At 50.2% G+C, this 140609-nt stretch overlaps 5 protein-coding genes across 22 annotated transcripts in view; 2 read left to right on the top strand and 3 right to left on the bottom strand.

Annotated features, from left to right (window-relative positions):
• LOC112967126 (ankyrin repeat and KH domain-containing protein 1) overlaps window positions 1-430 on the bottom strand; it is a 128406-nt gene extending 127976 nt beyond the window's left edge. For 6 of the 18 annotated variants that reach the window (XR_003253858.1, XM_026067913.1, XM_026067911.1 and 3 more), the window contains exon 1: window positions 1-258. This exon is cut by the window's left edge and continues 21 nt beyond it. Coding sequence is in view for 17 of the 18 variants with exons in the window: in XM_026067913.1 (XP_025923698.1) it covers window positions 1-258 (258 nt within the window). In the remaining variant the exon portion in view is untranslated. The other 12 variants (XM_026067914.1, XM_026067918.1, XM_026067912.1 and 9 more) reach the window with 7 other exon arrangements.
• A 4670-nt stretch (window positions 431-5100) lies between these two features.
• On the bottom strand, window positions 5101-26029 carry SLC4A9 (solute carrier family 4 member 9). The gene is made up of 21 exons (XM_026067905.1): window positions 25716-26029; window positions 23516-23676; window positions 23098-23247; window positions 22788-22849; window positions 22139-22296; window positions 20437-20524; window positions 19967-20121; window positions 19233-19349; window positions 18748-18922; window positions 17343-17476; window positions 16846-17117; window positions 14620-14675; window positions 14194-14382; window positions 13763-13876; window positions 12069-12230; window positions 9573-9751; window positions 8927-8999; window positions 7609-7677; window positions 6344-6517; window positions 5591-5746; window positions 5101-5151 (listed from the first exon to the last, which is right to left on the bottom strand). Exons 1-21 carry the CDS (start codon window positions 26027-26029, stop codon window positions 5101-5103), a joined length of 3009 nt encoding a protein of 1002 aa, XP_025923690.1.
• Window positions 26030-33979: 7950 nt separating this feature from the next.
• HBEGF (heparin binding EGF like growth factor) lies at window positions 33980-42746 on the top strand. Its single transcript, XM_026067903.1, has 6 exons — window positions 33980-34106; window positions 34237-34410; window positions 37630-37807; window positions 40745-40900; window positions 41015-41107; window positions 42169-42746. Exons 1-5 carry the CDS (start codon window positions 34061-34063, stop codon window positions 41085-41087), a joined length of 627 nt encoding a protein of 208 aa, XP_025923688.1. The 5' UTR covers window positions 33980-34060; the 3' UTR covers window positions 41088-41107; window positions 42169-42746.
• An 8338-nt stretch (window positions 42747-51084) lies between these two features.
• On the top strand, window positions 51085-86100 carry PFDN1 (prefoldin subunit 1). The gene is made up of 4 exons (XM_026067880.1): window positions 51085-51183; window positions 51492-51658; window positions 66760-66844; window positions 85864-86100. The coding sequence occupies exons 1-4, from the start codon at window positions 51091-51093 to the stop codon at window positions 85945-85947; spliced, it is 429 nt and encodes a 142-aa protein (XP_025923665.1). The 5' UTR covers window positions 51085-51090; the 3' UTR covers window positions 85948-86100.
• A 3482-nt stretch (window positions 86101-89582) lies between these two features.
• CYSTM1 (cysteine rich transmembrane module containing 1) lies at window positions 89583-120742 on the bottom strand. The gene is made up of 3 exons (XM_026067871.1): window positions 120645-120742; window positions 108321-108568; window positions 89583-90088 (listed from the first exon to the last, which is right to left on the bottom strand). Exons 2-3 carry the CDS (start codon window positions 108547-108549, stop codon window positions 89982-89984), a joined length of 336 nt encoding a protein of 111 aa, XP_025923656.1. The 5' UTR covers window positions 108550-108568; window positions 120645-120742; the 3' UTR covers window positions 89583-89981.
• Window positions 120743-140609: the final 19867 nt, after the last annotated feature.

Below are 140609 nucleotides of genomic sequence, written 5' to 3' on the forward strand. Positions count from 1 at the left end.
GCTGCCGGAGCCACCGCCGCCGCCCCCGCTCCTCAGCACGGCGGCCGCCAGCTTGAAGTCGAGGGCGGCCTCGCCGGCACCAGGCGCGCCGGGCCCTCCCGGCCCGCCGGGCCCGGCCTCCCCGAAGAGGCGCACGGCCCGCAGCCCCAGCGGGGAGGGCCCGGCCGCGGCGGGCGGCTCCGCGGCGGGCGGCGCGCGGGGAGCGACCGAGTCTATCTCCTCATCGCCGACAGGGGCGGCGGTGCCGTCCGTGAGCATCGCGCTGATCCGGGGCCGCCGCCGCTCGCAGAGCCCAGCCGTCTCCGTCCCCTCACAGCACCCGCAGCAGCGCCACTAACTTCTCACACCCTACCCGGGCCGCGGGCGTCGCACCGCCCACCCCGCATGCTTCGCCAGCTCCCATTGGGCGAGCTCGCCCGACGGCGAAACATTATTGGACTTAATACCCGCCACTCAATTGCTCGTCACTCGCTCCCAGCATGCTGCCTTGAGAGCACACGCCGAGGCGGTTTGTGCCCCTCGCCCCGCCCGGTTCTCGCTGCCTCGCTTCCTGAACTTTTCGGGAGCTGATTGGCCATTCGGAACATCAGTCTTGTGCCTTGCCGGAGTTGTGAATGACTATTGGGCAAACGGGCCGCCGATCAAGGCTTATATGAGAGTATCGGACTCTGATTGCTCAGAAGGGACATCGCTCACAACGCACGGCGTCTGGCGCCGCCTGATTGGTCCCCCCTCCCCTTCGAATCCTTCTGAAGGTCTCCGTCAGCGCGAGAGGATGTCACACGCCCGTCCGTCCCGAGCCGCGATTGGAGAAGCTTGCTGTCTATTAAGGCGTCAGCCCGCCCCCTCACTTTCCACCCTCCCACCCCGGGCCCAGGCCGCGATTGGCTGAGCGGGCCGTCACTCCGGCCACCTGCCTCTCCGGCCGCCTCCCCGCGCGCAGTGACGCCAGCAGCGCGCCCACGTGGCCGCTGTCACCGCCGCGCACGTGCCTGGCGGGGCGGGGCCTCGGCGGGGGCCTGCGCGTGGCCGGAGGAGCAGGGTCGCGCGCCCTTGGCCCGTGCCCCCCGCCCGCCCCGGGCCCGTCGGGACGCGCGCGCTCTGTCTCGCGGCGGGCTGCGGGCGCCGAGCTCGTTGGGGCCCGCTCCGGGGGAGGCGGGTGGAGCCCTCGGCGGGGACCCCCGCGTCCCAGCGCCGCGGTCCGGAGCGGAGGGAGGAGCTGGGTCGGGCCGGGCCTCGCGGCCCTAGCCTGGGCAGCGAGGAGCCCGCCGAGGTGCGGGGGCGGGCCGGGTGCCAGCAGGCCGCGCAGGCAAGGCACGCGCCGCCATTTTGCAGGGCTGCCCGGGGCCTTTGCGGAGAGGGGGCTGGCGTCGGAGGACGTTGTGCTGGAGGGAGGCTCACTGCAGAGACGCCAGCAGGGAGGGGGCCGGAGCCAAGGGCTGTCGGGCTAGTGGAGGGGAGAGCTACGTCCCACGGCATGGGGATCCCAGCGTTGGTGGTGGCAGCTGGTTGTGGCACCGTGGTGCTCAGGGGAGAGCAGCTCTTCCCTGGCTGGGCTGCATGGCATAACCAGATCATTTATCCAGCAAAAACAAGAGTCAAGCTTGTTTGTGATGTGCAGCATGTTTTGGGGTACCGTTACTTGCTGTCCCCAGCATACCCTGCTGTGGGCACAGGGCCTGCAGAGAAATCAGGGAGGCACTAGATCCCATGCAACCCTCTGGCAGTCGCTGGTCAGGGCAGTGCCTGCTTCTGCTGGGACCTTCTTCAGCAGGTTTAAGGCCTGGCTCTGGCTCTAGCTGTTGCGTAGCCTGGACCGAGGCCTTCCTCCCTTGCCAGGGCAAACCGGAGTGGTGAGTGTCTGCATGTGATGGCTGTGTGGGCTTGGCCCCAGCACCTGCTCACCTTGCACAGACCTGTGAGTCTCTGTATCGCCCCATTGCAATGACAGGCAAATCCCAGAGGGTATTTAGTCTTCCAAGTAATGCCGCCCACTCCCTGGAGAGGCAGATCGGCAGCCGCATCATGCTCTAGCGTCTGCTGTTTCTCTGCTCTGTGCCTTCTGGAGGCTCCCAAACCTTTTGCAACCTGGATTCAGGCTGCCCTGGCTGCAGGAGTCAGCCCTGAGCCACTCTGCCCTCCTGCTGGTGTTAACCTGCCAGCACAGCGCTCCACGAAGTCATCCCCAACCTGTTCTCTCCAAGCAATGTGGTTCAGCTGAGGCACGTTTAATAGTGGGGTTTGGAAACCCGTCTGGCCTGACAGAACAGGGCTAGGGAGGGGCTGGCCTGCAGCCGTGCCAGTAGGCCTGAGGGCACAGTGACAGGCAGCTGGGAGTGGTGGAAGGCAGTAACTTTGCCCTGTTTGGCTGCGGCAGGCGCAGTGCATCTCACTACAGTGCTAAAGTCCAGCTCTGTGGCTTCCCCTCACACATGGGGCCCCAGCTACCTCAAAGGCTGCACACGTGAGGAGGGTTAGCACAGGCTGCGACGCCACAGTCTTGTGCGCTGCGGATGGTACAGGTGATAGGAGGCATGGCGTGGGACTTGCCACTGATGGGTAGGATGGGGCACGAGCAGAGCACGGCCTCCCAGAGATGGCTGCTTGCCCCGTGCCTCTTGTCATCCCTGCAGAAGTCGTCATGGAAATTTCTGTGCCACAAGGGCCAGGTGGGAATTTTACAACAAAATCAGTTTGGATGGAAAATGTCAGTTCACTGATTCAAGTACTTCTGCAGAGATGTACTGGCAGAGGGATGCACCTGTCTACCTGCAGCAAGGACCAGCCCCTGTATCTGTCCCTGTCTCCTGCCAGCCTCTCAGATGTCATACCTGCCCTCTCCATGACAGTGGCCCTGGGAGCAGATGCAGAGATGCCTCTGGCATCCAGTCAGGGATACAGACAGGAGCCAGTTTCATGTTGTCCCTCTCCTGGCAGACCCTTGGCCTCGCTCTGGTCCTATGTGTGCTATCACTGTAGCACAGAGGACATCTGCAGAGGGGCAGCCATGGATGGGGTATGTACATGGGGAGCAAGAACATGCTGGGCTAAGGGAAGGGAGTCCCAGCAGAGAGGATAGGCCAACAGCAGAGCACACATCTTTGCATGCCCATGCCCTGCATGGGCAGGATAGGTGCAGCCTTCCCAGCCAGGATCTGGCCCCAAGATGAACCTCGGGTCCAACAGGAGTCTGCTGGGCTAGAAAGATGGCTCAGCTCATGGGGAATGGGCAGCTTATGCAGGCTAGTGTGCAGCACTGACTGTGCGGTCCAAACCAGATCCAGGAGCTGCATCTTGCTGCAAGAGAGGTTCCTCATCTGGCCATGCCTGGGTTTTGCCATGCCAGTGTTTAGGGGCAAGATTTCGGCTGACCTGAGATGAAAACATTGTTTTCCCACCTGAAGGAAGAGCCAAGCAAATGGCACAAGGACAAAGCACTCTTTATTAAAACAAACACAAATTATCTTTAATTATCAGAGTGAGTTTTGCAATGCAATGTCACCAGGGTGCCATAGGGCTCTCGCCAGCCCTGCCCTGACTGAGGGATGCAGTGGCTCTTCCACAAGAGGCGGGTGACCCACTTCAGTGCCAGAAGGGCCAGGCACTGCCCTTCTCTGGTTGCTTCTTCCTGGGTGAGTCCCTGAGCTGTGCCAGCAGTGGGCAGCTGGCCTGGGCTGCAGCTCCCAGCGCATGGAGGGGCCTGAGGCACAGGCCCACCTCAGGCACCAGCYGGTATGTGAGCATGGCCTGGGTGTGCCTGTCTCACCACCAGCCCTGGGTTATCACCCTGGCTCCAAGCAGGAGCTGATTTGGAAGCAGGAGATGGAGTGACACCGCAGCACGCTGTGGCTCGAACTGACAGGCACTGTGGGCCAGCCCTGTCAGTCCTTTGCCCCTGTCCATCAGCCCCTCACTCCAGCATGCCGTCCTCTGGCAGACTTTGGCCACCTCACTGGAAGATGCAGTGGCTGTGCTGAGCTGTCAGACGCCTCAACCTGCGAAGGGCTGTACTTACCCAGGGGAAATTCTCCTGAGTGTCTGTCCCAGCTCCTCCCTTCATCCCAAATAACCCCCTTTGGGCAGCCCAAGCCACTGCGGTGCTGGAGACTGCCAGGCTGTAGGGACACCAGCAATTGAGATCACAGGCAAGTGATGCTTCCTGAGTACTCCTTTAGCTCTCAGGGCAGGGGCAGTCAGGCAGGAGCAGAGAGGAGGCACCGTAGGCTGGGGCAGGATGCGAGGTCCTTACATCTGCACAGGTCTGGAAGGGGACAGTGTATCTTGCATCAGATGCACCGGGGACCCAAAGGGCTGTTTGTGACAGTTATGTCGATGCTGATCCCAGCGAGCTCCCAGGTGGTGATCAAACCAAGAGGAGCCTGTGGGCTGTCTAATGAACAGAGCCACTTTCAGGGGTTCAGCTGCTCCAGGTGCCTGGCAGCACACAGGAGTTAACTGCCTGGCATCGTTAAGGAGGACACAGCATGGTAATGTCATCACCCTCTCCTGCACAGCCTAGCTCCACCAAGCTGACGGATAGAGGCAAGTGCCTGCAGGAAGGAGGGAAGCTCTTTGGCCCCTAGGCCACCCTTGCATTGCCTTCTTCTCTCACACCGGACAGTGCAGTGAAGCTAGGCTGGCCATCTGAGCACCGTTCCCTGGGTTTGGGAAGGCAGGAGCAGCCGTGCTGCAGGCCAGGGTCTCCCTTCCTCAACCTCCCTGTGTCAGGGGCTGCAAGGAGCACACTGCTGTGAGGCAGCTCCTGGTCCTGGGGGCACCTGCTGGCTATGCCAGACAGGGCTAGGAAGTGCTGAACCCCTAAACCCAGCCTGTGCACTGCCAAAGCCCAGGCTGAGGCTGGCACAATGGACCCATGGGGGGCTGACTCCCCTCGGGCAAATACTGGCATGGATGGGCAGGGGTGTGAGGCCAGGGGAGAGGCTTCCCTGACAGGTTTGGGTCCATGCAATGCTAGTAGAGCAGCGGTAACTGCCTGCCATTGGGCCTCACATCTCTGCTGAGCTGAACAGGACTGGTAGGGCTGGCACCCGTGCCCATTCTCCCATGCCCCTCACCTTGCCCTGCATCCCAGCTGCAATCCTAATTCACAGAGATGTTGATTTCTGGTCCTTGGCGATGCATCAGATCAGACTGGAGGGAGAAGTGAGGCCAGGAAGGAATGAGTTCAACAGCACTCCCAGTCCTTGGTCCGGCAAGCCACGTCCTCACAGAGCTGGCCTGTGTTGCCAGCTGTGGCTGGACCAAGCAGCTCAGTCCCAGCCAGCTGCTCAGGCCTGGCTAAGCTCTGGGCATCACCATGGCACAGGACATGCTCCAGCCGTGGCCCAGGTGTGCCAGCTTTGCTGCCGGCCCTGCTCCCTCAGCTGTTTCCCAGGCACGAGCACCCCTCACCTCAGGGCCAATCCATTTCAGCCAGGCTCAGTGCCTTGTGCTGAGGCCATTTGCTCCTCCTGTGTCTCTGGGCTGGAGTACCTGCTGCTCTGGGCTGCAAGCCCAGGCCAGGCTCAGCACCCCACACTGATGGGAGGGGACAGCTATGAAGAAGTGGAGCCCCCAGGATGCCACCTACCTCCTCACAGTCGCTTCCCTCCTTCTCCTGCTTCCTGGGCAGTTTCCCCTTGGTCTCCCTCTCAGCTGTTTTGGGCATGATGCTGTCCAGCCAACTCAGGTCATTCAGGGAGAAGATGCACTCCAGCCCCTTACGGATCCCCACCAGGGCCAGCAGCTGAGGCCAGGGCAAAGTCAGCATATCAGCATCATGGAGTGCTTGGGGCCAGAGCAGAGGCAGCGTGGCGCTGCCTGCATGGGCGCAGGGCTCTGCTGTGCCACCCCACCATTCCCCAGCCACATGCCAGGGAACAGCCAGAGGTGACGTTTCATCTGTCCGTGCCTGGCCCGAGGGGACTGCACTCACACAGTGTCTCCAAAGTGGTGATGGTCCAGACAGTGCCGACCTGGGAAAGCCAGGCTGGTGGCAATGCCGTGCCACGGCCCACCGTCCTGCAGGGAGCCCAAGTGCCCTTGGGATGTCTCAACACTCCCATACACAGCCCACCAGGACATGCACCCTGGGGTGCAGGGTGACATCCCACGACCCTGGCTGGGAGGCCTTCTTCCCTGCGCCCAGGGAGCCTTGTGCAATGCGAACACAAGAGCACAGGAGATGTGCAGGGGAGGGATCAGCGGTGTCCCGGGTGCATTTGAGCACTATGTCTGACCCAGCACAGGGCTGGGAAGGGCTCTTGATCGCAGGCAGCCTGTGGCTTAGTCTCCAGCTGGTGACAGGATAGACAGCACTAACCGATTAAAAGGGACCTCTTACCATCACTGGGAAAATAATAGCAGCTACGGTGGACTTGAGGACCCAGAGCACAGCCAGGCACAGCACCTGGATGAAGGTGAAGAGATGCACTCGACGCAGAGGCACATGGCGGAGGTAGGTGAGGTCTGGCTGGTGCTTGGCCGGCATCAGGAGCAACCGCACTCGTTCTGTGAACTGGCACGAAAGGACAGCAAACTTGTCACATGTAGTCTGGGGAAGGGATGCTGGGGAATTTTACATGCTCCCAGCTTTAAGGCAGCTGCCACCTGCCTCGCTGTTGCAGCCACCCATCGCTTGGGCCCCAGATGGGTGATTGCTTGTATGGTGCTGGGGGAGCCATGTGGGCCCCATGCCACCAAGGGAGGCCGAGCTGGTGGCTCCTTGTGGGGCCAGCTTTGCGCACTGCTATTTTTGAGATCTGTCGTGGATGAGTTTATCTGATCAGTGCTGTAAAACCAGGGTCCTCTTACACAGATACATGATGGAGCAGCCACTGCCCCAAGCCAGGGAAACTCTCTCTGGGCAGATGTTTGAAAGATCTCAAGCTAGATCCAAACTGTAATCAAGAGATGATAACCACTTGATTTCCCAGTCTGAGCTCACAGCACCTCTCTGCAAGCATGTCCTCATTGAGAGCGGGGTAATACCCTCTCTGCATGCAGGAAACACTGCTTCTGCCCTCAAATAGTACAAAACCCCCGAATTCCCCAAGGAGAGGGAGGAAGGGAGGTTTCCCAGCCTATGATCCAGAGTAGGGTAATTGCAAGGAAAATTCATTGTTTAGAGAAAAAAGAGGTATATATTTCTGGAGCAGGGTTTTTTTTCCCCCATGGGTTTCTCAGGAGGGGGACAGAGTTGGCACATCATTAACAATGCCAGGATCAAGGACCAGCAAGATCCCCAGCTCTGCCTGCAGCTCCCAGACACAGCACAGGACACCCCCATGGTTGCAGGGACCAGGTCTGGGTAATCCCTGAGTCCCTTCACATTTCCCAATACATCTGATCAGTTTAGGACTCACTCATACTCCCCAGCAAGCTGAACACTTCCATTTCCCTTCCCCTGCCCCAGAAATGTCCCTCTGCCCTTTGCTGTCCTGGACCTGTGGGCGGACATAGCAGTGGCACACTGCACATCCCGCAGATCTAAAGTCCAAGCTTTGTGCCATGCTATGTGGCTAGAGCTTGTATTGAGCAAAACCCCTTCATCCCCCAAATGTCGCCCTGCCACAGTCCAGCAGCATGTTCCACACAGCCCTTGCTCACCTGGATGCTGTTCAGAGCCACCACCCCCATGTGCAGAAAGACCCCGTACAGCACCGGCATCGGGATATACTGCAAAACATTGAGGTGATGTGTCAGCAGGGTGCAGTTTCCCGCTGGGATTGTGCTCACTGAGCTTCATCTCCTGTAAGAACAGTCTGCAGATGTAGCTGCATCATTTGCTTACTTCATTTCTAATGGTGCTGTTTCATTTCACAGCTTTTGCACTGTTACTCACCCAGCTTTCTAGCATGTGGTGGGAGCAAGCCAGAGATGGAGGACAAGGCACCAGCCCATATGGAGATGTGTCTTATGGCTTAGGATTTATAAATACCAGGGTCCCCAGCAGAGCAAAGACAGGCTTTCCCCTGGCACGAGTGACATGAGGGCCATCACTGAGCCATAGGTAGCAGGCAGCTCTGCGAAGCGGCACCAGGGCACAGCACACTGTGAATCATCCCTTGGCACTGGCAGCCAGCAGTGGTGTCCTGGGCCGGCCTGGAGCAGAGCAGCACCCTGCTATACCTGCTCACAGCTTTTATTTTTATCTCCTGTATTGCAACCTCATTTCCTAATGTGTGATCAGGTTCCCACCATCTGTGTTGCTCAGCACAATATATTTTTCTACCAAGCCTGGTCAGGTGAGGATGGATCTCGGGGGTCACTGTGCTGCTCCCCATGGACTTGCCATGCCTGCAACCTACCGGGGATTCAGGGAGGGCCAGGGTTTGGGGTCAGCTTCTCTGGCATGATGAAGGCATCAGTTTGAGAGGAAGCATTAACCAGCATCCCTGGCTGGGGAGATGATTGCGTGGTAGTCCCCAATGACCACAGGGGAGACAGACCAGCTCACATGGGGGAGCAGGAGGTGGGAAACAGGGTAATGATGCAGAGAGTGACCCCAGCTGTGCCCAGGGACACAGGGCTTTCACAGAGATGCTCCTGCTGGCTGTGGTCCTGGGGCTGGAGAGGCCAGAGGGGCCAGCAGGCCTGGTGGAGAGAGGTAGCACAGCCCCGACACGCCAGCAGTGCGTCAGGCGCACAGGCCATCCCCACTGCATTCAGGCTGTACCCTTTGGCCTTTGCTGAGCCACCTTCCCACACAGCGGGAGGCTCCCTATTTGCCAGTCGATGTTTTCTGATGACAGATCAATTGAACGGGTGAAGGTTGCAGCTGGAGGGATGTCCAAGTTACGAAATGTCGGCCCCGTGGGCCCCAGTCTTGCAGGGTAAGGCCTCTCCCTTCCCCTACCCTCCCTGCCTTTTTTTGGAAAAGGTGCAAAAACATTTTAAGGCCAAAAACACAAAAAAGTTTCTGTACCTTGAGAATGGGCGCCATAAACACAGACACTCCTGTCAGGATGAAGACCACCAAGCCGGTCAGCCTCTGCTCCCTGTGGGCAACAGCATATGGGTCACAGGTGTCTGAGGAGTGCAGGATGCTCCAGCCCCCCCGGCAGCCTTGCAGAGAGCACCTTGGGTCTCTGGTGTGCCTGCCAGCCCCTGCTTGCCCTTGTGGTAGCCAAGCCACAGCAGTGCCTGAGCTTCCTCTCCAAGGCCCTGCTGGTGCCTCTTTTCTGCTTTGGGGGTGACGGTGTGTGGGAACCACAGGCAACATCATCCCAGGCCTTTGCAAGGCCTTTATCCTGCGGCTGAGCCTCTCCAGGCTGGCTGAAGGTGGCCAGGAGCTGCCGCAGCTCCAGGACACCATGCCGAGTGGTGGAAGGGAATGTTTTCCTATGGGAATTGTGCAGCTTCCCCAAAGGAGAAAATGAGCAGCCCCAAACCCAAGGCTAAGGACCTGCCGTATGCTGGACCAGGTCTGCTCATGAGGGTGAGCGTGTGCCCATCCTCCAGCTCCTCACAGAGCCCCTGGCAAGAGAGGTCTCAGGCAACAGCCTGAAGTGGGTAGGCTCCCACCCAGACCAAGGAGGAGCTCACTGCAGGGCCAAAGCTCTGGGTAATACCTGATACCCATGAATTTGGGCTGCTCGCCCGGAGCTGACGTTGTACTCTCCTTCTTGAGACTCTCCATATGTGCCAGTGAGATGACCGTGGCAGACACATACCAAGGAAGGCCCATCATGGAGGTGACAATCATGAGGAGGGAGACACAGAAGAGGTCCAGGTGAAAGCCTGCCCCTTTCTGCAACAAGAGAGACATCAGGACTTGGGGGGCGAGCCATGGACCAGGGCATTGGCTTGCCACTGAAGGGGCCTTCACAGGGTGCTGGGAGCAGGATGCCATCCTGGAGGATGTCACATGCAAGCCAGTCCCTGCTAGCCAGCAGTCCTGGCTCTCATGTCATGGTGAGGAAGCCGGGATGAGCTGCTGTCAAGGCCAGTGAGGGGATAGCTATCAGGGAAAGCCCCTCAATTCTAACATGAGCATCATCCATTGGCTCAGTGGAGCTGCGTCTTTGCCCCAGGAGCTCATGCTGCCACGACAAACCATATATCCTGGGACAGACACAGCTGGGGAAGCCCTGCCAGGCACCCGCATAACTCTGAAAGCATTTATAAATCTCATAAATCTTCAGAAGGAGCTTTGAATGCCCAAAGCTCAGCCTATGGTCCAATATCTGCACTCCTGTGGTGACCAGCCATGAAGCTGTCTGCTGCACCCTGGCCCCAGGAGCCATCCTCATCCCATAACCCGTGGGTCTGTGCAACATGCTGGCTGTGGTGACAGGCAGTCCCCCATCAGTCTCTTCAGCCTTTGCTTGTAAGGCAGCTGCTCCATACCCCTGATGATTTCAATTGCTCTTCCCTAACTGCACAACATCCCTCCAGAGCTACAGCGAGTAGGGCTGCACTCAGAGGTCAAGAGGTGGGCACCCCAATGGTTCCCCTGGTGGGCTCCACACTGCCTTCCTGACACTATCCAGCACCAGGGCCCTGTGTTCAGAGTTGGTGCTTTCCCAGCTCCCTCGACTCCTCCCAAATTTGGAGCTTGCCTGTCCCAGGCCAGCACCCCCCACTGCCCGCTCTGAGGCCTGTCTGGCCCTCTTGGTTAGCTTGCTAGGTTTCACGGGGTCCTTCTGCCTTTCCTCCCTACCAGCACAGCATCACGGTGGGTGCCTGGGAGAGCTCAGGCTCCCCTGCCGCCCCAGAGGTCCCATTGCTCATCCCCTTCTTGGGGCCAGCAGTGGAGATGCTGGAGATGCTGGTGAATATGGCGAGTTTTCCTGGGGGTAGCCTGGCAGATCTGTCCAAAGGATTGCATCCCACTTGGATGACAAAGTAAGGCCCATGACACCTCCAAGACAAGACGGCACCTCCTCCCTGGCAACAACTGAGGCTCTGGGAGGGATGGCCTGTCTGGTGCAGGGCAGAGGCGGGCAGCTCTTCTCAGGCTCCTCAGCTTTCTCCTCCCCAGGGAAGGCCACTCTGGAGAGCAGAAAGGCCCTGATTGGCCCAGGCCTACCAGGCCTTCTGCAGGATGTGGGGCTCATGGCCAAGCTCCCTGGCATTGGCCTGGGTCTCAAGCAGAAAGGATTCCCTCCCAGGACATCAGCCCTGAGTGATGGTGATGCTGAGGGGGAAGGAGGAAGGTCATCCCATAGCTGCAGCACCCTTTGGCAGTTGTTGGAGAAGAGCTGCACCTCTCTGACACTCCAGCCTGCAAGGAGGAGGCCCTGGGCATGTGTTTGGGGAAGCACAAGAGGTTCCTTCACCCCCCCCCCCCCCCAAGCCCTGTGGATGGGAATTGCTCTGGCTCCCAGCCTGGGGCCACATCATGGTCCCTTGCTCATGCTCCCAGAACCTCAGTTGTGCATACCCAGCCGCACGAGAGGGTAGGCAGGCCACCCAACAGGCTGCAGCCATCAGAGAAGAGGAAGATGAGTATGTCTAGTCCATCCACTGGGTGAGAGAGGGGTTTGGAAGCAAAGGGAATCAGCAAAGCAAGATCCTGGCCCTGTCAGCCTGGGTGCAATGTGTTCCCAGCTCAGCGCTCTTGTCTCCAGGAGCACTGGGCCCCATGGCTGGAAAAGCCTCAGTCCTTAGCCCTGAGTATAAGGAAGGTCTCTGTCAACTCCCTGAAGGATGCACATCCACACTGTGCTGGCTCCAGGCTGGCTGCCTCAGGGAGCTGTCCTCCAGGTGGCTGATGCTGAGCAGCCAGGCCAGCTGGGCAGAGGTGCTGCCCTGGCCTTGGGCACAGGAAGCGTGTGACAAACCAGCTGGATGCAGCACCCAAAGGAAATATCTCCCCTGGCAGCTTTTGGATGGGCAGCATTGCCCAGGGGTTGGATCTGGCTGACTCGATGGCTGGTTTGGGGTGTACCTCTTCCCTTGGCACCCAGTCTAGCCCAGTACACACAGCGTGCAGCCTCTGGGGGGGGGGGGGCTGTCCCCCTGTTTGGAGCTGGCAGGAGCTGCACTCTGGAATTGGGGAGTGTGAACCTGAGGAAACACGGCCACCCTGGCCTGCCCCTGGCCTGCCTCTGACCCCCACTCACCTGCAGCTTGTACTCCCTGCGGTTGAGGATGACAGCTGTGATCTGCTGGTCCATGAAGATGAGGATGGTGACAAGGACAGCAGGCACTACAGACAGCAGGCAAACCCACCAGGGGTTGGCTCCAAAGGGGGAGATGATCCAGCCCCGTGCAGGGTTTGTGGGCTGCAGCAGGGAGAAAAGGGTCACACTGGCCACCAGGCTTCTACAGGGCCTCCGCCACAGAAGGGCAAAGGGACCAGACCCAGCTGGGTATTCGGGCTGGAGCAATGTGGGTGCCCATAGGTGCTCCTTCCCAGGAAGCATGACATGCCCAGCCACCCTGCATGGATGTCCCAGTTCCTGCCAGAGAAGGGGGCTATTCCTTGGCACTGCCTGGGCTCCTGGCTGACAGCCAGGCACATCTAGAGCAGCATGTGCCCTCCTGGGGCTCTTGCATGGCTGGATGAGCTGCAGGGGCAGCAGCTGCACCAAAGCTGGAGGAGGAGGCTATGCATGTGGATGATGGTGAGCTGTGGGTGCCCAGAGCCTGGAGGCGGTGACAGCACATGCAGACAATGGCCCAGCTTGTGGGAAGGAGCTTGAGCTGCCAAACCCTCTCCCCACCCAGGCCCAGGGTGGGGAGCCCAAGCCCAGACTTGAGCTTGTGCCTCCAGCTCCAGTGTGAGCTGTGGCATTACCCTAGCAATAATGCAGGTGGCTAGTTCAGGACTAGGCCGGGCTATTTATAGACCACAGGACTGGCTGGGGCTTGAACCCTTCTCATTTGCAATGGTGCAGCTTGAATTGGTAGTGGGTTGAGGGGCTACAAGCCTGCCCTGCACTTCCACCTGGGACTGTGCTGATGGAGGAAGGATGCCAGGAGCAATGTGGAGCAGCCTCCTCTGAGGACACAGACCTATTCACAGGCAAAGCCTGTGATGCTCTGCTGGGGCACCTTGGCCTGACAGTGCAGAGAGGTTCAGGGGTGATGGACTGAGTGTGCTGCACCCAGTCAGGATGTTCGAGGGGGAGAGACAAGGAGATGAACTCTTGGAGACACCAGCACAGGAAGTTCTCATCGGTCCTGTGCATTACCAGGCTGCCCAGCTGGGCAGAGCAGGGTTGGCACATTACAGTGCTTGTGATGCTGGCCAGTTCTCACTGCATTGCACCCAGAGCCAGCTGGGCCAGGAGCACTCACTTCCCACTGAGGGAAGACACCAACTTTCCAGGACAGCCTGCCATCTCCTCTCTCCTCTAAGGTCTCCATGATGGGTTAGATGATGCCAGAGCCAGTTTGCAAGGTGAGGTGGTGGCCTCCCGCCAGCATGGGTGAGCCCTTGCCACTCCGCTCCCACAGCTTGCATGGGACCCGTCTGGGCTGGCCCAGCGGCAGGCGAGTTGGAGCAAAGGCCTCTCTTCTCCTGCATCTCCTCCTTCCTCTGGGCGGCACTCAGAGGCCTTACCCCTGCGTCTGGAGTGGCCTCCAGCCCTGCAGGCTTCAAGCTCCAGTTGCCTGAGCCACTGCCACATTGGGGCTCATCTGCCAGGAGGGCAGCTCCGCTCGAGACTGCTCAGACAAGAGTGTGCCCACAGGAGCACACCCAAGACCAGGCTTTCCCCATCCTGGGTACATGTTTCTGAAAGTGCTTTCCATGCACTTCCCCCTTCCCCAGACCCACTGGGAGTCTGCAGCTCCCCACCCAGCCCGTCACCTTCAGCTCACTGGGGACAAGGAGCTTGGGGGTCTCCAGGCCAAGGACCACATCAATGGTGCAGAAGATGAGGATGGCCAGGATGATGGAGAAGTCGCTCACCAGCTTCCTAAGCTGAAGGAAAGCAGATGAGTTTAGCCTGTGGTTGGCTGGGAAGCTTCTCCCAGGAAGCCTGACGCTGGGAGAGGGGTTGTTCATGCACCCCAGAAACACTCCCAGCTCCCGTGAATGGCCAGGTCAAGGTGGAGAGCAGCAGCTGAGGTTCCCAGGAGGCTGCGTTGCACAGGATGCCCAGATTTTGTCTCAGAACAACATTCCTGCCCTCCAGAGCTTGTGTCTGGGTCTCAGCCCTCAGGGTGCAGAGCCGGGGGGATCTCTTTGCCCTGGTTCCCCAGTGGTGACAGAGACTGGGATGAGGCAAAAATACTCACCATCGTGGGGAAGTAGCGGCTAGTCTTGAAGTGTTTGATCATTGTAGAACACAGGAAGGTGCCCCCAAATAGGAGGAAGGACATGAGAGTGACATCAGGCACGTAGTGGCAGCTGGCTCCCAGGAGGTGGCCTCCTTGGTCCAAACACTGGGTCCTGCTCAGTCTGGCTAGGGTGACAGCCTCTGGGTGCTGTAGAGACAGGACACCCAGGGGAGATGGGGCCAGAGAGGCCAAGGGGGACCAAAGCCAGACCCCAGGTGCTGCAGGAGGCTGGGGGTGGCAGGCAGGGCTGAGTGGGCCCTCAGGGACGTGATGCTCCTAGCATCTCGGGGCCAGCACGGAGCGCCCTGCACCTGAAGCTGCCTCCATCCTTGCTGGCTGTGGCCCTCCTCGCTTACCCTATAAGTATAGGAAAAGGGTCTTTACCTCCTGCGGAGCAATGGGCGAAGGGAGCAGTGTGTTGTTCCATGCTGAAACATTGCCTGAAAGAGAACAGCAGGAGTCAGGGTCACGGGAATTGCTGAGGATGTGTCGGTTGGGCTACAGCCGAGCCATCGGGTCTGGCTGGGACCACATCTCTGTCAGGACCAGTCCCTGGGCTCATTCCAGAGTGTCCAAACTGTATGTGGGCCTCCTCAGTGGGGCTGTTCAGGACATCTGAGACCCAAGAAATGACTCTGGGCAGAGGCAGAGACAGCTCRGCTCACAGCGAGATGTGTTGGCCTGGATGGTGCCAGGCTGGGGCTGACACCCAGGGTGAATCAGAGGGCCCAGTTCAAGGTTTCCCAGGATGCCTCCCTGGCCCAGGCCCTCACAGACCCTGCAGGGCTTCCTGACCTCCATCCCTGCTCTTTGGCATTGTCTCCTCACTGCCACACAAAAATTGTCCATCCCCAACTCTTCTCAGAGCCTATTTCCAGCTGCTCTGAAGTTCGCCAAACTTTAACACTTCAGGGTCATGTTTTCCAGCCCAAATGTCTGCCTTGGCTGGAAGGGTTTGGGAAAAGCTTGGCTGAAGCAGTCAGCCCACTCAGAGGTGAGGGTGGCCCTGAACCCTGCCCAGCAGTGATGCTTTTGGTGCATGGTGCTAGTCCCATCTGCAGGATTGCTGTAGCGGTGCAGACATGTCTCCTCCAGACCAGTTAAACACCCTCTGATTTCTAAACCAGGTTGTAAACTTCAGAGAAAGCCTGTCCAGATGCTGCAGGGCTTGCCAGAGTCCCCAGCCTTCAGTGACCCAAGGCCCCCCACCACTGCAAGAGCTGCACTGAGGTGTTCCCTGCTCCCAGCACCGCTGAGCCACCAGGTAGCACAGCCACAAGCTGGCAGTGGGTCTCTCCATCCCCACTGGTCTGCATGGGCTGTGGAGGCAGCAGAGCCACCAGACCTGAGCAGTGGGGTGGCACGGAGGAAGGCGCTGGGAGCTGGAGGGCAGATGTGCACCCCACATGGAGCACAGTGCCTTGGAGAAACCCAATGTGGAGCTGCTGGTTGAGGATAAAGGACAGTCTGGGGATGCTGGGGACAGGCCAAGGCCTCCACCATGCAGTGAGAACTGAGCTCAGTGGGGGGGCTTGAGCCCAGGGCAACCAAAGGGTGCACCAAATGAGTCAATGAATGCTACCTCTGCCGTGATGCCAACCAACTGCACACCAGGGCCCTGGAGTGTGGAGGTGCTCAGTGTGAGTCCCTGGTATGTGGGTAGCATGAGCAGGGCCATCACTGGTGGCAGGAAGGCAATTCCAGAGTCCCATTGGGGAAGGGCTGGCCCAGGCCTGCTGCAGAGGCAGGATGGAGTGATGTTTCCAAGCATCTGGCCATGCCTTTGTCTTTGCCTGCGTCCAGCAAGCCCCAGGGATGCCCAAGGACACGGGAGTAGCGTGTGCCTGTATGTGCCCTGGCCAAGGGGAACAGCCAGCACGGGTGCTGGTGTGGCTGAGCAGGCAAAGACATGGGTCGAGCAGCCTCCCGCCAACACCTTGCTCTTCCAGCCATGAGAATTGTCTACCACCTGTCAGTTCCCTCATCCCATGTAGGAGACCACAGCCCTCCTTGGGGTTATTTATCCATTCCGCCCCCAGCCAGGCAAGGCCTGGCCAAGGCAGAGCCACCCCACATGGTGCCCAGGAGATGAGGGTACCTGCCATGCCTGGCCCAGCTCCATCACCTCCCTATGGCCCTGTGCCAAGGAAGGCCATGGCATGGCAAGGCTGCCACTGCCCAGCAGGGTAAAAGCTTAGCCTCCAGCCCACTGCTGGCACACAAAGCCCAGCTACAGGAACATGCCCATCCTGCAAGACTGAGCTGGTTTTGGCAAGGCTGAGGCTGGCAAGGAGGCCAGTGGCACTGGCTTGCCAGACTGCAGCAGGGAGATTCAGGGCTGCCAGGACTGGGGCGTTGGGGAGCTGGGCTTGGGGGGCTCTCATCTTGCTACAGGCTGCAGGGTCCCAGCAAAGGGGCAAGGGTGGCAGCCCAGAGGTCCTGAGCTGCTGGCCGAAGCCCAGCTGGATCCAGGACACTCACCCCCTCAGGCATGATGCTGATCCCATGGCTTCCCTGTACACCGAGTCCCGGGGGCCCCTACTGTGACTGATGTACTCAGCACACAGGCCAGGAGCTGCCAGCAGGAGGCTCACCCTGCTCAGGGCTCACCTGAGCTGGACAAGTTACAGATGCAGTTGTACAAGGTGACATCTTCAGTCCTGTACTGCCAGTTGATGGGGTAGGTGTCTGCCAGGCTCACCATCTTCTTCATGGAGTCATAGATGAATATCAGGCTGATGAGGGCACAGAAGCCTTCTTCGGTGAAGCGGGTGAAATACTGCACCAGGTAGCTTGCTTCGGTGGCGACTAAGACCAAGCCAAAAAAGGCCACCCAGAGCCCAATCCAGAGTCGAAACTCCAGGTAGTCCAGGTTGTAATCCCTGGTGGGAAAGGTTGGCCCAGACTCTCAGTACAGCACACACCCCACAGGATGTTAGCACTGCTCACCCAGAGGCTGTGTCCCAGCCATGGCCAGGATCAGGGATTAAACTTTTGGCAGTCCAGCAGCAGGCTGGGGTTCACTAGCCTCTGGGCTGGGCACCGGACTGCAGCAGGATGGGGGAGCTATCACCCCTGTGTAGCCATCCCACCAGCATGCTACTTACTCACTGAAGGAGAAGAGGAGGCGCTCAAAGACCAGCACAGGGCCAGTGCTGCTCAGGATGGTCAGAGGCTGGCCAGCAAAGAGGCAAAAGATGGATCCAGCAAAGGCAGTGCCCAGAAAGCTCTCCAGCACACCCTGAAATGTAGAGGAAAGCGGTGCTAGGCCCCAGGCATGCAGTGGGGGCCGGGAGTCCCGGGCCCGCCAGGGAGATAGGCCACAGGCAGCTCCCTGCATGTCCCCACACTGTCAGCTTGATGAAGGCCACCAGCGACATAAGTAGCAGGAGGCTGCAGCCCCATGGGCCAGGAGGCGGGTCTTGGGAGGGAAGGAGATGCAGGGTATGCAGGCCTGGTGCTGCCAGCTCAGAGGGATCCCAGTTCAGGGAGCACCTGAGGGCCCACAAGCCCTCAGATCTGGAGCCCCACAGCACTGAGGTCAAACAGGGCTGCTCAGGTGGTTGGAGACTTACAGCTCTAGCATGGCTACAGGTGATGGCACCCTCATTACAGATGGTATCATCCTGGCTACCGGTGATGTCACTGCATCTCACTGACACCCTCATGAATAAGGGAGGGAGGAGTTTGAGTGGTCCCTGAGGAAGTGGGGCCTCCTGTTGATGTTTAGCCCCAGGGCTGGCTGCACTGAGCCCTGCTCAGCTCAGGCTTTAACCACTTGACCTGCTGGTTACTGTGCCAGCAGCCAGATAGGAGTGTGATTTCCCCATGTCATAAAGTAGTGTGTCTTACGGTCAACCACTACCCTGCAAGTCCCTCCTGCCACGTCTGAGCTCTGTGCAGAGACATCAGAGACAGCCTGACAGTGGGTTGGGACTCATGGTCTCGTCCCACCCACTGGGGACTTGTCGGAGATGTGGAGCTGTCCCGGGGCTGTGGTTCCCCTGAGCCCACAGCTGGGGAGCCTCCCCTGAGCCTTCCTCCTTCATGGTCTCCTGACACTCCAGCAGGCAGGCAAGCATGCCTGCTCTCACCGTAGGACTGGATGGCAAGCAGGAGGCAGGGCTAGGCCACAGTGTGCCCTGACTCCTTGCTGCCTCCCCCAGGAATAGCTGCCCCAGGGAACAAGGTAGGGAGAAGCTCTGGCGTGCAGCATCCCAGCTCAGTGCTCAGGTCTGGAGAAGTCAGGGAAGGATGCACGATTTAGGCATTGCTCAGGATGCACAGGGCCAGGCCATCGCTCCATGGGCACAAATTAGAAGTGAGTTCAAATAAGACCTTTGTCCAGTTTGGGTGAAGTGGTGTGTGAGCAGGTGAAGTGTGTGGGGTGTTTCCCCTAGACAACACTACCATGCAGGAGGCTCCCTGCCTGGCACCCTGGCACTGGAAAGTCCTGCCTGCTCACCCTGCAGGAAGGCTCTCACCCAGTGAGGCATCCTGCGACACACCAACCTGCATGTTAGCAGTCGCATCCCCCAGCATGCCCCCGAAGGTGATGGCGTTGGTGACTGTTGCCAGGTAGATGTACAGGACTGCTGAGAGGCACTGGATGTGCAGGGCATCAGAAAAATCACTCCAGTACCAAGGTGCCTTCCTCCGGATGTCTCTGAGCAGTCCTCCAAAGAGTCTGCAGCCAGCACGGCAACCAGAAAAGTCACAAAATTAAGGTCTCAGACCAGTTGCTCCAGTCAGCCAGACCCACATTAGACACAGGCCAAACCCAGTCAGAGAGCTGCAGAGGGACAAGGCCAGTCCCTCCCCATGCCCAGGGCTGCAGTTTGGACTTGGTCGCCCTAGCCAACGTGCCAGGGAAAGCCAGCGATCTTCCCATACTAAACCAGGACTGAGAAGGTGGCCCAAGGCATTCACCCACTCTGCTGCCTGCCAGCCTGGAGCTGCTGTGTCTCCCATCAGCTTCGAGTCCCCAGTGCACTGACCTTCCCGTCCTCTCCAGCTCTTCACCAAAATGCGGGTGCCCTGGGCCAGGTTTGTCCTCAGCAGCTGCTGTGTTCCTGTTGCAGGGAGATTTCCACTCCCACAGGTGCGTGGACATCCTGAGACAGAGCCAAGAGGAACCCAAACAGGCAGCTTTCAGAGCAGAGTTGTTGGGGCCTGGCTGCATCCTGGGGATGCACTCTGCAAAGGGACAGGGAGGATGGAGAGTGGACAGAGATGCAACTGGAGCTGGTGAGACCTTGCAGATCGCCTTGCAATGATGATGAGGAGAAGGAAGACAGCTGGCTTTCCTCTGCCAGCTGGCAGGCAAGCCCTTGAATAAACCCTAGCAGGACCAGTTTTGGTAGGAGAGCTGGGCAGAGCAGAAGATGTCCTGCTTGGAGGATGAGATTCATACCTACTTACTGAAACCCAGTGTTTGTGGTGGCTCCTGCATGCATGGCACACGGGGTGGTTTAGCCATTCCCTCACTGGTGAGGGCCACCTGGGATAGCAGGACTAACAGTACCCAGGGCTGCAGTTGCCATCAGCTGGAGCTGCAGAGGGGCTTGGCTGGGAGAACTTCACTGGCAAAGATTGGATGCTGAGTGGCTTCTTCCTCACAGAGCCCAGGACTCCAGTGTCACAGACCCTCAGCAGAGCTTTCTGAGTGGGACCCTCCACTGCTCCCCAGAGGGACTGGTGAAGACTGCTGGGAGCCCTCCCCCCAGGATACCTTTTGTGCAGAGAGGGCAGGCAGTCTGGTGGAGGGATTCGGGCACTGGGGTCCCATTTTCCGGGAGGCAGCACAGTCAGCTCATCCAGGAATTCATTGATCCCTGCAATGAGGTCTTCTTGGTGCTCAGCCTGCTGGGCGACCCTTTGGAAGAGCTGCAGGGAGATGTGGTGGATTAGCCACTGAATCCCTGCGTTCAGCTACTCAGAACCTTGCTCCCAGTGGGCAGACATCGCCAAGAGAGGCACCCATCCAGTTCAATGCAACAGCTGCTCCTAAATCCCATCCAAAGAGCTTTGACCAATCCAAAATCTTTGTTTTTTATCCTGGGCAAGGGAGGCAGCCAGCTCATCCTTTCCCCTGCCCTCCTTGCTGCAGCCTGCTGAGGAGTCTTGGGGTGCTTCACCCAGCCTCAATCCAGCCCTGTCCCACCTGTGGTTGCCCAGAACATTCACTGCATCCAGGCTCACCTCATCTGTCAGCAGCGTGGCCATGGCCCTTCCAATCTCATGGTAGGCTTTTGCTTTGGCTCGTGGGCCCAGCAGGATGAAAAGAAACCTACAGAGAAGAAAGTAACCCATGAAGAGCCCCGTCTGAGTAGACTTCTCCTCTCCTGGGAATGCTTCTCCTGGGGGCAGGGCACCATGCAGCAGGGGTCCTGGAGACACAGGTTCTCCAGGCTTGAGGGGCTGCTAATGCTTAGCGTGGTCTCCCCAGGACACAAACAGGTGGGTGTCTACCCTGATCTGGGGAAGTCAGTGGGCAGAGGAGTGAGACACACACCTGCTGCCTGGTGTTTGGGCACCCTGTTCACCCAGGAGACTGTGGGATGCTGTGACTGCAGTCAGCTCACAGGGTCCATAGAAACATGGGCTGCTGTGAGGAGGGGAATGGCTCTTTGGGGCAGAGAAGGGGACAGCTGCTCAGCTGGGGATGTCTGTGGGTTCATGCTCATGGGAATGTTCATGCTTGCAGGCAGGACACAGGAACATTAAGATTGGGAAGGAGAGCTTGCCAGCTGCATGGGAAGCAAGGTTTGGTAGGACTAAAGGGACATGGGAGGAGTTTAGAAGGAGAACTCAGAACTCTTGAGCAAATATGGCTAAAATCCCACACCTGGGAGGGGAGCTGCAAAATAAAGCCCATAAGAGCTGAGGAAGAGGGGAGAGAAAGGAGGTGAAAATGTCAGAGAGAAAACAGAGGTCATAGACAATGACATAAGCAGGAGACCATTCCTAGAAGGTCTACAGAGGGAGAGCCCATCCACACAAAGCCCTCCACTCCTTTGCAAAATTGGAAAAAATGGCTACAGTCATGGTACCCAGGGGCTGTGGAGTGGCTATAGTCATCATATCCAGATCAAACACCCAGAGACAGACTAGGGAAACTGCTGCCACAGCAGGAACAGGGCTGAAGGCAGCTCTAAAGAGCCTGCCCCAGCCCTGATCTGTGGTGTCACTCTCTGCCCCAAGTGACCAGGAGGTGGCAATGTCCCTCCTGAGCCCTGCCTGTCTCCTCAGTGTGCTTCCTAAGGAAGTCTCCAGTTCAGAGGGAGACACTGACACTTTCCTGTTACGGCTTTAAATTAAGCATTGTTCAACCACGGAAAAACACCTCCTGCCCCTGCTCCTTTTCCCCTAGACCAACAATGCCACAAGTTAAAATATGAACCACTCTGATGGTCTGAAAAGCATCCCACCAGGCCAGCTTGACAGGAGAGAGGCAGGAGGGAGAGAGATCCCTAGAAATCTCCATTCCTTCCCAACCTCAAATGGAGGTAAGCATTGGCATTCCTGGGCAGTGAGGGGACTGCATCCAGACCCTCCTAAAGAGGACAGTGAATGCTGAGCCCAGGTAGGGACAGCCCAGGAAACATCTCCCCAGACTGCCTAGCAACTGCTGACTCTCTGCTCCGAGCTGTGAAAAACAGAATGGGAGGCAGTGAGCTGAGGCTTTGGGACTTGCATACAGGCTCTGCACAGGACTTTGGGAGTCTTAAAATTTGCTTTTAACAAGCAAAGTCTCATCCCGTGTTGCCAAGTCTAAATGGCTATTCTGTGCTCCCAGTTTCAGAGGCGGAACAATGCAGGAGGGAGCAGGGGAGACAAACAGCAAAGGGGGCTGCAGGGCAGGGAGCAAGGGCTGCAGGGTTACTGGTCATGCTCTGGTTACCTGCTAGGGAGAGCGACTTCGGTGAGTGCACCAAGGGCCACCATCTCCTTGAGGCGAACGAAGGCGATAAAGGGCTTCTCCAGGAAGTCAACTTCACCAACGAGCACACTGGCTACTTCAGTCCCCAGCGGGAGCTTCTTCTTGAATTTGTTTTTCAGCTGAAAACGAAATGGAAAGGAAGGTCCGCGTGGGATGATACCTGGCACAGTATCGTTCCATGCTACAGTGCAGTTGCTCTCCCTCTGCTCAGCAGCTGGGGCTCAGGATGCGATGGCTGCCCTGGGAACGGGGACCCACTGGCAATGAGCCCAAGCCATCACATTGTTTCCAACTTCTAACCTTGTTGGCTGCCTCATGCCCCCCCTTTGCCTCCCCAGCTGGCTGCCTTCTGTTGAGCCGCATGGCCCTGGGGAATCCTGCCTCCCTCATAGAGAGGACACATCGGGGAGACTTGGTCCTGTAGAGACAGAAGCACATCCTACTCCATAAGAGCTGGTCCAGCATCACTTCACAATAATACTAATACTGTTTGCAAGCAGAATTTTTCAGTTTGCTTTGGGTTTTGGCCAAGAAGTTGATATATTGCTTGGAAAAATCTTTTCCCTCCACTGATAACCTGATCTTCCAGCCCAGCTCCATCTTCCCTTACCTGCTCCTTGAGAGGCGTTTCTGAGAGCTGGGCTCTGGGATCAGACTGGTTTTTGGCCTTCTCTGCAAAGAAAAGGGCCAAGCAGCAAAATACAGGTGCGATCAAATGGGCAGCATTGATATTGCTCTGAGTATGTGGCGCAGAGGTGTAACTGGTGAGACAGCAGTGTCGTGACCCAGCGGTCAGGGCTGTGCATGCCAGGGGAAGCCCCATGCTCCACTTAGCTCTCCCCACACCTGGCCCCATCTCAGTGAAGTCCCACGTGAGACCCTGCAGCCAGGATGGGAGTGCAGCCCAGCACTGTGCCTACCTCTGCAGGGGGAGAGGCTGAGCTCGGCAAGAGTCCACAGTGGGGATTTGGTGGCCTGGTGCCGGGGCTGGCGGAGCAGCAGGGCTACCAGGCGATCCTTCAGCTCAGGCCGCAGAGCTCGCTCCTCGGGCTGCCTGGAAAGTGCCTCATCTGCGACATGGAAAGGGATGGTGCTCAGTCCCTCCAGGCCCTGCTGTCCTGCCAGGGGCTGGCACCCAGCTGCAAGCCCACAGGGGGCTGGCCCCTGGCCTGCAGCTTTGCCAGCCAGGGAAAAAACCCTTTTCCTGGGCTAGCAGAGAGTCACCCCAGGTAGCTGGCTATCAAGTGTCAGTGCTTTTATTTAGGGATTTCCTGTTAACCTGGTCCTACTCCCAGGAACAGCCCATCCCATGAGGTGACCTTTGCCTTTCTCACATACCGATTATTTCCTTGAAACTGTGGGCATCCAGATCCAGGAGGACTGTCCCCTTCTGCAGGCACATCCTCAGCTCAAAGAGGCTGTGCAGGGGGAGGGCTGTGACGTGGGGCATGCTCCAGCGCTCCCCTCCATCCTCCACTTTCTCCTCAAACTTTATCCACCTGCCAGGGAAGATGCACTGGGTCAGCAGCATGAAACAGGCTGCTCCTGAATCCCATGCCAGGCAGTGGGAGCCAAAGATCACGCCCATTCTGGAGCTCGGCACTGGGTTGCACTAGCCAGGAGGGGATCTGGGGGGCCAAGGAGTGGTGGTGGGATACGTGAGTGGCAGCACCATGGGGCACAGAGGGCCCTTGGGTGCTGGGCCAGGCAGCGGCACAGGCTCATGTCACCGGAGTGGCTGGGCAGCCTGAGCAGGCCTGTTCCCACACTAGCCGCGAGCTTCCTGTCAGGCCCCATGCGTTGCTTTGATCTCTTCGTTAGCAGGATTTCATGAGTCCCTGCAGTTAGCAGCACTCACTGGAGTCAAAAGGGAAGCATCTGGAGCTATTTGCCATGGTCAGGTCGTGCCAAGTATTCAAAGGCCAGCACACACAGAGCTTTCCTTTGTGTCCACGGGCGGGCTGGCTGCTCCGAGCTGGATGCCTGCGCTGCGGGGTGAGAGTGTGCCCCAGCAGAACGGGTTCCCCTGGACATGCAGTGCCAGGCCGTTCCTCTGGATAGCTCAGAGGGAAGTACACCGAATCGCTGGGGCCACAGCACAGAGCCTGGGAGCCATGGCAGGGAGGAGAGGGCTGAGTCCTGGGGAGAGTCATCACAGCCCAGGGCTTTGCGGCTCTGGGGCCACTGGTCCCAGTTTCACCCTCCAGATGCCAGGGCAGGCCCATCGCTGTGCTGAGAGCCCCTTGGCACATGTCCCTTTCTCCCTCCTGTGCATTTCTGCCAAGCTGCGCTTCTCGCTCCCCTGGTTGGCACAGCAGGGTGGGACCTCCCAGCCATGCTCCTTCCCCATGGCAGCACTGAGCCAGCCCTTGCCAGTGCTGTCACTGCCCTGGGGTGTCCTGTGACTCCCAGACAGGCCCACCCCAAGCTGCTGCTCTCTGCCTTTGCCTCCTCCCTGACACCATCCATCCCATCTCCTCCTGGCTCTCGCCCCCTGGGTTATTTCCAACTCCTGTTGCCTCTGTACATCTGAGCCATTTCCAAGTCCTACTCCTGCTTTCTCCCTATGTCTCAGCTTTTACCTGGGAGAGCCTGCCCTATGGCCAAGCCTTTTTTCCAGGCCTTTCTTGCATCTTTTAGATAAGAAACCAGATCATCTGTTTCAGGGCTGCGTGGTGCAGGCTTCAGGGTATGTGCACCAGCAGTCATGACCAGACACCTAACACCCACTCCTAAGCTGAGATTTGGCTCCCTCTCCTTTCCCTGCCCCTGGGCTGTCTCAGTCTCTTCACAAAGAGCAGTGCAACCCTCTTTTTTGCCTGCTTATTTCGGGAAGGTTGCATCCATTTCTGGGGAAGAGCTGCCCAGTGCAGCTGGACTGCTCATGCTCACCACCCAGACTCTTCCCTTGATGTTAACACTTTGCAGGGTGTATCTTTCCCCCCAGCTCTCCCATGACACCCCCTTTTCTCTTATTTCCCCACAGTGATTGTGCTGCTGTGCCTTCAATTTTGCTTCAGCCAGGGGGCTGTGTCGGGCAAGTGCTCAGACTGGGGGAGCCAAGAAAGTGCTGTCCCCCTCCCGGCCCACAGCATGGTCACTGGAGCCTTGGAGAGGCAGAAAATGCAGAAGCAGAACTAAGGAAATATGTGTCCCAACTCTGTGCAAACTGTCAGGTTACTGTCTGCGGCCCTGCCTGACACCATGCTCTTGCGGGTGGCAGAAGCTTTCACATGAAATGAGTCATTTGAAATTGGGAAGAAGAATTTCCTGGAAGACACAGTCTGGATAGCGGAGGGGTTAGAGCAAACTGAGCACCCCTGATTTTGAGCTGAAGCTGCTGTTGAGTAATCATTGCATTGCAGGGCAGGGAAAACCCTCACACAGCACTGCCCCGACTGGGTGGCATGGCACCCAGGCTTCCTTGAGTGCCTGATGTGGGCTCCACCAGAGGTTGGACATGGGATTTTAAAGGCTATTTAAGCTTAAGTTCCCAATGTATCACCAGCTGGGCCGACCCTTGCGAGGAGGTACCCACCTGGCTGTCTCTCTCCACTCCAGGCCTGCCGGGCTGCTGAGCAGCTCATTGAGCTGAACGAAGAGCAGCGGGCATCTTCTGTCACCTGCCTCCTCCTGCCGCAGGATGGCACTGACTCGCTCAGTCGCTGAGGAGACGCTCGAGGTGAAGCTACTGCAGCCAAGTGCCTGGCAAAGGACCCCAGAGCTGCTGCTTGCAGACCCCTCCAGCCCAGGCTGCAAGCGGGTGTCTACCACCTGGAGAGCTGTGTCAGCCTGCCCGGGTGCTTCGGCTCTCATTGTGGCCAGCACCCGCTGCCTGGGGCCCACGTGCATGGTCTCTGCTGCACATCCACCCCTCTGGAGGTGCTGGCACTCACAGGACCCTGCTCATCGCACCTTTATAAAAGCCACAAGCCTGTCTGAGCTGGCCACGAACCAACACCCAGAAGCCAAGCCCAAAACAGCGTTATCAAAACACAGCGGTCAGCTCTGCAGGCCCTGGCACGGCTGGCTCCCACTGCCCCTGGCCGCCCTCCTGGGTGCAGGTAGTGGCTGCCCAGGCTCTCTGCACCGAGCTCTGGCCCCACTCCTTTCCAGCCCAGCACCACGTGAGATGCCAAGTGGCTGCAGCTGCGGATAGTGCCAAAAACAGAGCTGCAGAGCAGGAGCAGCGAGGCAGGCCCCCAAGAGCCCCGAGGACAGGGCTYGCCTGAAGTCTGGCCGCTGGCATCCAGGATGTGATGCTGCCTTAACCTCCCCTCTCATGCTGCTTTGCTCCCTGCTGCTCCCTCTCCCAGGCCTTTGCCATCTCGCCATACTGGCTACTTGTTTCAGTGGGTTTCATTCCAGATCTGGCAGTCCTGGGGCTGCTGTGAGGGTAGCTGGAGCGAGGGACCTGGGGAGCCAGGTCTGCCAGTGAGTGCATTAGAGCCTGGGGCTCACAGGCCATCCTCACCCCACCTTCCCTGCCCCTGGGGACATCCATGCATCCTAGATAACTGCCCCTTAATCTTTCTCTGATGGCTGCGCTGAGGACAGGGTCTGGCCTTCCTGGTTCAGTGCATCAGCCCCCACCCTCTCCTGCTTCCTTCTCGGGGCCCAGGGCGGACTGTGATCTGCCACAAATCCATCTTGGTGCTCTTGAGGAATCAGTGCTGTCCCGAGCCCCCTGCCCCCTCCCAAACCCCAACAGACTTCAGGGAGCAGCTAGCAAGACTGGCCCTGGCTGGCTGCCCGTGACATTGGCACATGTGCCAGGAAACCCATGCCTGCAGGTAATGCACAGGAGGCATGGAGCCCTCCAGGCCCTGGCAGCCCTTCCCAGGGAGAGGGCCACAGCATGGCACAGCCTCCTTGCTGTGGCAGGACCACGAGGACGTGTGACGGGGAAGGATGTGGCATGACCAAGAAAATCCAGTGTGGGGCAAGCAGGTGTCTGACAGGGACAGGGAGAGGCTGGGGAGACCCGCGGCAGAGGGGGGAGACGTGCGTCACTGCCGCACTAACTGGGGTAACGGCTGCCATGGCGTGTGGAGGACGTCAGTGCTGGGATGAGGCAGGCGAGCGGATGTTGCAGTGTCCACAAGGAGGAAGGATGTGGGCACATCCGTGTTGTCCTTCCGGGCAAAGGGAGCCCGGTATGGCTGGTCCTGCAGCGCGGGCAGAGGGAGCACCACAGCCCTGCAGCCCGGGCTCACCCGCAGAGCTCAACACTCCTCTTTTGCCCCTCTGCCAGACAAGGCTCGGTGCCACCGTTGCACCAGCATGGGCCAAACAGCCTGGTCTGCACTCCCGTGGCCAGGAGTCAATGGGCTACCTCAAACGATTGCCAACCCACTCGTGCCAGCCTCCACAGCCAGCACAGGCTGGCAATTGGCCCTCCTCGGCTAGGCTGGCCAGGCAGGGGTACCCACCACACTGGAAGGCCAAAGGGGTCCCAAGCAGGGAAAACGGCCCCCAAACTGCCTGGAACAAGGGCCCCAGGCCTAGCAGGGAAAGGCAGAAGCATTTGGGAGATGATATCTAAATCCAGGCCCTATCCAGACCTGGTTTCTTGGCCAAGGAGGCTGGAGGTGCAGTGCCGAGGTGCAGTGCCAAGGTGCATGCCCATCTCTCCCTGTGCTTCTGGCATGGGAGAGCATCAAGCATCACTGCCCTAGGATGGCGCTGGCTCCCGTGTTCCCCACAGGATGGAGGCAGGCAGCCCTTCACGTCCCACGCCAGCAATGCCAGGGGAAAAGGCTGCCTGCGGAGAGCACGGCTTCGTCCCCCTGGATCTGTGCAGCTCCTGGGCCGAGGCTGGATGGAGACAAGCCCACCGTGTTGCCGCAACACACAGCCCTGCTTGCACAGAGCACACCACCTCAAGATTTTGCTACCTTCGCTCTTTGCAAACAAACAGCCCCGTTGTATACAGTGCAAATACGACAACGTGCAACCCAAACACCCTGACAAACACTGCCTGTTTGTACTGGAACCAGTCAGCTTGCATGGGAGACAGTGCTGGGAGCAGCCTGGCATGGGGCCAGGCGCCACCATGGGAGAAGTCACGTTTCAGGGGGGAGCATGGGTGGCCATAAGCTCAGGCTCTCAGGCTGAGGGGCATGCAGTGTCTTGGGGGGCACTGGGGTCTGCTCTGGGGTGGCCACAGCTCAGGCTCGGAGGGCCAGGAGCCGGGAGCCAAAGCTGGGGACGTGCTGGAAGTAGGCCTGGCCCCGAATGGGATGGCATGGGAGGGTGACAGACCCTCTGCTCTGAGCAGGGAAAGGAGCATTGCTCCCGTGCGCCATTCTGCCTCTTTTCTATCCTGTCCAGTTACCCACAAAAGGCCCAGGGGTGGCCCCCACCCTACATTTGGAGCCCATTTCCACCCCAAGGTGGGCTTTCCTGCTACTTTGTTTAAATTTCCATTTTCTATCCCTTATCCCTCCATTCCCTGCAGCCGTCATGATCAACCCCATTATCCCAAAGCTACAACCAAATCTACCCCACATCTCTCCTCTGCCCCAGAGCCGCATCCCATTGCTCCTTCCAGCTCTCCCAGCCCTGCTACCAGCTTTACTCTTGTACCAGCAGCCACTGAATGAGGCTGTCTTCATCTGGTCCCCGTTTGCAGCAGGCGCAGAGCAGTGTCAGCACCAGCCCACAGTCTCGCAGCAGCAGAGCCCGCATAAGCACGTTGGTAAACCTTTGCCACCTGCAGCAGGACTGGGTATCCTGGCACCAGGTTCACAACAAACCACCCGGGAGATTTATTCCCTGGGTGCTACAGTTAATGTGCTCCCAGAGGTGGGCTTGCTGCGGCAAACACGTTGCTTTTCAGAAATTCCCTGCTCCTCTGGGCACAGTTTGGGATGGCAGGTTAGGAGGGAGGCCTTCCCTAGGCCCGCCGCAAGGACCTGCTGGTGGTTGCAGAGGCTGGAGCCCAGAAGGGTCCTGCCACATGAGCTGGCCTTGGCCAAGTCACAGGAAGATGTGAAGGAGCTGTCGCCAAGGCAAACGGTTTGATGTTGCTTTCATTGGGCTGTGATTTCCCTGCTTGGTCACAGGAGGGAGCCTGCACCGAGCAACAGCGTTTTTGGGTCCAAAATGAACAGGTGCGGCTCTGCACAGCGCGGCGCAGGTGCCACAGAGCACGGCATGGCCTTCGCCAGCCTGCCGGCCATCTTCTGGCTCTGCCATCCCTGCCCTCGCCCAGCCTTGGGGCTGCCGTGGCCCCCCAAGCCCTGTGCTAAGCCCATGGGCCATGCTGCCTGCTGCACATGTCCCCCCACATGAGTCCATCCCCATCGAAACGGGATGCTGTGATGGATCGGGGAATTCACTACAGCCTTGCAGGCCAGCCCTGCACCCCTAGGCTATCCTGTCCTGAAAAAATCATTCCCTGTTTTTTCAGGAAAATGCCACACATCTCTGCTCTGCTGTATGCCCTGTCGTCCTCACCTCTCCAACACGCTCCTCCTGCTATGTCCCAAATTCCCACTTTGCTCTTCCTTTTAACACTGGCCCTTTTCTCCCACTTCCCCCATCTTCCTCGGGCACAAGTCAGCCGGCCACTGCTCTAGCGCTCTGCAGAGCTCCTGTCTTGGGGGTGCCTTGCCCCTTGCTGCTGCCTTGGTCACCTCCAGCTGGGCTCCATGCACTGGCATGGTTGTTTGCTCTGCGATAAGAGCGTTTGCTAAGGAGTGTGCCATGGCATGCAAACGGGCAGTTTCCGTACCACGAGCTACCCGGCGACTTTCATTCAGTCTGTTAAATGGAAAAGCTGAGCCGTGGTTTGCTTTGAGAGCAGATATGAATGCCATCAGCGGGGTGTGCACATTGGCATGGACCGCAGGGCAGATCCCAGCCTCCGGCACCCAGCCCTGTTCCAGGTGTTCCCAGAGAAGAGGCTGGGGAAGCTGGAGCCTGGAGCAGCTGCTGCTTTCCTCGTGCACCATCTTCTCGTGCCGCAAGCAAGAGAGGGCCCCGATGCAAACAGGTCGGCAGAGCGCTTTAGGGAAGACGGCTTTGCGAGGCACAGCTGCAGAGCGAAAGGAATGCAGGAAGCCGGAAAGAAGATCGTGTTTGTACTGGGATTTGTTTTCTAACTGGTTTTCAACACACTGCTGCAAGAAGGAGACGAAAGGCATCTGTAAACATCTTTATCTTTCCCAGGGTGTTTCCCTGATATATTGGACATGGCTTTGAGCTTGGCCTCTGCCTTGGTTCTTCTTGAATGGCCAGTTTTTTTCAGTCATTTTTCTCCTCTGCTTGCAAAAGGTCTTTTCACACAGTAGCCAGAGAGAAGGGCAGTTTGGAGAACAGGAAAAAAAAATGCATTTATAAAGCCACTGGAACTGGCACAGGCCCAAAGCCAGGAATAGCACCTGAAACCACTCTGACACTGGCAGGGTAACAGGCTGGCAGTGTTTGCCCAATTTCAGCCAGTTAGCAAGGGCTGACCTGTCTTGAGCAAGGGTCGTGAAGCCGTTTCCAGGGCATAACAACACTTTTATTGACCTCACCATTCCCATACACACAYAGGAGCCGTGCTGCAGCCTTGATGGGCTATGGCTGGAAAAGGCAAAGCTGCAAAAGCAGCAGTATCAGCTGATTGATAGGGGCAAGGCTTCAGGGCACACCAACCTTCTTGCAGGTCTTCCTGGGGGTCTCATTAGTAGAGTCTGAATGCTTGAAAAATTATTCTTAATGTGTTTGAAAGTGCCCGGGGTTTTTTTTTTGGTCTTGTACCCCTGTTAAGAGAGTTGCTTCTCCCACGCAATTGTCTTGGTGATGATGGTGCTGTGGCTGGGAGAGGGTTGAGTCCTGCAGGCCCCACAGCTGGCTCCTTTGCTCCCCAGATGCGAGGGCCATGGGGCAGAGAGGCAGACAGCATGCAGGTAGGACGAAGCAGGCATGTGTGCAGAAACACATCCTGAGGTTTAGAGCAGGTGATCTTGTAATGCCCATGTTAATGGAAGCCAGTAGAAGGTCTTCAGGCCATGAGGGTTGCTGGTGGCCGCAGGAGGGCTTTGGGAGGCAGATGGGAGAGACTGGGAGGAGGCAGACAGGAATGACAGCTGCAAAAGCTTTGCTGCTTAAGAGAAAGAGGCCAACAAAGACTGGCCCTGCCCTGTCCCAGGGGCACAGATGAAGGATTTCAGGGTCTGCTTCATATCTCTGAGCAGAAAACCAGAGGGAAAAGTCACCCCGCTCCTTTGTTACTGGCAGGTACAGCTGCTGGCCCACCTGGTCACTGATCCCATTAATGCTGCCTCTGTGCCTAGACATCAGTCAGGAAATCTGGGGACTCAAACCCAGCACTGGTTCATTGGGCAAAAAGCTGGGCTCAGACACATGTGACCTGACACATCTCATCATGTCACCCCCAAGAGCTGCACAGTCCAGCCAGAAGACTGTGCTGCCAATGTTATGAGGTCTTCTAGGTCTCTTTGCATGAGCCACAGCCTCAAAACACAACCCTTTACAGCTGCCCACCCTCTGAGCCAGAGACATAAATATTTTGTGCGGGTTCAGGAGTGCAGTAAAAAAAAATCTCCTTCACAAATGATGTAACCTGCTGCCTTCCTAGCCTAACTTCCTCACTGGCTTTTTGTTGCACCAGGGAAGTCAGCAAACACACCTCCCACGTGTCCCATGCATCAGCTGTGTAAGACCTCCTGTGGGGATTTTGGTGGCACGTGGCAGGGAACTACGAGGGAAGCAAACTCCTTCCTGAAGCGGTTACATAACTGGGAAACAAATAGCATGGGAGGCTTCAAGGCAACCAACACCTTCATTGGTCAGAGCAGCAGGAACCGCTGTGTTGTGATGAACTCATCTCATCCGCACTAGCAGTTCTGGCCGCCAAATACTTTAAGGCTGATGATGACTGGAGGAGCCGGAAGGAACAACATCCAGCAAACAATTGCAAAAGTCAAGTCTGAGCAAGAAGGAGGGTGTGTGCGGGGGTTGCCAAATCCGGCAGTATTCCTTGGAGACAACAACAACAATCACAGGAATATTTAATCATGCTACTACTGTGCCTTGCTGAACCGAAACTGGCACCAGGGTTCAGGGCTTGGGAACTGGAGCTGCCACGAGGAACAAACAGGGGGATGTGGCCATCCCAAATGCAACTGGGAACAATGCAAAGCCACTCCACTTGCCCAACATTTGGCATCATCACTGTTTTCTAGCCTGTCGCCTGGGATGAAAATGAGGCCAAACACAACAAGAGCCAAACTGATTCTCAGCATGATAAAAGAGATGGATCAAAACACAGCCAGCCCCCAAACACAAATCCCACACACTGGAACCAAGGAAAAGAGCACCACGATGCCAGGAGCCAGGGAAATCGGCTGATTAAGACAGGTTCATGCAGGATTGCGAGATGAAACCATGAATCAACCTGTTTAATGGGCTCTCCATCTAGGCACAAAGGTGGCTCGGGGCCTTCTGTCTTCTAACAAAAAAGATCTCCACCATCTTCTCAGACTGCCCTGCAGACCGTCCTCCCATCTCCAGTTTTGGGTGGCAGTGGAGTAAGGTGCACGTGAGTGAAATTCTGTCCCTTAACAGGGTGTCATCTTCATTGCTAATGGCAGAAGTAGGTGGCAGCCCTGAAAATGAATTCCTGCCTCCTGTGTGATGTCCTTCTTGCAGGGTGAACTTATTGGAGAGTCCTGCTCCTCCTGATATCTTCTGGGCTGTTTCTGAGCACTAATCTTTTGATCTCAACAACATCCTGTGGCAGTGAGGTACACAGTGCAGTGTTTCATGCCAAATACTCAATGATCTTCTCTCTTCCCTGCTTGCATGACAGGAGAGAATAGAAGGTTTCCAGTCTGCTTTTTCTAAACCACTTGTTCTCCTCTACAGTTTCAGTACAGCCCCTCTTACTGATTCTGGCTCTGACTGTCAGTCTACAGAGCTTCCTTGGCCTCTTCACAAAATAGACTGTTCCCATTGTTGCACTGACAGTGTGCACAGCACTTCTCACCCCCAAGCTAATGGCAGTGGTGGTGTTATCAGTGTGACTGGACAGGGAGGACCTCTTGTCTCTGTCAATGCCTGAGCAGAAGGGTTGCAGCCACGAGAGGCCTCCAGCAGCCCTTCTGTGGGTGCTGCAGGATCTGGTTGCCATGAAACATGCGTCCCCTCCAGTGCAACAAGGCAGAAATCCCACCTGGGAGCATGAGAAGAGGCTGGGCAACCTCTCCGGCTCCATCTGGCCTCCATGCAGGCAGCGCCAGATGAGCAGGCCCATGCAGGGCAGGGGGGGATGAGGCCCAGGAGGCGGAAGGATGCCCCACAGCCTGCCCATCTGCGTGGCACCGGAGCAACGAGGCACAGGGGCTTTGCAGCAGGTGGCCACAAGGCCGAGGCCGACAGGAGGGCAGAGGGCCGGGCCCAGGGGTGCCCCTGCTCATCCCCCCACCAAGGAGACGGCATCCTGGGGACCAACATGCGTCCACCTCGCCGCGGCCGGCTCCGGACCCGCCCCCCGCGCCCCGGGCCCCGCGCCCCGGGCCGCCTCGGCTCGCCGCCGCCAGCCTGTCCCGGCCCGCGCAGCGCCGCCGGAGCCGGAGCCGGAGCCGGAGCCGGAGGCAGGGGCGGGGGCGGAGGCAGAGGCAGAGGCAGAGGCAGAGGCAGAGGCAGAGGCAGGGGCAGGGGCAGGGGCAGGGGCAGGGGCAGGGCCCCGCCAGCGGGGCGTGGAGAAGCGCGGCCCCGCCCGGCCCCGCCCCGCTGCCTTCTACCCGCGGCGGCGCCGGGCGCACCGGGAGTTGCGACTGGGACGGGCCGAGCGCAGCACGTGGCGTCGGGGCCGGAGCAGGGAGAGGCTTTCGCGGCTTCCAGGGCGTGTGCAGCGGCAGGACAGCCATGGACGGGCGGGTGGTGGTGATGATCAACGCGCTGCTGGCCGCAGGTGAGGGCTCGGGCTCGGGCGCGGGCTCGGGCTCGGGCTCGGGCTCGGGCTCGGGCGCGGGCGCGGGCTCCGGCGCGGGCGCGGGCTCCGGCGCGCTGGCCTCGCTGACCGTGCCCCGTTTCCTCCGCAGCGTGCGCCGCGGCGGCGGGTGGGCTCGGCCGCGACGTGCTGCACAACGAGGTGCTCCACAAGGTTGGCGGCGACGGGGCGCCCGTCCCGGCTACGGCGCCGCTGCTCCGCGGCAGCCCCGAGAAGGAGGGCGGCGGAGTGGCCTCGGGGGACGACTTCAGCGAGCTGCCGAGAGGTACCGGCGGGGGCGGGCTGGGAGCCGCGGCGGAGCGGGCGGGAGTGCGGGCCGGGAGCCGGGCTCCGCGGCAGGCCGGGGCTGCCCCGGGGTGCCTGGGCCAGGTCGGTCCGTGCCGGTGTCCCGGGGCAGGGAGCGACTCGGGGTCCCGGGGCGGGTGTGGAGCAGGGTGAGGGGGACTCGGGTTGGATAGGGACAAGGAGAGAGGGGGACCCGCTCCGGCTCGAGATCCCGATCTGGGCAGGGAGAGCTTGGCTTGGTTCAGATCTGGATTTGGTTCAGGGCTGGAGCCCACAGGAGGGGGTCAAGCCTGGTTTGAATCCAGATGTGAAGTGGGTCCTGGTGCAGATCCGGAGCTGGTGGGTGGCATGCTTGGCCCAGCTCCAATGGGGAGTGTATGCAGCTGGGACAGGGGTTGCTTCTGGCTCAGCCCTGTGCTGCCTCAGAGTGGGTGCTCCCCAGGTAGCAGCTCCCTGTGGGCTGCTTCAGGGGAGGCTACTATCACCACCTGGGAGACAGCAGGCTGGGTACAAGGGTGCTGCTTGAGAGCTCCCAGCACCCTGACACCCTGCACATGCACCTTGCCTTGCTCCATGCCATGGCACCCAAAGGTGCCCCTGCCCTGTGGTGCCAGCCTGGGGTGCAGGGCAGGGCAGGAGCCCTGGGCAGCAGGCAAGAGCCACCCCTCCAGGACTTGTGGCTGTAGCTCAGGGCAGTTGGGTTTTGGCAGCCTCTTGCTTTGTGTCGGGGGTGTCGATAGTGCATTGGGCATGGCAGTCCCAAGAGCTCCCAAGCAAGGGGAGCCATGATCCTGCAGTCCCTCAATTATGCCCTGTGAGTGAGAGCTGTGCCTGAGGAAGGGAGAGCCCTTCTGGTGCATGTGGCACCCCTTGCCCACATGTATTCAGCCCTGGGCTGGGTGCGTGTGCCTGTCTGGACTGCACTGCCTTTGCTGCCTTCCAGATAGTGGCAGTGGTGGCTGCAGGGGAGGGGACCACTGTGACTCACCCGCTGCCCACGTACGGCTGCTCCTCATACCTAGCTGGGGTTAGTCACCCAGCAGTCCCTTCTACAGAGGCGTGGGGGACACTGTCTCTCTGTTAGGCTCTCTGTGCATTCATGCTTGACTCTTATGCCCTGGGTCTGGACCAGAGCACGTCCGGGTGACTCTCACGGAGGTTGTGCCCATGGGGTGAGACGGGAGACCCATCGAGGGCTGGTAAGGGTGACTGAGCCCTGTCCAGCCTTGCGTGTGTGACATGCTGAGGTTGGTAGCCTAGCACCAGGAGGAGTGAGCTCTACTCTGCCTAACGTTCACCCTCCTCTCTTTTCTCATTTTTCCTCTTTGCTTTCTGGCTGTCTGATCCTGTCAGACTGTGATGCTAACACCCAGCTTTGCAAAACAAGGCTGATGACTCAAGTCTAAGGGGATTCTGCCCCCAAGAAATGCTCCTTTTCTTGATGGGAGATGCAGTAGGAGAGCAAAGAGATGCTCCCATCTGCCCTCTGGTCTTCCAGGCATCCCTCCAACAAGGGGATCCCATCCTAGAGCAAGTGATCTTGCAGGCATGGGCTGTGCCTAGTTTAAGGAGGGAAGACTGCAACAGGATGGACTGATGGGGCTCTGGTTTTGGGGGTGGGGGGTATCTGTTGCTGAATCAGCATTGCACAATCAGCTGGCTGCAGCCTGTCAGAGCACTTTTGCGATACTTTGTGCTAAGTTATAGTCAGAGAAATCTGGCTTTCATGCCAGAGGCACCTTTCTCTCTGTGCTCCAGCCTTGAGGATGGCAGATCTTTTCCTCTGTGGCTGGGGGTGTCTCTGTGTGGGGCCATCTGTGGCATCCCTGCCCACCTGGACTGGACCAGTTTTCCCCCTTCCTACCAGCAAGATCACGCAAATCCTCTGCGGATGTGCTGCTTGGAGGACGCAGGATAGAGCCCCAGGGGCAAGGGTCAATGCCAGAGAAGGGCAGCAGTGAGGGAGGCCGAGGGGTCAGCAGCACCGCTCCTGCCCCTCCGATAGCACATGTCTGCGAAGAGCCCTCTGCGGCAGGGAGATAACCCACAGGGGAGGGGACAGCTACTGCTGCCAGCCTGGGGCAGATCCTGGGGCCCTGCGTCTCACCCGGATCTGGGGGTTTCTCCAAGCCACAGAGTTTCCTGGAGTATCAGTTTTCTCCAGGCCTAGCTTGAAGGACGTTGAAGTTGTGAAATAGCTTCCTAGGCATGCAAACTAATGGTGCACCGCGGCGCAAGAGGTGCTTGCATGGGAAGGAAGGTTACGCACGCTGAGGGTTTGGTTATGTGAGAAAGGTGTTGAGAAAGCATTAGGCATGTTAAAACTTGCCAGGTTAGACTCAGCTGCCCTTTCCCCCTTGTTCCCTCCATGCAGCATGTGAATTAGTTTGTATTTCCCCAGCCTCACTGGAGCTTTTAAAGCCTTGATTTGGTGGGGCTGGAAAGTGAGTTTCCAAGCAGTGAGTGCTCTTTCTGGCACCTTGTGAGATCAAGCTGGGGTGGATTTTGGCATTTACCCATCTTAAACTATTCCAATAATGTTGCTGGTTTTGCTTTGTGTCTGTGGAGAGCATCTAAGGAGCTTGGTTCCCACCAGCCTGCATAGCCAACTCAGCAGGGAGCTGGCCTTGCACCGAAAACCACTGAGTTCCGCATTGCAATTAAAAAATACCTTTGTAATTCATGGGAATGCTTCCTTTGCCATCTGCCTGGTTCTGCAAAACCAAAAATTGACCTGGGCTTGCTCTTTTAATCCTGCTCTTGTCCTGTGTGCAAGCCATCATTGTAACCACAGGAAGGAGAGTCCATCAGAGCCATGAATGGGCTCTTACAAAAGACCATGCTGATCAGGGAAATAAAAGCTAAAGACACAATTAGCAGTCTTCTGTGTCCAGTGGAAACTGGTGTATATAATAGCTACATTTGAGATGCATAAAGCCCTGTTTTTTCTGCCAGATTTCTTGGTTACTTGTTCCCTTATTTCCTTTAGAATTGTTCTGATGAATCAGAAAGGCCATGATATTTGTGAAAATGTGGAAAAAAATGGAAAAACCTCTGCTTGGGGGCAGATTGCTGAACAAAAGGCTGCGTGAATGCCAGGGCAGAGTTGGCTACAGAGTCTAGGGTTTGCTGTTCTCTTTTGCTTTCAAATGAGAAATTGGGGTGACCAGTGTTTTCTCCTTTTGAAATTGTTTTCCAGTTGCTTTCTTGTCAAAGCCTCAAGGCCTGGTTACTCCCAAGAAAAAGGGGAATGGGAATAAAAGAAGAAAAGGAAAAGGCCTGGGTAAGAAGAGAGACCCATGTCTGCGAAAGTACAAGGATTTCTGCATTCACGGTGAATGCAAATACATCAAAGACCTGGGCGCTCCATCCTGCATGTGAGTTACTGCTACGTGCCTGTCCAAGGGAAACCTTAGTCATTGTTCCTTGAATTCTCTGGGCTGCACAGAGGAAGAGCGTAGGAGATATTTTTAGTGCTTGTTCCCTGTCTGTGTGGAGATGGCTCTGACTTTGCATTCTGTGTGCTTCTTGAGCTGTGTCACTTGGAGAACAGCTGGAAACTTTTGGCCTCTGCTGTGGCCTGGTTTCTGTCTTTTGAACAAGTCCCACCGAAATCCCTCGTGGCCTGGGACTCGGAGCGCTCTGTCCTGCGGGAGCTCCACATCAGGCCTGCGGGACGTCAGTCAGGCTTGCAGCACAGCGAGTTCCTGCTGTGGTGGAGTTCGCGGGAATGTGGACTCACGTGCTAGGGCTCAGCTGCCTGGCGGGTGTCCAGAAGTTGGCTTCCCTTGATCTTGGTGGCTTGGGTCCAGAGTGGAAGTCCAAGTACCTGTCCCTCTGAAATGGGCTGCAAGTCTTGCATCTGAGGCCTTCTTCAGATCTGGCTTGAGAAATCCTCTCCCGGCTCAATAACCCCATGTCCTTTGCCCTGTCCCTCATTGCTGTGAGCCCTTGCCAAGAGCTGGGGAGCTTCTGGGGCCCAGGGCTGGCTGGTGAGCTGGGGGGCAGAGGTGAGAAGCAGGCATTGCACCTATGAAGATACTGGCTTCCCCTGCAAGGGCACGGTACCAAATGGCCCCTTGTTCCGTGCGTGGCACAGGGATCTTGTGCAGTGGTGCTATCAAGGGGTGAGAGCTGGGGAATGAGAATGGTCTCACTCCCCCTCTTGCTGTGCTGCATTCCTATGCTGGGATGTAGTGGCACGAGTGGGAGGGCGAGCTCTGCTGCGGCACCTGGAGAGCAGGCACAGGCCACATCAGAAGTAGCACCGTGGGGGGCAGCCTGCCAAAGCCACATCCGAGCTGTTCCTTGGCCTCAGTGGAGGATGGGGCTGCGTATCCCCATGAGGAGCAGCATGCTCCTTCTTCCACCCCCTTAGCCTGCAGGTAGAGAGCCGTGACCAGACAACGCAAGTGGAGGAGAAAGCAGGTTTGCTCACTTCCTGAGCACCTGGATCCAGCTGCTGCTACCTCGGGTCATACCCATGGGTGCAAGTTATATCCACCAGCTCAAACCCTGCCCACATCAGCAGGGATCAAAGAGGCTTTGTTCTTTGCTGGCAGTCCCCTGAGCCACCCAGCCCTGTGCCCAGAGCCTGGGGAAGATAAGCCCTGGCTCCCTGGCTTATAGTGTCCAGAAGCTCTCATGCCCTGGAATTGGCAGGGATCAGGGTGTGCACAGCTCCTTGAACCACTTAGTTTTGCTGTGCCTGGAAGCTGTCACGGAGTCGTTGCTGGGCCCTCAAGCAGGGGCATCAGGACTGCCAGCAAGAGAAGATCTCTGCCAAACTGACTTTCATTGGTGACCCAGTGTGCTGTGGAGCACAGTCCTTCCCTGCTTCCTGGCTGCATCAGGCCAGGACAGCTGGGCATCCCCTTCCCAAGCTCCTCCTGAGCAGTCACTGGTTTCCTGAGGCTGAAAGAAGTCTTAGAGCAAGAGCAAGCAGGAGGGGTGCTGACCCAATGATCTTGATCTGGACTCTGTGTCTGGAGCCAGCTGTGGGGCTCAAGCCTGATGACCCATCTCTGGGCTATCCCCTTGGAGCTGTTGCTTGTGGTTTTAGGACCAGTGGCCCACTTGCCCTTGGAATCCCTGGGGCAGCAGTTCTGGAGCTGGGATTTGCAGCTTTCCTCATCAGAAGCAGGCTTGGGCTGTCTCAGCTCTTTCTGGGGCTCTGTGAGGCCTCGATCTCCTGTAATGAGGCCTTGTGGCACCTGGTGTCACTTGATTTGTGTTTGCTCATACAGTCACTGTTTTCAGTGGCTGGGAGTGCTTGGGCTGCAACTGGCTGGCTCTGGCCATGCCACCTGTGCTGCAGTGTCTTTTTGATCTTTGTTTCCTGTGGCTGGCCCCAGGGTTTGGGCAAGCTGAGGACGATGCCCAGCCCAGGTCCTTGAGCACTGCTGAGAGGCAACTCTATCTCTGCTCTGTGTCCAAGGCAGCCGCCTGGGGTGGAAGGTGATGTTGATGTGTGGCGTGGTATTAATGGAGCTCTCCCTAAGTGCAGCGAGCCAAGAGGGAGGTCTGGATTAAGTCCACATGTTGGAGATAAACTCAACACCACGGACCCTCAGCTGATCTGGGCAGAGACATGAGCTTATTCAGCTGGTCACGTCAGTAGGTGTTGACTCATAAGGAGGGTTTGGGTGGCTGCCTCACAGCTCTGAGGAGGAACTTTATTTCTGTTATATGATTAACCTCCCAAGCCTGCAGGGAGCTTGCACTTCTCTGTTAGCTCTGGCTGCCTGAGAGCATTGGGGAAACCTGCTCGGAGGAAAGTGCTGAGCTCTGGCCCATGGCTGGAGGTTGTTCCCCTCTTCCTTGCACAGGACTTCCCCTCGCAGAAAGCAGGTGGCCTGGCTTGCTGTGCCACAGGTGGCTGCATGCCACACTCCTGCGTGCCATGGGGAGCCATGTCTTGCCTACTGGGATCTCAGTGGTCCCCCCTTGCAGCCCCTGTTGTGTCCAACCTCTGTGTGTAATGGGGCTGGCTGTCACCCAGAGGTGGTCCAACCAGCCTGGCTCCACTTTGTAGGCGACTGGGAAGAGCCTGGACCCCAGTGCCTTGCCCTGTGGGGAAGGACATGACTTTGCTGGGCATCTTCATGTGATGCTTGGGACAGGGATGCAGGACAAGAGAATTTAACAGTAAACCAGGGGGACAAGGGTGACACCAGACCTCCTGGCTCAGGGTGGGGGCAGGACTCTGGCTCAAGGCTGAGCAAAGAGGCAGCTCTGCCTCACGATGGGAGGGACCTGATGCCCTGTTGTGCTTGGTCACCACCATTCTTTAAAACTCTCTCCTTCTTGTCCAGATGCCAGCCGGGATATCATGGCGAGAGATGTCACGGCCTCTCACTCCCTGTGGAGCATCCCCCCAGCACGTACGACCACACCACCGCACTGGCCGTCGTCGCTGTGGTCCTGTCCTCACTGTGTCTCATCATCATTGCAGCTCTGCTGATGCTGAGGTGAGCAGGATGGGGGCTGCTTTGTCAGAGCCACCCCCCAGGAAGGCAGGCAGGGGATGGTGGCAGGGGCTGCTCCATGCTCTGAACATCTCTTTGCTTGGCCAATGCTCACAGGTGCCACAAAAGGGGTGTCTACGACGTAGAAAACGAAGAGAAAATCAAGCTCGGCATCACTGTGAACCACTGAGGATGCCGGACGCTGGCGAGGTAAGACCATGGATTAGCGTGGGACTTGGGTGCTGCTGGGTGTTCGGATGCTCTGCTTGCTCATTCTGGCTTCTCCAGCATGGGGAGAGCACCACGTCTTGGCTTACTAATCCTGCACCGGAGCCAGGCAGCTCTCAAAGGTGGTCTGAGGCTAGGGAAGCAGTTAGCAGGATTTGGCCCAAGAGCCCCTCTGGTTGAGGCCTGGGTGCCCCGTGTGGCTCCAGTACCCCCCCCCCCTTTCCTTTCCTCCCCTCCCTCTTGGAGCCCCTGACATCCCTCTTGCTCACACAGGCAAAAACACTTCCTTTTCACTCCCACTTGTCGTTTACTTTTTATTTGCTCCAACTTCATACCTTGCAGCTGGGCATGGGAGTGACTTACTGCTGGGTCCATGCTATGTCACTCTGGATAGTTGGGTGTGTTCCACCCCAGAGGTGGCCATGTAACAGTGGTTGTTGGGTGCTGGAAAGCTTGCAGGTTTCCTCTTTTCTGGGCCAAACCCTGACATTAACCATACTCCCATTTGCATTACAACTATTTCTCTTTTTAATCAAGAAAATACTTTGTTCCTTGTGGGATGAAGTACTACCTTCTAAGGGTTTCTGTAATGCTGCTTATTACTTGGTAGGCAGTGTTTGGGGAGGGATTTTTAACTTTTTGTTGATATGACTTGATTTGCAATGAGCTGCATTTTGGGGAAGGGTCTTCAGAGCAAGATTTTCATTTCTGTCCCCCCTGCCCTGGGGATGGGGGGAGATATGTTGATTGGGGGGGAAAACGCTGCCCTTTCTGGAAGGGAGCCATAGAGGAAACAAGAAGTGTGATGGTTAGCCACAGCTCTCCCCTGGCATCCTGCCTTGGAGCCTTCTGGGTCTCATCTTGTGAGGTGTCAAGTGCCTTTACTGCTGGGGTTTCAGCAGCAACCAGAACACTCCCCACCTGGCTGACTGGGACTCCAGAAACCGCTCGGCTCTGCAGCCAGGAGCAACCAAGGGCAGCCTTTTTCCCAGGCACCTGGCGCAAGGCTGCAAAACAAACTTGCCTGTGATTCTCTATTTCAGGAGTCGGCACTAAAGCAGTTCTACCTCCTGGAAGATGCAAGCCACGGAGCCAGCACTGTCCCTGGGATGCTCTGCAGCACATCGGGAGCTTACTGGAGTGGCAGGACAGCACCCGGTTCGCGGGTTTGGTCAGGCAGTAGTGTTGCCGCAGTGAGCTTAGCAGCAATCTGTGGGATGCAAGAGGTGCAGGAGAGACCCTCTCCATGGGGCAGGCTTTCTTGCTGCACCGCAGAGCTGGCCGGGGCGGCTTTGCGGGGAGGCAGGAGGGACCTGCTGGCCATCGGCAGAGGGGTTCCCTGGCGGCTCGGCGCTGCCTGCTGCAGCGCACAACGAGGAACTAACTGTGAAAGGCTGAAGAGACCAGGCTGGGGGCTTTCTTAGATGCGAGGCGGGGGGGTAACAGCTATTTAACAAGGTATTTTTCATTTTAAATTATATATTTATTTTAGATAAACTGTACATAGTATTTATATTTATTAGAGGTCTGGCCCTGCAACCTTCATTTAGGACAAGACAACAAGGTCAGACCTCCCTTATTTTTTAAGTGCAATGTAATATTCTAATAAATAACACTTTGTTACAAACACTTGGACTGTTAATTTAATGATGGGGGTGGAAAGGATTTGGATCTCTGAAAATTGTAACAACATGCCTTCCGTAATGAGATATCTCAAAATTATTGAGGTGCATCTGTTACAGTGGCATAAATCTGGAGTAAGCTGTGGAGTCTGCTGGACCTGCTTGTGCTGTCCTCCAAGGTGCAGTGGAGCAGGGTTGGGTGCTCCTGGCTCCTACTGAAGCTGAACAGCGTGGTGCGAAGGGGCTGGCGGCCGGATCCGACCCGTGCTCCACCATGAGGCAGCTGCCTTGGTTCACCTGCAGTGAGGCCAGCCCCACGTGCACTCCTTCATGGGGTTTTATATCTTAGCCAGCCATGCCCTCGATGGATGTGATGTCTGCATGTTTGCTGGCCAAGGGAGTCCTACTCTGGTGTGAATTTGGCCATTCTGACTGCTCTTTTCAGCCTGATAAATGTAAATAGGACCAATTCCTGGTTTTAAGCCAGTATTAGGCTAAAACTCAAAAGAAGTGGACTCTCACAGCTGCACAACATCCCTTCCCTCAGAGGATCTTGGTTGTCCCTGGTGTGGCTAAAGGCCTTGGTTGTTGTAGGCTCCTGGGGGCCAGGGTCGTTCCTGCGAGCATTGTTGCAGACCATGGTTTGGGACTGATCTGGAGCAGGCAGTATAAATAACCCCCAAATTGCTTGTGTTTCCTGTTTCTTGAGCTTCCCCTGCGGGAGCGAAGAGTGGTATGAGCTGATGGCTCCAGCAGAGAGCCTCAAAGCAGAGAAAACTGACTGTCTCCCTGCAGGAAATCTGCTTTCCTCCAGCCTGTTTCACGCTAGTAGACATCAAACCAAATTTTCAAAGGGGAGTGCTGTGCTGGTGCTTTCCACTCACGTTCCTACAACTTGCCCTGAAGTGGGGGAAGTGAGTAGCCTGCAGAGCTTTTTGGACTAATTTGGCCAAAATTTAGCTCTGGAAAAGCATAGAATAGGCTTTACAGTCATTGGTTGCCTGTGGGAGGGGGTGCTTAGGAAGTGATCTTATTAGTTCATTCCTCTTGAACAGCCGGCAAGTTTTAATGTAGCAAAACCTGGGGCGTGGGAAGGGGGAATGAAGCAATTGCTTGGCTCTCCAGCGCTTCCCAAGATAGAAGGGCTAAAGCACGTGACTGCAGCGGAAAGGAAGCTGGCGGGTAGTGAGGGATAACCTTGTACGTTATCACCTGGAGAGCGAAAGCCCCTGGCAGCTGCAGTGACTCAAATCCCAGAGCCAGGGAAGCAAGTTTCTGGCTCTGCTTTGGGTGAACCTGGACCTTAATGCTGCAGGAAGGCTGATTGAACTGGGGATTCCAAACTTTGGGCCTCTTGAATATTTATTAAGCAAATAACATCTCTGACTGCTGCACAGGAGGCTCTTCTGTTCCAGGTCAGCATGCCAGGTCCCTGCCTTCCTGCACTGCCACTGCTCCAGGGCTGTTGGCTCTGCTGCGCTGGGGTCTCTCACACTGGCCCCGAGGCCCTTTCTGCCTTTCCTCCTAGCCAGCTCTGCCCGCCCCGAGGCTCTGTGCGTCCAGGCTGGGCAGGCGCTGGAAATAGCTCAGACAGAAGGTTTTTCTGCAGACAGCTGGCATTTTTATACTGATTTTTTGCTCTGGCTGGGAAGCAGTGAGCAGGAGGCTTGGGAGTGAGGGCAAGAGCCTTTGCAAAGCCCAGCTGGGCCGACAGCAGGAACTGCTGACTTGCAGCAGGCAGGGATCCCGGCCCGGGGGTGCCTGGCCCAGGGTGTTCTCTATGGGGAGCCTGGGGGCAAGAGGGGGCACGTGACACTCCTCTCCGCCCTGCCCTCGCCACAACCCAGCCTGTGATGGAGCAAAGGTACCCACTGCTGGGGGGAAGTAAGCTATGGGGCACCCCTCTATACTATCAAACCAGCCCCTGGCACTGGATCTGCTCCCCAGGGGTGACATCTGCCAGCTGCTGCTCCTTCCCCATGCAGGATCAGAGAGTGGGAAGGTGCTCCCAGCACAGCTGGGGCCCCAGGCTGGCTGGGAGGGACGGCTCTCAGGGTGGGAGCTTTCTCAGTGTGAGCCATGCAGTATGGCCTGGGGCCCATCATGGGCATGGGGACAGGTGCGGGCAGGCATCAGCTGGTGTCAGCCAAGGCCTAGTCGCAGTTTCCACATTGCCTGGAGCCCAGCTGCCATCTGTGCTTCTCTTTCAGTGCAAGGGTGTGTTCTGGTCCGCTTTGCTCCTCTGCAGGCCCACAGTGCAGGCTGGCTGCTTGGGGGTTGTGATTCAATGGGGCAAGAGAGATGGGAGATGCATTTTGAAGATGGGACAAGTGAGAAGCTGGCTGGATCTATGAGATGACTCCCTCTGCTCATCTGGGCTTGGAAAGGATGCAATCCCCTCTCTTCCCAGATAAAGCTGCAATGAAAGGAGGGTGCAATACTCACCGAAAGGGGCCCACAGGAACCAGGCACAGGACAAAAGCAGCCTCCACCACTCTGCCTTTAACCCTCCCTGGCCAGGGATAGGCCAGGCTGATCTCCCAACTCCGGCGATGCCCAACTCCTATGGAAAGCCACAAGGTGCTCATGGGGGACACTGCGTGATGGAAGGTGCTGGGATTGCACCAAATATGCAGCAATCTAGTGGCCTAGTGATCATCTGGGCTTCCTGTGCAACAACCAGCCTGTGTCCTTGGAACACCCACCCATGGTCCCCTGGATCAGAGCTCAGCCACAGGCACCCGGGGGCCCGGGCCATGGAGAGAGGCACCTGAGTGCTGGGCCCCTGCAGGGGCTGTCTGGATCTGTGTCCCACTGGCATTGGTCTCTCTGGGCATGAGTCCCCCAGCCCTGACCCCGCTGTCCACCCGGACAGGAGCTGGACATGCTGACAGCTGGCCAAGCAGAGTGCTGGTTGCAGCTATGCAGACCGAGGTCTTGGGGAATGCAGGCTCCAGCCTCCCACTGCCCCCAGCTTGGCAGCCTGGCCTTTTGCCTCCTCAGGCATGGAGCCAAAAGCAAAAAAAAAAAAAAAACCCCCCCTTATATGTCACCGGCCACTGCATTTCCTGACTCTCAAATTGTCAAGCTCACTGGCCTCCGCTGCTGACTCCAGCTGATTCAATGCTGTGACCTCTGGCATCTTCCTTTGCTTCCCCTTGACACCCATGTGTGGGTTGGCTGCAGGTAACAAACTTTGCACCCAGACACCAAGCACCACCAACCTCGCTCTGCCCCAGGGTGTCCCTGAATCTCCAGTGCTGTCTCTGAGGCTGGCTTCGCTTCACTGCTGGCAGAGGTCTCATGCTCTCAGAGGGGAACCCTGCAGCCTGCAGCACACCTTCTCCCCAAAGGACAGGTGCTTCCCCAGACTGAGGCTTAAAGCTGAGAAACTTCCAAAATACCAACTTTAGCTTTAATTTAATAACTAGTTCTCCCCCTGTCCCAACACCTGCTCTCACCCACTTCTGTGGCTGCTCTTGGGAGCTTTCAGCCATCATGGCACAACAGGGTTTGGATGCAGAGGGACATCATGACCAGGACCAGGGAAGAGGCTGTGGTGCTGCAGGGGTACAGCTCAGGATGTGCCACCCCGCAGGGCCTGAGGTGAGGCAGCCAAAGGAAACCTTCAAAATTCATTGAACCATTCCCGCTGCCTCTCTTTGGAAATGGACAGCAACAACCCTGCAAGCAACTCTATTCAGCTGATTTTCCTCCTGACAGATGTTTTTGGCCTTGCTCTGCTCCTCGCCCAACCACTGAGCCCTGAGCCGGAGATGGACTTTGCCAGCAAGCGTGATGAGCCATGCTGCAACATGGTATCTCCTATGTGTTTGTTGCTGCAGCAGAAAGGGAGACACAAATACCCCCAAGCACCTTTGGAATGAGCACAGCACAAGGTCTTGCCCCATCGTGCACCAGCCCTCATGGCATTGCCTGCTTTCCAGTGAAGCTGGGCTCGGATCCAAGGGCAATGGATTGTCTCAGGGCTTACCAGATTCACTCTTTCTTGGAACCATAGGGATGCTCAGATTTGGCCCAGGCTTGTTAGTCTGGGTCTGGAGGTGGGAAGCCAATATATGCCCCTTCCTGTGAGTTGTTGCTCTTATCTAACCTGGTGGGTGTGCGCAGGACTGTGCCTCACTCCAGCACAGCCCAGCTGCTGGCACAGATTGCTCCTTCACCTGGGTCCACTTGGAGATTTTTCTAGCCTTGGCCTGGTCAGACTTCCCTCCCATGATGTTGTCTCTCCTGACATATCTCCATGCCAGTGGTTGCACCCTGGCCCTTCTGGTTTATTCCCCAGCATCGAGGAGCTGAGAGGTGCAGGAGGAGGCTGCTTGGGCAAGAGGCATGTGCAGTAGCTGGACCTGCCCGTTCCAGCTCTGAGCTCGGTGAGTGGCAGTGCTGGGGACCCCATGGGCAGGTAGTTGCAACCCCTCGAAAGAGCTCAGAAAGGCATAGAAAAAGGCAGACCAGCTTTTGGAGCAATGCTGAAGGGCTCCAGGTCTGCTCTCAGGCTTGCAAATCACCAGTCATACATGTAAAGTCAGGAAGCCGGGCAGAAGTCTGTCTGCATGGTGGCTGGGAGTGAGCACCAGCGTATCACAGAGCACTTGTCCGTGCTGAGACAGGAGGGAAGAGCTCACTCTGGTCACTATGCCACAGATCCCCTGGGTTGAGGCACCATTGTTTACTCCTGTGCATCCTCCAGCCTTTTGTGCTATAAATTGCTAATGACTCAGGCAGCGGGACGTCCACGCTCCCCTGAGGAGGCCAGGCCACTGTCGTATAGAATTGGCTGCTACAACTCTTCCTGCTATTCAGTGCAAGGTTTTCCTTTTCTCTGCAGGAAGTGTTATGTGTTGGATATACTGGGATCCATGGGGCAGAGCAACAGGAGGAACTGGGTTACAACAGCCATCAGTGTCTCAATAGTTGGAGGTCTTAGGGAGGGGGATCGAAGAGAAATATCTCCACTACATCCAAGGCTTGGGGTTGAACCAGTTATAGCACATGTGACTCCTCAGTGCATGGAAAAGGGAAATGGCAGGAGGCCTGGATTCGTCCTCATTTGGGGGCAGGTGCAGCAGGTTGCAATAAGAACTGCTTGTCCCTAAAGGTTGGATCTTGCACTCTGCTTTTAAATAAGGGTGTCCAAAGAGGTTCCCTCCTGCCTGCCTCTGATTACAGAATGGTACACTGGGTATTTTAATTTTTGCTGCCTTCCCCCAAAAGACTTCTGATAGCCTCATCATGATCTCACCCCTTCTCCCAGCCCAGCTGGGCAAACTCCAAGAAAAACTCTGGGGCTGGAGGGAGCAATGGTGATTCATTAGTGGGCGCTTGCGTGGGTGAGTCAGGCCGCATCAGTAAGGCAGCACAGCGCTGGGGGGTCACCAGGCAGCTGAAACAGCTTTCTCTGCATGAGACACTGCGCTGCCATCCTGACCACATGCAAGAAATGGATTTCCCCTGGGCCTCTCACCGCACCAGCAGCATTAACTCAGTAACTCCACCAGGCAAGCACGCAGTGCTTCTCAACCTCCCCCTCAGCTTTTAATTGGATTCAAGATAGTCCGGCACTCCCAGCCCCAGACTGCTGCCATGTGCCCTTACATGCCTTCTACTTTCACTGCTGAAGCAGCTGCATTTCTGCAGAGGGTGAAGTGACCCAACTTCTTTCCCTCCTGCAGCATCTCAGTGCCTGTCTGGACGACAGGGCTGTGTCCGACTGCCAGGTATTATTAATAAAGCAACAGTCTGGCTCTGGTTTTAGCTACTGTTACTGCTTTTTGATCTGTCCCTTGTGTTCCCCTGGCTTTGGGATCCTCTCCCAGGATCTGGCTGGGGGCCCTTCCTGTTCAGTGAGTAATGAGACAGGCAGCCCATGTTCTCTACTGTGTCTGGTACAAAGCCTTCCCTTAGCAGAACCTCTTGCAAGCTTGGCAGGAGCAGAGCCGCTAGCAGCCAGGCTAGGGCCTGTCAGTAACAGATCACCTTCTCACTCTCAGTGTTTCTGTAGAGATGGCCTCACACAACTATTATGCACCCAAAAGCAATGTTGTAGCTAATCATTTAACCAAGTAGTTCACATCCTTGGCACCGCCTCTCAACTGCCAGCTTAGCAGAAGGCTCAGCCACCAGCTCCAGTACCTTCCCTGCGACGCATGAGACCCCCAGCTGCACATCACTCCCTCATGTGACAGTGACTGTGCACTGGCACAGTTGTCCTAGTTGTGTCAGGGTCTGCATCTGCCCCTGCATCTGGCAGTACCTGCAGACGGGGTTTAAGCCACTGGTGCAGCCCAGCAGGACTAAGGAGCTACCCAGTGCCAAAGCCAATTTGCAGGAGGTCACATATGGCTGCTCTTAGGCTCCTAAGTGCCACCAGACCTCATCTGCATCCACGCAGAGCCAGTCTGGGCTGTTAGTAGACTTTCACTGAATGGCGGATGAGGCTGGCGTGAGAACCACACAATCTAGCTGTGTATTGCATGGCATAGCGGGGCAGTGTGGGACAAATGTCCATCCAACTATGCCAAAGAGCTTTGCCCCTGACCCAGAGGGCCTTCTCTGCCTGTATTCCTGGTGACTCACACATTCAAGGCCTCTTGGCCAAGCTGCACATTTGGGAATTGGAACAAGACCTTGCTTTGGAAACAGGACATTTATTGGCAGTCTGCAGCTGGGAAAGAGCTCCTTCCAGTGAGGTTAAACAGTAAAGAAGTTTATTGGAGAAAGGCAAATAAAGATCCTCACTAACCAGTGGAACTCATTGATGCATGAAACTTTCCTCCAATGTTGGCAGACCCTTTATAGATAAGACACGCCCTCCCCGTGTGAACACCTGCCCCCCAGGATATCTTGATTACCATTTTCCTGTTCTGGTCATGACTCAATTCCTTGCCAGCCCCGTGATACTTCTAGCCTGGTTGCATAGCACAGTACAAACAGTCAAACACACGGACAGGCTTCATGAGTCCTTGAGTCCAGCAGATAGGAACCTCAGTGCAATGACAGAGCCGGCATGCTGTCCCATGAGGGGTACCTGCACGGGCTTGGCAGCCTCTTGAGACAACTTCAAAGCCTCCCAGAAGACTGTAATCACACACCTGGTCCCCAGGAGAGGCTGCGACCCTTCATAGGAAGAGCAGCTCCATCTGCTCTTCCAAGGAATTTTCCACTTCACAAAGGCCGCATCTCGCTCCTCCAACATGGTACTCAGCTTCCTGCTGAATTGGCACACCCAGGAACATCTGCATGGGATCAGCTCTTTGAGGTGACCTCATCTGAACACCACCCAGCAAGGAGTCCCTGCTGCCCAGTAAGGTGTCCACGTAGCCCAGCAAAACATCTGTGTGGCAATGAGGCATCTGTACAGCAAGGCATCTCCATGGCACAATGAGGCATTCTGTTGCCTAGCAAGGTGTCCTTGTTGCCTGGAGAGATGTCCTCATGGCTCAGCAAGGCATTTCTGTTGTCCGGCAAGGCATCTGTGGAGCTCACAAGGCATCCCCACTGCATCATGAGGCTACCATATGCCTTGCTGAGGAGTCCAGGTGGCCAGATGAGGCAACTGCATGGCCTGGCAAGGTGTCTCACCACTCACTGAGGCATCCGTGCTGCCCGGTGAGCTGTCCATGCTGCCTGGTGAGGCATCCCTGTGACCTGATGAGGCATTCCTGATGCTTGGCATCTGCCTAGCCTGGGGAGTCACTGAGGTGTCCATGCTGCCTGACGAGGCACTGCTGTGGCCTGGTGAGACATCCCTGCTGCCTGGAGAGGCGTTGGCATGTCCCAGAGAGGTGTCAAGGAGTCCCTGTTGCCTGGCAAGGCATCCCTGTGGCCTTTTGAGGCATCCCCACTGCCCAGCGAGCCAAGTCCATGTTAGCAGCCCCCAGGTGTATATAGGTGCCATGGCAGCAGGTGCCACTGGACCCACTGCACCCAGCCATCCTCTGCTGCCCAGCGCTGCCTGTGCCATCCCCGCCACAGGCAGCAGGCAGGATGCAGCACCTGGGCCGGCCAGGCCCGCGGCCCCCTGGGTGCCCGTGGGTCCCCACAGCCGTGGAGCCCGGGCTGTGCAGGCCCCCTAGGCCTCGGTCTGCCCTCAGGGCCTTGGCTGAGAGCATGGCTGCTGCGGGGAGATCGCTGGGCCGAGGGGCCGCCGGGGCCCCCTCCCTAAGGACACCCCAGGGTGCCCCCCAGAGCCCCCACCACCCCAGGGTCCCCGCCTGCCACCAGGATTCACCCCTCGCCGCAGCCCCTCCCCCCCCCATCCCCCCTCCGCCCGGGCGCCTCCTCTCCCCAGGATCCCCTCTCCCAGCCCTCCCCCCGCGCATGCGCACCATGGCCCGGCTCCCGCGCTCCCCCACTGCGCAGGCGCCGTGGCCAGGCAAGATGGCGGCGCCCGTGGACCTGGAGCTGAAGAAGGTACCGGGGCCCCCCGCCCGCGGCTGGAGGGCCGTGTTCTGCCGCCAGCTCCTGCCCCTCTCCCCCCGCTGCGGGGGTCTGGCCGCCTCCGTGGCCGCAGAGTGTCGCCCCCCCGCCCCGCCCTCGGTTGGGTGTTCCCGGGCAGGGTCCCGCGTGGTCCCCCGCTTTTGGGTGGCCTGGGCCCCGCCGTGGCCCCCCGGCGGCCTGGCCTCAGCGGCGCGGGGGCGGCCGGCCTCCGCCCCGGCCTGGCGGTCCCGGCCGCGGCCGAGCGGCCTCAGCTCCTCGCCACCGTTGCTCTCCCCCTTCAGGCCTTCACGGAGCTCCAGGCCAAAGTAATAGATACGCAGCAGAAGGTGAAGCTCGCCGACATCCAGATCGAGCAGCTGAGCAGGACAAAGAAGCACGCGCACCTCACTGACACGGAGATCATGACGCTGGTGGATGAGACCCGCATGTATGAGGGCGTAGGGAGAATGTGAGTGTCTGCCTGGCCTTCAGGACAAGTAGGGGAAGGTCTCAGCACTGTACTCTTCCAGACTGCTGAGAAAACAGCTTGCAAATGCCTTGTTTCTACCTTGTGCTGGTAGTCAAATGAGCTAGCAGGTATAATGGCAGCCTTGCGATGGGGCGATCTCACTTGTCTCAGTACCTAAGAGGTCTGCAAGCTGCTGCCTTAAGCAAGAGATTCTTCACTACTGCATATCTACTTTATGAAGAATATGCTGGCTTTTTCTCAGAATGTTCATTCTTTTCAATTTATCATTCTGTTTTCATTTGCTGTTCCAGTGATCTTGCTGGGAATGCAGTGAGGCATACTGGGCTTTATATCTTGGGATCAGGTGCCAGCAGTCTTTGAGAAGGAGTGTTACAACTTTTATTGCCTTTCTGTGCTTTTGCTTGTTGACTTTACTCCCGGCCTTAATGGTCTTATTTGGGTTGTCTGGGAATTTTGTAAGCTAGATTAGTGGAACAGGGTTCTAGTGACAAACTCTGTATTTGCAGGAAGACTGTCACAAACCTGTCCAGCCATTCATGATGGAATAATACACCATTCCTGATATAATTTATATCTAACACCTTGAAAAACACCCCTGCCCTTATGCAGTGCATATGCTCAGGGTTTTGCTTGCGCAAATGTTCTGCAGAAATGCTCTTTGCAGTGTCATGTCAGTGAATGTCAGTGCTCAGTGTTGCCCAGATTCTTTAAAGACTTGGAAGAGAGTRTGAAGCTTGTTTGCAGTCCCAGTAAACCTGTAAAGAAAGAAGTACTTTGAAGTGTTGGATGGTTGTCAAAACACCTTAGACTAGAATTAACGTGCTTTGATTAACTCTTACAATGCACTTCTGTTTGACTTCACCAGCTTCTTATAGAAGACCACACAAACCGGTTTCAAAAGCTGATAATGCATGCTTACTATGTAAACGTCATGCTAACTTTCTGCAAGACTTGGGAGTACTATGATTTTTCTGTTGTGTTGTGAGTTGGGTAACAGTGATGACTGTGCTTAGCTAGGGATGTGGTTTTGTGAAACACTGAATCTGATGTAACTGCTGCCAAAAGGGATGATTGTGTCCACCTCTTCCCCACCTGTGTTTCCCCCACCTTCTCTGTGTTGAAGTGAGTGATCGCACAACCATGCAGTGAGTTTGGTCAGCTTGCTGATTCAGTGGACAGTTAATTCGCCAAAAATGCCCTGGTCTGCCTTCCATCTGACCACACAATCTCTAGATTTAGTCTCAGAGACTGGGACTGGGAAGTGAGGCATGGTGTGTGGACTGTATTTTGCTGTGAGTTTTGAGATGAGACCAATGGAAAAATGAAGTTGTATGCAGACTTACAGAGGTGTTCAGCATGACGCAGCGTGTCCTTCCGATTTCTGTTGCGTGGCTCGCAGTGTATAAACTTTTTCATGCAGTCAAATTAGATGTTAGGTTTGTGTGGGGATGTTAGCAACTGGTACCTCCAAAGGAAACAGATTTTTGTCCCCTTCCAAGAGGTGGAGTGACTGTGATAGGGCCTGGAAGCAGGCTGTAGATGTAGAGATGGTGTTCAGAGCAGTGTTGCAAGACAGCTCATATGGGTTTTGTTTGGTGGTGGTTTTTTTGTTGTTTTTTTGGTGGGGGTGGGGAGTCACAGAGCAGAAGACAATTTTGGAAGTTCAACAATATTTTTTTTAATCTTTTTTTTCAATCTTAAAGCTAAATACTTCTCCTATATGGAGAAATCCCACAAGATAATTTAAAGGAGCCTATCAGTCTTTACGATAAATTAAAGTAGTATTGCTTGCAAATAACATGTGAGTGGCAAGTGGTATCAGTTCCTCTACTAGTTGAAGTGCATCATGCTGCTTTCTGTTTCTCTTCCACTTATGAGACACCTTCCTCCTTTGCTTCCTAAACCACTTATACTTTCTCTGTGTGCAGTAGCTGCTGGGGTGACAATCTTTTGGGGAGTCTTACTTTGCCTGCCTTTCCATGACCAGACAGGGTGGTGTAGGCCCTGCTGGGCAGCTCTCTATTCCTCAGGGCTGGTAAGGGTGCTGTCTGAAGAATATTTGTCTTATGGCAGTATTTAAAGGCTGGACTCTTCATAGGTTTTGTTGTGCCAATCACGATGCAGATTAAGAGGGATGGGATGCCTTGCAGATTAAGAGGGTGCTCTTGCTCTAAATACTATTCATTCACTGAGGGTGGTTCCCCCCCCCCCCCCCTTTACCTCGATATCCTGGTATTTCTGAGTTCTGCCTATTCTAGCCATGGGGCTGAAGGCTGTCTTGCAAATTGGCGTTGTGTTCTGGTAAGCTCTGGGTCACTCTTCAGTGTGAAGATCTCACATCAGGGACACAAGACTCTTCCTGTAACCACTTCTGACCACTAGTGGAGAATCTATTGCTGAAATTCAGGCATTTGGTGAAGCAGGCTAAAGATGCACTTGAGCAGGAGCGAATTCAAGGGCGGTCTGCTGTCTTGTCGTCCATAGGAGACCAAAGGAAGGGGTTGTCAGAGTTCTTCTGGCTGCAAAATCCATGTTCTGTGGAGTGAAATTGCAAGTTTTAAATTCATTGATGTCATTGGCTTGCACAGATATGGGAGTTTAGCCACTGAAGGGGTATTCGTGATTTCAACACTTGTGATTTTCTTTGCACGGTTTAGCATTGGCCAACATGACCAAAAGAGATGTAGGTGTTTTCTGTAAATAATGCTGGGGTTCTAGCAGGTTTCAGTTATCCAGAAAAGATGAACGTCTGCATCAGTGTTAGCTCTGATTACCTGTGCTCTTCTGACAACTTGCTCGAATAGCTGAATTCTTAGAAGTAGGCTTTATGCTTCTAGTCCTGCGCTCAACTTTATTTTGCTTTTTTAACCCATTTAAGCTGCTACATAGAATCTGGTTCTTGACAGAGTGTCTGTCTTTGCTTCAGCTGTGGTGGCTTGGGGTGTATGCATGGGGGTAATAAGTACACTTGAAGTGAATTATTTTGTAGAATAAGACACTCTGATCTTCCATGGCAGTGGAAGAATTGAGGAGCTGTGGTGATGTGCTGCACCCTGGAAGGAATTCTGCATAGTTTGGTACTCACTTCTGCACTACTTGGAAAGCAGTTCTGTGGTTTCTGCTCTCTGAACGCTGAGCCCGTTTCCTTTCTGAGGGGCTTTCTCTGCACCACTGGGGTATGTGAGAGTCCATTTGTCATCCCTGTGCTTGTTCCTTTTGCGTTGTAGTGTGTGTAACACAAAAAAGTGAACAGGACAGCTTGCCTCCACATGTGGTGCTCAATTTACTTTTACTACAGCTATTTTTGGTTTAACGTAAGAAATGTGTCACATAGTATGAGACGATGAATTGCTGTATACTGTACATATCCAAGAGACTGGGATATCATCTGAGTGGTGGCATCTTGCCAAATACATTTCAGTTCTGTTACTTCATGCTCTTTTGAAAGGTCTGTTACGTAGCCTGAGACAACTACCACTATGCTGGACTTCTGCTGCTTAAGCTGTGAACTGATATCATCATATTGCTTTGGGAGGTATGCTGAAAGTTTAAGCTTCAGAATTCTGTCTGAATATTTGAGACCTTTCCTTTTACATTCCTCTAACCTGTAAATAATGGTCTTGTTCAGGTTATGGAAGAAAAACATGAGACACTTATGCTAGACAGAATGAGAAGAGCACTGTGGGTTTTTTTTGCCATAGGATGCCAAAATGGATACTGAGTTTTGGGTCAATATTGCTTTATCATCAGTTTAATTCTACAACAAATGGGAAAGTACTTAAGAAAATGAGCCTAAGAAAGTAAAAATTAAGCAAATAGTGTAGCACAACTTGATTTTCAAGGCTTGGTGCAGGTATAATATTTTATGGGGACAGTTGTAATAATCTGATTTTGACAAGTTATTTTAAGAGCAGATTTAAACATGTTCCTAATTTTAGTGTGGTTCTTGGTTTTGTTTGAAAATGAGACATAATATATCATCATAAGCTCACTTTCCTCCACCCCTGAAGACTACAATCACTACTGCAAATCACTGTTTCCATAACACTTTTTTTATATAAAGCTGCAATAGTTGCAAGATGGGTGGTTTTTTTTTTTTTTTTTTGGRGGGGGGAGAGAGTGGCTCTTTGATTCTACTAGCACAGATCATTGCAGAATATGGTAGCTGTACCATGCTTCCTGCTCACGTTTCAGAAGCTCACAAAGAGCTGAAGGGCGTGCAAGGCTTAATCTTTATGGTTCAGCTACTAACTATAGGTTTGTTTATGAAACCTGAGTAGCTCTCCAGTACCCCTCTCCTTGGGCAAGGCTTTATGCAGAGTTTAGTACTCAGCCCCCGCTGCCGACAAGCTGACAGGTGCTGCAACATTTAAATAAATCCCAGGGACAAGCATATTGGAATCAGCCTCTGATCAATATGTAAATAATAAATTTGAAGCTCCCCTATCTTCCTGTTGAAAAAGTGAAGTTTTTATTTTCAACACTGTCTGGTGTGTCAGTAGAATCAGACACTCAACAGTGAAGAAAGAACAAAATATGTGACCTGCTGCTTGCTACTCAGCTGCTGTTTATGCTGTATATTGAATAAGGCAGAGGCCCTGGCAGACAGTATGTGTGGAATTGAAGGCTGCATGTCATAATACATATGCATAAGTGAGCAGGATTTATGTTACACAGTTGGATTTTATTTTAGCTTTTTTTCTAATTTTGAACTGCTTGTTTTTTTGGTTTTGTTTTTTGGTTTTGTTTTTTTTTTCCCCAGCCTGAAGAGTGTTCTTTAGAGTGTATTTGTGAGTGTGTGTATAAAAGGTTGTAGGGTCTCTTTTGGAAGGTGTTGCAGAAAGCAAAAATCAAACTGATATGCACATAGGTAATCCAGAAGATGACTGTACAGGTGTCTTTAATGTGAGTAATGAAGTATGTGGTAGCAGTTGCCATCCTTTTCTTGGCCAGTCAGTACTATGAGAGAGCAGATTCAGAATTTGTCAGTGGGTTTTGCAGTTAGCTACTGAAAATAGTGAGGTGTTGGGAGTCTTGGCTCCTGAGTTCTGTTTCAGGATCAGAAAGGGAGCTTGTCCTTTTCCAACTTCATATATTCTGGTTTCCCACTATTTCACTCCCCCCCCCCCACCCCCCCACACACTTAGATCTTATTCCTGCTGTCCTGGGCTGCTTGATTGTAATCTCTCGGATATCTTGGTCCAGTAATAGCTTCCTGCCCTGCTGGTCTAAATAGTTCCTCCATGAAGTATTGAAATTTCAAAGAAGAGATTGCCATGGCCTGCATGCAAACTGAATATGTGCCTAGTTCTTGGAGATACCTGCATTTCTTAAAAAATCAGCTTTAGACAGAGAGCTGGCGTCAAATGGGCACATCCAGTCAATTTTAATCAAATGTATAAGCAACAGAAAGAAGTGTCTTACAATGAAAATAGGAGCTAATTAAAAAAGTAGGTGCTTTACTCAGCCCTACTTAAAATAAGCCTGTCAGTTTAACCCCCCCTACCCACTTCTTGCACATTGTAATAGAAGTTGATGAATCAACTGATACAATTTTTGTGATGCTTGTCTATCTTGCCTAGAGACATTTAACTCTTTAGGAACATATTTCTGTTGGATCTAGGAGGATAAGATTCAAACAAATCTGTTCCATTGATCTTCTGTGTATAACTGCCTTTTTCACTGCCTATTACCTAGGCAATACAGAAGAAGGAGATACCTGAATAAATGTAAAAGAGTTAAAATTGAAACCAAGGAGAAGAAAAGGATCAGAACATGAGATGAATTTCTCTTGTAAACTGCCATAGTGGCTAAAAGAGATGATCTGCTGTGGTCCAGAGGCAGTGTAAATGCCAGAGCCTAAAAGATGTCTTGCACTTTGCAGGTCAACAATTTGAATTTCAAACAGACTGTCATGGGCAGTTGTTGCAATGGTGCACAGTTCTCTTTCGATATATGCTTTGCAAGTATTATATGCTTTGAGGAGCTTGAAATGTCCCTGCTTCTGTGGCTTGAAGTGCCAAATGACTTGACAAAAAAAGTGTCTTATTTCTGAAGTCTTCAAAGCTCTTAAAATGTTACTTTGCTATTCTGAAACTTCAAGAAATTCTAGCTATTTTAACTTTTAGTGGATTTAAAGTATTGTCTTTTGAGTCTTCTCCTACTTCCCAAAGGAAGCATTGAAATTGGGCATTAGAGTCCCTGGGAAACACTCAGTGTTGGAGCATTTTTTTTCAGACTATGGGAGTGTTTTTCTGGTTCGGCATGGGGACTTAAATTGAGTTGTCCTGTGGCAGAGAAGAATGCCCAAATCACTGGACCAAAGGGATTCTGGGAGAATCCTTGTCTTGCTCAGGGAAGCCATTGCCAATGGTATCAATAGGTATCTAACTGTCAGGACAGAGTGTGACAAGGTAGGCCAACGCTCAGGGCTCACTGCTGTCATGGGGAGATATGCAGGACCAGTTCCCAGTCTGATATGCATATGTAAGCATAATATATAAAATTTGTTACATGGAACAGCCTTGACACGTGTGAGAGAACCAGGTCAGGGCATCCTCTGACAGTGGTTCAAACTCAAACTTCTTTTCAAGAGCTAGCTGCGTGCTCTTGTTCAAAATCAAAAGGAGGAGGATTTAAGTCATGTCTCCTACATCAAAACACTGAAGTAATGTGTGAGGAAGCCAACACTTCATGATGATGAGAATGCTGTTTTACACAAGTTTAATACAGAGATTTGAGAACCCAAGTGCTTAATTCAGGAATGCTGCAACTACTGCCTCCCCTCGCCCCCCTTCCCTCCCAAACTATTTGCTGAATTCACAGAATGTGTCACCAGTACAAAAATTAGGCTTTCTGGGAAGAAATGATTTGCCAAGACAATGTCTAGTTTTCTTTGGTCAGCAAATGCTAATTCTGGAAAGTTTGTTCTTGGTGATTAAAACAATCGCACTGTTGTTTCCTAGTGCTAGCTGATTTAACTCTAGCATTTAGACATATCTCTGCATTAATGTTATGTTTGATTTCAAAAGAGATATATCCTCCTTTGTTCAATCCTGTTTAGGTTCTTAGTGAAGGACATTCTGATAAGAATGTCAAACGTAAGTTTGCCAGTCAGAGTACAGCAGTATTTCTGTGTCGTCACTTTCTGATCACAGAAGAGTTGTGTTTTTTTGTTGTTTTTTTTTCTTTAACAGAAGTGCCTTTAGGATTGACCAAGTGTTCAGGCTAACTTCTGCTTGCCAGTTTTCTCCTGAGTGCCTATTCATTTGAGGGGTGGGTGGGTTTTTTTGTTTGTTTGTTTGTTTGTTTGTTTTTTAGGAATTTGTGGCTAATTCTTGAAAATAGTGGAGACTTTAGAAATGAATCTTGACTTCCTGTTATCAGAAGAATTATTTCTGTTTTCTTCAGCTTGCAACTTTCAAATTCAGTGCAAAATAAGCTGCAAAAATCCATCAGAAGTGCATACCCTAGTAGACATGCTGTAGTCGTTTGACTTTCCTTTGCTTAAACAGGTCATCATCGTGACATATTAAAAATTACATAAATGAAAATAAAAGAGACAGTCACGAGAAGTAGGGTGAGGAAAACCTATTCATGTCGCTTTTATATTTGTAACTTGTAGTCAGTCATGTTTACACTGCTTTCCTCACATGGTTTGAATCCCAAATGTTGTTTATTTCTGTTTATTAAAGAGGAGGCATTTGCTGCTTTTTTTTCTTTTAATTCCATTTATCTTGATTGAAAAGAATGGATGATGCCCTTTAAAAGCTGACCACAGTACTATTTCACTATTTTTGGTTGTACTATATTTAATACAAACTTAAAAGGTATATTCCAGCTTTCTTTTTTTAAAGAACCAAGTATGAACAATGGTATAAATCTGCCGTCTAGTTAAGTGTCTGGCAATGCAGAAACTGCTTTTTGCAAGATGTGTTACTATCTTGGTTTGGGGTAATGTAATATGCTGTAGCTATTGACAGATCCCCCCAAAAAAGAGTGAAGGCTCAATGTAAACATGGCCTGAGATGCAGAACAAAAACCATTCACCCTCAGCTGGGCAAGGGCTATGTGTTGGGTCAGACCTTAGGGGGTTTTGAGGCAGTGAATAATATGGCAATTTTTGTTCTTTTCCTTTAGCTCCTTATGGTAAATAGGTTTATGGCTTACACATCTTCATCTGAGTAAAAGTTACCTTTGTTGTGGCCTACTTAAGACTCAATTTGGAACGCTTCCAGCACTGTTAATCCTGGTCTCTGTTTGTGCTCCAGGGCTGTCAGACTTGGTTTGCACAGGTATTGCTCCCCACTGGGGTTACTGCCAGCATGCTTCAATAGAGTTGCCTCCTTCTCAAATGTGTCCTTAAACCTGATACATATCTAACTCTGAGTGCAGTAGTAAAATGACATGTGAGTTATAAACTGCTGCTTCTGAAATGTATTTGTATATAATCCTCCCAATATAGGCTGTAGGATTTGTTTTGCTTTAAGGTATGTGCTACTTTGGGAGGGAAAAATAGCTATGTTTAGCTATATTGAGAATGTCACAATGAGACAACTGGCCACTAAAATAAAAGCAAACGTAGGAATGGCTTCAACTAATCCGCTCCAAGTGAGCTGCTTCAGAAGCTCTGGTCAAGGGATATGATCTGTTGAATGAGAAATTCAAAATCAGACTGAAAAATATGAAGCCCTTAGACATGAAGGGTGGCAGCACAAATTATAATTAGTCATGGTTTTAATTTTTTTTTTTTTTAATATATTGCTTGTTTGTCTTGCTTGGAACTGGGTAATTCAGCTAGGATGACTAAAATTGGAATTTGCTGGGTGTATAAGTAGTGCCTGTTATGAAGTGCATAGGGAATCATTTTTAGAAGTATAGGCAAGACCCTAGGAGAGTGAAGGGGGCTTTTTGGGTGCTTGTAGTCATGAACAGCCGGCTCCTGTTCCAATCAAGCTAGATTGCTTGGGGATCAGCTCATTGGAAGCCTCTCTTCTATTGGCTTTGAACAGTACTTAAAATGCATTAATCCCCTACTGAGTATGCTCAAAGCTTGAGGAACAGTGCAAGTTCAGAATTAAAAAGCATCTTTGAATAGATAAGGGCATGACTGGGCTTAGCCAAACTTTTCACATGGAGTAGTCTAATAGAAATGCTTGGTTTCAAGAAGCAATATGTAAAATCTAAATGGCTGTGCTGTGTTATAACACTTAACAGCATTTTTTTTTAACTATAAAAAATGTGTTAAAAGAATATTAAGGCTTTGTACAGAGGTGTTAGTTTTTCTTTTCAATATTTTAATTTACACTTCTGCATGCAGTTTCCCAAACTCAGTGGTCTGTAAAGCTGAAGTTATAATGACCCTTGTGTGAACTGGGAGCCAGACTGAATGGATGTTTAGATATGTCGTTCATAGTCATTCTGGAAAAATAATACTGGAGCTTTCCCACCTGTAAAACTGCTTCTCTCTGAAGTTAGGCAGAGGATATATATTAACATCAGGCAGTGGAAAAGCTAAGATTTCCTGGGCACCCTGCACAGGTTTCTGCAGCAATCCAAGTGGACTGAAGTGGAAAGATGGATGTTGCAAACTGGCTGGAGGAAACCTGTGACCTGCTCTGTGACTCCTTCCCTACTGATTTTAATATTTGCTTTGCCGTCAGGTGGAGTGATAGCTAGCTGTTGCTGCTTGGCCCAAGTCTGGGACTAACTTAGGCTGCTCCATGGGGCAGATGTGCTCAGGGCAGCTGGAGCATCCAGGCTCTGGTCTGACTTCTGAAGTGCTTTCCTGAGCAAAATGCGTAGTGCTAGTTCCCACAGATCTTTAATATGGCTGGTTGTGAACAGCTCCCTATGAGGGTAACATATGGACCCAGGTTGTTACTTCAGAATCTGGAGGCTATAAAGCTTTCCAAAGAAATGGTAGCAAATTATATATAAAAACTGTTGGCAAACTACCTGTTTCTTTTCTCATTCCTAGAAATACCTGAACCATCTTACCTAAATAGAAGCTGGAGAGCAGATAAAGTGCTTGTATTTGAGACAGATGCCAAATGCTGAAAGTTTCAGCTGTAAAGGTCAAAGATTGTTAAAGTTGCAAGCAATTTAAAATAGGGGCTCTTGGTGGAAAATCTTAACTATGGGCATCACTGTGACTCCGCCTGTAATAACTTGCTTGTCATAGTATACAGGCTGGCTTGTGCTGAACACATATCTCCATAACCTCATTCCTTAAGAGATGAATGTTTCGGTATCTAATATTATGTTTTAAAGTCAAATAAACAGTACATTTTGGTATAAACAAATTGAGTTATGGAATTACTTACCCTCTACGAACATCACTTTGTGGGTGTGTACGTGTGATACAAAGGAGCAGACAGACGATGAAGTTAATAGCATTGCTGGCCAGTGTAACTAGAGCCTGAAGACCATTTTGCCCAGGGTGTAAGGGAGTGCTGCATAAACATTTAACAAATGGGGCACCATATCTAGAAACTTAAGATTGGGAAGGGGTCAGAAATATTTTCAGAGGGAAACAAGCAACTAGTCTCATAGAGCGTAAATCACTTGTTCTGCCTTAGAGAAATAAAAAGTCTGATGTGGAGCTAGCAGAGGGCTGTAGGGAATAAAATAGAAACAAGTGGGAATATTTAGAGTGAGGTTTCTCTTTCAATTCCCTTGTACTCTGTTTTTGTTCCTCACATTACACTTCAGAACCAGCAGGCATTGGGGGATCAGAGTGTGTAGATACAGCTGATTCAAAAATACTTTAGTGTGTTAAAGAGCTGCTCTTGTTGGCAGCCCAGATTTGGCTGAACATTGCTGTCCTGGAGGAGCCCAGTTCTTCATAATCTACTTTTCATTGTTTGGTTTGGGGTTTTTACCTCTATACCAGCATTAGGAAAATTGTGAGGTATCAAGAATAGAACAAATAGTTGCCCTGCTGTTATTCACCATTCCCTTTTAAGTAAGTGACCCACTGAGACTTGGTGAATCCGTCTACTATGAGCCAGAAATTTCTGGTGTTATTTAACAGTAGTGCAAAAAGCTTTCATGTTAAGAGGGGATTGTTATTAAGCTTTGGAATTAGTGTGGTGTTCAAAATTTTTTCTGATTCATTGTGTCGTGTTTGATAGTCTGGATTAAAAGACACCTATTAGTGTGTGCTGCAAAATTTTTGTCTGTATTTAAGAGAGAAAAGCTTCATTCCTGAAGGAGGAGACAAGTGAGCTCAATTATTTCATTTCTGTCACCATAAATCAAATCTTCTTCCAGATAACTTTATTTCTTGTCTTACTCCTCCAGACTATGGGTCCTTAAAGTCAGCCCAGTTAAATGTGCGAACTCCCAGAGCTTGGAGCCTCCTGCGATGGACTCTGGCAGAACGGTCTGTGGAGGAAGCTCTTCAGTGCTGCCTTGCCCCCGTATCAGGGCCTTCGTATCAGTCATATAATCTGACAAGTTCAGCTTCACAGAACAGAAAGTGTCATCTAAGTTCTGTGATACAGTATTTTTGAACAGAGGGCCAGCTCTCAGTTGGTGGTGTACCCCCAGTGAGCAAATGTGTCAAGTGAAGCTGTTTGAAAATATTCTCGCTCCGGGAGGAATTCAGAGTTCAAAACCTTCTGTGGCTCTTTCACGAGCTTAAAAAATTCACAAACAAAATAACCGAGTTTGAGTGAAACAATGCAGCAGAATGATAGCACCTTATTTCTCTTGAACTTGAAGGGGGGGGGAAGTAGTCTATTTGGTGTTTTAGTCAGATTGATTGAAATAAGGAAATCCTGGTAAAACTAACTCTGACTTATTACAAATGCCCTGCAGTACCTCTTATATGACAAATGGAACAGGCTTCTACCTTTTCTGATCGTTGCCATAAACTGTGCATTTCCTTAGGTAAAAACTTTGGCCAAGATCTTCATAACGTGTATATCCCAAGCTGGAGGCTAGAACACTGACCGGTTTTTGAGTCCTTAGCATGTTGTAAAGTGAAGACACGAATTTAATTAGTTAACTGTGGATGTGGCTTTACAGATTCAACTTTGGAAAAGTTGGCCTTTGACAGCTTGCGTGGCAGTAAGAATAGCCGGTGTACAGCTGTAAGGCTGGGGACTTGGCAGTCTTGTGGCAGGAAATTAAAACGGGTGTCTTGAAACTGCTACTGATGCAAACCTTTCGAAGGGTGCTGCCCTCTAAGGCAGGGACATCTGAGCTGCTTCTGAGCCAGCCTGTGGGCTGACGCCCATTCCAGCACACCATTTTATGGCAAATAAAATGGGGGTTGTAGCATTTGTCCCAAGCTGCCCACATAAGTCTCGTCAGTGCTGACTTCAGCCATCCTTTTTTAATTTGCTGTCGCGTGTCTGTTAGAGCATTGCGGAAGGGTGGGAGGGAGGATATTTTCCCAGATGAGTGCTGTTGACATTTGCAGAATAGAAGTTAAGTCAGCGGCTTATTCATTCAGAGTGTCTTAGTGCCCTGTAGTGTTTCTAAGCCTGCAGAGATCACTTCAGTGCCATGTAGATCATCAGAGATCTCTCAAGTTACGTGGGAAGAAGGAAAATTGATCAAAATCATGTCAGTTTTTAATGCTGTTATTTTGACTTGGGGGTGTCAATGAAACCAAGATCGTCACTATTGCTATACAGTTTGGGGAAGCAAATGGGAAGGTGCTGGAGAGGTATTCCCTTCTTCTCCTTCCCCCTCCAAAAAAAAGAAAGTCTTAAGGAAACATGTTTCTACACATTCTGCGCGTGCACACAGAGTATCGGGAAAGCAGCACTGTGGAAAAGGATTGATGACTTGTGCTTGATGTCTAAGGGCACCTTGCAGCTTTGGTTTTCGCTAATGATGGCTACCGCACAAGCGTGGCAAAATGATGGTCTTCACGCTGAGATCTGTGGGGGGACCTGAAGGGTAGTATTTCTCTCATCCAGCATACAGACTCAGTGTAAAAGCATCAGAATGACATGGTAGCTGGTCATTCTGAAAAGCAGTTCCTCTCTGGCTGGATTCAGGTCTGCATCTAGTAGAAACATAAATAGCCTCCCTCTCCTGGAACAGTGGGCATGGACATCATATTCACAAGGCCAGACAAAACCCATGTTTTATTTCGGCAGGCTGGCGCATGCTGGAACCGGAAAAATGTTACCACTGTATGCAAGTGGATTGTGGGGGCATCTACTTGAGAGTATGAGTGAGCGATGATGTTAAGAACAGGAGCAAATATGAGAACAAAGATGATACCAGGAATAAGCATGATCTGAGAGAGACTGGAAAGAATTGAGGAGAGATTTGGGAAAATTACAAAGAGATACAGTGCAAATTACTGTAGAAAAGAGAAGGTAGATTGGAATCGGGGAGGGAAGTGGGAGAAGGAGGAGGGATTGCTAAATGCAGTTAATAGAAGCACTGAAGAGGGTGTTAATTGACAACCTGTTATAATTAACCACAGTTCTGCTCCCATGCATTTCAGGAATGGATATGGCAGACAGTTTTCATTTTGGCTTTTGCATTGCTGATGCAGAGTATGCTGGCTTTCAAGCCAAGCAGTGGATACCCATTTGTGTTCAAAGAGCACCTTCCAGGCCCTGAGTAAACATGTTAATAATATCACTTGTCATGGGAGATGGTACTACAAATTGTTTTCAGACTTTTGTGTATTAGACAGGGAATGCAGTCTGACTCTGCCCTGTCTAAAGCTGTTCATTTTGACTGTTCAAACATGAACAGTCACTTGGCACAAAGACATTGACCCAGATACTGGTTAGTGCTGAAGGGAACTCATTGGTATGACCTGTGGAGGCTCCTTCTAAATCCCCCAGGGGACATTAGGGAAAGGGCTGATATGCAGCTTGTACATTCCTTGCGTCTGGGAGGACGAAGGGCGACTGTGGAGGGTTCCTAAAATTCATTTGAACTTATTTGTCTTTGTGGGATATCAGAGCCATGTGCTGAGAGCTTCTTTGGATACTGTTGTTCCTTCAAAGGCTCTTCTGAGCAAATCAGACAGCTTTTGCATGCCATCTAGCAGGATTGCTTTGACTGAGATGTTGTGGAAGTATCTTACAAATCCCTTTGTTAGCAATTAAAAAAACAGAACAAATGGAAACCAGTGACTGCAATTTCAGTTAAAAACAAGTACTTCCCACCCTACAGAAAAACCCTCTGAACTTAGAAAGTATAAGAATTTGGAAGTTACTGAGGACACATGTTAAAGCCAAGCCCTAAACAGTGGGAGCTGTGATAGCTCAATCACAGAGTTATGGTTCACCTACCTTTATCTATGGTGAAAGCAATGGGGTCTATAGCAAGTGTTGTTTTCTATTGTGCAGGTTTATTTAATTTGTGAGCATTAAAGCGGTAATGTGTGGCTCTTAACTGTTGAGAGGAACCTTCCTGACTACATACTATTCATGAATGAGGACCTTTTTGACTGGTATTTGATGAGACAGACTCCCCTTTGCTAGCTGTGTGGAAGAACTGCTTTCAAAAATGTTATGTGTCAAAGTTTTCAAGGACTCTAAATCATAAATGGAAATCTCTGTGCATTCTTTTTCTTCCCCCAAAGTAATGGGTGAAATTAGTGAGCAAACCTTAAAGGCTAGCCCAGTGGCATAGCTATTCCCTCAGTTGTGTTGTCTGACTGCTTGCATCATGTATGCCCTACTGTTCAGTGTGTCCATGATATACTGTATATCTTTTTCAAATGTTAATAACGATCATGAAGATGGAAGACTGGTAACATTGCAAAGATAAGGAGCGGAAAGAAAATCTGGAGTTTGTTATTTTAACAACAGAGTTTTGTTGGGGGTTAGTTAATAACTGTATTGTCCTTTAATAGCTCATAACCACTGTTCTGCAGCTGATTTTTCTGACCATTTTGGGTCATCATAGTTGTTTCTTATGTCTCTGTCCAAAACATGCAGATTGAGAGTAAATACTTTGTAAAAGTCATTGTAGTTTAACTTGGTGCGCGGTTAGGTGTACCATAGTTAGATGTAAAAAAAAAAAAAAAAAAAAAAAAAAAAAAAAAAAAAAAAAAATCCAACAATTGTCTGTCTCTTCTTTTTTACTTGTAGGTTTATTCTTCAATCTAAAGGAGTGATTCATAATCAGCTCTTAGAAAAACAGAGAATAGCAGAAGAGAAAATTAAGGAATTAGAGGTAAGGTTTTTTTGGCAAATAAAGATGATGAAAATAGAACATAGAAGGTCAACAAGATACTATTTTTATCTGGTACTTCTCATTCTGAAGGCTCATAACTAGGGGAATGTAGGGGTTGTTAAAAGTAATTTACAAGTAATTCATGTCACTTGGTTTCTTTACTAGATCTGCAAGCTTGTGAGTGATATGGAGAAAGTGGATAGGGATTGATTGTTCACTCTATGTCCTGATATGAAGACTGGAAGTGAGGGGTTCAAATGAGATTAGTAAAAGCCAGGTTTAAAACTAAATGGTGCGTATGTGGTTCTTTGCAGCAGGTAGGTAACGTGAAACTCCTTCTCAGTGCTGTGGATATTAAAAATTTACACTGGTTCAAGACAACTGTACAAATTCATGGAAGAGAAATCCATTGAGAATTACCAAATATGTAGAAATTACATCCTGCTTGGGAAGTCCCTGAGCTAAAAATGTCTGGAGGCTGGGAAAGTATTAGGAGGAAGTACCATATATGCCTGCCCTGTTCTTACACTCTGCCATAGGCATCTGCTTGTGGCTGCTGTTGAAGACAGGATATTGGGGGAGATGGGACTTTGTTCTAACATTGTGGTCAGAGCACTTCTGTGTTCTTATGTTTATCTAGCTGGAATATTTGAGGGAGAGAAGAATATCTAGGAAATATAAAGCAGTCCCTGTGCAAGTTCCAGCTGCTCAAACAAGTTATCTAGTGAATCTTGACTATCTTCTAGTGGTTACATGTACAGTTTACAGTTCTTTGGAGGGGGGTTCAGAATGTACTTTTTCAAGGCTGTTAGTGTTATTTTTTCTTAATGCCCCTAAAATAGAATTAATACAAACCCTGTTCCTTAGTTTTTGAGGAATGACAGAGAAAACAGACTGAGTTGAGTCAAGCTGCCTACCTAATATGTTAGTGTTTTGGAGAAGGTGACTGCAGACCAGATAACTAGGGACAAAGAAGTAGCAGTAGGAGGTATATACTCTGATAGGACTGCACAGTTCCATTTTTGTTGTCTCCTGCTTACGCTAAAGCAAAAGTAGAGGTGTTTTTTCTAATTTCTTCTTAAAACTCAACTTGGCTGGGGAGCTGTAAGGCAAGCACGTCACCGTATGTTGCATTGTATGCAGTGTTTTCTGTGTTAGGTGCTAAGAGGTTTTGTGTTTCTGGCTACCAGAATCTTTTTCTACATGGGGAAAGCAAGTACTCCATGGGTAGGCCATATATTTCAGGTAGCTCTAATGCAGGCCAGGCGCAGGTGTTTTAATGCTCACATGATAAAAGTGATTGTATCCTGCTTATGCTGGAGCCATCTTAGATACTGATGGCTTTGAACAAAGTCAGCCCCCAACTGGAGCTAGAGAACTTCATAGCAGCATTTCTGGAGCTGGAAATGATTGGAATGTGGTTGACAGCCTTTATTTACTGCCCTTTGGGCTCCCAGAGTGCCAGTTTCATCAGGCTGTGGTCAGCTTTTCAGCTACTGTGTCCTTCAGCTGCGCATCTCAAGTTTCTTCCCATTCCTGGTGGGTAATGGATCTTACCTCCTGAACTTTTAGACTGTTGAGTTTAGTAGAACGGGTGGAGTTCCCCCCAAATTATAACCTTTGCCATTCTTGCACAAAGCCTCAAAGCTGGCTGCTTCACAGTGGTGGGGTTTTTTGTTTTGTTTTGTTTTCCTGCTTTATATCTCCCTGTTGCTTTGGGTCTATGGTTATTGCCACTGAATTGAAGTTCCCAGCAATGGTGACCATCTCGGAAGGTGGGGGAAGTGGGAAGGTGGCTGCCATTGAATTGTTTTTTCTTTTTAACCATAGATAATAGGGCTCAGATTGCCAAAATTTTCAACAATTTGCTTTAAATGAACATTCAAGTCTACCTTTTAATTATTCTGTTTCCAGCTGGCTGGCAGTTTTGAGAGAACCATGTTCCTTAGGCTTGGGATTCCCCACAGGAAGAAGGCAAGCTCTTAGACTGACAGCTCCTGGAAACTAAGATTTCAGGGGAAGTACCTGAGTACAAGTTAGAGGGCACTTATCGAAGGAGTAGGGGATTTTGCTGCCCTGAAAACAAGTTGTGACAGAAGCAGGAAAGAATGTGAAACTTGTGTGACCTTGTGCTTCCACTACATCACTGTAAAATATCAGACCAAGATAGTCAGGTTAAAACTTTTCTCTATCAATTATTAAAACTGAAAGGATTTTAAAGCTAGGCTTTATGTTTTACATTGTTAACTACCTTAGTTCTTACTCAGCTTGCTTTGCATAGTTGAACCAAGACGATCAGTGTAATGCTCCAGTGTCCATACAGTGTGGCTGATCTGGTTTCTCTTATAATGTGAGCTGAGACAATTATGCATTGCTGTTACAGAGCTATTGCCAAGGCACTATGAAATGTGTATTTCTGATACAGGCCTGAATTTGAGAAATTCCCTTGCTGGTAGTTTGCTCTTGTTTCCAGAGGAGCACAAGTCAGAGAGCTGGGCCAACTGTGAAGCTCTCTTATTTGTGTAACAAGGAGAGAGCTGAGTACTGACTATTCCTGAAAATGTGGAGTTTAATCTGCCTCAGAGATGTGAGCTGAGTTTCCTGAAGGTCACAGCAGTCTGAATGAACTTGGAAAACAGAAACAGGTTTTGCCTCTGGTTCATAAGCTGCTTTTCTGCCTCCTCTGCCAGTCTCCACAGCAGTGAATGATTTCAGTTATTCTTTCTCTCACTCCCCTCTCTTGGGTTCCTCTGCTGTTGAAGCTGTGCATTGCCTTTTTCACGGCAGCAGCACAAAATGGATATGATATTGCTAGTCTCCTCTTCCCTGCTGCTCATTGCATGGCAAAGCCTGGAGCAGCAGGAGAACCAGAACAGTCTTTGTGCAGAATTGAAAATAACACTTGGCTGGAATTTGCATTCGGTGTACTTTGTGAAATGAACACTGTGACCGTGGTCCTGAAAACACCAAAGGAGTATAGATGTGCATAAATAAACAAGGGTGCAAATGTATAGTCTGTTAGCTAACCTGCAGAAAAAGCAAGGTAGCTTTATTCTTTTTGTTAAAGGTAACATGAATACATATGTATACTTAGCATACTTCACAACTTGTGCATAATCCTCTGGAATCCAAATAGACTGCCTAGGCTTGCTTGCAAAATACATGCGCTTGCTTGAAAGCTGTGCCAGCAAGACTTGCAAAAATCTTCTCGGATACTGCAGAGACTGATGGTGTAAGGCTCGCATACTCACATGGGAAGCTTCCTGCTTAGCAGTAGCGATTGGATTTTTCCAGTCCTGATAATATCAAATTCTTGTTGTGTTTCACTGTACAAGGGGTGTGTGTTAAATCTATTTTGAAAGCATTCTAAAGGGATGAGCATAGGCTCTTTTTAGCTCAGCAATGTTTGTGCAGTATTAGGAGAAAAACCAAGTAATGTTTTTCTTCCCTTGTTTTTAAGGAAACATGATATGTGAGGGGTGGAACAATGCTTTGTTTCAGGAAATGTTATCCATTTCCACTGTAGGGCTAGATGGATTCTGTTTTTAATGTGGCTTTTTAAAAAAGAACAAACTCTATGATGTTATGAAGACATGGAAAATTGATTCTGTTGGGGTGGAGAAAGTGATTATTGCTGTGTGTTTTCTCTGGTAATATCTGATAGTTCCCCCTCTCTCCCGCTATATTCGTCATGTTTAGTTGTCAGGCGTTGTCAGACTAAATTGCTAAAAATAACAAATGGGGGGGGGGGGCTGTGCTGGGCAGCTCTGGCCACTGTGTGCCACTGAATTTAGTTCCTTCATGAAAAGGGCAAAAGCAACCTGCTGCTTTCTTGTTGAACTGGATTTCTGTTTTAAAGTTCTGACCACAACATTGTTATGTGCCTATTTCCCAGGCAATTCTTTACACACATGTATGGGAGGGTGAAGGTTCAACCTGTGGCTGGAAGAAAATATGATCTGGAGTGATTGCTTTCTAATGCAGAAATTCTTCATATGATCCCTAAAATTCTATGTCCAGTTGTTCCATCCCAGGCCCAAGGTTTCTTTCTTCTCATTGTCATGATGGAGAAAAATACTTTTTTCTCAAACACCCGTATGCTTCTCATTCAATGGCTTAGATGGTTCTGCAGTGCTGTTTTCTGGTAGCAAAAGTTGAAATGTTGTTGTATTGGAGTGCCTTGTGGTGATTAGATGTCAGAGCTAACAACAGAGTTCTTTCCTGGTACTGCCTGGACATAAACATGCTTGTACTGCTGCTTCCATTTCTCTAATCTTCTTTCTCTAGGAGCTTTAAAATGGCTTTGCTGCAGCCCTGAGGCATAATGGTGTCACCCCTCTTCTTGATGAGTCTAGCAGTGCGTCTCTGATGGTTGCCACAACAGTTTTCTCATACCCTGTGGGAACAAAGATTTAAACAGTCAAGGTGTGGCTGAGGAGAAGTGCCAGATCCTGGGACTTCAAGTTTCTTGTTCTCTGAGCAGGTACGGCTTAGATGGACCTGCTCCATGTGGCTGCATGTCTGCCCTGCTCCATGTGGCCATGCATCTCTTCTGTGCTTCCATGGCAGTTCTCTGGACAGTCCTTTAGTTTTATGTTGAAACTGTCAACATGGAGGCCAATTCTGAGGGTAGCTTTAATGATGTGAAAACAAGTCTCTTGAGATTTGTGGTGGATTTTACAGACCACTGAACAACCATAAGAAGGTAGCAATGTTAGGCCGTTACCAAGTTGGACCAATTTCTTCCTGGAATTTATAGCTGAGAAGTTCTCATCCCATTGTTTGCATGATGCAGGCCAGTGCCCAGGAATGCACGGTGGGCTTCTTAAATGAACAGGGGAGAATAAGGAATGGTCCTGTTTGCTTTGGAGGGGGGAAGCCTCAAGAATAGCTCTCTGTGCTTTAGTCTAGAGCAAATTTTACTTTGGATGAGTGTGCTTTTCTCTCATTCCATCACTGGCATATATGCGCATACCTAGGATGTGATTTTAAACCTATGGTGTCAGAAGCTGCACCTTGTTTTTGAGGAGAACCCTAAGTGTGTGTAGAAATATTCAGTCCCTGGTTTGACTTTATGGCTTGGTCTGCCCTAAGGAAGATTGGCATGCTTTTACCACTGTTGTTCATACCGTAGCCAAACTGGCACTAGCTGTAGTGTCATGGGACTAGCAAGGTTTAGACACTGTTTCCTTGCAACTTGGGACCTTGGCTGCAATCGTGATTTGGGAACAACCACAAAATTCCCCTGCACAGATGGTTTGCAAGTTTGGGGCATTGCTAGGGAGAAGATTGATTTCCAGCCCGCCCTTCCCTCCCATCTCTTTGAATGTCCTGGGAGACTTTTTTTAGTTAAAAAAATTTTTTTTTTTTTTTGGTCTCTTCCAACATCTTCACTTAACAGTATTTGGTGTTGGAGGATTCAGAGCAGTAGTATCCCCTTCCCTTCTCTCCCCTGAGTCACAGTTTGGAGCTGGGTCAGCTTTCCCTGGCTATGTACGATTCAGGGGTCCAGATGCTCTCTGCAGCTGAGAGAGAGGTAGTAAGTACTTCCAGAGGGTCACTCATTGCTGGAGGTATCTTCTCCCTCTGCAGCAAGGCTGGACATCTGATGTTGGGACAGGTAGAGTATGGAAGTGAACTTCACATGTAGGATTAACATTTGGGCTTGCATTGGGCTCCCATTAGAGGGGAGCTGTGGGAGCTCCATAAATTGTGGAAATTGATGTAAAAGTGAGCTGCAGAACCTCACCAGGCCACCTGTGAGGAGCAGAGGAGGAGATGGCCTCAGTCTTTAATAGTTTTCGATGTCTAAAGCAGCTGCATGTGTCTTAGAGTTCCTTTTGGGCACTGCCATTTGGCCTTGGTGGTGATCTTGGAAAATGTATTCCACCTTGATTGTGTTGACTTCTGTCATCCAGGCCTGAGGCTGTGCTTTCAGTGAGGGCTTGCTCCCAGCTCTTCAGGCTAGGACAAGTCTGCAGTCTTAGCTTGCTTTTTAATGACATGGGTAGTCCAGCTGCCTGCCTAAGCTTGTTGCATCCACAGGCGCTTCCATAGGAGAGCAGAGCATGGGTTGCACAGGGAGAGCCATTAGCATGAGTCTGCCCTGCACAAAGGTGCTTGTTTTGAAAAAGGGTGTAGCTGAAGCTTATTGTTTTTCCTGTAGATCTGGCTTGCTTATGCTTCAGGAGAAGCACCTACATTCTCCAGTTTTGAAAGGAAAAATACACTGAACAATGAGGAAAATAGGCCTTAAAAATAATAAAATGGTGAAACAGGCTAGATGAACAGACAGTGAGGTGAACTGAGAACTGGCTGAAGGGCAGAGCTCAGAGGGTTGTGATCAGTGGTGCCAAGTCTAGTTGGAGGCCTGTAGCTAGCAGTGTCCCCCAAGGGTCAATCCTGGGTCCAATCTTGTTCAACTTATTCATCAATGACCTGGAGGAAAGGGCAGAGTGCACCCTCAGCAGGTTTGCTGATGATACAAAACTGGGGGGAGTAGCTGATACACCAGAGGGCTGTACTGCTGTTCAGAGGGACCTTGACAGACTGGAGAGATGGGCAGAGAGGAGCCCCATCAAGTTCCATAAAGGGAAGTATAGAGTCCTGCACCAGGGGAGGAATAACCCCATGTACCTGTACAGCCTGGGGGGCGGACCTGCTGGAGAGCAGCTCTGTGGAGAAGGACCTGGGAGTGCTGGTGGACACCAAGCTGAGCATGAGCCACCAACGTGCCCTTGTGGCGAAGAAGGCTAATGGCATCCTGGGCTGCATCAGGAAGAGCATTGGCAGCAGGTCAAGGGAGGTGATGCTTCCCCTCTCCTCAGCCCTGGTGAGGCCACACCTGGAGTACTGTGTCCACTTCTGGGCTCCCCGGTAGAAGAGAGAGAGATATGGAGCTACTGGAGCAGGTCCAGTGAAGGGCTACTAAGATGCTTAAGGGGCTAGAGCATCTCTCATGTGAGGAAAGGTTGAGAGAGCTGTGACTGTTCAGCCTGGAGAAGAGAAGAGTGAGGGGGGATCTTATGAATGCGTTTAAATATCTGAAGGGAGAGTGTAAAGAGGATGGGGCCAGACTCTTTTCAGTGGTGTCCAGTGATAGGACGAGAGGCAACAGGCACAAACAGAATCACAGGAAGTTCCTTCTGAACATAAGGAAAACCTGTTTTCCTGTGAGKGTGAGTGAGGACTGGAACAGGTTGCCCAGAGAGGCAGTGGAGTCTGCCTCCTTGGAGTTATTCAAAAGCTGCCTGGACAGGGTCCTGGGCAATGTGCTCTAGGTGACCCTGCTTGAGCAGGGGGTTTGGACTAGATGATCTTTAAAGGTCCCTTCCAACTTCAGCTATTCTGTGATTCTGTGAAAAGGTGGAGAATATAATGGACACAGAGAATTAACACTATTAGGGCAAAACCATTCTTTCTGGAGAAGTCCTCTGACATTGGGCTGGGACCATACAAATTCGAAGTAAATGCTGTAGGATTTGGGGCATAGTTAATGTTGCACTGATTCCTTTTGTCCCTTAAATTGACTCTTCTGATGGTAACATGAAGAACAGGCCTTATTCCTTGCTTTCAAGGCTGTGGATGAATCAGACTGACTTAACTTTTTTCTTTGTTTACAGCTTCACAGTTATCTCCTTGTTTGTCAAAAGTGAAGATAGTAAGATAATTGTTTTCTTACTGCCTCACTTCCATGTTTTTTGTATTAACTGTTTTTCTTTTATCCAGATCACATCATCTCAATCTTATCCCAAATAACTGAAAGTTGATTCTGTGTAGTTGGAGCCTTGCAGCTCCTTAAGGGAATAACTGCTCTTTAGTAACTGCAAGAAAGAAGGTGCATCTTCTTTAATTCTGGTCTTGATTCCTATGTTAGGTTTATAACCCTCTAACAAAGATAAAATAGTATATGTTCCTTGTGGAAAATTCCTTAAGAAGCATGTCCTATGTTAAATAGTACACAAGTCACTGGTTACAAAACATTAAGTTCTAACTTCATAGGGACAGAAAGGAGAGAATCATAACGTTTAAGAGGGGTTTCAGTTCCCAACTCTTTGAAAGCATCTGCCACTGGCTTAGACCTGGGGTGTCTTATGAAAAATCTAACATCTCATCAAATTTTTATAAAAAGTAGTTGTAGGTGATGCTGATTTTGGTGGAATTATCTGTATTTATAACACTACTTTTGTATAAATATTCATTTACAAGGCTGGAGCTTTCATTTGGAGGATTCCTTCATAGCAACAAGTTTTCCAGCTCTCAAAGCAAATACTTAATTAGTAATTCTCTGTTAGTCGTCACTGCACCACACACTGCAAAATAAGCACACACACTAGCTGAGAGGGCAAAGGCTTTGTGAAGGGAGAAATTGAAATTTGTCACAGTTCTGTATTTTCATTGTCCCTACCTTTATTTTTATGTAAATAATTATAGTTTTTAAAAGCAGGAGAATAATATGGCTGTTGATTGATTACTTTTAAAGTCTTTTAGAAGCTAATTATAGAGATGCTTTCAAAATAGATTTATCTCTGAACTTGTTTTAGGATTTTTTGGTTTTGCTCTGGTTTAAAAAAAAAAACTAATGGAAAAAGCTTTTCAAGCAAACTTTCCCAGCAAGCTAGCATTCCTTTGTAGTTCAGGGGAAAGTGAAATGCATTATGCATTAATAAAAAACCACTTCTTCCTCTCTGTCTAAATGGTTTTGTCCATCCAGGAGCCTACACTTAGTCATCTGGGTCTGAAAACATTGCTTGTTTCCTTTGATTAGCATTAAGCTGTTTTTATGAATACATTGAAATCATTTTAACATGAAATTGATAGATAAGTCGTTCTTTGTCATTTTTAAACCAGGGTCTGATTCATTGTCAAAGCTCTCCTTTGTATTTACGGCTGCAAAGTATCCAAAGCAACGAGCATAGCTGGAAACGGGTCCCTCTCCAAATTCCTCCTCGCATGAGTAATATTTAGTCACAAAAGCAGTGCCACTGTACGTGCCTTAGTCACCAGGCTGTATGCAGTCACTCCTTGCTGCCCTTTATGCTTTGCAGTTCTGTGACTCTGGGGAGGGGGATTATCGGTCCCCCCCCCCACCTCCTCTCTATCTTGCCTGGGGAGAACAGGAAGCAATTATTTGGAAAGCTTGCTCCTACCTGTGGGAGACCTGACCCAGCTCTGAGTCAGCTTTATAAAGCCACACCTTGCTTCTCAGGTAAAGAGCTTGTCACGACTTCCTGCTGGGCCCTTGCAGCTGCCTTGCTCACTTTTCTAATTTGCCCCGAGATATATTCCTGGTGGGGAGCTGGCCACTTCCTCTCCTTCTGTCTGTGAGGCAGCCAAAAGTTCAAGAGTGTCTGACTTTGTGGGGGCGAGGTGGAAGTGGAGAAGAAGAGATACTGGTTACTTAGGAGTTTACATCTTGTTGCTAATTTTTGAGTCTTTGGAATTTGAGTCTATGGTAATTATGTTAAAAATGGTCTCACTTGGCCTGGACTATAGGAGTTGGATGAAAAAAAAATGTATGACTTGACAAAAGTCATAAAAAGTCATATTACTAGAGATATTCTGATCAGCTGAACTGGCTCTTAGGAACCAAAGTGCAAAATTAAGGAACTTAATGCATTTTGCAAGAGGCAGTTTGGTGAGGGACACTTCCGCCAAAGCAAAATGTGGGGATTTACAGATTCTGGGTGAGTTTTTCCTCCGCAAGTTCTCTGTGTTTGACTTGACTCTGCTGTCATTGATTCTACGGTTACCAAGTGCAGTACCTGGCCTGAAGCAATATGCCTCTGAAAACTTTAGTCTAAATGGGTAGTTTTGCCAAAAAGGGGTCTCCCATGAGCAGTCTTCTGAGTCAATATTATATTTCTGCTGCCACCTACTGAAACATTACCAGTCAGCTTTCTTTTGTAGTAGTTAACATCAAGCTTGGGTGCAGAAGTTCACTGGCACAATCTGTCATCCCCAGTCACAGAAAGCAACTGCCTCCACCTCTATTTAAAATGCTGTTGTGTGGCTGAAATGACATTATGTGCAGTGTGCTCCCAGCTGGGATGGAGCTTTGATACTGAAAGGCTGCTCTGCAGATGTGTTTTCTTGGCCATTAGTGTTCCTTCTTCTCTCGAAGGATTCCCTCCCCTGGTACCATGTTTGGAAACTAGTAGGTGTTTTATCAAACTAGCTTTTTCTGAGTACATTCCTTGGCATTTCAGTGATGTCAGAAGCCCTACTGGTAGTGCTATAAGTGGGATGGATACATGATGAAGGTAGATTTGCACCTGCAGTTCTTTAGGCAGCTGCTTCTAATGATGGTCCTGAGTTGACAACTGCATTTTGATGCTAGATGTCCTTTCTAACTGGGACAGCCTGTGCTTTGCTCTGCTCTAATCCAGATGCTTTTGAAATGACTGAGGCTCCTCATAGCCTTCTGGAAAGAACAGCTAAGGGAAAACCCAGGGATCTGAATCATCACTTCTCCTCTTAGGTAAATGTCATCATCGTGCTTCTGTCAGCAACTGTCATCAAAAAACAGCTGGGCTCCCTTCCTATTGCAGTTCATTCTTGAGCAAACTCTAGGCAACTTCCTGAGAGCAATAACCCTCCTTGGAAAGTCTTGTTGAAGTGTATCTAAGTATGTTCCGGTTGCTGTAGCATGTAATCCCAGCGTGTCCGTGTGCCACAGTGTCACACTGGGCGAGGTCCAGTGCGGGGTGGACCCATTAGGGTGTAGGATTGAGCAAAGACTCACCCAGCCCTGTCAGCAGAGCCCACTGTATTCCGGTTTCTCCCAAAGCAAAAAAAGCTGGGTGCTGTGCAATGGGTCCATCTGATTGCCATTTATGTGTTCAAGTGAAAACACTTTAAACAAAGGCATGCTATCTTCAGTGACCTGAGGTTGACCAAAATATTTGACCTTGCCAGCAGTGTGTGCGAGAGTAGCTTAGTGTGCTGTTCTCCAGCATAGGGTATATAGGCAATTCCAGTCCTCCTAAAAGCAGCAGTGGCCCTGAAGGGTAAGGGTAACCCATACTGCTCCTGTCTTACCTCCAGCATGCAGACAGCAGAACTTTTTTCTCTCTTGGGGAAGATCCTTCTCCAGACAAGTGTGTGCACCCAGCTCTATCTCAGGATCTGCTTATCACTTTCCCGAAGAGCATACACACAGAGCCCTCGAGGAATGCCAAAAATGGCCTTGGTTAACTTTGGGAGAAACAGAAGCTCTTGGCTAGGAGATTTATTGAGATGGTGTCACAAGATGAGTTATATCAGGGCTTCTATTTGAGGCTCTGTGTCATGCCTGAAGACTTTGCAGAGTTCCTCAATGAAAGCCTTGAATGCATGAGAGTAGCATACCAGCATCTGGAGGCTGGTAGCCAAGTGTGCTGCAAACCTTGGGGAGCATGTGCTCTGGAAAGGAACCTGCCAGCTTGTTTCATCCTCACAAATTGTTTTTTTTTATAAACCCCAGTCAAAAGCAGCCTGAAATGAGAAGGCATGTTCCAATACCAGAGCCTTAAATTTCCATGCAAACATTTTTGTTTGGATTTAAGCAGTTAATATTTGTGTTTGCAGGCCAGGCTTTGCAATATTGAATTACAACATGAGAACAAAAGGTTTAAACTGTCGTTTCATCTCTGAAGTGAAGAGAGAAAACTGGATTTTAAAGACCAAAAGGAGTAAAAGTTGGACAAACCTCTATTTGAAGGAGGAAATTCACCTGCAAGTTCTAGGCGTAACGCGGCATGAATGACTTTTGGCTTCTATTTCTTGTTTTTTTTGCTGAGAGCAGAACTTCTGTATTGGCTTTTGGAGGGGAGGATACATGTCTTGAAACACCATACTAAATTACCATCTCTAGACAAGCCTCAGCAGATGTGTGGGTCTGGCCAAAAACTGACAAAGGCTTTCTGAAGGCAGAGAAGCCTAAATCACAGTGCTGTAGGAACTATGTTGCTTTGGTCATCTCAAGCTAGTCAGTGAGGAGCTGATTAATAGATTTTTCTTGCTGTGGAATTTGTGGATGCTGGCTCTTTAATCTGCCAGGAATGTAAGGTCTGGATGTGTCATCACACTTCCCTCCTTGAAAAGCATCGATTCAGCTATAGTCTTATTAACAAAGTGATGCAATAGAAATGGAGGTAGGAAGGTATCAGGCAGAATGCGACTTCCTGGAGTACGAAAAGGTTACAGGGCATGTCTGTTAACCATAACCCCTTTTCTTCTCTAGGGTGTGAACTGTAGTTGTATCTGCATTAAATCTAGTATTTCCACAGCTGCTGTTGAAAGTAAATAGTGTGGAGCTGATCAGGGAGCAAGTTGGCAGCAGGGAGTGAAGTCCAAGGGAGAGGCACAATGCAGAATAGTGGCGGGGCAGGTATTTAGGGAGTCTTTTTTGCCATAACCAAAAACACTAGATCACAGGCTCCCTTCTCCAGTGCACTTCAGTAAGAAGCATGAGCAGTGAGTTAAGATTTGGGGTTGCTGCCTTATGTCACTTCTGACTGAGGGCAGAGTCAAGCTGCTGTTTTGAAGATCTTGTGCTGGGCCTTTGTATACAAGAGAGGCACAGAGGAAAGAGACTGAGCACAGGCCTGGGCAGCAGTTGCCAAGAGTCTTTACCTGGAGGCTGCCCAGCGCTGAGTGAGAATTGAGCACTTGAGCTGCTGGCTTTGCAGCCCACTGTCCTTGTTGGGATTGCAGTGGGCACAGTGGGAAGCAGCCACCCTGCTCTCTTTGTAGGGAGTCCCTGTGGGGAGGGCCGCTGTGTTTGTAGGCCTGTGGGTTGGCTGTGTCCCCCCTGCAGAGTCCTGTAGCTCCTTCTGCAGGGCCCTGAGCTGCACAACCTTCGTTTCTCGTATGAAGAGCACCCAGGAGATTGACGTGAGCTGTCCGTATGATGGGGTTGCGTGAGAAGCCAATCTTATTTTTGGCTGTATCTCTGATCACATGGGAGATAGCAGTTTTACTCTGCATAGCTCTATTGAAATCCCATACAGGTTAGCACATGCTCTTCCTCCCCCTTACCTCACTCATATGGTTTAGGATGGCTGCAGGAAAGCTTGGAAGTGAGGAAGGTTCCCAAGGACCCAGCGGGGTGAGCAAAGGAAGAGCAGGCAGGGCATGGTGACACTATCTGCGGTCATAGAACAGGGGAGCCCCAGGGTGACTCCTGAGCCACCGTGAGGTGATGGGAGGTTCAAACCCTGAGCAATTTCACAAGCTGGCTGGATTGGCTCTGTTGCCCAAAGAGGAGCTCTTCTTTGGCCATGTCTTCCCACCCTCTGTCTCAGTGCTAGGCAGCCATTAACCTGGCAGATTTAGGTGAAAGCTAACATTTTTTTTCTGGGCTATTTTTCAGTCAGATCAGCAGTTTTGTGCTTTGGTTTGCTCTCAGTTGCTGCAGCCTTGTCCAAGCTGTGGAAGATGATCATTGTCAGCAGCAGAGTCAGCTTAAAGGTATTATGAAACTACAGGCTTGGAGGCTTTGACTGCACTGGCTTTTGGGGGCATCTCCTCCAGTTTAGCACCCTATGGAGACCAGCTGTTCTTCCCCATGGGGCCTAGACCATGCTAGCCTGTACCAGTAGTAGTGTGTTGGTCTCACATGCTTCAGCGTAGGTGGCAGTGCTCTTCCTGTGCAGGGAAATAGCTGAGTAGGAGGGGGATCGAGAGGCTGTCACTGCAAATAAGGGCCAGGTTAGATAAGAACCGGTGGATAACAGCCCATGATAGTGCCAAGTGCAGGTACAAGTGTTCATCCTGTGCTGGAGTAGGTCAGCACAGGTAGCACATATTAAGCATGCTCCCTGCCCAGAAATTTGTAGCTGCAAATCCCATTACCTTCCCACATGCGTTCAGCTGCCTTCAAGGCAGCCTCCTCACAGCTTCTGCAGTGAAGAGGCTCCTCGCATGCTGATGGCAGCTGCAACCTCAGGTCATTCCTCCCTATTTGGGAGTTCCTGTAAATGTTAATCATGGGCAGTGCTACAAAAACAAAGTAGTGTTTCTGAAACCTCTGAAAACAGTGTTGAGGCAAAGGCAGGCTGGTGAGTGTGGGAACCCCTGGTGGCTTTCAGTGCTGGGCGATTCACTTATGTGGCAAGCTGTGGGTGCTTACTTACCACCCTGGCTGAGTGGTTCTGCCTGGTGGAGGGACATTCAGAAGCTATGCTTGTTAAATAAGCTTCACTAACATGCAAGAAGTGTATTTTCCCGAGTGGTAAATAAACCTCTAGCAAGCAGACTGTGATGAGCATGAACTAGAAGGAGGAACTGTCCCTTTACTGAAGCAAGAGCCATCAGCTGACAAGCCAATCTCTTCCTGCTGCGCCTCCTTTATTTCCTCCTTTGTCCCTCAGCCCTGCTTCTTGTGCAGCTGCTGACTCCATGTGGGACTGCCCAGCCTTCTTGGAGGATGTGGTCCTCTTGCTCATAGGCCATGAGCCTGGGCTTTTCCGAGAGCTGAGTGGTATGGGTCACCTTCATCCCATTGGCTTTCCAAAGCAACTCTCCTTTCTCAGTCCCACCCTGAGACTCCATGACTCACGCAATGGTATCTCTGTCTTTCTGTTTTGGGTAATCACCCTGTCTTGCCGAAGGCCCTCTGGAGCTGGAGGATGGATGGGTGGTTGCTTTTCCTGTGCTGGAAGGCAGTTTCTGGCACTGCTGGTGTGGGGAGCAGGTGGGAGCTCAGAACTGGCAGTTTGCAGCACATGTGTTTTGCGGCTCCTTTGCAGGCCTCTAAAGTTGGTGGCTTCCTGTGCATGTACCCTGCAGGGCCAGGGTGCTGCCCTGTTCAGGTCAGGCTCCTGCCTGGCAAGCACTGGGGTTAAGGTGCCGGAGAAGTAATATTCTCAGGGAGGAGGGAACAGCAGCTTTTCAACTTCCTTAGGGACCAAAACTGGCAGTACAATTCCGGCATTGCACTGGAAATTTGCTGCTACATGCAACAAAGAATGAATACGTGGAGCTGTAAACACCTCTTCATAGAAAAATATATCTGGCTAATCTAGTAAAGAGCTAACACCTAGCAACCACAGCCTGGCCCAATATGTAGGGCAAGGGGAGCTAGAATTAACCAGGGCCACAAATCAACATCAAGTGCAAATAAAAATTTGCAAGTTCAGGGAAACTTGGACGTGGGTTTTTGGGAGGCTGCAGAGGGTGTTTCTCATACAGCTAACAGTTACCACCAGCCCAGCAGATCTGGCTGGGCTGGAGCAGCCTCAAGGATGACTTAAGAGCAGTGCTGTCAGATCCCTTGCTTGGCTTTTGCAGGCCTGGTGTGATTAGGCAGTGTGTGTCAGCCCGGCTTGCTCACAACGCTGCTCCCCAGGAAGGAGGACCGGGGAGTCACACTGAGTTCCTGTCTAGACCCCAGTAATTGTAGCAAGGAGGTGTTTGCACGCAAGTTTCTGCTGTTTCTCCCATGATTACCTAAGCAGAAACCAGGCTGCAGCTCCTCAGGAAGCAACACCTTACTTCTCCCACTTACTGTTTGGAAAATGTAGCAACAGTCTGCTTCACACTCCCCCTTGGCTTGAGCCATGAGTCAGAGGGGTAGCTAGCTGCTGTGCTGGCTATAGGTCTGTGTGCTGCTGGCCTGGAGGGCAGCTCTAGGAAGTTTTCTGTCCCCAAGCTGGGGGTCCTGTGTTTCCTTTCCCCCTGCAGCAGGATGCTCCTTGAGCACAAGGCTGTGCAAGTGCGCTGGGTGCTGGGGAGTGCTGGCTGAGCACTGCCTCTCCTCTCCATGGCCCTCTTCCCCCAGCTCTGCCCTGTTTCCCTGTCTCTGGTGTGTGTTTCCAGCCTGTTGGACTTTGCCATCCAGTGCTCCCTCTCTGCTGGATCCTGAACTGTCCCCAAATCTTTGAGATGCTTGATGCCACCATCTCTGAAGGGATGAGTCTGGCTGAAGGCCACTTTTGGGAGAAAGGAGCAAAAGCACCTGGGCCAGCCTAGGTCCTCTACCCCACATCCGTGTCTGCCAGAAACTGCATAAGCCAAGAGGGTGATTGAAGGATATATAAATTCACTGAATCCTGATCTGCCCAGGACTACAGGCATTGCTTAAATAAAAAAACGGTGTTAAACCCTGTCCCTTTGCCATGAGCTGTATAGCTCCAGCACCGTTATTCCCCCATTTCCTTGCAGAAATTGGGAAGGCAAAGCACACCGCTGTGAGATCGGGCAGAGTGGATCCCTGTGGCCCAAAGTGCCTCCCCACAACGTTCATGAACATTTTCACAGCCTTTCAGGCTGAATTAGTGCTCAGAGTCCCTCTTACTCAGGGGAAGTGGGGCCCAAACACTCTCTAGCTTTATTTCCTAATAGTGGGCATTTGAAATCCCGCTGTATCCCAGCGACGGAGCCCGTGTTCACAGCCTGGTGGGTCAGACATCACTCAGCGCCACGGTGGGGACTGCACAGCTCTTGCTACAGTCCTGGCTGGAGCCAGCCTGCCTGCAGAGAGCTGCTTGTTTGAAATGTCTGTTGCCCTGTGGACACGAGGGGAAGTGGAGGGAAGAGAAAGGCAGAACCAGAGGGGATTTCATGGGCTAATATAGTGAAAAGTGTTTCAGTAATAAATGAGTCCATAGGAGTCTGCTGTGCTAAAGCCACTCTCCTTCCAGCAAGCGCAGGGGGCTGGTCTGGGCGCAGCTCTGGGAGCCTCCTCTGAGCTCTGAGCCATGCAGCTTTACTATGACCTGTCTCCCCTCAGTACCCTCAGATTTAGTTCCCCAACTGTAAAAATCCCTCAGCTTCTTTCAGGAGCAGCATGAGAGCAGAGTGATAGTTGCAGAAGTCCTGCAAGCGCATCGGGGCTGTGTGAGGCAAGTCATTCACAGCAGGAGCCCATGCTGTGCCTCCTCCGTGGTTTCCTGGAAAGCAGCTCTTGTGAGCAAGAGCGATCGCCCCTGTCTGGGGGCCACGGGAGAGAGACAGGGAGCCCTTTCCCATACCCACAAGCTTTACCGTTTAACTAAAAGTCCTTTGGTAATTAGAAATGGGGCTGGAAGAGATGTCCTCACATCATGGGAATTTCAGTGAAATGTACGGAAGCATTGCTCCGCAGGTCTGCTGTGAGGGGGCAGATGCAGGGCGATGGCAGCAGGATTGTATCATGTGCTGATGAGTTTTCCTTTTGCGTTAGGCCTCCCCGCTCCCTGTAGTCTTGGAAGAGTCAGTCAAGAGGCTGTCAGGGAAGCATCAGTTCAGCAATTCTTGCCTTTTCCAGCTTCACAGGGTCACTGTGTCCCCTGACTCACACCCTAAAACCACCCGGGCCACCCCCCCTCCCCCCCGCCCCTCTCTGATGAGTGCCGTGCTGCTCGGTGGAGGGCAGCGCGTGCTCTCGATGGCTGTGTGCATCCTGCTCCTGCAGCGGCCCTCAGCCTGCAGGTGCAGGGGATCTACAAGGATTTATCAGAGGCCTGGCCATCTCCTTGCCCCCATCCCATTCCCTTCCTAACCCAGGCAGCTGTCCCCCACCATGCACCACCTGCTAAGTCACCCCAAGGACTACACTAACCAACTGCTGGCTAGGAGTGAGCACCCAGAGCAGCACATGCTTTCCCCTTGCATCCGATCCCCCTGCTGTATCCCATGCAGGGCTGAGTGGTGCTGAGGACCTCCGGTGTCCCCTTTTAGCTGTCCTTGGCTTTGGTGGGGTTTAGAGGGTGTTCATCTTTTCCTGGGGTCCTCTGCCTGTGTTTGCGGAGGTGATTCAGTGTAGCCCATGGCAGGAAGCTCTAGGCTGAGGCAGAGACTCCTTCAACTTAGGGATAACCGTGCGAATGCTTGTTGGTTCATAGCTCAGCCAGGAGCTTGAGCTGTCACCGAGCTTCTGAGGCCAGTGTGGAGGAGCATCAGCTTAGACTGTGGCTGGGCAGCCGCAATTGCTGTGGGACACTGCTATGCTGCGAACACTGTGTTGCAGTGGTGCTGAGCGGGCTTTGCTGAGATGGGGCCCCTGCTGTGCTGGGTGCTGTGAGAATAGCGAGCCAACGTGCCAGCATGACCTGCGTCCAGGCAGGTACAACTGCCTGAAGCCCTGTTTGTGCCTCCCAAAGGCTCTGCCTGACGCGCTGCATTCCCAGCGACTGATCTAAAAGACGCACTTTGACTCCTCCGCAAAGCTGGGCTCTGGGGAGCCTCCCTGAGGTTTCCTTGCAGCCTGTAACAAAACACATTTGGAGCGGTACTTTCCCTGCTGCCGCCAGAGGGCTGCATCCAGCAGTTAGACCTGACTACACTCAAACAGGAATGCTTTCTGTGGGCCTGGTGTCAACTGTTGTGTCTGTTGTTTGGAAACCCAGAGAAAATAGTCAAAAGAGCCAAGTGCAGATTTTTCCAGTCACCTAGGAGTACCCAGACTAGCAGGAAAAAACGCTGCCTGTTGAATTCCTGTCTTGCAATGCACAGCTTTGGTATGCTTCCCTGCCAAGCAGAGACTAATTAAAGATGATTAAAGAAACACACGTATTTTATGATGATGGCAGGGAATTTTTGAAGATGCTGCTAATAGAAAGGAGGGTCAGGTTTTTGAAAACTGGCCCAGCGGGGAGAAAGAGCCATTTTTACCTGAGTGTGAAAGAATTTTACTGTCAGCTACTGGCCTCAGCATAACAAGGTACTAATAATTTATATCAAGGCTTCAAACATTTCAGGATCTGATTTTCCTTTTTCTCCATTACTCCAGTTAATGTGTCCAACTTTTGCAGCTCTTTCTTTGCTGTTGCCCCAGCAAATGTGAGGAGAATGTTTCAGAAAGAACAAAATTCAAGGTCTGTGTAAACATTGCCTGCACCCCCCCCCCCCCAAAAAAAAAAAAGGTAAATATTAACAGTTCCAGAATGCCTCTGGAAATGAATAACCACTCTCCTTCCACAGGAGGCCTATAGTGTCCTGTGTGCCCTCAGGCTGGTTAGAGGTCATCCCTGGAAATTTTGTTGTTCCAGCACCCTGGCATGTGCTGTCAGCTGTGGGATGGGCATTAACTCTTCTCTGGGCTTTTTGCCTTGCAGCAGAAGAAGTCGTACCTGGAGCGGAGTGTGAAGGAAGCAGAAGATAACATCCGGGAGATGCTGATGGCCCGAAGGGCACAGTAGCTGGGTGGCTCTCCCAGAGCCATGGTCCGTTCAGAGTGATTTTGGGTAGATCTGCCTGTGGTCACTGCTGCCTGGCTGCATGATGGCCTGTCTCACCTTGCCTGTGTTTGGCTGTTTATTAATAAACTCTACTGCAAAGCCTGCGGTAGCTCATTCTGCTGCTTCTGGCCTCGGCTTCTCGTAGAGGTTGGACAGCAGGTGAACCAAGTGCCTGTTTGGACCTTTTTCCATTGAACTCAGCTGAGTTCAGCTGCCAGTCTCAAGCCCAGGGCCTGTCCCAAGGTGCTCAGCACCCAGCCCTGGTGTTGTGCAATGAGTCCTCAATGGCTGATCTTCAATTGCTCAAGGTAGGAAACCTCAGATGTTGTGGGAACATGGTTCTCCTCCAGAACAGTGGCAGCGGCCTGAGTTGCTGAAGGCGGCAAAGCCTGACCAGAGACAGCAGGCAATGGTGCTGTGCTGGGAAGGCAGCTGGAGGTAGGATTTGGGGTGAGTGCTGGTCCTACTCCCCTTTAGATCATTTGTAGCCCTCTGGCTCCCAAAAGACCCTGTGCCCTGCTCAGGTCTGGGTGCAGGGAAACATGTGCTGCGTTGTGTGATGCAGGAGTGAGGCTTGCAAGGCTGTGGCATGGGGAGAGTGGAGGCTGGCAGGGCAGGGGCAGGCTGTGTCATATATGTCTCCATGTCCACTACAGGTTGTCATTTATTCTGTCTCACATGGTGACAGGCTGGTGCCCTGGGCCCCTCTTGGGAAGCACAGGCCTGGCACAGCCCCAACCTGGCATCATGCGCACAGAGGGCCAGTGCCACCCTGTGCTTAGTGCTCGCAGTGCGCCTTCACCATGGCCTCTCTGCCAGCCCAGCCGCCTCTTCCCACCTTCTTGCTCCTGCTTATGGTGCCTTTTTTGAAATTGTAAAGCAAAGTAAAGAAGTTAAAAAAACAAAAAACCTCCAGCATCCTGGTAAAGGCTGTTCAGCAGCACTATGCAGTGGGCTTTACTGTTGGGGCTGCCCAAGAGCACTTGAGCCTTGTCCCCTTGGGAAAGAACAGGGCACAGGCTGCCTCGCAGGATCCCTTTCAGGGAAAAGGATCCCTTTTCTCAGTGCTACCTGGGCAGCAACAGGGCTGCAAGAAGGTTGGTTTATGGGTGGGTCATGCACTTGCCAGGGCTTGCCCATGTACCTTGTGCCCTGGTGCTGCAGCTCCACTTGCTCCCTGTGGGCCTGTGGCCCAGGAGCGTGGGGCCACATGTGGGTGGCAGAACTGGGTGCCTGGTACACACCAGTCACAGACAGAGCCAGCTGTGGCCCTCTGCAGAGCATCCGCTGGGCTTGGCACCAGGCTCAGTCCCTTGGACACCCACTGTGACACCCGGTGGGGAGAGGTAGGCAGTTATCAAGGCCTTGGCTAGGCATCTGAGTAGGGCCTCCCCTGCCAGCTCGATGCTGGCCCAGTGTGGGAGTGGGCAACCCAGCTTGCTGTGAGCACTGGCAGAGTCCTCTCTGCCTGGCAGAGGTGCCTGCAGTGGGCACCTGCTCTCCAGCATTATAAGCCCAATTTCAGCTCCATGCAGCTGGCTTCCCCCCATGGTGCAGGAGAGGGTGACTGGAGCCCTGGGCAGCTCTTCCCAGCTGCACACAAACAGATCGGAGAGGTGGTGTGTCCCGTACATCCCTGCAGATGGGCACCATGGTGCTGAGGATGGGGTGTTGCTGGGGAAAGGGGGGGGGGGCTCTCTGCCATAGCCGCAGGAGCTCAGCACCCAGGATTGCAGCTGCTTTGTTGGTGCTTGCAATGGGTGCCAAAGCAGGAGGCTTAAATGTTCTACGACAGAGCACAGCAAACCCAAGCCCTATCCCCTTCCTACACTGGGGGCAAACAGCCCCAGCCCAGCTCTTGTTCTCATCTGAGGCAGAGCAAGGCCTAGCCTGTGACTCTGTGCCTGTATTTGCATGGCTGGGAGCCCTCTTTCATGCCCAGCAAGGCCCTCTCTGGGCAGCAACCAAGGCCAGGCCAGACTAGGTTTGCTGGGTCTCACTGCCCAATGCACTAGGGAAAGGGCATGGAGGAAGGGAGAGGAGGCACTCTGGCAGGCAGAGGCATGAACATTGAGTGGCTGAACACCCTTGCTCTTACCCATCTGCCAAAGCAGGGAGGACCAGGGACCAACTTCCCAAGCCCTGAAGGCTGCTGAGCAGCTGGGGGAGATGAGAACACATGCTGGAGCCCCACACTACCTCCCAGAGCAGGGCTTGCTACTGGGAGGCCAGTAGCAGCCCCATGGCAGGGGTGGCTGGGCCCTGCCTGGCCTGGGGGAAGGGCCTAGAAGGCCCCTGGGAACAGGCTGCTGCCAGGGGCTCCAAACTGTCTCGCCCCCAGCTGGAGCCCTCAAACTGCATTTTCAAAACCAAAGCCAAGCAGTGCAGAGCATGCAGGCTGTGCCACAGGCTTCCTCAGCACCCAGGCAAGGAGGAAAAATCCCAGATAAAATGGCCTAGAGGAACTCAGCAGGGTGCCTTGTGCTGACTGAGCAAGCCCTGCAGCATGCCAGCACATGGCCCTGCCATGCAGTTAGCAGTCAAGCCCTCACTGCCTGCTCCTATGTGCCCAGTTCCTCCACTGGCCCCTCCAGGCCTGATACTGGAACCAGGCCCACAGTGGCTGAAGAGCAGAGAAACCTTGGGGTCCTCACAAGCACAACCCTGCTTTAGCTTTACCCTCACATCTCCTGGCTCCTGCTGCCAGTTCTCAGGGAGGCTGGACACAGCATATGCCAACAGCTTACTGCCCAAGGGACTGTGAGTGCAGCAGCTTTTGAAACTCTGCTGCTAAAAGGCACACGTATTTTAAAAGCTTTGTCTCATTAGATGATCTTCAACCAATACAGAGCAAAAGCAACTTGTGGCAATCTGCAGGCAGTTTTGCTCCTGACAAAGGCAAGAAGGGAACTGCACAGCTAGGTGGGAACCATCCTCCTTGAAGACATGCACACAGTTGAACAGCAGCAGCCTTCCCTCATTTTCTACAGATAAAAGCTTTTGAATCCCTCCTCTGACCCAACATGCCATGAAGAGGCTTCAGTCATAAATCCTCAGCACTGAATTAACCCATGGCCTTGTTTCTTCATACCCAGCTTTTCACCTCCCCTAAAGCCTACTCTGCAGCAGAGGGATGATGGATCACTGCTCAGAAAACCTGCATGGGATCAGTGCCTCTCCCAACAGCTGCTGGCACACAGCAATAAGGGACACGCTTCCCTCAGCTCTCTGCCTTTCCAAGACTCACTAGAGAGCACCCCCCCCCACCCAGGGCCCAGAAGGAGACCTGAATGTCACAAGCTATAGGACAGCCCTAAGCAAAAAGGACAGCTGAAAGTCTCACTGAAGGGAGGGGGGCTTCTGTTGTCAGAAAGAACCAGCTCCATCATGCCCCCAAGAGCTGGTTTCACTGTGCTGTTATTGCATATGCAATAGTGATTACTGCAGGAAAGCCCACAGATACTGGTAACAGCAGTGCCAGACATTCCCAGCCCAGGCTTCAAGAAGGGAGACAGGCACAAATTCCTAAAGCAAAACTGCTCAGTCAACTCCATCATTGCTGCACTGACATGCAGGAAGCTGAGGAGACATCAACAGGGAAAGCACACCCTCTGTTGGACAGATTTATTGAAACAATCAGGACCTAGCAAAGAAAAATCAACTGTTAGCTTTAATTATTGCATATACCTTCATTTCTAGGACTAGGAAAGTTTCAACTGATAAATACACATTTTATCAGAATGCCTTTGGCCAAAATATACCATTAGCACATTCTTCAAAGTTACAACAAAAGTCTTAGAAATGTTAAAAAGGGATTTTCCTTTACTAAAATAAAGGAGTGCACCCCCCCACCCCCCCCCGGCGCTAGGGCTGACAGACAGGAACTCTTGGCTGTGCAAAGCAGAGCATTGATTACAGTAACAGAAAGAAGTCAGGACAGAAAGTCAGGAGACTGCATAGCACTCTGTGAGGGGTATGAGAGGTGGCTTCAGCAGTCAAGTCAGCATGTCCCAGAGGCAGCAGCAGCAGAGCGCAGTCCAACACGCTGTCAGGCAGGCACTCTCACCCGTGTCATCCCTCCGCCGCTCCTCCACGACATACACTGGGGAGATAGAGGAGAGCTCAGTCAGTCAATGAACAGCAAAGAACTGCACCCAGCTGCTAAACACCTGCAACTCCCTTTCAGATGGGGGCCAAGCACCAGCCTGCCTGCCCTCAGTCTGCAAGGGCCTGGGGCCTCTCAGGCCACAGGATAGCAGGCTTACTGTACAACCCAAATGCCCATCTTCACCCCAGCACATGGTTTGGGTGGCCCATGCTTGGGGGGAGCTGAGGGGAAGGCATGCGTCCCCTATGCACTTCGGTAGGGGCTCAATCCCTGAAAGGGGTCTCAAGCTGATGTGTGGATGAGTCCTCACAAGAAGGGACTTGCCAAGCTCCTGTGATGAGTCTGGGAGCACCTCCAGCCATGCTTTTCATCACCGCAACAGCACACCATAAAACCCACTGCCCACTTCTTGTCACTGCAGCACCACCCAAACAGAAGTAGCCGTTGAATAAAGTTACTTTTTACAGCCAGACCCAGACTGCTGAGAGACTGTGCAATGTCACAACCTTGACACAAGCAACTGGTACAGATCAGCTAGGAGCAGATTTCTGTTACAACAGATACAATTATTGAGCAAGAAGACACATCTGCTTTGTGCAAGCCGCTCTTGGGAGCGCATGGAGTGCTCGCTTGCCTGCATCCAGCGGTGTGCAGCAGCAGCCTGAGCTGGTGCCTCAGACCATCCCTGCCTGCCCATCTGCCTCTCCCTATCCTCCAACCAGGCCTTTTACAGCAGCAGCAGTTTTCTAGAACAGAGTGCCTGCAGGGACACCAGTTGCCACATGCCCTGCTGCACTGACCAAAATCAGTGCCTCTTCACACTGAGTGCCCCTCTGACTAGCACTGGCAAGCCTGGTGTGCACCATGGCAGTACAGCTCGCCTTTCCCAGAACAGGAGCTACCCAGTTCAGCTGCAGCGCTGGCAGAAGATCCTGCACTCATACAGGCTGCTCAGGACACCTAGGTGGGCATTGCTGAGGGAGCACATGGGAGGATGCAAGGTCCCAATGGCAGGAGGTAGTCCTCCCAAGGAGGCACAGAGTAGATTCAAGCTACTATACATGAACAGCAGTGGTGAGGTGAGGTACAGACAGGAGTCCTTGAAAGAGCCAAAGGTAGAAACAGAACAGCATCCCTCCTTCCTCTCACCACCTCAAGGCTGGAAAAAGCTCACCCTGCACTTTGCACAGGGTAGCTACTGGGCAGGAGGTGTTTTTGCCAACCCCAGCCAGCACTTAGGGGCAGGAAAAGCTCACCTTTCCCAGCCAGCAAGTCCTGCAGAAACAGCAGAACAGGAAGGAATGCAGGCTGACCAGCTTACTCACTCTATCATTGTGAGGACAGAGAGAGGGATGAGGCTGTGGCAGTGTTGGGACACATCTCCTTCAGAGCCTCCCTCTCTAGCAGCCCATTTCCCCATGAAGTAGTTTCACTGGGTTTCTCCACAACTGCCTGGCAGACCAGGGAACATTAAAAATAGCCCATGTCCAGAGGGCTCCAGAATTAGCAGAGGGCTGACTTGGAAAACAAGAGGGAAGATTCCTTGCACACAAGCTGTGCCACAGGGTCACTTCCATGCACAAGTGAAAGCTGCAGAAAGCTCTGAAGCACAGTGAAGATGACAGGAAGCTGCTGTCAGGTCTGCCCTGGCTGCAGGGACAAGAGCCCAGACAAGCATCCAGGGCAGAGTTTTCCAGGAGATGCCAGTTTCCATAGCTATGAGTGCATCTGGGATCTGTCAACTTGCTGTCTGCTTAGACTGGCAATGCTAAGTCAGCTTGCTTTAATAAGTAGCTGTTCCCTGACACTGCTCCAGCTCTGCTCAAGCACTAACTGTCTCCTCCCCAAGGAAGCCAGTAATCAGTCCTTGCTCCACCTCTGTGTCCATCTTACACACTAATGTCCAGTGCTACAAGCCTTTGATGGGCTTTGTCTGTCTGGCACACTGACCACCTTGGACTGGGTGGTCTTCTTCCAACATTACCTGTTCAGCACACAAAGTACAGCCAGCTCTTAGCAGGTGAGCAGGAGGCAATCCTTAGATGTTTCACCAGCTGAGGGGGCAATGCTTGGATTACACCTCCAGATGCTCATGGTAACACCTCATGGATAGAAACCATTTAAGCTCTGCCCCTGGCAGGCAACCAAAGGAGCCCAGCAGGCTGTTGGGATTTACCATACATTACCAGCTGACTAAAAGCATAGGAAGGAGCTGGCCCAGCAGCAAGTATGGCTTGTGGCTGACCCCTTACAGCCAGGTAGGGCTGAACTGTTTAGATCTTGCTTGCACCTCTGAGAGCCCCAGGCCTGGATACAGCTCTGCCAGCAGTGTCCCATACATGGGTCCTCTGTGCTGCCTGCTACATTTCTGTCTATCACAGCAGGCACCAGAAGCCCATACAGGGCAGACTATCAGTTTACCTTTGGTTCCTCCTCCCTGTGCTTGGCCTAGCACACCTGAAACTGCAGCACAATTTGAAGGCAGGCACATAAGCCTGCCTTAGAGCTTTCTTGGGTCTGTTTGTTATGGTCTTCATGGGAAACATGCCCTTACACAAGAGCCTGGCCCAGGCAGGCAGATGCTGCTGTAAACCAAGTGGCTAAACAGCGTTGACAGCAAGGCCTGGGCAGGAGAATGTGCATAGCATGAGCCTGATCCACCACCCACTGATTTCTTTTGTGTTCAGAAGTGTTCCTCCTCCTTCACTGCTTCAGTTCTCTGAAGAATTGAAGCTCCTGGGTGGAGGAGCAGCTGTTCATGCTTACACTGTACTAAATCCTGTTGTCACGATACTTCATAGTTAGGGCACAGAGTTAAAGAGACCAGTCAAAAAAACAAAAACCACCCCCCCCCCCCAACTGCCTTCAACTAGTCTGCATTCCCAGCCTCAGGCAGCCTCCCTCTTGCCAACCAGAATAACAAAGAGGCATCTCCTCTTCTGCAGGCAAAGCCCAGCTCCAGAGGAGACACTGCATGGCTCCAGCAGAGCACTACCATTCTTTTCTCCAAGGCTTCACAGCTGCATTTGAGCATCCAGTAACAGCATGTGGTGCCCTTGCTCCATGGCAGGATAAAAAAAAAAAAACCACCAACCACACACACCCCTCTTCTTCAGGCAGCCCTGGAAAGAGGTGAGAGTATGCTACAGTGCTGTGACAGGCTGTGCTGAAGCAGGAAAGGGAACCATGCACTCTCCTTCTCCAGGAGGAACTGTCTGCTGACAGCCCCTGCAGAGCTAAAAGCACATACCTCCCCCCTGCCTTGCCTCAGCCTGAGATAGAAAGCAAGACCTGAAGCTAATGAAAGCCTGGGTCCTGGTTCAGACTACAGCACTGTCAGTGTGTGAGTTGTTAGGCGCTGCTGTAAACATGGGGCCAGCTAGGAGAGGCAGCATCATCTCTAAGGCAGCTCCTCCCACAGCCTGTGGCCAGGGCAGTGATGTCAGCCCCCTATGCAGGCAGGAAGCAAAGCACAAGGTCAAGGGATATAGAGCCCAGAGTGCAGCCTTAGGCCCAGGTAGACTACATACCCCTGGCTGCTTATCCTCAGTTGCAGGCATGTCTACCTCCTCCCAGGACCCAGGCAATCATCCTTCATCCCTCTCAAAGGGTGGACCATAGACTCATCCCATTCAAAGGGAGGAGGAAAGTCTACCCCAAGGCAGATAAGATTGCTGTCAGGCCCCTTCCTCTCATCTGCCCACAACCAGGTGGCAGCCCCAAACTTGCACTCAAACACCAGCATGGAAGACTTACAAAGGCTTCACATTTGAAAGCTTGAAGACATGTGGGCATTTGACCCTAGACAGCACTGTCTCAGCAGCTCCGGCTATTCATTGCCTGTTCTCTGGTGAAGTGACCTCTACATCTTAATACTGCACATGCTTTAATCCAGTGGCCAGTCAGATCCTCAGAGCAGTGTGCTATAGGGGTCACTGACTCCTCCAGAGTGGGAAAGAAGGGAGCTGTGCCCTGCACTTCCAAGAGTTAAGCTGGTTTAGCAGAGTTGCCCATACAGTTTTGTTTTCCTTCCCTGACCAGCACAGTTGGAAGCAGCCAGACATCCTGACATTTGATCCGTTTGTCCTCCTCAACAGGATGGCATTCTCTCCTGCAGCAGCAGTGCACAACACTGATTATTCAGCTATTGCCTTTCTGCTTGGCTTGCCCCACTGAGCTGTAACAAGAAGCAAACCCTGGCGCCACACAACGCCTTTGTATAAATCCAGTCATAAGACCAAGCTATTCAGGAAGGCAAGCAGCAGGGCAAAGTTACACAGGACAAGTTCAGCTTGCAAGGACAGAAGGAGGTAGTGCATTTCAGGCTGGGAAAAGACATCAGGCTTCTTTCCTGGTAGATACAGGAGCTCTGAACAAGCCGCTGACTTTTTGGTGTCTTTGTTTCCTCTGAATAGAGTCCTGTTATGATGAGTGAAGTCAAAGTGCTTATCAAGTGCTCTAAGAACCCTGGTTAAAAAGGTGCCATGTAGTCGTTCAGCAGGGCAGAGCACAAACTAAAATGACAGAGATGGCTAAGAACTCCTTGCCAGAGTGGGAATATTCATTCATCCTCTCCCACCCATGTTCAATGGGGAAAGATGCTCAGCAGCTCCTACCATCCCTCAGAGCAAACAGTCAAGTGTGCTTTTCCCACTGCTGCTCAGGAAGCTCCTGAACTGGCTCTGTTTGAGCCCTGAGACAGCACTGGTTTCTAACAGTCTGCCACGTGCAGTTCAAGTTGTCCTACTTCAGAGCCATAGAGAGCTGGACTGCAGCTGACAGACCATTGCCATACCCCGAACTGGGGTCCACAGTGCCTCAAGGTACCCAGAACCGCACAAGAGGAGGCTGGGGGGATGTTTAGTGAAGCACTGGATTCCCAGTGATTGGGAGGCAGCAGGCTGATTTTGACCTCTGGAAAACAACAGCAAGAGCAGATCCCACTAAACTCACTTTAGAGTAAAGTCCTGAGTGAAACCCAAGGGAAACCTGACACCATCCTCAGCCCCCAAAAGAGCTCTGCAGTGTACAACACTCACAAATCTGGTGGGCAGTGTAATGTTACAACTGCTCAGGGATCAGTGTCATTAGGCATGTGCCTCACATCTTCAGATCATGGCAGGCAGGTCCCATTCTCAGCCTTTAAAAAGCTCAATCTTATCTGCTCCAGCAAAAGAGCTGAGGGTACGTGCCCTGTAAGCACTGCTCCTCTTTCCTGAGGATTAAGAGACAGGAATTTTACAATTTGAGTGCAGGCAGATCTAGCTAGCCAACTTCTTCAGCCAGCCAACCTAAAGGGCAGCCACAGCATCCTGCAGGCACCTGCTGACAGGGGAAGACCATGTCACTGCCATGCAAACCACAGGCTGGAGGGCAGTTACTAGCTTCAGCCACACTAGCCAAGCCCAGCTGGCATGGGTAGACAGAGCAGATTAGGTTTTCAGTATTGCTGTGACACATTAAGTCACTTCAGGTCAAGGATATAGTAGTGGAAACACCAACAGGGTATTCTCAAGGCTAAGATACCATACAACAGGTTTAGCCAATTCTGCAACTTAATGAGCTGTTCAGGTATCTCCCACTTTACATTCCTATGAGAACAGCCGCTATTCTCCACCTCACAGCAGCTCTAAGATGAAGATGTGAAAATAAATACAAGATTGAAACAATAGATCTGAGGCAAGAGCAGAACAATTACCAACCTCTCAAGCTAAGAAAGAGCACTTTTCATCCAGTGGAGCTGAGACAGCAACACCCTACCTCTTCCACCACCCTAAGCACCCAAAGCAATAACTGTCATTGCTTTCCTGATTTAAAGAGGTTGACTTCAGACAGAAGAGCTGCCATCCAGTTAGGTGTAGTTTAGTGCTAAGCTTTTGTACATTCACTAGCTGCACAAGACAAAAATAGAAAGAACAGGCAGTGCAGTCTGGTGTTGAAGAAAGCTATATTTGTAGCCACAACCAAGACATCATTCAGAGAAGAGATCTAGAACTACTGCCTTTTATTGCTAGAGTTAAAGCAACACAGCTTTCCAGTAACTCAAGAATAAGCTACCAAAGAGCAATGCTAGCAAGCATACAAAAGACAGCTGTCAAATGATGCACTAACACTGCAAAGTCCATCATCCCACACAAACCAATATTTTGCTGATTAGTTGACAACTTATTAAAAAATAGTCAAATTGAATTTCACTGCAGACTCTGCTGCTAGAGGATGTTTCTATATAATTCTCCTTCATCTTAAAGCAGAGTTGAAATAGATGCCGACCAGCACAATTTATAGCAAGCTGCTTATGACTGGAGGCATGCAAGAAGAGTTTGCCTCAAGTACTTATGATTAATCCATTAGAAGTTTTAAACTACAGCCAAGAAGCATCTAGAACATACTGACAGGACTTAAAGTGCTGTTATGAAACACTTGCTGAAATATTAAACAAAGTTGCTTTTCCAAATTTGGGCCTGGGCAATGGGAGATAGGCACTTCTATATGGCTCAGCTGATTCACATCATTACATAATGCTTCTCAGCACAGCAGCTCACAACTGGGTCAAGACAGCAATAAGCTTAGCTCTTCCCCTTCAAGTTAACATCTTCAACTATCTGTTCTGCACTTCTGCTTTCACTGGTTGCTATATTGCAAAGTCTCTTCCAAATCAAGTGGTTGATACAAAAGCACAAATGCCCGCTAACAATTCAGGGCAAGATGGGGCAAGAGAATGAGCAACTTTGGACACAGCAGGTAGGAACAGTAACTGTATCAACACCTTTCATGGACTTGCAACAGATTTCAGGGAGGTGTACCTTTCTGAAAGAAAGGGTGACATGGCATTGAAAAAGACCAAGTCATCTCACCCTGTTCTGCTAGAGGCTGAAGATCCCCCAAACCAACAGCCCATTTATGGCACAGGCACCTTTCTACAGAAATCCCCTGCAAAACAGCACCAGAAACTAAGTGCACAGCTTCTCCCATTCAAAAAGAGCAACTGGAATTGCCAACTGCCAGATGAGCATCTTGTTACTGACATAAGACTACAGAATATTCCTCTGCCACCTTACAAGTCTCGTTTTCTGTGAATGAGCAAAATATTTGCTTTTTCTATAGCTTTTTCCCCACCATGTGAGGAGTAAGCTACTTTGCCATACTTATTCACTCAAGTGTATTTTTAAGGAAAGCCCCAGAGAAGATCCACTTGAAATAGATACATTGGAGAAGTCATTGTCTTCCACTGCAGACTTTCTCTCCCAGAGAGAAGAGCCTAAACAGGGCAACTCTCAGCCATGGTAAGTGGAACTGTCATCAGCCAATGCTTAAAACAAAGCAGGAATCAGTTTTGAGAGGAAATACAGTTCTCCCTGAAAGTTTTCAGACTTCATGAGTATCTGGGCAACATCCTAAATTAAAGGAAAACCCAACCTCTTCTTTATAGCTTGATCATTTCAGTCTGAACCTTCATTAACGCTTCTGAAGTTGTAGCTCTACAGCCAGTACCAGACATTGCCAGTGAAATTTAAAGACAGCTATATGGTATTAAGAAGCTTCTCTCCCCCTAGCTGAGTGTGGGTCTTGTACAGAAGATAAAAGCAGAACAGGTGAAGGCCAGCTGACTATTCATTTACAGCTACCAAAGTGCATAGTCCAAAAGTTTCTCCCCTTCTCCCCAGTCTTAACGGCAACAAGGCTAGATAAACTGTCCTCAGCTGAGTCTCATTAAGCTGGAAACACTGTATACCAATCCTCTTATTTGGACACTGAGGAACTGAACATAGGCTTCAAGAGCTAATACAAATACAGTGATGAAGTACCCAAGGAAATCAAGAGTACTTGGAAGAACTGTTTAGTCATTTTTCCTAGTCTATGAATTAGCACTGCTTTAAATGCAGAAAATACCCTACAAAGTGTGGTAAAGGGTAGCATAACAAAACCCTAAGCACCTCACTCATTGCACTAATTATTCTTTCATTAGTAAGTCTTGCACAGCATGTTTTTGGATGCAAGCCACCCAAGTTCTTCCCAGTTCACTTCAACCAGCACTTTCACCAATATTCTATCTCTTCTGCTGTTTTCCATTAGGAGGGTTCAGGTCTCCTACTGCAATAGCTTTGCCCAACAGAAACCCAACTCAAAATGTGTTGATTCAAGAAACTGCTGTTTTTGTGTATTTTGTCAGAATCTTGAATACCTCCAAGCTAAAGCCACCCAGTTCAGATGTACTGCAGCAAGCCCTGCTAGGGACTTTATTAGCTACTTTGTGCCTCTTTCTGTCCAGGGTCAGACTCTCTAAAGATCTCTTATGACATGCTAAGGTTCTTCCCATGATAAGCATAAGTCCACAAGCACTTTGGGACAGGCTGTCAGACAGAATAGGAACAAGGGTGACTACTCCCAGAGGCTCTGAACAGCAACCAGTTTTAGACTCCAGTTTTAATGCTTCCATTGATTTTTCTGAAAAAAGATGGGACAGGGAATAAGACGAATAGACTCTCCCATTTTCTAATCAACTGTAAAGGCTGCAAATCACAATGAATCATGCTTGCTATGAAAGTGGTAGCACTCCCTGTAATCATATAGTACCAGTCTGTACAATGCAATGCAAGTAACAACTCCTACTTTGTTTTTTTTTTTTAAACAAATACTACAATACCTTGTTATTTCACGTAGTCTGCTTTATCTTAAGCATACACATTTTGTTTCTGCTCATACCTAATTGATGTGTTAATCATTAGCTCCATGAGGAAATGGCCATCAGCAGGACTTTTCACCTGGTTTGGTGTAAGCTGCAGTCATGACCTTAGGCTGTAATGTTACTTATCCCAGTGCTTTACCTGATCTACCAGCACTATGGTACAATGATAAAGGCTTTGGAAATACAATCAGACTATCCTTTCCCAGGGCCCTAGCACAGACATCACATACTGCTACAGCATAGACTTATCTACACTGAGAACCCCTTAGAAAGCATACAGTGACTGCATCTGAAAGCCCCAAAGAGCTCTGCCAGTCATTCTGCTAGTTTTGCTGCACATTACTGGCCTAGGTATTTCAGGTATGACATTGAGGCAGACAGCTTAGAAGTGAAAGCTCCCTTCAGGCAAACCAAGTGGCTGGTGCAGCCAAGAACTCAGCCACCCAGGAAGCAGCAAGGTGCATGCACACCCAGGGACTGCTAAGCTTGAGCACCAGCTGACTGCAGTCTCTTCCTTCTTCTTAAGTAAGAGAAAAACCAAGAACTCATGAGGTTTGCCTCTTTAGCTCCAGATGCATCCTAGCACACAGACCTACTCTGCATGCAAACAAGTTGCTGACATTCCTGGCTGCATATAGACTTGTTCTATTGAGGAAGACCTGGAGTATGCAGGAGGAAGCAGCAGTAAGCAGTCTACCAAAAAGTTGCCACCGCAGACCAAAAACTCTTCCCATGGTATCTAAAGAACTGTTTGCCATAGTGACAACTCTTCAGAGCAGAAGTATGCATTAATACAACAGTTTTCTCCTCTGGGAAGAAACACACAGCAGAGAAGGGACCAATAAGCCTTTTCCCACATGTGATTAAAATGGTTTTTAATCACAAGCCTCTTCTGCACCAAGAGCTCTGTTTTTACTTGTCCAGCCAGCATGCAAGAAATCATGTTTAATACTGCATATCACTGCTTTAATATTAACTTCTTAAACAATTAAGTACAGTCTACAACAGATTGCTAAGTCAAATCAGTCCGTATCTGGTTTTAACTTCAAAACATTCTCACTTCAATCTTTTTTAAAAGTCATTCCATTCAGGACTGAGAGCAGAGAAGAACAGGTTAGCACAAGAGCATTAATGGCAACCAAAGCATGCAGAGATGACAGTGACCAAAACCAGTGTTTTAGAGCCCTCTTTAGGATGTGCACTCTAGATCTGCAGACCCAGCACTGTAGGAGGAAGGAATACCCAGCGCTGATCTCCCTACACAGCAACAAGTCCTTGAGTAGATCCCGAGGCAGCAGCAACTGTGTGGAAGAAGAAATTGCACTAGCAGGGAACAGGGACTTTAGGGCTCTGACTAGAGCTTTCATAGTGACTACCAACAAGACTATCTGCCCCATGCCTTCTCCCTTGCCCACAAGACCTCCAAGGGCAGAGCCTGGGCACAACAGGTCTGGCCAACAATTCCCTTGGACAGAAAGGCATTTATTCTTGCTCCTCCTTGGGGATATTTGTTCCTGCTTAACAGCTTCAACCCTGTCATCACACTCCCTCCCCCACTTTCCATCCACAGCCTTTCCTGCCCAAAGGTTTTCACTGTGTTCATATTCCCTCTACCTACACCATATTCAAATTTCAGGAAACACCTTAGCAAACTCCCAAAACAGATACCCGTCAGAACCAGACAGAAATACAACAGCCTACCTCTAAGCAAGAGAGCTTCCAAAGTTACAAAACACTCTCAGCAGGTTTCATCATCTCCAGCTCTAAATATAAACAGCTCTACTGCCAAAGCTACCTGGGCAGGGGGGAACAAAAGCAGTAAGCAAGCAAATGGCCAGTAAGGAGTACAGTTAGCTTCACTTGCAAGTCACCTGTGCCACCCAACAGCTGTTGCTGACTCAGCCTAGATTTCAGCTTGTCCTCAGACACAATTAAACTACCACTGCTGAATCTGGTATCATTCTTGCCATCTGCTCTCTTCCAGGGCTGTATGACTATATCCACTAAGGTAGGAGAAATCCTGCCTTTCAGTTCCTGCAAGTCTGAGGAGCTCTTACAGTCCCTAGAGAGCTGTTCTGACTTTGAGGGAGCTGAACACACATTTCAGGGAAATTACTGTACAGGCATGCCAAGTGAGTACTTTCAAAAGCCAACACAGCACTGGCTGCATTTCACACAAGGGTAAAGTGGTTCCTCTCTCACATACTGCCTTTGCTCCTAGCACTAGGATAGGCCTGACCACAAATGCTGTACAGAAAGTTATCTTACAGCTGAGCTCAGGGCTTGGAAAGAAGTTAAATTCCTCTCCCTGAGCATGTAAGTATCACATGTATCAGAGATCTCTGAGATCAGACAGGGGCCATAGGACACGATGCTGATCAGCATTTATGGGGTACAAGTGTCCCCAGGAAGGATTCAACACCTCTGAAAAGCAGGGCGAGAGGCACTTCGAGGAGAAAAGTATACCTTAGAGTAAGTACTCAGGCTCTGCAGGACATCAGCAGGCACTGGTGATCTCTCCAAAGCCCTACAAAGCCCCTGTCAAAGGTTAAAAAGTTTGCATAGACATTGTTTCATAAGTAGCCAACTTCCCCCCAGTTAAAAGGTAGTGAAATTCAGGGCTTGAGATTTCAGTTCTCTTCTAAACTGCAGAGACAATTCTGAAATTTATGGAGTTTGAGAACTTCCTCTGACTTTTTCACAGGGAAATTCTAGTTCACTACTTAAAGCAAGGAGGCATTTTCCACCTAGTCACTTGTAGGGGTAAGAACAGCACATTCCTCAGCTTGAGTCAGTATTTTCTACTGACCTTCAGCATCATTCCCAGATTTAAACAAGACCTCACTTGGAGTTTTACACAGCATGAGTTCAGTCTTGCAAGGGGCTTGTAGGAGGCTTCTGGATGACAGACTGAAAGGATGGAGTCCACTTTTAAAGCAAATGGAACATGTCGCAGTGAACAGTTGCTCAGAGTAGCAAGATCATCCCTGAGCAGTCTCTCCAGCACTCAAGTACTACAACCTGCACAGCTGCTCACAGTGCTGAAAGTGTCCTAAACAAATTGCTTCTTACCCAAGCTAGAGAGAGAACCCCAGGCAACAGGGATTTTCCAGAATGGCAGCCCCTTTTAATTCAGTTAACTATGTAGCCAGCCTCAGCCTAGGTTAGCCAGTTTGTATGAAGCATGTTTTCAGACACAGGACCTGAATTACAAAATCTTTTTCTTTGCATTGAATTCTTCTCACATTATCTAGCCCTTAGGGGTGAAAAGCATTTAAGGTCAGGTGTTTCAGACATCAGCTCTGGGACAATACCGTTTGCCAGCAAATGGCCCAGTGTTTGTTCAGTCAACTGACGTTAGCCAGGGACCCTAAGTAGTATGATGCAGTAAGCTCACCAGCTTTCTAATGCACACTGTAGTATGAGAAGCAGATAAGAGAACAAATGACAATGTAGTTATGATAAGAGTTTTTTTGCCAGGACACTGACACAGGCTGTCTGGAGTTGCAGGTCCTGATGGTACAGCAACAGTTAGAGCAAAGTATTCCAGACTGCTTGGAAAGGATCAATATACAACACAAAGCCTGCTAGAATTGCTGCAATTCATCCTCCAAGTAAACTGCTGGAGAAGGCTCAAATAAACAAGCTTTGAGAAGCTTAAACAGAGTGGCTATGATCCCCTCCTTTCCATATGGGCCCGGGGAAAAACCCATACCTCTATCACAAGGCAGCGTCCCTGTAGCTAGGTGACCTGTTTATTCTTGCAGCTGGCCAAACACTGGGAGGCAGGCAGAATCACTGTGACTGTTACTCTTATCACAGCTGGCTTTGCTACAAGTAATCAGCTTGCAGAAATAAGATTTCCACCCTGTAAGTACAAAAGGTCAAATGCAATACTGAGCTTTATTTGCCTGCAGTTGGAAGGAAAGCTGCTGACAGAGCCTGGTTCCTTTAGTACAGTGGAATAGCCTCATCCTTTATGTTGCTATGTATCAACAGAAAAAAACTGAAGCTGAACAGATTACTAATATCAGTGAGTTCTTTCAAAATTAGTATGCTGCTCCATACTTTGGCTCATTCCACTTTTTAAAGCAGGCCATTAATGACAGCATTACATTTCGGCCCTAATTTATACTGACAAGAAAGTACCTGCCGACCAGTCAGCAGATATTCCAGTTTCCTTATGCCAGTCAACACTGAATTAATTCTACAACGAGGAAGAATTGGTGGGGAAATAAGGTATTTTCTGGAAATGTTTTCCTCCCAAGCAAGCCTTCTGCAGCTTGAGAAGGCCCACCAGTTTCTTATGCTTTGTTCCACACAGATGCTGTGCTTGTACTGTTGCATCTTTCCCAGCTATGTTCTGGTACAGGCAAGTTCTCTTTAGCTACCCAAAGCTTTTTGTGACACCAAACAGTAGATCTACCGTGTTCCAGAAACTCATGTTCATGGAAAGACATGAAAACAGAGCCCTTAGGTTTTTATAGCAGGCAAGATGTGAACAAAAAACAAACAAAAAATATCAATACACATCAGTTCAGAGCCAGGAAGTTGGATCAGATATCCTAAGGGATAACAACCATCAGGCTCAGCATATAAATTATCAGTTGTAAAGGTCAAGTTGTTTACTTCTAATGAACAACAGCCAAGACAGTTATGAGCCCTTGCAAGATGTACAAAGTATTGTTTTTACAGAAGCTTGTCTTGCAGTAGCCTGTGCAAGCCCTGAAGCCAGCTATCAAAAATGATGGTCCAGCAAATAGACTGCTTGTTTTGAGGCATGGCTGTCATGCCTCCTCTGTTACCTCGAGAAGTCACCAACCTTTCCAACTCACTGCTCTTCCACCTGTAAAAGAAACATATATTTCTGAAGCCTTTCAAACCTAACAGTGTTGAGGATTGAGGTAGCTAAGTTAATTGTGGGGACAGCACAAACTTGCATATGCTAGCCTCCATATGCTAGCCCCCATTCACCCTAGGAAAGGAAGCAAAGGGCCACCAGCAGCTGTAATCTCCTCTTCTAGAGTGCTATAGCAAACAGAAGTCATTTGGCCAACACCACTATAAGACAATGCATAAATAGGAAGCTAATCTCTGCAGTTCAGACACTCATCATTGTTAATTAATCTTACAGTCCAAAGCAGAATATACTTGTTCTCCTTGTTCAGCATTGTTCTAGCCTGTACCTTCCTTCAATGAGACATTCTTTGTTCTCCCATTCAATATCATTTAAACGATGACAACATGCTCCCTCATATCAATTTCTAGCCAAGTCTTTGCTCACTTAAAAGCAATAATTTCCTGCTTTCCAGACAAGGTTTTGCCCACCCTTGCCAAGCATGACCCCAATAAGAGTGACTAAACTCTCTAGTCATGCAGGGCACAGGAACTTTTCTGCTGATCTGGAGCAGCACAGTTACAGCACACAAGTTTGCTTCCCTACTTGCCATATGTCATGCAGAAATAGTATCACTTACAGCAACACTGTGGATAGTGCTGTTTAGTCTGAAGAGTCCTTTAAGATGAGCCTTTGAGACAAGGCTTACCTCAATGTTTCATGAGCTACTGAGCAGTGTGGGTGACAAAACTAATACTTGCTAAGCTTAAGCTGTTTCCCTACTACATCCCAGGTGCAGTTTTTTTATATAGAAAATAAGCCAAATGAAGATTTTTTTTTTTTTAAAGGACCAATTGAACGGGCTAGATCCATTGCTACTCTTGACAGGCTACTGATCCTTTGATTAAAAAGAATGCTGTCACCTTGAAATGCCACTTTACTGCCAGGTTTTGAGAGCACATATACATGAGGCAGAAAATGATCTTTAGATCCAAAGTGCCTCAGCAGTAACCCAGTTAATCTGAAGACTTATGTTATAATGTTTGAACGGACAGTATTATTTCCATCTGTGTGATCCACTCAGGACCAAAATGTAATGCATAATTAACTATCTCCGCATGTTAGCACACCAGCTACAGTCCATAATGTAACAAGAGCTCACTTTGCAGTTTGTCTACACAGAAAAACAATTTAAGGCATATTTTTAGAGTAGAACAAGTTTCCTACTTAGCTTTCAATGTGGACACACATTTGTTCATAAATATTAATGCATTACTTTGAGTAGTTTTCATTAGATTAAGCAAAGTCATCTAGGAGAGCAAAACATCTGTTCAGAAAGGAAAGCATCCACACAGTAGCTCTCCCCAGTTAACTGTTTGAAAACACCACAGGAACTGACAAGCCACATTAAGTCATGCCAGATCAGCGCACTAGACTGTAATGACTTGATTAAACTTACACGTCAAGTTGACATTACAGGTTGTCACAAACAGATACATAACATTAGTATAATGATTTTTTTTTTTTTTAAACATTAGCTTTTTAAAGAGACATCGGTTTTGTATTAGACACTCCTGGAGGTCATCATTGTACCAAGCTCAAAAGAAGCCTTCTGTCAAAGCATCACATTACAAAGGTCAGGTTTCAATTTGAAGGACTGGCCAAAAAGGAGCAAAGGGGAAAAGGGTGTTTAACAGAATGAGAATCAAGAAAAGGAAGAAGCTTTTGCAAAAAAAATAAGTTATAGCCTTGATTTCATTTTAAACATACTAATAAATGTGTTTTCACATTACATTTACATAAGCAAAAGTCAGGCAAGTCTGACTCCCAAGTCAGATCTAGAGACCACATGGCCACTGTAAAGTCAGTTTAAAAACCTGATCTACTGAAGATCATTGTTTTGTGGGTTAAAGTGTCTTTAGTCAGAACTGCAGTTGTGTTAGCTTAGGCTAACACAAAACTGTACCCTTTGCAGCATAAGCCTGGGCTGTTACTGAAAGATGTGCTCAAACACTTAGCTACTTACTCTCTCCAGCTTAGCAGCCTATTGCTTTTGCTGGTCCACAGGTTTGTGAATGCAGCAGAGACCTGGTCTGAACACAGGACTTTCAGCCTAATCACTTCCCTGATGCAGTCTGACATGGGATCCTTTAAGCATTGATGCCGCAGTCCTGGCTCAAAACCAGACTGCTCAAAACAGCAGTGCCTCTCCTGTCAGCTTCTGCTGGCATACCTTTCTGACTTGCACTAATCAAAGGAGATGTTTTGCACAGGAGAATAAGATACCATTTTCCCAAAATACCCAGAAATGCCCATTAGCCACTCCAACATTTCCCAGGGAAACCCCAGATTACACTTCAATTTTATATGGTGGTGAAGAAAAGCATCTCCTTGCTGCTACTTCCTCCTGAAAGGCAGGCCCTTGAAGCCTTCACTCTTTTACAGAGGAAGCTGAGTATGACTTGCACTCATTCATATTCCTTATCATTCACACCAATTGTTTGCTTCTTTGAATTGGGGCCTCTGGTTACACCCACAGCAGAAGATTCCCAACACATTCCATCAGCTATAACCCTAGTGAGGCTTATATACACTAGCCCCAGTAATTGAATCCAAGTCCACTGTTTTAGCCAAGCATACTGAAAACAAATTCTTGAAAATGGCCGCTCCAGTTTGGCTTGTCCATCCATCTTTGTCAAGGCTCCTTTGGCTTCAACATAGCCCCAAACTCCTACTAGGAACTGTCTCAAGTTCCAGCTTCCCTAAAGTGAGGGCTTTGAACAGACCTTTGTCACAGTGTGCTGCTGAGTCAGAGAAATATGAAGTGATAGAGCAGAGATGAAAGTTCTCAAAACACAGCATTTGTTATAGAAGCAAACAAAAGCATATATGCCCCTGTCCTGAGATGGCTCCAAGGGCTTTAAGGAGCACTTGTTTACCTCCTTTTGAAAGGCCCCGTGTTTGACACTTCAATACCCTGAGTCTATGGCAGCTCTAACATATGGAAACTTTTCAGTAAGTGATCTTTCAGGCCTGCCCCAGCCACTTTAATAGTGCACTGTGCTCCCCTCAATGAGAACAGCTACCCAGCAGTAGTCATGAACTCAAAATTGCAACTTTGCACATGCAAGCATATGTCCCAAGCAATTGGGACAACAGTATGTGGAGAATTACATCAATGAGCAACAGCCAAGGACAGCCTCAAGTAGTAATAAAGGCCTCAGGGGAGTTGCCACTTCAAAATTGTCAGGACTGGGACATCAGCCTCAGACCCATAAAGTCTTGATTACAGTAGTACCTAAAGTGCTAGTGCCTTGCATAGTTATAAAGCATTAACTCAGATTTTCATTTGAGATACATTAGTCTCATTTCTTTCCATTCCCAATTTAGTCTATCCATTATCACACACACTTAACATTTCTTCCTGTATGCAACTCCACTCTACCTCCAATACAAACCCTGATACTTCTCTCCTTCCAGAAAGGAACTCCTATCTGTACCCTAGTCCCTGGACAGCACCTCTACCAAAGTGTTCCCCACATCCTCTCCTGCAGCATAGCCCCTTTGGAAGCTCTAGCAACATCCTCTGGCATCCCAAGGCAGCCAGAACAGCTACAGTCACCTAAGGCTCTTCTGAACTGCTCAGGACTACACGTGATATTCACTGCAACAGAAGCACACAGGCAATGATGGTGTCTGGCTTCCCAGGCTGGATTAGTACCTTTTTCACTGAGGAAGGCTGAAATAAGGCACTTAAGCTGGCAGGACAGCATGAATCCCCATGCTGACTGTGAGAGGGTGAGTAAAGCCCTATGATACATAAGAAGCTGTACTTCAAAGAGATTTTACAACCAAGGCCTGTGGAACATCTACTAAAACCAAGCTGAGTAGAATAACCCTGGTCTCCAGGTAAGCGTCCTTACCAGCAAGGCAAGGAGTTCACAAAATAACTACCAAACCCTCTTCTTCCTGATGAGGAAAGGCAGGGACCAGACCAAACCTTGTCCAACTCTGACAATTTGAGGCTGCACCAAGCACCGCAGTGAGCTCAAGAGAGCTGTGGGTGCCAGGTTAAACCAGCACACCGGATTATGGGGAACTGGCACACAGAGACAGAGCATCTAGCTGCCAAGGTAGATTACATTGTTCTCCTTCCATCCCCCAGAAATCTGGGGTTTTCACAGGAAGATAACAGTTTCACAAAACAAACAAAAAACCTAAAAGCCTAAGAATTACTTCACTGGTACTGTTAGATCACCCAGACAGATTTTCATGGGCTGAAGAAAAAACTATGCACATCAATTCAGTAGGAAATATATTCTTGAATATTACTAGCTTTAACTATCCAGCTTTTGGCTGAAGTTTTTAGTCAACCAAGGGACAGGCAATGAAACAGCTGGCAAATCCAAAGCTAGCAAAAAATGGGTGTAACAACCTCAGCATAAAGATTCCCTTCAGGGATCAGCATCAAGGGTGTTCAGCAATATCTTTCAATAGCCAGAGAACCATTAGAGACACAACAGCAAAATAAAGCAGGAAAACAGAGCTATAACCAGAATTGTTGCTTCCAAACAGCTTTCCGCCACACCAACTCTGTTTAAGGCCAGAGGCTGGCAACCACGTTACTTCAAAAATCAACATGTACTTGTGTATTTGCAAGACAAATGGTCACAATTACACTGCATCATTGCTGTGAAGCATACCTGTGTTTTTAGGCCCATCTGCATAGACTGGTCCTGGAGGTGGAGGTGCGTTTTGCCATCCATACTGCGGATAACCTTGATAGCCTGGTTGACCTGGCTGATATGGCCCAGTAGGCCCTGGAGGATAACCTGGGTATGGGCCTGGAGGACCACCTGGTTGTTGTGCATAGGGTGGGTATGGAGCAGTCGGRCCTGGGCCAGGGTAAGGTGGAGGATTTTCGTAGTTCATGTGGGATGTAGAATCTGTCCTGCAGCAGAAGGAGAGAAAAAAAGTTTCTTTGCTTTTGCCTGCTTCTTCCAAGGGCATATAAACCTCAGTTCAGACTACTCTCCCAAGGGTCTCATATTCAGTTCAAGATTAACAGACTTCAAAACATCTGGTCAAGCAGTGAGACTTTTAACCCTATATTGTACAGGCAGAAACTGAGTTGAAGCCATGTCACTTAAAAGAAGTCACTTCAGCATAGCAGGGAAGAAACAGATTTGCTGATTTCCTGAGTCATGCATTAGCTATTTACCCTAAGATATTTAACAGTCTTCCAGCTGCAAAGAAAATTCCTCAGCTTCCACTCAAGTGATTAAATTGCTTTGGAGAGAGATTTAGAAATGATTACTTTGCATTTCTGTCAATATTAAAAAAGAAAAGCATACAGAAGTGCAGCCTACCACAGACATGTCTCACAGTCTGGGTGAGAGAAAGAATGAACGTATCTAACTGAAACGCATTTTATTCCGAAGTAGAATATTACACTTCGCCTGGCAATTGTTACAAATATTAGAGCAGACCTCTAAAGGAATATTGCATATGAATATTTCCTGATGACGTTGTAACTCAACAAATCATGTATTCTTTCGATAAAATGCTCGTAAACTGTTAAACAGCCACAAGCAATCAAGATCTTGGGCTCAGCCTCATTCAAAAAAGCAATATTGAAGAGACTTCAGAGACTTGAAATTCATAAAACCTAACATATATCATACTCATGCTGCAGCTATCAAGATACAAGACCATCACCAGAATACTGCAATTTTAACTAACCTCTAAGTAGCATGACTGAGCAAGACATTTCTTACATTAGATTTCCCCAAGCTTCTCTCTATTTGAGAAACATAAGAACCATCCTGATTTAAGTAGTTTTATTCTGCTGTTGTCCTTTTGCCATGATAGGCTTTAGAAGAGAGTCACCATTTTCTTGTATGTTATATACCCCTTCCTACACTCCACAAGCTTCTGGAGAAATACCAGGAAGATTTGCTTCTGCTGGCACAGAGCAGGAGAGGTATGGCAAGCCTCACTGACAAGCAGTCTGTAGGATCCTCTGGAAGGTGTTGGAAAAGACAAGCAGCTGGGCTAGGCTGACCTAGATGCTCAGTATACTGCATTAGCTGTTAGAGATGTGCAGATTTCAAGGCCAGAAGAGACCATTAGCATATCTAGTCTGAGCTCTGGCATGACACAGATTAATGATTTCACCTTCATGACTCTACAGCAAGACCAAAAGTCATTTGCCCAGCCAAAGTCAAGTGAGTCAAGGTTTTGAGCTATGTTTAGCTGCCGCAATCCTTGACTTAAGTGTTGAACTGAACTTTGTTTATGACTTGCTATTTCATCACCTCAAAGAGCTGACTGTCCCTCCCCAAGGAAGGATCCCTAGGTACTCTCCTTATTTACAGATTACTCCTGCCTGAATTTCATTAGCATGTTAGCATCTGTATACATACTGTAGGGCTCTCTTACACAGCTCTGTTCCATTCTCAGCCTATAAGAGCCAGTCTGATTACAACAACTAGGAGAACATTACAGACTCAAAACAATTCCACAGACATACTTCAAGGTAATAGGATTAATGTCCCTGCTATGACAATACTGAAAAGCATTTGAATCTCACCAGGCTGGGTTTTCCCAGACCTTGCCACCCTGCAGTTTGTCATTCAACTGAATTACTTCTCATGCTCTTTTTGCTATGCAGACCAAAGAGTCATAATTAACTGCTAAGGCAGTGCTGTTACCTTTCAGATGACTATTTCTTAATGCCTTTGACAAGGGTTTTAACTGTTAAGCCAATGCCAGTCATTAGAGGAATTTTGTTCATTTTTTTCTGCCTGGCTAGCCAGACCACTTAACTGCTCATCTGAAAATGGACAAGCAAAACGGAAGTTTCACTCGAAGCTCCTTAACCATTTTACTGCACTGCAACTCTTCGACCAAGTCTGCAGCAAAGGGAATCTTCTGCAGAGAGCCAGTGAGATGCAGTTACCCAGATGCAAAAGACTGCAGAATTAGGACTTAATGCAGCAGCCATCCTTGGTCACACCTAAGGTTCATCTAACCCAGGAACTCATCTCAAAATAGTGGCCAAAAGCAAGCTCCTGGGGAAGAACAAGGCCAGTATATATACACATGTGCGTGCACAAGTGTGTATATACAAACTTACATGTACATAAACACACACAGAGCAGACTAACCATTTGGTACCCAGTGTGCACCAGACAGCATCCAGGCCATTAACATCTCAGGGTAAATTTCTCTGCTGTGAGTTTGTCCAATCTCACTTGAGCCCACATACAGTTTTAGTGACCATGCGATGGGGCAGGCGTTTCCAACTGGGGTGCTTGCAGGAAGTAGGGAACATAAATCTGTAGTGACTCTCAGGATTTTATGGACCCATCAGAATGGGGAGGAGGCATGTGGCAATTCCCTTTTCCAGGCTGAAGAGTCCTACCAGCTTCTCCTCATGCAAAAGCCAGTCCATTCTTTTGATCATCTTTTTTCTCCCTTGTCTGAAATTCTCCAGTTCTACTATCTGCTTTAAGTTTCCATGACTAGAAGTACATACAGTATTCAAAAGCAGCACACCACAGACTGAGTGTTTGTTCTTAAATCCTTAAGAATCCTTAGGGCTCGGCTTGCTTTAGTGACCACTGCTAAGCTCCAAGAAAAAGTCACATTCATTACTTCAGTTTTCCAAAGCTCTCTTAAGAGAAGGGTCAGCTCAAAGCCCATTTTCTGTGAAGTTCAGTGAAGTTCTGTGAGGTCTTCCCTTCTGCACCTTCACATGTATTAATTCATTTATCTACATTTAATATCATTGCCATTTTAGTGCTGTCACAAGACTTAAGATGCTGCAATTCTTCAGTTGACTGTGAACTCATTCAGGCAGTGAATGACTTAAGTTCAGCTAATGCACTGCTCCCTTTCCAATTTTTCACAATTGCATTAGACAGACTAGAGTTTCAGGGATCTGCACTGATGGCATCCCCCTACTGCCAGGGCTAATCATTCACTCATTCCACTGTTCCTCTTACCCATGCAAGCAGCTTGTCCCTTACCCACATCTAGTTTCCTTACAAGCACCTGGTATAGGACCATACCAAAATTTTTTTGGAAAGCTGTATAAATGCCTGTGGAACCACACAGGCTAGAAAAATGTCTTTGCAGAAAGACCTTTGGATTGGTATCAGCAGTACCAGGCTGTACGTGTTAGAGCTTAGACACTACTGAGCATGTACAGTAAGATGAGAGACTGGCTAAGACTGATAGCTGTGGTGGATAAGAAAACTGCACATAAGCAGTTCTGTAGAAAAGTCTGAGAAACTGGATACAAGGAGTTAAGAGTTCAAGTCTAGTGATGGTCTGAGCAAACAGGGAAATGACAGCATAGTAAACAAGAAAGAAGACTGGCAAAGAGCACTGGTATTAGCAGCTTTGTTTTAGCCTTGTCAAAATCTAGTTTTTTAAACAGGAGATAGGTTTGGAGTGGAGCTAGTAACTGAACTTCTGCTTGTTAACACTGGGGAGGGGGAAGAAGGACTGATGAAAAAAGCTAGAGAGAGTCTACTAAAATCTGAGTAGATGTATGTCTAGTAAGGTCAGAGAACACAAGAGGACAGTGAAGGAGGTGAAGAATGAGATTAATGCAATTTTTTTCCTCAAAATTAAATATAAAATACCAGCACTGAGATTAGGCAAAAGCTGCTGGATGTTCTCTTGCACTAACAGTTTCAGCAGCAACTGTACCAGAGATTAGTCTTCCTGTTCATTACAGCTGAACTCCAGAAACCTAAAGCATTCAGCAAACCCAGAAGGAGGTTGTGGAAACTGGATTGTCCAAAGGTCTTAAGTGCTACTTCTGTCTGCTTTCCTTCAAACTCTTCCTCTACTGCGAGGGTCAGGCTTCTTAGAGTAGGCTTTGTGCTAAGTAGCATTCTCTAGTATGTTCTTTCCTCTCCTCCACTTCCAATGCCAGTTATTGACTGTCATGCATATACTTTTTTCCTACTTACTCTTTTGAACTGCATGACAATATTTAGATTTTATAGTCTCATGGAGTCACACATGAGATGTTTACTAGCCCTATTTATTCACCTGGGTATATGTTTGCCAGCCAGGGCCTTGCATCACAAAGCAGATATTTTTCAGAGACATACTTGAGCTCCTGTCAAGGGCATGTAAGCTTTGCTGTGGGTTCTCACCCTAACCAGTAATTCCATGCTGGCTGTAACCAACACTAGCTCCTATGAACTTGCATCAGGAGTCATACCTGTGGGTTTCCCAACTAGCACCTCTTGCACACAAAGCTCTGAAGAAAGAGGCCAACATGTCAGTAGAGCCCTGTTTTTCATGGCAGTCCAGGAGATTTCATTAGGAGGAGTTAGTATAGCAGGAGTTAGTATACAGTCTCACCTGAAGTGAAACTTAGTTTAGTACTAAACCCAGCAAATTTTAAGATATTTTTGATGCCACTAATCATTTGTCCAATTTGTTGCTGGTTATCAGAGAAGTTACAAGCACATCTGAAGAGAAACACAAAACTATTCTTTCCCATCACCCTCAAATTAGCATTTTTGCTAAGAGATAAGTTACTTGGTATGTCATTAAGTTTCCCTAGCTATCCTTGAACTCATTTGTTCCATGAGCAAACATTGTTTCCCCTACCCTAACAGAAGGGTAGGATTTTTAAGCAAGCAGCTTACCCAGCCTACAGAGGCTGCACACACTGGCTTCCCTAAGGTTGGGGAGGGTGGTGGTGGTGGTGGGGGGGGGACAAACAAACAAACCCCCCCCACTGAAATAGGAGCTGCTGCCAGTCAGAGATCTCTCTCTCAGGACTATGAAAAGGTGCAAGTATGATGCTTTGTATACATGTATATATTTTTGAACCTGCCCGGTTTGGCCATCAATACACCTACAGAAGTCAACACCCAATGAAACTACTACAGAAGTAGGGAATCACTGTTCCTTACTCACCTCTTCCTGTATACTCAGGATTTTCTCTTCTCCAGGCATCTCTCCCAAGCTGAAGGTTCTGCTCCTATGGAGCCTGTCCTATTCCTTAATCATTCTTGCCATCCGTTACCATCTTTAGCTTTACTATTTCTTCAGAAAGAGTGACTAGACTGCACAAAATTCTGCTGCTGCAGATTCACATCACAGCAGCATTTTGCTTCCTGTTCCCTTCCTCGCCAACTCCTAGGACAGCATTGTACATCAAGCCAAACATGGAGCTCAGGTTTCACTGTACTAATCACAGCTGCAAGTTCCTTCTGAGAGGGAATAGCTAATTTAGAGCCTATCATTGCACATGTATAGCTGGGACTGTTTTCCTTCTCACACACATCACTCCCTGTAGTACCAAAACACAATCTCTCCCACCATTTCTCTCACCAGATACCAGATTCATACACAAGTCTGAGAGCAGCTTTAGTTTCATCAGTCTTGGAAAAAAATTCATCAAGCACAAGCTGCCACCTGTTTACTCCTTTTTACAGATCAGTATGTGGTGGGACTCCAGCAGCAACTCCCTCCCCTTATGAAAACTAGCCACTTATTGCTCCCCTTCACTCTTTTAGAGGGGTTATAAATCAGCAAGATTTATCCTTATCTCAAAGGATATCCTAACCATCAAGGTTAGGAAATCACTGGGAAGGAATTTTTTTCCTGAACTAGTACTTCATGGTAGCCTCATTTCTACTGCCACCTGAGATTGCCATCTCCCTTGGCAAGAACAGCCCTGCAGAAGCACAGCATGAGTGGTAGGACTTTTGATCTGAAGATAAAATTAAGTGGGTGGGGGAGGGGGGAGGGAGAACACACAAGAACAAAGAGAATAAGGGAAAGCACGACGGTAGGAAGGTTTTTCTGTTAACATGCAGAATCTCCCAAAAAGGAGCCTTCACACCTTGCCAAGACAACTCAGTTTCACTCCCTACCCTCCTCCAAAAGGCCACATACAAGGCTGGCCTTCACAAGCACCTCTTTTGAGGTCAGCATACTTTTTGAATTTAAAGAGACTAGAAGCCAGTACAAATTTGCTACCACATATTGGCAAAGACTACACTGCTCCTTGTTATCTCAGCAAAAGAGAAAATAGTATATACAGAAGAGCTATCTATATTTTTACATCTCATTTGTAAAGAAGAAACACCAGTCTCTACAGACAGTTGCCTGCGAGTCAGAACCTTCAAATCTAATCTCCTATTCAAATGGATCAGTTAAATAAAAAGCTAGGGGAGGGGGTAGGGGAAACAACAATCTAGTCTGTGTAATGAAACAAGGTTAAAACCCTTCTATTGCATAGCAAACACTATAAGAAATAGCTTCCTGAAAGCAAATAGGAATTAATGAGTTTGAAAGCAATGCAGATCAGTCTAGAATGTCTAGACAATTTCCCCTGCCCCCCAAGAAAAAAATTAGCAGATTTTAGGAACTTTAGGCAACAAGTTTGTATTTAAGACAGCAGATCAAGCACTGCATCTCATATGCTGGTGTAGTCAGGAAGAATTACATTTTGTGCATGCTAGATACTGATTCAGTTTGCCTTTGCACAGACGAAGATGGAGGATATGGTGAGAGGCATAGATCCTGAGAATGGCAACTGGGACACACTAATGCAACCCACCCCCTCCCATGCCTGCAGCACTAGGAAGTAGTTTTCCAATACCGAGCTCTAATGGAAAGTACATTTAACATCAACAATCCAGCTCCTGGCAACAAGCCTAGACCTTAAATTACATTAATATGAACAGTATCCAAATGAAAAAAAGCACAAGTGGCTTTTAAATGGCCCTGGTTCTGTGTTTCCCTCTTACCAGCTTCTTTMCAAGCTCCATTTAGTGATTGCATCAAAGGTACATTAAGGATAAATAGCAAGATATTCCATTTTGCTCTATTCATTTCCAGGAAGAGCTTCCACCCAGGTTTACCCACTCTGCCCACCCACTTCACTAGGCAGCATTATCAACCTAGTTAAATAGATGAAGTTCTTGTGCTGTCTATTTGTTCTATCAAAAGCCTCCCCAAAATATTTTACTTCAAAACACATGTTTAAGCAGAAGTGAAAAGCCCAGCTTCATACTACCAATGGAAAACTAGAAAATGCTGCTTTGTTCAAACCAATTTCATTAAAAGGTCACCTGGTGGTATACAATACTCCATAATGGCCAGGAAGTGATGGACTTCCTCAGCTTTATTCAGATGATTGCCAGTCATTTCCTAGACATCTTGGAAGCCATCTGAATGACTGAAGCCATCAGATGAGTCAACCCTGCTAACTGAAAAACTGCAAGTTTGGATCAACAGGCATTTAACTTTCACAAGTTCCAGAGCTAGTTTCTCCTCCCAGTACCTCTGCAAGCCCTATGGATATCTGAAGTTTTCCCAGCTATGCAAATGGAGAATGCTCCCGATGCATGCAAGACTGATGCCTGTGTCCCAGTCCCTTGTTTTCTGTCATGCCTTCTGGACAAAACTCACCATTGGCACATGTTTCCAAGATTATTTTGATTTCAAAACCCAAGGTGTTGATTAGTGCTAGAGGGTCTGATGTTATGTTGACAGTATTTGCCTCAGATGAAACTGCCTTTGTAAAGCTTAAAAGTCACAAGATCTGTCCTTGCTGCTCTGTCTCAAGAGGACTTTGCAACCTCATGCCCATGTGGGTTTGAACACCAGGATTCTCCTGCTGCAGAGAAACTTCAGTGTCTTGTCAGTTATGAACACACAAAACCTCTTCAGAAATACTACTCTAACTGCCTGTTTTTTTCTGCTTGCAATGTGTTGTCCACTATGTACCTACACACTCCTCAGGCTGCAGAAACAAAAGTGAGAAACTGGAATAGCTGCTCGTATAGCACAAAAACACACAAAACCAAAGCACTGTTACTGTTATTATATGAACTGCAGTTTTGTGGGGAAAAATCTTCAGGTTTATCAGATGGCTGATAAAAGGTTAGAAGAACATACGGCTTAACACCAGAGACCAACAATAATGAAGTCAGAAAGCAAAGAACAGATCTTCCAAAGGTACAAAGCTTGGTGCACTCGATACTGACAAGCTGAGGTTCAGCAGTTATATAAGTGGCTGCAGCAAAAAGTATGAAAAAACAGAGGACTTTGGAACTCATTGCAGATATGGGCATTAATAAATTATTTCATGTTCTGAGTACTTCTTGTGCAACATTTTTGTTCAAGTCTTTGCATACGTGCTACATTATATATATTCTTATACATTTCTAGAAGTATCTCTAAAATACTATGTCCGCATTTAAAGAGATGCATTAAGGCAGTTTTAAGGTGCAACAAATACTAAAACCAAGAATCTCTGAAGACACCTGAATGTCAACAAAAGTTGTACTAGAACCTGCAAATGATGGTTAAGGTAAGAATTTTTGTTGGTCCAACTGAAAGCAGAATGAAAACAGACAATATAGCTCGCAAGAAAGTTAATAAGCACTTGTTAAGATAGATAATATGTTTGTACTTGTTATTTAGATGGTGTTCTGGCAGCATCCAGTGTTCCAAATGGAACAACCTCCCCAGTACTAATAAACTGATGGGGGATACTACTCTGACTGCATGATGATTTCTTACCATCTCATGTGGTAAACACACTGAAGGGCAGCATACAGCTTCTAAGGCACAGTAAAGTCAGTGTATGTACACCAAAATAAAAATATTTTTTCTACAGCTTCATTACTTCATTACTCAAAACTAGACTTTCCTTACAGGCTGGAAAATGGAGCAAGACAGAGACTTTTCCTTATGCCTTCTCAGTTACCCTCCTCCTGCTTTTCTGTACCATACTTGCAGTTGTAACATGATGCTTTACTTCAACCCATAAGAAAGATGCAGGAATCCTCTTTAATGGCAGCTTGTCACAGGATGCAAGTTAATACTTCCAATACAACACATTGTCAATAGTTAAACCAATAAAGCCTTTACTTTACACTGTGAGAGGTACAATAGTTATCTTTGCAACACTTCTACATTTCAAGTTGAAGAGAAGCTACTAGAGTTCAGAGAATTGTCATCAATGACTCAAAACCAAATGACACTCCAACAATTAATAATGCTAATGTGGAAATATCTTTCTGATATACAACTGAAAGAAGCAAGAGTTTGAGCTTAGTCATCATGACCACCAGGTTTCACCACTGACCTCAAGGAATACAAAAGGCCAGATATACCTTATAAAGTAGGTATACTCCACAATGCACCCTGCAACCCTGACTGCCAGTCAGCCATTTACTGAAGCATATTGCAGCTCCCAACTTCCTTCTGAAGGAAACCAGAATGCATAGTAGTAGGGATGTGCACACTCATTTCTACACAAGCAGGTCATAGTTGGGACATGCACCCGGTGGCCATGACAACAGAGGGCAATAAAAAAAAGAGGTACCTGCCCTACACCAAAGATGCTAGGCAAAGCATATATATATATCATTTGAAAATCTGGAAGAAAGGGATCTCTTCACATCACATGGTGAGCAAGCCTCAGTAATTCTTCCAGATTGCCTTGTGTGCAATCTAAATCAGCAGATGGCACTATGCCAGAACCTGACAATAACGATACAATCTGTTTGAATGACTCATGCTTCTTACTATCTTTCTCTATTCCCAAAAATGACAGAGTGCTATTTTCTACTCATTGAGCCATATGGTGTCAGTTCAGAATAGGAAATTGAGACAAAGTACACAAAACAGGAGAGTAGAAAACATCAATATTGAAGGCGGGCATTTGAACATTGCTTATTCAAGTTTAAAACTCCCACTAGAAGTTTTCACCACCCCTTGGTAAGTCTACAGCACATCATCATGAGATTTAGAAGAGGTATCTGGAGAAACAGAGACCTGTTTATTGAAAATTTGAAGTTACACAAGCTTGCTCCGCCCTTCTACACAGAGTAACATATTAATCTGAACATGCTCAGAACTACCCCTTAGAGCAAACAATTCCTCTGTTTACCATAAATGCTGCCCCTCCAGAAAAGCCCCTACCAACCCATCATAATGCTACAAGCAGCAACATCTCTGCTTATGTTTACAGAAGCACTTCAGATTTTTTTGGAATAAAAAGCTACTGCCAGTTTAAAGTATAATATGAACTGACTACTTGCCTAGATGCTTGGGAGACACATGGCAGCAAAACACCACAGCTGTTTCCTTTAACTGGCATTGGGGGTACCACCTGGCAGGACCTGCACAGCATATATGCCCCTCGCCCATGTTGGGAGCCACTCATTTACACAACATTCCTCTGTGCCTCTTAAGCCTCTACAGTGAAGACACCCACCAGTGTCTGCAGACTATCAGTTACTGCTCTCAAACCTTTTGAGGAATGACAAATCAGTATTTTAACAAAGATGGCCTTTATTAGAAATGAAACGGGCAGGCAGTAACAGACTTAAAGTGCTGCAGAAGTTTCAGTACTCAATAAAAGTAATACTCTGCAGTGCAGAAGATTATTATCCAACATACGCATTAGTTCTAGACCATCCCTAAAAAAAGCACTGAAATATAGTCACTATAAGTCCCAGCATTTTATGCCTCCTTTTTAGTCTATGTAATATAGTAATAAGATTCTTATTACCAAGTATTTCTAGGAAGAGCCAGTCTTTTTTATTAGAAAAACTGATGCAGTAAAAGCATAAAGCAGTTGGCAGTCGCTCAGCACTATAGTTTTAACATACCTACATTTACTAAATTGTAGAGATTTACAGCATTTAGACAGCACAGATAAACCTTCTGTTTATACAAGTCTCAGAAGAACAGAAGCCCTAGCAAAAGGGGGAAGCATCAAAAGCAAAAATGCATTTTTAATTTTCCTTTCAGATATAGCTAAACATGAATCTGGGATGATGGAGACAGATCTTAAGGCTGAACCAGACAGAGGTCTCCCATCTTAGATCAGTATGGCAAGGAAAATGAATGGAGCAGGCTCCTTTTCTTTAATTCTCCTATTTCACCAAGACATTTGATTATGCAAATGAAGTCTCTCATGGCTATAGGAACAGGAAATGTAAATCCAGGACAACTACATTTAAGCACAGGGTGCAGTATTACTGTTTTTAACTCAGAGGACTGCTAGCATACTTATTGCTATATGGTATTAAATATGCCTAACTGCTTTGACCACTAATTTGCCTTCCTCTTCTCTCCCCTGCACCCCCATTACACAGACAAGCAGCTGCAATAGGGAAGTACTGTTCTCCCTGACACACGCCATAGATTGCAAGACACCACAGTGGCTTCACAGCTACATTGGTCCCTACAATGAAAGCTTCAAAACGTTTAAAATAACTTTTTGGTAAACAAAACATAATTATAACTGGCAGAAGGGGGAGGAACATTCTAAAGTAAGCAGGACCATTACCCTGGCCAACAGAGGGAGATTTCATTGTTTAATCACCCCTTTTGCCCCAGAACAGCATCTATTCTCATCTGAGACCTCAGAAGACTTGTGCTGCTGCCACCAGAGCAGTCAGGCCCATTGCTGGGCCCTTTCCGGAGGCAAAGGCTCTCCTTTTCTCTTTATCCTGAGATGTTTTGCTCTTCCTTCTCCTCAGGAAACAGCAGCATGTCTCCCAGAGCAAAGGCTCCACACCTCTGCGGGCAGCGTGGGGTGGGGGCGCCCGCCAGGGCCATGTCCCAGACCCTCCTCCCCCACACTGGGCTTCCCAGAGCCGCCCCACAATCCCTCCACTCCCCGCTCCAGCTTCTCTCCTACCCTCGAAGCCCTCCTCGCCACCAGCCCTTGGGGGAAGGCTAGGGCGACTCAACCCCACACACAGCTCTCACAGACCCCTCCCCCCAAGCTGCTCCCAGCCCCACACCAAACCTTCACAGGCCCTCCCAGTCCCCCCCAGGCTGCTCCCAGCCCCGCTCTCATAGCCCCGTCTCCCCCGCAGGCTCTCCCAGCCTCACACTATCCGTCACAGCCCCCTCCCCAGGCTGCTCCCAGCCCCACACACAGCTCTCACAGCCCCGCAGGCTGCTCTTAGCCTCCCTACTGGCGCGAGACCCGACCCGACCGGCCCCGCCCGTACCTGAGGCGCTGCCCGTCTCGCGCCGCCGCTCGCACCTGCTGCGCCCCTCCACCGCTGGCAGTGACGTCAGAAAGCAAGAGGAGGAGCCAACCACCCGACGGCTAAATAAGAATCGGGCCGGGAGGGGGGAGGGGGGGGACGTCACGAGTCCGTGGTTATGTGCGCGCGCGCGCGCGCCCCGTGGCTACCCGCTGCGCGAGCTGCGGAGCCTTCGCACCTCCCCCGCGCCTGGCCACTCAGCCAATGGGCGCGAGGCGGGGCGCGGCCCCGCCCGGAACCCCGCCCCGCCGGCGCCCCCTGGCCCTGCCCGCTGCAGAGCCCCGGGCTAGGCGCAGGCCCAGCTCGCCCTCGCCCGGCCGGGAACAGGCCGGAGGCGCCGCGGCAGGGCCGCCTCGGCCGCCAGGGACCGCGGGGGCTGGGGCTGGCTGAGCCAGGTCCCTCAGGGCTGCGCCGGGCCCAGGGTCTAGTATCCCACTGTCTTCCTGGGGCTGCCCCTGTGCTCGACCCCCCTCATGGTGAACAACATTTCCATGTAGCTGAGGGGAATTTCCCTCATTTCAGCTTGTTCCTGTTGCCTTTTGTCCTCTCACTGTGCACCTCCATGGGGATCTGGTTCTGTCTTTGCTATGTCCTCCCGTCGGGGAGTTGAAGACATTGTTAACATCTCCCCTTTGCCTCTTCCAGACAGAACAAACGCGGTTCTCTTAGCCCCTCCTCATGCCTCCTGTGCTTTGGCACTTCATGAATCCCTACTGGCTGCTCCCAGTGCCCTTCTTGTCCTTCAGGTGCTTGGAAGTAGCTGCCAGGAGGATTTGCTCCATCACCTTCCCAGGGACTGAGGTGAGGCTGAGCAGGTGGTAGTCTACTGGGTCCTCCTTCTTGCCCTCCTTGAAAATGTGTGACGCTTGCCATTTTCCATCAGGAAACCTCCCCCAATTGCTATGACCTTCAATGGCATCAGCCAGCTCCCTCAGCACCCTCGGATGCATTCCGCCTGGTCCCATGGACTTGAGTGTGTCCAGATAGCTGAAGTACACCCCAAGTCAATCTTCCTCTTGTGTAGGTAATTCCTCTCTCTTGCAAACTCTGCTGTTAGCCCCAGGGACCTGGGAGGCTTGAGGACAAACCTCAGCAGTAAAAAATGAGTCAAAGAAGGCCTCAGGCTTTTCTGGGTCCATGGTTGCTAGGTCCCCTGCCCCAGTGAGCAGCAGGCCCGTGTGTCCCTTAGCCTTCCTTCTGCTGCCAATGTACTTCTAGGAGCTCTCCTTGTTGTTCACACCTCTTGCTGGTTCCCACTGGCTCCCACTCCAGCTGAGCTTTGGCTATYYCAGGTTCACTRCTGCCCACCCAGGCRATGMCTCTCCATCCCTCCCAGGTTCCTCCTTGTGCCCACTTCCACTTTCTCTGTGCTTTCTTCTTGTGTTTGAGCTCAGTCAGGAATTCCCTGTTCATCTGTGCTGGTTTCTGCCCCACTTGCTCAACTTGCTGCACACAGGAATGGCCTATTCTTGTGTTTGGAAGTGGTGATCCTTGAAGATGTACCAGCTGTCCTGGCCCCTTTGCCCTCCATGGCAGTCTCACACAGGATCCTGAACAAGCAGACCCCTGAAGAAGCTGAAATCTACTCTCCTGCACTGGGGTTGTGGTTCTGCTATTTGTCTTGCACCTTACTCTCAGGAGCTGAAACTCTGCCACCTCATGGTCACTGCAACCAAGGCTGCCCTCAGCTTTTGCATTCCCAACCAGCTGTTCCTTGTTTGTGAGTAATGGCTCTCAAAGAGCATTTCTCCTAGTTGCCTCATCAATCACCTCTGTAAAAAAGTCCTTAATACACTACTGGATTCAACAGAAATCTCCTGGATTGCAGACATCATGCAGATATTGGTAAATATACATTAAAATACTGGTGCATTTCTGAGAGGTTTAAAAGCTGAAAAGGGCTTTTCTTGACCATTCAGTCCCTGCTCCATTTCTGTCTTTGAGAGTCTAGGAGAGGCAGAAAAATGGTTGCTCAGCAAAGTAGCCTATATGTGGAAAGTCAGAAATCAGGACTTATCAAAAATTAATCTAAGTTAGATCTTAAAAAGGAATTAAAACAAAAACCACAGTACAGCTGAATTAAAACAGAACTAAGAAAGAGGAACCAAGGTCACAGTGCAAAAAAGATAAGGTTGAGATTAAAAGAATGTGGGTGCATCCCCTTAAAATTAAGTGAATGCTCTGCCTCACTTTTCACTGAGGACATTGACACAGAACACACAGGCCGCAGCAGAAGAGCTAATAGGAATTAATGCAGGGAATTGGAAATGAACATTTCTGAGGCAGAAGCAAGACTGGGAGAGGTTCATCTCCACCAGGGAGCTCTGACAGGATGACAGCTCACAGCCCTCCTAGGACAGAGCATGGATTTGAATGTGTCTATTAAATGCAGGGTGTGAGAGACCTTGCCTGGAGAAGGCCTGGACTGAGATCTCTTCTGCAATATCACCTGCAGCAGAGTGAAAGAAGGGTTTTTGGTTTGCCTGGCAAAACTCAGGCTAATAGGCAATGTGATTGTTCCTTATAAATGCCTCAGGAGGGAAACATGGTGGAGAGAAGAGCTATTCAAATCTAAAACCAAACCAACTATGTATGAAATGTAGCCTGAAATTTAGAAGACAATTTCTAACCATCAACACTGAAAGAATCCAGAACTGCTTTCAAATAAAAGCAAATATTTAGACTGTTTATAAAGTGGATGTGGATACATTTAAAAGCAGGACTGGGATGGGGGCTCCTGGGATAGGATTCAGCAATCCTGGAGACGTCTCCTGGTCTCATTTCCACACAATGCTCCCATTGTCTGAGGGCTCAGCTAGAGTTGACAGGGACAGCTCTGCCCTGGGGAAGCTGCAGTCTAACTCCTTCATATGTAGCCTTCATTGCCCTACAATATTATTTACATATGCATTTGTAAATGACAGGGACATGCATACCAGTGACTCAGGTTTTGGTATAATATCTTGTAGCCTCTTGCTAATAACAAGAGACTTGCACATGAAAACTTCCAAGCACAGTATTGGGAAAGCAGTGGTCCAGATTTGCTCAGATAAAATAGGTCAGGGCCATGGGTCAAAGTACTATATCATCATGCCTGCCTCGTGCACATGGCTGTGACTCATGCTTATGACTCAGTGCAAGGGGGACAGCAACCTACTGCCTGAAGGCTGCTCCCAAGTCACTCCTGTGCCTGGAGTGGTGCAAGGTGTTCTGGGAAGATGTGGTAGTGTCTGTGACTGCAGGATAGTAACACACAGGGAGTGGAGGAGCACACTCCCTTCACTGCCTCACACACAGAAGTGAACTTTCTTTTCCCCTTCATGAATTAGTATATAAAATCAGGCCAGTTTAATACTGGTTCTCTGATGAGGCTCAGTTATTCAAATTAGTATAGGAGGTACTGTAGGCTTGGACAATAGAAGAACGAGATATACAGCTACCACTCTTCTCTATGAAGTATCCCAGCAAGCACCGTAGTGAGTGCATCTCAAATTAAACCTTCTGGCTGATGGGAGGTGCAATGCATAACAGATTTCGGAGGGCCCATCTCAGGGAATCAACTTCTCTGGCTAAGGCTGTGATCTCCCTAATGCAGTGAGCAAACTATCAACTCACCCATTCCCTCCCTTCTTTGCTCCTAGCCACAATGCCCTGCTGCCAGGTCTGGCACTTGCCAGAGCCTCCTCTGAGGCAATTTACTCTGCAAAAGGGAAGAAAACTAACAAAGCAAAATAAAAAATCCCCTGGATAATTTTGCACCATGCTAATGAGTTCAAGTGGCTTGCGCAGAGGTTGTGAGGAATGGGAGAGCTGGCGCAGATGGGCTGAGGGGAGGGCACTGCACACATGGGTGCGACGGGGGCTGCTCAGCTGCTAACTCCTTCACATGTAGCTTTCACTACAATATTACTTATGCATTTGTAAATGATACTCCTTGGCCAGGTACATTACAGCAGACACGATATACGTTGTTCTGCTGGTTAACATTAAACTTGTCTTGGTTCTTTACTGCAATGCCAATGGATACGCGTGATTGTCTTGTCAAACATTAACTAAAAAAGCAGCTTGAAAAATGTTGCATGGCAGCAGTAAGATCTTATAATGACACTCGATACTTAAATCTCCTTATTACCCAGTTTGCAAATACTTCAAGTACTAATGCAATCCAAGCTTGATTGCTTTTATTACCCCTTCAGCAGAAATTATATGCTCATTTGGGGGTTCACCCACTTTCAGTCAGCCATGTTAGTGCATCACAAGAAGTTACCTGCGAGGCAGTGGGAGCATCCTTAAGGTGTTACATATATAGAACTGAACGGGGTCACTTCAACTTGCACACAGGCTTCACTATGCATTTGGGTGGGAGCGTGACATGGTCAGTATTGAGTCTCAGCTGAGGATAGGAAACTTCGCAAGATACGCTAATGTGATCACTTGAAAATGTTGTCTGAGATGCTGGAAGACAGGGAGGCTTTTGCACCTATCGAAACAGTCCCCTTTGCATCTTTCTTTTATCAGTGATTTTCTCCCTCACTTTCTCCTGTTTCTTAATATGACCTACTGTTATTCACAAACATGGGAAGGGGGATGTGAATCCTGTTCAGTAGGAAAAACATGCTGCCAGGAAACTCCAGTTTAACAACTTTTGTTTTGCCAAGCCCTCCCTACCACTGCCAGCTCAGTGGCTTTGCAATCACAATTTGGTGTTTACTTTTTTTCCTCTTATTTCCTGAAAGACATAAACAAGAGGGAATGACTTGACCTTGTAGAGGACAAATACCAAAGCTGGACCCACACAGCACACACCAAACTGCAGAGAAGAAGGTGAATCGCAAGACAGAGAACAGCAGAGTGCAAGGCCATTGCCCAGAGAACCTGCTGCAGTTCCTTGCCCCCATTCTTGCTTCCTTTTGCATCTCTTTCCACACAGTTGTTCAGTTAAAACTTATTGCAAAAGCTTTGTGAAACACCCCACTGTCTTGCAAGAGGGTTATGTGAGATTACAGGATGCAGGCAGGGCGGTTCTGCTGGTTACCAGTTTTAGCAAGGGTGTCTGTGTGGCAGAAGGGATGAGAGAGGACACATCTGTACCTTTTTCTTTTCAATAATGTCCATTGAAGAGGTCCTGTCCATCCCCATGCTCCCACCAACCTGAGTGTTCATTCCCACTCCATGCCAGCCCTTCAGCACAAAAATGCCCTTGCAGGACCATGTGAGCAGATCTGGAATCAATAAAACACTGCAGAATGAAAATGCTTACTTGGAGGATAAAGTCAATGGATCTTCACTCTGTGTGCTGAAATCCCAAGACCCGCCTGGGGACAAAGGTCTTTTCCCCCATGAATCTGTGCTATCAGAAAGGTTTCCTAACTTGCTTGATGAAAACTAACAGTGTAAATATTCAGGTCCATAGTTTCTTCCTGGGACATAGCTGGATTTAGAAAAAGAAATCTGTCCGCCCTGCCAGGAGCTCTGCCTGGGTGTCTGATCCAAATCAAATGAATGCTGCCGGACTGTGAGGGAATGGGGCTAGTATTTCTGAGAGCGGAACCAGGGCCACAGAGTACTGCAGCAACGCAGGCTACAAAACGCACTTGTGAAATTGGTCCCCACTGCACTGGCCACTCCACTCTGAGTCATGTCCTCCTGACACTGTGCTATTCAACAGGTTCAATGTCCCTTCACATCTTTCTAGCCTTGGCTGGGTGAGCTGCATTCTAAAAACTGGAGCTGTGACAGGCAGGTGATGCTTGTTCATCCCTTCTTCCTTGGGATGGGTTCTGGTGTGCCTTCCACTGACTTACCTTCCAGACCAAACCCAGTAGCTGATCCTTGCCTTGGTTTCCCCATCTGGCAGTGAATTGGAAGTATTACTGGCAGCATTTCCCTCTCTCCCTTCTCATCTTCAAAGTGCTGGAAAGCACCATGTGCTAGAGAAGTGCAGAAGGCTGTTACATTGCTTGCTGTGCCCTAACACCTGTGCAAGATATTCCTGAAGTTGATCTGCTCTTCTGCTTTCATGTCACAGGACTCTGAGCCCTTCCCAAGCTGCTGTCTGGCCCTCTGGCCCCAGGTCTCTATGAAGTCTCTGACTTGGGTCTCTGTGCTCCATCATGCCCAGTCTTTTGATCTCTGCCTGCTCCTTGCTTGTCTCTCACTCCCATCCCACCCAGTGAAGTAAGATGTATTCTGGAAGATCTGAAGGCTGTTATATTCAGGTGTATGGAAATAATACACCATTGAGGACCAGGCTTGTAGTGGGTGCGGAGAAATTAGTTGATCACTTTGGATGACATTATTTTACTTAGGCTAAGGAGACATCTGGTTGTGATCCACTGTCCTCTGGATCAGAATATGATGCACCAAATCTTGAGCTTGAAGAGAAGCTATAGTTATATAGTAGGGTTTGTGTGCTGCTTTGCACAGCCATGTCACCTGAGTTTGTTGGAGCCCTAGCCATGAGAGTAGGATGAGGTTTAAAACCATCAGATCCCTGAGATCAGAAGAGGTGCCTGAGGACTTGAAGAAAGCAAACGTCTCTCCAGTCTTCAAAAAGGGCAAGAAGGAGGACCCAAGGAACTACAGACCAGTCAGCCTCACCTGAATCCCTGGAAAGGTGATGGAGCAGCTCATCCTGGATACCATCTTTAAGCATGTGAAGGACAAGAAGGTGATCAGGAGTAGTCAGCTTGGATTCACAAAGGGGAAATCATGTTTAACCAATCTGATGATAGCCTTCTATGATGGGATGACTGGCTGGGTAGATGAGGGGAGAGCAGTGGCTGTTGTCTACTTGGACTTCAGTAAGGCTTTTGGCACTGTCTCCCATAGCATCCTCATAGGCAAGCTCAGGAAGTGTAGGCTAGATGAGTGGACAATGAGGTGGATTGAGAACTGGCTGAAGGGCAGAACTCAGAGGGTTGGGATCAGTGGCCCAAAGTCTAATTGGAGGCCTGTAGCTAGCAGTGTCCCCCAAGGGTCAATCCTGGGTCCAGTCTTGTTCAACTTATTCATCAATGACCTGGAGGAAAGGGCAGAGTGCACCCTCAGCAGGTTTGCTGAAGATATAAAACTTGGAGGAGTGGCTGATACCCCAGAAGGCTGTGCTGCCATTCAGAGGGACCTTGACAGACTGGAGAGATGGGCAGAGAGGAGCCCCATCAAGTTCCATAAAGGGAAGTATAGAGTCCTGCACCAGGGGAGGAATAACCCCATGTACCTGTACAGCCTGGGGGGCGGACCTGCTGGAGAGCAGCTCTGTGGAGAAGGACCTGGGAGTGCTGGTGGACACCAAGCTGAGCATGAGCCACCAACGTGCCCTTGTGGCGAAGAAGGCTAATGGCATCCTGGGCTGCATCAGGAAGAGCATTGGCAGCAGGTCAAGGGAGGTGATGCTTCCCCTCTCCTCAGCCCTGGTGAGGCCACACCTGGAGTACTGTGTCCACTTCTGGGCTCCCCGGTAGAAGAGAGAGAGATATGGAGCTACTGGAGCAGGTCCAGTGAAGGGCTACTAAGATGCTTAAGGGGCTAGAGCATCTCTCATGTGAGGAAAGGTTGAGAGAGCTGTGACTGTTCAGCCTGGAGAAGAGAAGAGTGAGGGGGGATCTTATGAATGCGTTTAAATATCTGAAGGGAGAGTGTAAAGAGGATGGGGCCAGACTCTTTTCAGTGGTGTCCAGTGATAGGACGAGAGGCAATGGGCACAAACTGAAACACAGGAAGTTTTGTCTGAACGTGAGAAAAACCTATTTTCCTGTGAGGGTGACTGAGCACTGGCACAGGTTGCCCAGAGAGGTTGCAGAGTCTGCATCCTTGGAGTTATTCAAAACCCATCTGGACAGGGTCCTGGGCAACGTGCTCTAGGTGACCCTGCTTGAGTAGGGGGTTTGGACTAGATGATCTCCAGACGTCCCTTCCGACCTCAACCATTCTGTGATTCTGTGATTTTGTGACTCCAAGCTGAGACTTAAATTGTGCCCCACTTCGGGGAGTTTTCAGGGTGCAAAGCAATTGGTGACAAATCAATCTGTGCTGCAGCTGGGAATCTTAAGCGGATGTCAAGGGGCAAACAGAGCATCTACCAGAGGCTGGAATCATGTGTCTGCTTGAATTGGCAAGAAATAGCTCAGAAGGGCTGGAAAGATGAGTCAGTTTGGAGGCTACACCTTGGTAGTGTGAACTAGAAATCCAGGCTCTACTTGTCGTTCTGAGTTCAGACATACCAAGTCTCTTGGTTTCTGAATCCCAAGGTCTTTGGATATAAGCCACTCTGGATCTAGGAGAGCAAAGCCCAGAAGCTCCAATACAAAGAAAGGCCTCATTTCTTATGTTCAGCCTCTGCTGTTGCCTCCTAGGTGGGTTTGCCTCTGTGCCCTAAGTGGGCTGGCAGGACTGGTAGTTATTTCCCTGAAGACAGGGTTTAAAAGGTCATGTCCATGTGAATGCTGGTGAGCTCCATGTTATGAGTAAGGGAACACACCTTGAGGGCTGGGAACTGGGAGATCCAACAGTACCAGTACTCCAGTATATCCAGTGTGTGGGGCACAGAGTTGGAGAGGGGACACAGCATTGCTTTTTCGCAGGGTGCATATCACCTGGCATGGCCCTGGGTTCAAGGAGCCCCATTAGAAGGTACCTACTGCTGGTAAAGCTAGAGCCATGGCTCTTCTGCCGTGCCAGGTTTAGAGGGGCTTGAGATGTATCTCAAATATATGAATGACCTATGTACTCCCAGTGTGACTGATGGAAGTACCATCATTTTACCATGCCTCAGTTTTCCTATCTACAAAAAAAGGCTGAGCACAGGCCACCCCCCAAAAGAGGAGTGGAAGATTTCAACTCACTGTTGTATGTAAAGGAGGCTGAGATACTCAAGGCTGGGTGCTGTTGAAAGCACAGCTTTGTGCTGAAGAAAGCATGCAGCAAAGCCACAGGAATGAGTCCAAAAGGCAGACACAATCCCTTTGCTCTCTGGTTGATGTGTTCCCAAATGCCATCACTTAGGGTTTCAAGCAGAGAAACCCTGGTTGATTGTGTTGAGATGGTTTAATCCATTGCACCCACAGCTATCAGAGCTGCTAAGAGGGATGTGCCATTTATCTTGCTAATCAAGCACTCTGCAGCGGCTGAGGCAGGGAACATCTCAGTGCTGTCAGGACTCTGTTCCAGAGGTGTTTAAGTCACGGGAAACCAAGACACTGGCACAATAAACCAGCTAACAATACATCATTTCTGGGCTAGTCTGACTGTGATCCAGCAGAGGAGATCAATGGAGGTTTGGCAGGGCAGGTGTAGGCTGCAGAAATCTTGCATGTGTTCAGGCCACAAGGCCCCCATGTGATTTTCTCCAGGAGCGCTGAGCAATATCAGAGAGCTCTGCCGGCTGCATGGGATCAGAGGATGAGAAGAACAGCAGCACAGCAAAGCAGGAATATGAAGGAACGGAGGAGGCATGGAAATGGTCTAGAGGTGATCTTTCCCTCGTAGAGCCAGAGCAACTCCGAACCAAAGGGCTTGGAATTTGGGGGGCGAGCAAGGACAGATCCATCAACGGGAGGAGAATTCACCTGCGGATACAGGATTTGCAGACCTGCCATATTTGGGGTACCCAGTACCCAAGATGTTGATGCTGTGTGGAACATACTGGCTGCTGGCAGGCCAGGCAGCGAATGCCATATGCTTGCAGAGGGAGGGACTGCAAAATGCTGGGAGGTGCTAGTTTAAGAGGGCTTCACAAATAAGATAACCTGCTCTTGCTGTAGACCACAATTTTATGGCAGGACCACATGGATCCTACCCTCTAAAGGGCCAGAATTTTCATCTTGCATTAGGGTCCTGTCTCATTACTGTGATGTCAGTCCCTGCACAGCTCTGAGACTGCAGGCAGTGGCGTGGTAATTGGCACATATTAAGGCAGGCCTGTGGCTGCTTCTACTACAAAGCAGCCATAAATCAGGCCCAGAGCAATCCCAATTAGGCTCAGGCCCTGGTGCAGATCCTTGCTGCCTCTTTACACTGCAGGAATCAGGAACAAGGGCTGGACACGACCTTAATCCCCATTCTGAAGAGTCCTCTCTGCATAGCCAGGAGGCTAGGCAGTTCTTGAAGTGCCTGGACAGGTCACCACTGTTGTTGTCACCAGGAAGACCGTGACGTGCCTGGGGAATAGCAATGCCCATGTGGACATAGCCCTCTAAGCCCAGGAAGTCTGTGGGTGAGGAGATTGAGCAACATGAGACTGAGCAAAGGAAGATTTCAGTGTGAGTTTCACCAGGGTCCTGCAGATAGCATGATGACTGGAAAGGAGAAAGAGATGGGATTTCACAGGAGCGGAATTGTATTTTGAATGTTGCAGCTTTATGCTGGTTGTACCATCCTTCAGAGCAGGCTGGCTGTAGATGCCCTATGAAAGGCAGATGGAAGAGCATTAGAGAGAAGACAATTACATTAGCACCCTCATAACAGTGGCTTGTGCTTCTTAACAAACCATTTTTTCCCAGGATCACCGAGCACTTTACAAATCTTAAATAATCAAGCCTCAGAGTGGCACCATGTGAGATACAAACATCTCCTTCCTTCCTGAAATTCGGCTGTCTGGGGTGGCCCACATCAGTGTGACCTGACAGTGGAGCAGGAAAGGAAAAATTTTCCGTCTAGCTGAACATGCTAAGGGGCTCAGAGAAACTGCTATTGAGCTGGGATTTCCCTGAGACATCCTGAGTCTCACAGGGTTGTGTGGTGGGATATTCAACAGCCACCAGGATAAAAAGCCCTGGCTCAACAGCAGTCCTCTCTGGGCTTTGATTTTGTTCAGTGTTTCTCTGCTAATAGCTGGATAGCTGGGATCACAGTTTTTGACCCTAGTCATGGAAGAACTGGGCATGACCCTTGTCTGGCTGGCAATCGCACCCCCTCTATCCAAAGACTTTGCATGCATGAGTCAGGTTAGAGGTCCATGACAAGGTGTTGAAAACTCCTTGTGCCACTAAACCAGGGGATTTTGACATAAGCAACACCATCCTTCACAGGACACCCATGTAATCTGCCTACAACCCTTCTGCCTGTGCTGCCTTGCCATCAGCCTTGACCCCACAGAACCTGCTGAAATCAGGCCCTTTCAGGGTTTTCCCCTGGCTGCTGGCAGGGTCCTTCCTCGCACTGATGAGTCTCATTCCCATGCTATTTATATTGCATGGGATAGCATGTAGGCACCACTATCTATTAATAAAGGGCTATGCCAGGCCCTTTCAGCCAGCTCTGCTATAGCTAGGGACTGGCCTTACTTCAGGTGCGCCAGCAGCAATTTAACAGCTTGCAGGCACAGGAAAAGGCCATGTCTGGCTCCTTAGAGGTTCCAGTTTCTTTCTGAGTCTGGCTTTCTGTCTCCCTGCAGTGGGAGCCATGTCCTTTCAGTCTTGCCTGTGCTGGAGAGACATGGCAACTCCTGCACTTGAACTCTGCTTTTCTGCTGGGTAAGATGCTGGTACAGAAAGGTGTTGGAGGGAAAGAGGAAGGAAACAAAGGCTGAAAATCACATTAGGAAGCATTGCAAGTGACAGTGGAACCCTGGGGAAAATCTCAATTGCAGAAAAGGCTCTGTCTGAAAGGCCTTCACTGCCGACTGAGCCTTTTCTGGTGTAGAGGAGCTGTCTGGAGCTTTGTGAGGCTGTGCCAGAGGGATTGCCTGCTCCCGCAGCCCTGGCAGAGCTGCAAGTGTCCTGGCAAGCCCAGTGGCAGGGCCCAGGCACCCTGGTTTCTCTTCTGGAGCAGGGTGGGAATGTGTGTCTTTCCTCCACTGTGAGCATCTCTCTCCCTGTGTGTGGCTGCCCGCAGATGGGACCCTATGGCTCCTGGTCCCTTTAGGGCCCCAAATCCCCATGCCTGACACAAAACAGTGAGGTTTCCTGCAGAAAGTCTGGCTTTTCCGGCTCTGGTCCTTGTCCTTATACCTGCATTGCCCTCTGCTGGGATGCTTTTATCTTTCACAGTGTCCGTCTGTGTTGCACAGCTCCTTGTTCCCGCTGGATTAATGGGGGGATCCCAGAGTTCTCGGACCTGCGCACGTATATGGGGTCCATCAGCTGAAGCTAACAGTAGCGACAAAGACTTCTACTTCATGCTGAAGGACCATCCCAAGCAGCAAAGGGGACTGGGGTGAAGGTCTGTACCCCAGTTCCTCCAAGGCACCTGTGTAGTTCAGTTAGTGGAGATGGGGCCAAAATTTCCCTGCTCTGGTTGCAGGAGGCTTTCTAGACAACTGGGTCATCATCACAGATATGCATGGACTAGTAGGGTGAAGACAGGCAGAGAGATTGGAGTGGGCACAGCCTCAAGAAGATGGAGTGTGGTTAGGTTGTGTCCTGCTGGGGGCACCATCCGTCAGCCAGACCCTCAAGCCTGTCACAGCAACCAACATCTCCCAAGTCACCCAGCAGTGAGCCATGTGAGACCATGCTGCTGGGCTGGCACAGCCATAGGAACCCCAAAACTAGCCAGCCAGGCTGCTGCTCGCCACCTTGCTGAGCCAGCCAAGCCCCATCAGCTCATGTGAGTAGGTTTTGGAGCCTATGGGCTGTCCTTCTGGGGGCAGAGTCATGTTTCCTGGGGGCCCTTGGGGCATTTGCAGCCTTCATGATGTTTCCCAACAGGGTCCTGACATCAAAGGAGCCTCACGGAGAAACCAAACTGCAGCTCCTCCTTTGTCATGGGACATGTGTGAGCCCTTGGGCCCAGATGAGGGCTGCTTGCAATGTCCTGGAGCCCAAACCCAAGCAATAAATTTAGTTAAGCCTTTTGGTGTGGTTTATTTGGCTCACTAGGCCTGTGCCACCCTGGTAAAGCTTGGAGAGGGTTGAAGGGCTGGAGAGATTGTTTTTCAGTCATTCTGTGTCTGTTGGGAGCTCTCTGTCCATTGGCCGTGCTGTTGGCCATGATGGCATGGGCATCCTCACATGGACGAGGCTGTGCTGCATCTGCAAGAGGTGCTGGAGCCACTGGCAGAGCTAAGCTCAGTGCACGTCCTTGCAGCTGCCGCTGGTAGCAGCGGTGCTGGGGACATGCCCTGCCATCCATTCCCATTTTGTATGTAGCTCCCCTCCCAGACACCCAAGCCTTTGCATCTGCCACTCAAGTCCTGTCCAACTCCACAACTGGGGTCATTCTGGCATTTGAATTTCTGAAAAAGGAATTAAATTTGCAGTCCTTGCAGCATCACACAGCCCCCAGGACTCTGCCTGCCTCCAGCTCTAGGCTGGCTTCTGGAGAAGCCCTTTGCCCACAGCTGGGACAGGCCAGGGGACAGACATGTTCTGCAGTGCAATGCACTGGCACCCTCTAATGACACAGTTATGTATATTCAGAGAATGCCAAGGTAGCTGGGTTGCTCACCCCAGTCCTTCCAACCATGCTGGCACTGGCTGGCGTGTTGCTCACAGGTATTTTGGAGGCTCCAGTGGGACAGAACGACAAGCCAGGTTCCCCCTCCTTCTGCCCTGCTCTGCTCCAAATCCTGAGCTTCAGTTTCCTGGACTGCAGTTTCCCAGGGGTTAAAAAGGGACCGGGACAGACAGTGCGAAAGGCTTATGTCTATGTATTGTTTCTGCCAGGTACAGCATCAGCAAGGACTCTGTTCCCATCCCTCTTAGCCACAGGAGCAAAGGAAGATGCAGTTGGCCCCACACTGTCTGGAGCAGGAGTGCTGGAGAGTCTGTCACCAGGTCACACAGCCCTGGCTTTTGGCCATGTGCCCGGACCAGCTCAGGAAGCCCCTCTGCTCCAGTAGTGCCCTGCCCTGCAAACCCCGGGAATGTTCACCAGCTTGATTCCCAGCCCACTCAGGGTGAAGCCAGGGAGCAAGAAGCCTAAACAGGATGGCATTACCCCAACCCATGATGAACTTAGTAAGACACTGAGCTGCGCAATTGCTGCAGGATTTGGCTGCCTGATAACACTGTGCCTTGGCCAACAAACCAGGTGGCTGGTGTGGGGTTTGGAGCAGCAGAGCAGGGCCCTGTGTCCCTGCACAGCTGGTCGGGGGAAGGTCAGGTTCCTCTGCCAGCTCCCCTGGCTCCACTGAGCTCTTGTGGTGTGGGTCTGAGAGCACAGGCCTGGGCGGATTAAATTCACTGCAGTAGAATTTGGCTTTGCTCAGCAAGTTTGATTCAGCCATGTTCAGTGAGGTGGCAGGACTTTATGGCAGAGCCTGCCACAATGCCAGCCAGCAGCTCTGCTTGGTGCGTGGTGGAAAAACATGGACAGCTCTTCCCTGGCCATTGCGTTAGGCTGAGAATGGGCTTTGGGTTAGGACATCTGGACTAGCAGGACATGTCCCAGTGCTGTCTTGCTGGTCTCATGGCCAAAGCCAACAGCTCTCTGCCTCTCCCCACTGGGGAGGAGCTTGGAAATGGCCCTGGGAAAGCCAGTGGGCAAGCAGGATTGTTCATCTCTGTAGGAATGGGTTGACTTGCTTCTTACCCAGTGAAGCAACAGCATGAGTAAGGCAGAGATCAAGTGCTGTGAGCAGTGCCCCAAGGCTGAACTTGTTTTTACCTCCTACAGCTGAGAAACAGGCAGAAGAGTGCTGGAGAGTGAGCTCCAATCCACATCCCGATGCACCCCTCCTGCAGAAGCTGCCCAGCAAGGCATAGTGCTATCATCTTCCTGGGAAGTGTCCCAGGAAACCTCTTCCCACAGGGGTGGATGTCGGTGGTTGGGGAAACCTTTGGGGGACCCATAGAAAACCTGAAGATAGGGATGGGATAGGGATGGGAATAAGATGTAGATGGGAGGGAATGGGGATGGGAATAGGATGGGGATGCAATGGGGATAGGAACTGGGAATGGATAGAGGTGGGGAGGGAAAGGGGATGTGGATGGGATAGGGATGGGAATGGGATGGGGATAGGGATGGGAATGGGAATGAGATAGAGTTGGGGAGGGGAAGGGGGCAGGTTGGGGAAGAGAAGGGAGATGGGGACTGGGGTGGAATGGAGATGGGGAGAGAAAGGGGATGGGGATGAGTCTTTCTCTTTGGGAAAAGACTGGGAGCTCACACCAGCTCAGCCGCATTGGACACAGCAGCCTTGGAAGTGCTGAATGCATTTCTCCTTTGTTGTTATCCTCAGGGGCTGTGGTGCTCAGCCAGCCAGCTCTGTACCAGCAGGGTTTTATTTTACATTTCTTTTCCTAATGGCTTGGGTGGCCTGAAAACTTGAGCAGTGAATTGTGACTGCTCGAGATTGGGTGAAAATCCACACAATGAATGTGCATGGTAGTGTGCCACCAGGGATTAGTCACCGAAATTGCAATTAGGAGGGAAAATAACAGTGGATTTACAAAATTCTTTCCAGGAACATTGCATTTCTTCTGAGTTGCAATAATGTTTTAGACTGGTTTATGGGACATTGCCCTGTGGTGAAATATATATGTATATATAGAGAGACTTCTAGAAATGGAAGAAGAGGTAGCTAATGTAAAACAGTTTAACAATTAAGGGAGGAGGAAAAAAAGCATCCATTTTTTTACAGTGACAGCACAGGCACTTTGGGAGAAACATGCGGGGATGAGCAAATCACAGCAAAACTCAGGGACAGGGGACAGTGGAGCTGAGCCTGACATGAAGTCCATGGTGATGTAGCTAAGCTGGGCAGAAAGGGTGCTTGCACAGAGTCCCAGGGAGTGGTGCCTCCCAAGGCCCACCACCATCCATTCCTCAGCTGTGCAGATCCCAGCACCTTGCTGGAGAGAAAGTACAGCATCAGAGATATATGCACCACCCATGGATAGCAGTGTAGTGAGGTGTCCAGAAAAGCAAGAGTCAGTCTTTTGATTGTTTTCCAGTAGCTTTATTTTGTCCTTCAATCAAGACACATACTGCTTAGCGATGAGCAGAGGTGCAAGCACCAAGAAGCTCTATCAGGAATGAGAACATATATAATCTTTATGGCATTGCACTAGCAACAGGTTTCAGCAGTTCCTGGGGACAGGGCCAAACACAACCCTGCAGATTTCTAGTCCACATGGTGCAAAACGGACTTCTGACTCCCTGCAGTTGCCATCACCTCTAGCCCTAGTACTGGAGGGAAGGGCCAGTGATTCCCCAAGGGGATCTGCAGGGCTTGAATATGGAGAGTCTGGGTTCCTTCAGCAGGCTAGGCCTTATTTTAGGGAACAGCAAATGGCCAAAAGGCCCTGAGATGCCCAGGTCTCCAAGGGATTCAAATCCTCTCCTCCACCCTGGCAAAGACACAGGGTCGCGCTGTCCATGTTAGGACTGTGCAGAAGAAAGCTGCTCCTCATCCATCCCCAGGCAGGCAGCAGGCACCAGCCAGTTCTCGCCTGTGTGCTCTGAACAGTCCTCAAGTTTGCATCTTGGATTTATGTGTTTTTACTTATTTTAATTAAACACAGACAAGTTGTTCCAAGGCAGAGACCGGACAGCTGCTGCCACCATTAGGAAGCAGAGTGCTGCTTGCTAACTGCAGTCACCCTCCTGCGCTGCCTCTGGCCCCAAAGCGACAGGATGCAACACCTCCAGGAGCTGTCAGCACAAGTGCCATCCTCCTGTGCCTTGACACTCCCAGGCAACTGTCAGGCAAACAACCAGGCCCAGCCCCCGAGGACAGGCCTGCCACCTCACAGTGTCCCCAGGAAATTTTGTTAGGAGGCTTCCGGGGTTCTAGCATTTCTTCCCTCTAGGTTTTCTTCCTTTTCTAGGGACTCCCTCCTCCAGGAGCAGTGGCTGACAGCCACCATGGCCATGCTGCCAATGGCAAACCCAGGTAGCCCAGCAGCATGTCCATGTGTCATGCTTGGTGTCAGTGATAAAACATGACTGGATCTCTGCCAGCTACGGGCCATTTTCAGTCTGAGATCTCATCAGTCTTTTCTGTCTCAGGACTCCCAGATGTGTTGGACCCGAGCCCCTGTCAAAGCACAGTTTGCATCTCCATCATTAAGGCCACTGGGAGCAGTGGCTGCTGGTCAGTCCTCTCTGTCAGCACTCTGCTGATGACATCAAGCAGCTTTAACCCCAGTGGGACAACTTCCTCAGTGCCAGTTAATACACAATGTGGACATTCCCTAATATTTTGTTCCATCCCTTGGATATGTCACTTTTCCAGAGAAGCCAGGGACAAGAGCTCCCTGGCTCCTGGGGGACAATGACAATCCCCTACCTCTTAATGCTAGCTGCTGCCCTGTCACACCGTCCCCAGCCCATTCCCTCTCTGACCGCAGTTGTGCCCCATGTCGGCAACTGCATGCAGTCTACAACTCCAGTAGCACAGGGAACTCATACCTCCAGGCAACAGCGGGGACAGCTGTGGAACATCACAGTTTGTGTAGGAAGTGAGATCCTATCCCGTTTCTGGCACATAGTAACTCAGCCACTTCAGGAATGAACAACCATCCCCTGTCCGACTCTCATGGCCTGAAGAGGGGCCCATCTCCACACCAAGAGGAGCCACTGGGCACTGCTGGGCTGCACCAAGGCAGAATCACAGAATGGTTGAGGTTGGAAGGCACCTCTGGAGATCATCTAAGTCCAACCCCCCCGTGCTCAAGCAGGGTCACCTAGAATATGTTGCACAGGATCGCGTCCAGGTGGGTTTCGAATATCTCCAGAGAAGGAGACTCCACAACCTCTCTGGGCAACCTGTTGCAGTGCTCTGTCACCCTCACAGTCAAGAGTTTTTCCTCATATACAGATAGAACTTCCTGTGTTTCAGTTTGTGCCTGTTGCCTCGCGTCCTGTCGCCAGGCACCACCGAAAAGAGTCTGGACCCAACCTCTCAACACCCTCCCTTTAGATGTTTGTATACATTGATAAGATCCCCTCTCAGTCTTCTCTTCTCCAGGCTAAACAGGCCCAGCTCTCTCAGCCTTTCCTCATAAGAGAGATGCTCCAGTCCCCTAATCATCTTTATAGCCCTCTGCTGGACTGGTCTCCAGTAGTGCCATGTCTCTCTTCTACTGGGGAGCCCAGAAGTGGACACAGTACTCCAGGTGTGGCCTCACCAGGGCTGAGTAGAGGGGGAGGATCACCTCCCTCAGCCTGCTGCCAATGTGCTTCCTGATGCAGCCCAGGATGCCATTGGCCTTCTTTGCCACAAGGGCACATTGCTGGCTCATGGTCAACTTGTTGTCCACCAGGACTCCCAGATCCTTCTCCACAGAGCTGCTTTCCGGCAGGTCAGCTCCCAGCCTGTACAGGTATATGGGGTTATTCCTCCCCAGGTGCAGGACCCTGCACTTCCCTTTGTTGAACTTCATGGGGTTCCTCTCTGCCCAGCTCTCCAGCCTGTCAAGGTCCCTCTGAATGGCAACACAGCCATTCTGGTGTATCAGCCACTCCTCCCAGTTTGGTATCATCATCAGTGACAGGGAAAGGGAGCAGCAGTGAGGAAAATGACATCATCAGTAACATTGCAATTTCCTTGGTGGCTCATTTTGTTGGTGTTCTTCCTGCAAAGGTAAGAGGCCATGAAGAGGAGCTGGCATAGCAAGGGAGACACAGAGGATGATGCTTGCCAGGGCAACTGGAGCAGCACAGGCCCCCAGTGCTTGGAGACAGAGCGGTCCTCGGGGACTCACAGTGGGACAGCTCCATCCCTGGCCTGGGTCCCAACTGTGCCTGCCACATCTACAGGCAGGGGAACGTGGCACAGAAACGGGGGAGCCTCCCTGAGCATAGATGTTTGAGCCTGTTAAATGTCCTCTTAAAGGAAGTTTCAGAGCTTTGGTGTTTGCCAAGAGCTGCACAACCAAAGAGTGATTATTTCCATACGTGTCACTTATTATGCAGGTTTTACATGCTGTAAAACAGTAGCACAGTGTGTGTCCTCATTTCTACAGATCTGTGCATTAACAGCAACACATGCAATAAAGTGCCCATCTCAGAGTGGCAAAACCACAGGGCAAGCTGTGAAATGGGATGTCTGTGCAGTGCTTCACCCTGATGTGTAATGTTTGGCCGATCAAACTAATCTAAATCTGCCTACTGTACTTATCCCAGTCCTTAGATCTCAGGAACATGCTCCACAACAGTGCTTTAGTAGCTCTGACTACAGGACAGCACTTACTGCCTTTAGGGGCACATCCCCGTTTGTAAGAAGCTGAATGAAGTCCACTTTTTGAACATCTTCTTCCAAAGAGAGGTAGTGCCAAGCCAGGGAGCAGCAGGCAAGGGTGGCAGGCCATGACTGAATGAGAAGCAGAGTGAAGGCACTCGGTTTCTTCAGATTAATCAGCACAAGGGAAGACTCAGTTCTGGTCATCATGGGCTTTTGGCTCTAGTAGGAGAAGATATGAAGGGTACGTAGCTAGCCTAAACAGATTTGGACTAGAAATGCACTTGTCTGGTTTCTTGGGACTGATGGAGGGCAGTGGTGGAGTCTCAGACGACTCAGCCTGAAGGTCAGGACAGGATTAGGTCAACTCCAACAGGAACTGCTGGCTTGATGCAGAAACGGCCAGGTGAACTTTGGGGTAGGTAGGACAAAGTAGGCCATTTGAGAAGGTGCTCCTGGGCATCTGTCCAGAGACTATATTCAGACTATCTGCGAGGGGTGCCCTGCTAACCTACACTGACTGTACCAGGAGCAGAACAGTCTCAGAACTGCTCGGTGTTTGCTGGGTTTTGGTGCTGGGCCAGGCCATTCAAGTGTATTTACTATGCAGTCATTCACCATGTGGGCATGGAGATGTGTGGTGTGACCTATCTCCATCTCCTGGCTGACACTTGGATGGCGAACATCCTGGCTGAGCTCACCCAGGGAAGAACAAGCAAAGTGCATGCCAGTTTGCAGGGTAAGCTGATTTATTGTACGGGCCAGGAGAAATGATAAGTACTTAAATATCTTCTTTAGTCTATATTTAAACAGCTACATAGCTACTTTGAATTTTAAAAACTGCTATGCGCTGAGCTATT

This window comes from Apteryx rowi, unplaced genomic scaffold, assembly GCF_003343035.1.
Source record: "Apteryx rowi isolate R43461 unplaced genomic scaffold, aptRow1 scaffold_264, whole genome shotgun sequence".
Lineage (NCBI taxonomy): Eukaryota > Metazoa > Chordata > Aves > Apterygiformes > Apterygidae > Apteryx > Apteryx rowi.

Excerpts from the sequence above, each read along its gene's own strand:
- SLC4A9 (XM_026067905.1), bottom strand. The coding sequence starts at position 26,029 with ATGCACGTGGGCCCCAGGCAGCGGGTGCTGGCCACAATGAGAGCCGAA. Across the intron at positions 18,923-19,232 it reads GAGCTGGAGAGGACGGGAAG|ACTCTTTGGAGGACTGCTCA; the intron begins GTCAGTGCACTG and ends TGCTGGCTGCAG. Across the intron at positions 6,518-7,608 it reads TGGCTCTGAACAGCATCCAG|TTCACAGAACGAGTGCGGTT; the intron begins GTGAGCAAGGGC and ends CTTTCGTGCCAG.
- HBEGF (XM_026067903.1), top strand. The coding sequence starts at position 34,061 with ATGGACGGGCGGGTGGTGGTGATGATCAACGCGCTGCTGGCCGCAG. Across the intron at positions 37,808-40,744 it reads CTGGGCGCTCCATCCTGCAT|ATGCCAGCCGGGATATCATG; the intron begins GTGAGTTACTGC and ends CTTCTTGTCCAG. Across the intron at positions 40,901-41,014 it reads GCAGCTCTGCTGATGCTGAG|GTGCCACAAAAGGGGTGTCT; the intron begins GTGAGCAGGATG and ends CAATGCTCACAG.
- PFDN1 (XM_026067880.1), top strand. The coding sequence starts at position 51,091 with ATGCGCACCATGGCCCGGCTCCCGCGCTCCCCCACTGCGCAGGCGCCG. Across the intron at positions 51,659-66,759 it reads TATGAGGGCGTAGGGAGAAT|GTTTATTCTTCAATCTAAAG; the intron begins GTGAGTGTCTGC and ends TTTTACTTGTAG. Across the intron at positions 66,845-85,863 it reads AGAAAATTAAGGAATTAGAG|CAGAAGAAGTCGTACCTGGA; the intron begins GTAAGGTTTTTT and ends TTTGCCTTGCAG.